This window comes from Mytilus californianus, unplaced genomic scaffold (genome assembly GCF_021869535.1).
Source record: "Mytilus californianus isolate M0D057914Y unplaced genomic scaffold, xbMytCali1.0.p SCAF_2, whole genome shotgun sequence".
Taxonomy (NCBI): Eukaryota; Metazoa; Mollusca; class Bivalvia; order Mytilida; family Mytilidae; genus Mytilus; species Mytilus californianus.
This window is the reverse complement of record NW_026262668.1, coordinates 123915145-124059323: the sequence shown is the minus strand read 5'-3', so window position 1 is coordinate 124059323 and position 144179 is coordinate 123915145. Positions and strand designations below refer to the sequence as shown.

Below are 144179 nucleotides of genomic sequence, written 5' to 3'. Positions count from 1 at the left end.
ATAGACTCTTGAATTTTGAGGAGTCAAAATATGATGAACGGATCATATAAACGCGAAGGCAAATATAATACAAGCCCAAACGAAAAAATATAAACAAGTCTAAATTGAAAACATCGTCCAAGCCTATGATTGCGTTGGATAAAAACCGCAATTTTTATACGTTTGCATGCAAAAAAAAATTCTTGTTTGAAGTGTCTAAATACAGCACAAACAACATTTTCCAAAAGACCAAAAAAGTGAAAAAGTATATTTTAACAAAACGCATTTGACTAACAGGTCGAACAACAAATGTTCTAAATCCTGCTGACTGCCATTGGCGATTGCCAAATAAACGGATCACAAGGTGTAATAAATGGATCTTAACTATAAATTCAATACCAAACAGAAAACAATAAACTTGCGGCGAAGATGGTATACCGCAAACAAAGGTGCAAAGATTTTTTGTACTCCATATCCGGATTTCGACAATTAATGTCTCTTCAGTGATGTTAGGAATCGAAACGGTTATTGGAAGGCCACATATTTTACCTCAATTTAGGATAAACTCTTGAATTTTGAAGAGTCAAAATAGGATGAACGGATCATATAAACCCGAAGGCAAATATAATACAAGCCCAAACGAAAAAATATAAACAAGTCTAAATTGAAAACAACGTTCAAACCTATGATTGCGTTGGATAAAAACCGCTATTTTTAATCGTGTGCATGCAAAACAAATTTCTTGTTAGAGGGGTCTAAATACAGCACAAACAACATTTTCCAAAAGACCAAAAAAGTGAAAAAGTATATTTTAACAAAACGCATTTGACTTACAGGTCGAACAACAAATGTTCTTAAATCCTGTGGACTGCCATTGGCGATTGCCAAATAAACGGATCACAAGGTGTAATAAATGGATCTTAACTATAAATTTAATACCAAACAGAAAACAATATATATATATATATATATCATAAGTACGTCTGAACCAGTGACGACTCTACAACAGATTTTATCCATCGGATCACCAGCAGTGATGGTGATACAAGGCTGAAAATACATTCTGTATATATAATTCGTCTAAACAACACCCTAACAATGTTAGATCTGTAAATTTGCAGAAGCAAATTTTTTGTTCTTCACTGGCCGGGATTCGAACTCATGCATATATATATGTATATATTATATCGTGTGACTATAAAGCCTCCTTCCATCATAACCCTGATCCACCAATACTACAACTAAAAACAAAAACCAGGAGAAAAAATACTATTCATATTGCTTGGAGTGCAAGATTCCAATAAAAAACCTATACCCACAAACCACCGATCTCAACATAATCAGCTAAAATACGGCAAGCTTTTTAGAAGGCTACTACTTGTACTGTGAACTACGGTCGTTGGAAAGATTGATAAACCTCATTTCATTGCAGTAAAACTTATCACACAAAAATTTTAATCGTTATTGTAAATTTTCAAATTGACATATTTAGTTTTAGTGATTACTATCAAATCAGCTCAGAGACGTTAAGCGTAAAAAATATGCATGATTGCTCCATGGAAATCACGTTGCTGATTATGTCACTCTCCTTAGATTTGTCAACCTTATATAATCATATCCTGTTATGTACATTTTCGTGTATATACACACTGTGAATTTTCACTTAAATTTATCAACCGATGTAAGAAGCTTACAAGTTTTGTTTACAAATATACAGACTGACAAGATGAAAGAGACCGACGAAGAATAACCGCATCGTTTGAACATTTTTTATTACATAATTAAACATAAATGTAAAGAAATTACATGAAATAAATTAAATTACATGATTTAGAAACCAACTGTGAAGACTTTTACAAAACGATCTCATGACGATGCAAAACATCAAATTTGGTGAATATGTTAGTAACCAGTATGTTAGTAACGAAAGTAAAAATAAACTGTTTATACTTTAACATGTAAATATGCAAAATATTCAAAGTCAATGAACCATGACTGAAGGTGCAGGGTCAATTAATATCCACGGAAATGAAAAATGCTAATACAACTTCATACCATAGATATAATAGAGAAATCATGGAAAATGGACTTAACAGGCATGTGAAATTAAATTGTCATAGTACTTGCATCGGTTGCACTCGGAAAATAAGACCTGTATGATTGACAAGAGGAGACATATCGTTTACTGATGGTATACGTGGTTAAGAGGTCGAACCTGGTCGAATTTTTCTATGGCGAGTTAGAGACATTTCTTTTTTATCGAGATTCAAAATAGTGTAATCATATTTTATGCCAGAAAGAAGAAATTATTATTTTTTAGAAAAGAAAAAAGATTTTTACAAGTGTTGAAACTTTCTGTCGTAACACGAAGTTTTAGAAAATAAAGAGAAAAAAAGGAATACATTATAAACTTATTAAACGCCGTTTGGTGAAGAAATCGTATGTAGTGGACACACTGACTACATTAAATAATTGGGAAATAGCACAATCATGTCTCTGAATTTGTTTCTTCTATATACCTTTCCGCTTACCATTTTTGTGCTTGTTTTGCTATTAAATAGATGGTGGTATAATCTGATTGTCGATTTCATTTTTGAAGTAAACAATATATAGATTAAGCGTTATAATGGCTATGACAAAATGAAAATATAGGAGTTTTGTCCTGTGTCATTCATGGTTTTTTCCTCTTCCTTCTTACAATTGTGTTAGATGTGTTATTCGTACTATACAGCTATATATCCCTTCCGGCGCGGGACGTTTGCGCTTTTACATAGGACGTTTGTGCTTTTTTAAATGGACATTTGTGCTTTTTACATAGGACATTTGCGCTTTTACAATATTTACTTCTCATGACTTCCCTCCTAGTTTATCCGAGCTTTGGACCTGGCAGAGTTAAAAAAAAGTCGTTTTTTTATTATGGTTAAAAGTCATTACGTAGCACATTCGTGTGTTTAAAAGTCTCCCGATTCACAATTTATTAGATATCGATCGACGGCAATTGCCAATGAAGGCTAATTAACACCAAGCGTGGCATGTATATAATAAGAGGGTGATAAAATTTCGGCAAATATCATCTGCTTTTGATGTGGGTCCAGTACTTTATCTATGGCTATTATATCTATGTTCATACTAAAATACCAGAAACATCTCCGTCGATTTAAGATGTGTAAATGCTATTAAAAGTGCATGTTCAATATCATTGACCTACAACTAATGACCACTGGTGGTCCCCTTTTAACTGACCTAATCACAAACTGATACACCGTTGACGCCGCCACCGGAAACAGCACGTCTAAGTCTTTGTCTTCGCGACTTCGTTGGGGCGAGTCAAATAGGATTCCATTAAATGAACATATCAATAATTAAAATGTGTGTTAAAGAACTAAATTTAAAGAAAGAACAAATGCAAAAAAAGATTCTGAGAGTAGAAATCGAAATGTCATTACGATTTAGATGCAAGTGATGTTTTTGGATCTTTTCGATATAAATTTCAGCAGGCAAACAAGCACCAAATAAAAGGTATTCTTTCTAATACAAGACATACAATAGGCTATGTAATAATAATTGACAAACCTTTTGTTCAGAGAGCGGCAACTGATGATCGTTCTATCTCCCATGTTGATAATTAAGGTTATAATGAAGTTTAAGTTTTATACAGATATGCAAAAATAAAGAATTAACAAGAAATGATTGTAACAGGATTCTGTTACGAAGTCTCCCAAACGAAGCTCCCATAATTCGTAATTCCCAGGGTCGCCCGACATTTGGCAAAGTCCAGTGAAAATTGGTTTGGTCCAGTAAAGTTTATGCATAAGTGATGCCTGGGGACTAACCCTATATATTATTCAAATCATCTTGGCATGACAAACCAGAATATATATAGTTTAGGGGTGGGGATCTCGACCATTTACAAGATACTAGAACATTGGGGGTGGGGGGACACCCTGGGGACTGACCCTATACGTCATTCAAATGTTTGAGACATGACGAACAGGAATATATACGGTTTATGGGTGGGGATCTCATCCATTTACAAGATATTAGAAAATTGGGGGTGGGGGGAACCCCTGGGGACTGACCCTATACGTCATTCAAATGTTCGAGACATGACGAACAGGAATATATATGGTTTAGGGGTGGGGATCTCGACCATTTACAAGATATTAGAACTTTCTCGAATGGCAGGGGGTGGGGATGACCCCTGGGGACTAACCCTGTATATCATTCAAACCATCATTGCATGACAAACCAGAATATATATGGTTTAGGGGTGGGGATCTTAACCACTTACAAGATATTAGAACTTTCTTAAATGGCAGGGGGTTGGGGTGACCCTTGGGGACTAACCCTGTATTTCATTTGATGTGCTTTATCATGACAAACCAGAATATATATGGTTTAGGGGTGGGGATCTCGACCATTTACAAGATATTAGAACTTTCTCAAATGGTAGGGGGTCTGGATGACATCTGGGGACTAACCCTGTATATCATTCAAACCATCTTATCATGACAAACCAGAATATATATGGTTTAGGGGTGGGGATCTCGACCATTTACAAGATATTAGAACTTTCTCAAATGGTAGGGGGTCGGGATGACCCCTGGGGACTAATCCTGTATATGATTCAAACCATCTCAGCATGACAAACCAGAATATATATGGTTTAGGGGTGGGGATCTTGACCACTTACAAGGTATTAGAACTTTCTTAAATGGCAGGGGGTGGGGGTGACCCCTGAAGACTAACCCAGTATTTCATTTAATGGGCTTTATCATTTAGAACATTTTCAATTAAAAAGATTGTGTCTATCACAAACGGTTTTCAATCTATAATCATTTGAAAATTTTTAAAAATAAAATCCCATAGGGTTCTATAGTAAAACCCTCTTTTCTTTTTGCCCCTCAAAGTACCCCTTTATAAACCCCATTGCACAAACAAAACCCTGATTGCACCACTAGACATGTTAGTCTAGCATACTTTGAAACCCTAAGTTAATCTGACAAGCGGTTTTGGAGAACGGGTGCGGACAAGTTCAAATTTAAAAGCGGCGGAAGAGGAAGAGGAAGAATAATAATAATAATAATAATAATAAGAACTGAGCAAAAACAATAAGTCTTCCCAAACTTCGTTTGGGAGACTTAATAACTAAAAAGAGGCCTTCGTTTGAAAAAGCTGTGTCAGATGATAGATTATCTTGCACATATTTCAAAAATATACTGTTTGTAATTCAGTCTTTCTTTGAATTACGGGGGATGATAAGCTAATTCAGCGTCAACTGATATCTTACTTCTTTCTGATTCTAAAAATATATGGTTTCTATGTATTTCCCTTTGAAAAAAGGGAGATGCTACTTCCGGTCTACATATATACTCTTTTCGAGTGGGTTAAGGTTGTGAAGTAGTTGATAAAAATCAAGATAAAAAAATGTTGCCTATGAACACGTGTGCTACATCTATCAGGTGCTAGGCACTTTCTGTATAGCAATATCTAGGAGTTTGCGTTGCTTATAATGATTTCTTTGATAGAGAGTTGCTGCTTACAAGGAAGATATTGAATCAAGGGTTCCAATTGAAAAAGTTGAAGTTATCCCTTCAAAAGATTTACGCGGCCATCATGATTTAATTGATCGTTATGGGATATCTATGTTACACATTATTGTTCCACTTCTCCTTATTTTATTTTTATTGTCCTTTGTCCCAAAAAAGCGTGTTTCAATTCCATATTTTTCATCTAACTTTCATATTCGGTCATATTCAGGGTTGTAAAATAAACACGACCGATAGTTCATGAGTATGGAGATGTATTAGGGTTAGATAAGACTCATTCCCGGAGTACCTGAGTTCAACTGTGAAGTTTTTGTTGGGTTTTGTTGCTCAATCTTCAAATTTTCTGTCTAGTGTTGTGAGGACATTGTTACAGTTGTTATTATTTTCGTGGTTTTTCTATTCGGTCATTGTCTGTTTTATTTGACTTATGGTATTTGGTTGCCCCTTTGTATGTTCTCCCTCTATTTATAGCAGTGTCATTCAGCGATAACTAGAATTAATATTATACCAATCCGAACTAAAACGTATAACGAATTGATAAAGTATATTATTGCAGGGTAAGAGTCTAGCTTTTTTGTAAAATTTGACAAAAATGTTGAATCTTGTTAGATTTTTTTTCTCTTTAATAATTTGCGTGTATCTATTATATCTATATGGACTCCTATGACCGTGGTATGCTCCTATTAGACGTGTTAGGAAAGTCAATTTGATTTTGACGCTGATGTTAAATACCAATACCACTACAGGCTCTAGTGGGGACCATCTAAAAAAGCACATAAATCATTCATTATAGTTACCTGTATTGGTTTGTTTGATAATGCTGAGATGATTTTTAAAATAATGTATTCCGCAATACACGGACGAGGATCCAGCAAAACAACACGAACATTATCCTTGCATTGTGTCATAGTATGGATCGATTAATTAAGTTTAAGATCGTTGTTCCCCCATATCTTACTATTTTGTTGAACGACTACAAGGAAAATCTACAAAGTGATCAAAATAGATCTAAATGAATAGAAAAAAAAAACACAGGAATCAAATCACACTCGAATCTGATTTTTTACTCTACATCAATCTTTGTTCAAAACGTTATTTTATTTGAAATTTATTTAAAAAATAATTGTCATGTCGGGGCCTTTCTTAGCTTTTATATGCGGGAATGGTTTTGCTTCATGTTGGGGGTCTGTCATACGGTAATATATAGTTGCAAACATTTACGTCATTTGGTCTCTGGAATATAGTTGTCTATTTTGGCAATCATACCGCATCTCCTTATTTAATATCATTTTCTAGAATAAAGAAATGTGTTACACAGTAGCGTAAAATTCTAAAAATAAACCGAACTAAAAATTTGTGTACTTGACAATTAAAAAACAAGACTGAAACAAAAGCGTTTTCAATGTGATTATCTTTATATTTTTATTTTATCTAGAAAGGTCACTGAAAATTTTATATAATGTTAAATGAATTAGTTCTTATTCACATAAAAAAGTTTGCCCTCACATTTTCCTTCTATTAACTTTTATCAGTTAGTTTTTTCGGAAAAAAGAGGTTATCGAATTAAGGTGGTACCTAACACTACAGGGAGATAACTCTGTAAAAATCAGCTAAACGTTTTAATCATGTTGTATTGTTAAGGAAATATCAACTTCTCAATGATCAACATTAGTGTTTGTCAAACTGTTATATAACCAGTGAAATTTTTCTGATAAAGTGGTTGGTTCAAATTATTTGAATTTTTTATATTATAGGGTCAAAGTTAACATTTTGTCAAAATTTTAGGAAAATTAAACGAGCCAAATTAGTATTAGTCAAGGTGTTGGGTACCACCTTAAGAATTAAAAGATTACAACGTTTGGACATTATCAAGCATGTTAAATTTATCGGTGAAGGGTCGGAAGTTGGTTTTTTTTCTTGTTATTACGGCTTCCTCCACAAACAAAACATAACACCACGATTAAATTGAGATATTGTTGAAAGTGGCGTTAAACTTTCATATGGAGAAGTTAATGTTAGTATCTTTGGGTCAGGAGGTTATTTTGAAAATGAAATATTCATTTTCACCTCTTTCAAAACAAAGTCTGCTAAATTAAATGTCGGGCTTTTTTTTTTTCGATTTGCTTCATTTTGTTTTGCCTTAGATTCACTATACACTCCGCTTTCTAGACGGTATATAGTGATGGATGAATTGATCCATCCGTCCGTTCTTTCGTCCCCCTGTCCATTCATTGCATTCATACCCAGAAAGTAGTAGACAATACGAATCACATATAGCTCATGGAAAGTGGTTTTCTTGAACATTAAAACGATGCGCAGCAAGACAACCTTCTACTGTAGCCCCCTGCTTCTCAAAGTTTTATATATAGAAAGAGCACTGTATCCACTTGTGTCCACTTTTTATTTCTTTTTTATATATAGATATAACGATGAGTTCATATATGTACTGATTTGTTTAATCCACACATACATACGCGTCCTTGTATCTCTGGACACAAAACGATGCTAACTATATTTTGCAACAGAAATAGAACGTATCTATTGTGGAGAGACAAACTGAGTTATTTAACTATTAAACCTATTCTAATCATATCGCTTAATATATATATTTGGACTTGTGGCCGTAAAATCCGTCATTCCCATTCATGACTCTTACATATATTTTTGTTAAGTTTTGTTTTGCACTCTTAAATCAAACAAATACAAATTAATGTATGAATGTATGAAGATCTACGTAAGGGCAATGCACGTCTTAAAATTTGGAGTCGATATTAACCGTTCGCGTCATATTGTTTCAAACACACCACAAAGGTAAACTATACTACGCCGAGATACTTTTCAGTGCAATTGCATTTTGAGAAAGACCACACTTAAATCTTGTATCGGTATTGGTATTTAACATCAGCGCAGTATTTAAACCCCTTTCCTAACACGTCTATTACAAAAAGAGTTATGAGGAAATCAAATATCGACAATACACAAGTTTAACGATTGCTTTCTAAGTTCTAGTGGCGTAACATAAAGTATGCAGATTAAGCAGTTGTATCAAAGTTATTTTAGCAATTATGAGCTCTTGTGAGTTGATCATAGTGGGAAAACGGTAGTATTTATTCATCCATAGGTAACAATACTAACATTATCTAAAACCTGTAAAAACAGTTATGTGTGATATTAGTACTTTATTATTCTGTTTTAGAAATTGAAGTCAAATGGTAGCATGACAGTCGTCGAACGGAGCTTGTTTATGGTATCCATGCCACCGTCATTTTACAACAAATTTATGAAAATTTGGAAGAGTTTTCGAATAATTCTCAAGAAAATATTTATATATACACTGCAGTTATTCATAAATAAACAAATAAATATATTATATCCTTACACCCAATCACAGCGTTCCTCAGTTGACTTCCTTCACCTGCCTTGGGTACACGAAAGGCCAATCTAAAGCCATGAAAATGTAATACAACTTTTTTCCCTATAGTCTGAATGAGACGGGCACCTAAACCAACCCAAATAGTTAAATCCAGCCGGAGTATACTTTCTGATTACCCGATTGTTAATTCTCCCTTTTTATCCCAAGTTATTGACTTCTGCTTTGAAAAAATCGCATAGAAAAACTGAAGGTCAATGATATTTAAACCAAGTTTCGTGAACCTTGGCTTTGTTTTTGGAAAAGTTGACTTGCAGTGATTAATCAGACAGTTTAACGATCCTAGGTTCATCCTGGCTAATCGACCAAAATTTCATCATGGAATTATTTCGATAAGATCAGGAAAACCTTTTCTGTTTTGAAATGACATTATTTGTTTCAAACGAGGACAGCGGTGAAAAAAAAAAAAATATTATCAACACAAGAAATCTTCATGCTTGGATCGGGAAAAATTGTTACAATAAAAAAGAAACCATATAACAAAGTATGTACGACTTATAAAACAAAAGTTGCACTAAAATCCCAAAATTTGTTTTCTGTCAAAAAAGAACATTTAATCTTGCATTTCGAGTTGTTCAAAATTCATCGCCAAAACACCAAGTACCCATACCGTTATTGCAACACGATGTTGTAGATGCACCCAAAAATGTTAAATATGTCACCACTATTTGAACGCAAATCTTAATATAATCAAATTTTACCATAAAAAGTGAAAAGGCATCTTCTGTTTAATACAGAGATAGGGTAAATAATCTTCACTAAGATGTTGTAATAGAGTAAACAAAAAAGACTTTATGTTTACATTTTTGTTTATTTAACATATTCGTGTGTAAATAAACAGATTATTTACCGAAATAGCACCTGTAGCCTGTACATGCTCGTTTTAAACTTAAATTCAAATCAAGGCACAGCAATTCTTCATTAGATATATTATCTTGCACTCTAATATTGGCACTGTAATCTCCCTACAATAAATAAAATACCACACATTCAGAGTTTATAGAATCCAACAACATTGGAAATGATCTGCTAGCACGAAGTTTCTATGTTTGACGTCCTGCTAGGGAAAGTGCTGGGAAAGTTCACTCCCATTCAGTCCACAAAATGGCCATCAGACGGCAGAGCGCCCCACGACCCCAGCAAATCATAAAAAGGCATGCTTTCAGTAAGTGCGAGTACTCTTGGATCGGCACTTTGTGTTTTTTTTCTTTCTTTTTTTATGCTTCGTGTCGATCAGTTGAGTCAATCCTTTTCCAACTGATTTTTAGAGTTTGTTTTTATGTTGTGCTGTTACATTACTGTCCCAGGTTAAGGGTTCCAAAACATAGCAACTGTCATGTTTAACTCAACCGTATTCCTTATGTGGCTGTCCCAAGTCAGGAGCTGTATTCCAAAGGTTGCCATTAGTTACTGACTGCCATATTTGATTTTCGTTTATTGATTTTAGCAAATATCAGGACGTTGGTTTTCCCTTTTGAATTTTTTCAGATGTTGTCATGCTGGGGTATTTTATACCTTACTACACGGCATGGGTTTTCTCATTGTCGAAGGCCATGCATACGGAGACCTATATAAATGATAACAGTCACGTCCCTTGATTACTGGTGGATATTTGTCTCATTGGCAATCAAATCAGATCTCCTTATTTTTATATTCAACAGTAGACTGTTTCCTATACATGTTGTCTAGCTCTAAGGGGACGACCGTTTGATTTTCTAGGGGGATGGGGAGGGGAGAATTGAAAATGAATGAATGTGCTTAAGACAGGGGTGAAAATGAATATTCTGAAAAAAATGCGTGCGTAACAACAGATGAAAATAAATGATTAATCTGGAAAAATCCTCCTGCGGCGGGGTTAAATTTCAAAATTTTGTTAAAAAGGGGCGTTAGCTGCCAGATATAAAAAAAAATATGATTTTTTTTTTGTTCAATCATTAATGAAAGTAAAAAAGTGAAATAATAATTCGCTTTTAGCAGCCAGTTTAGTTCAATTTTGTCAAAATAAGCTAAGAAACATCGGTGATGAATTATTCACTTATATGTGAATAATTCGACCTCATTGAATCCGTATTCATGTGACCTTCCATTTAACCCTTTAGATGGAGATAGGTTACGCATGTTTTTAGAAATTGAGGAAAAGAATGTCAACATTGAAAGTGAAACAAGGATGAACCATTTGGTTGACTGATTCGATCCACACGAAATCATTCTTATACAGGTGAAAACGACGATAAACAAACTTTTTAACCGACAATATGAAATTAAACAGACCTAGAAAAATCCATTTACACGTGGTCGCTATCTATTTATATTTATATTTATGTTTAAATCGGGTTATATGACCGTCGGCAGTCTTCGGAGTTCATCTCAATGGTTAATTAGATGACGTCTAGACAAAAATACACATGAAATGCTGATACATATTATCGACTTCAAGCATCGTTAATTGTTTATTTCAGACTTTTTGTAATTTGGATATACGTTTTAGTATGTTATTAATCAAATATGAGAGTTTGAGTCAAATCGGTGAACATGAATTTGACAGCTAATGTCCCATTAAGAATATAACAATAAAATAAAAATCATGCGCTCACAAATTCGTCAACTTATTACTTAGATGCAATAAAATAATCTGATGAAAAACGATATTTCAAAATCTCTTCTAATTCTGTCATTGACTATGAAGTGATTTGTTAAAATAACTGATATTTAACCAGAAAATCCAAGCCATTTGAATGTTAACACAACGACTAATTTTCTCGCATATCAGACAAGGGGGAAGTTTGTATATCAGAAGTAACAACTGATACAGCAGATAATCCTTGTCTGAATTGTTCAATGTAACGGAGTTGATTTAAACAATCGTATTTATTCTTCCATTTTTTTCAATTTTTCGTAAATTAGCACTAGAAAATTTATTGAAACATGATATATAATTTGCAAAGCTTCAAGTTGAAATTGTTTTAGCACAGGTAGTAATTTCTTTCTAATTGCAGAGTCAATTGTGACTTGCGATATCACTATGCAGAAAACCCGTTTACTACAATATCTTCCCTTTTCACGAATATGACTTACCGAATTAGACTATTTACCGGATTTGTAATAACATAAGCAACACGACGGGTGCCACATGTGGAGCAGGATCTGCTTACCCTTCCGGAGCACCTGAGATCACCCCCAGTTTTTGGTGGGGTTCGTGTTGCTTTGTCTTTGGTTTTCTATGTTGTGTCATCTGTACTATTATTTGTCTGTTTGTCTTTTTATTTTTGGCCATGGCGTTGTCAGTTTGTTTTCGATCTATGAGTTTGACTGTCCCTCTTTCAAACTTCTCGTCCGTTCGTAAGTAGTTATCTAATTATAAAAGATCTATAATTTATTAAGTTTATAATGTCATACTCACAGCTGCAAACCAAGAAAGTACTGAGGGCATCTGAGGCATGCGTATCATGTAATTTCGAATAGACAAGGTTCGTGGCGGTTGTGGGCACTGGTTTTGTGTTACATTATAGGAATGTAACATAGTCTTTATCTGGTTCCCGATGTTACCCATAAGTCCAGCCCAGTCTTGTGAAATCATGTCATCTACCATAGTACATAGATTGTTGTATCTACTGTGAATAGAAATAAATCCATAATAACGGTAACACCCTACCGTACTTACTGGATGTCCTACAGACAAACTAATACATTTTCTGTAACAAAATAGAACAGAATATTTATAGAAAATAATATATGTTTTCATATTATTTATGAACACAAGGAGATGTTGGCTATACGTCAATTGAACAGCAACCAAAAGACACCAAAAATCGAAAGACATTTCCGAAGCGTATGCCGTCAGCTTATATTATACATCTGGATTAATATAATTGGGAAACGTAACTTATTTCGATCCCAATTACAAAATCATTTATTTTAGCTAATTCAAGAATATCTAAGCAAAATCCAACACGTAGAATACAAGGTACAGGAATATCAAAACTTTACAAGATCCAACACGTAGAATACAAGGCACATGAATATTAAAACTTACCAAGATCCGGCAACTCCCAGAATATAAGGTACAGGAATATCAAAACTAACCAAGATCCAACACGTAGAATACAAGGTACAGGAATATCAAAACTTACCAAGATGCAACACGTAGAATACAAGAGGAATATCAAAACTTACCAAGATCAAACACGTAGAATACAAGGTACAGGAAATTAAAACTTACCAAGATCCAACACGAAAAATACATGGTATAGGGATATCAACCCAATACGTTTTCCGTTTTATTGACATCTCCATTGAAGAATCTCCGACTGTGCGGGTTAGCTGCATGTCAGCGGAGAAATAGAAGTTACCAGGGATGGTTACAGGCATTGGAGATATATTCATATGAGAAATGGTTGCTGGCGTGTTTGGATTTTTGTCTGTAACAAAGTCACCGTATAAAGTTAATGGATCAGTTTTAAACTTTTTCTATTTTTGTATGTTTATGCTAGAACACAAAAAGTCCGTCGATTATAAGGCATGTTTACCTCGGACGTTCCCCTGAATATAAATTTTAAATATAAAAATGGCAAAAGTGAAAACATGTCAAAATTTAAATGAAGTTTACATTTGTCTGTCTTTACCTTGTGTAAAATGTTTGAAGTTTTTTTAAGTGTCGGACACTCTTGTGATTAATGTCTTATAAACCAACTAAAATAGTTTTAGAAAATGTCTACCATGTAGTAAGCAGGATAATAAAGAAACTGAAGAAGGCCAGTGGCCGAAACGCCTTTAAAATGGTTTATTTTCTACAATAATGTAATGTATGTTCACTACTGGAATTTTGAAACAAGAATAAAATAGTTAAGTTATAACTTATCTGAGATAGTGACGTTCATTTGAATTATCATTCAATATGAAAAGGATATTCGTGCAAGACAATAATTAATGCAGAAACCACCTTGTAATGTTTCTGAAATAGTAATAGCTTCATGTACTTTGTTAAAATTTAAAACAATAAATTTATGAATTAAAATTTATACTCACTACAGTTAGAGACTTCCAGCGATGTATACTCAGCCAGAACACCTCCGATAGAAAACAAGAGTATCCATATCATTTTTTCCATCGCGTGTAAATCGCCTTTGATAAGTGTATAAAATTTGTGAACAGTAAATATGTGAACAAGCCAGAAGATGAGAAAGTTGGACTGTGTTGTTTAAAGCATGTGAGAAGACTGGGAGATGACGCCGTCTTTTATCGTTATTTTATAAAATATGTCAGATTTATCGTGTCACGGCCATCGTTATTTTTGGCGTCTGTGCTATCTGATTAAATAATTAGCAGTAAATGCAATTAAATTCGTATTCTGATAATAGTAATTTGAAGGATTACAATAGGGATCGTATTACAATAACTATCTTTAGGTACATATTGACCAAGAGGTTACAGGGTTCTTTAGAATAAGTTGCTTATACGTTAGGATTAAGTCGATGAGATTAATATGGAACCATTAATTAACATTTCTCTGTTCTAACATTGGTCTTCTCTTTGTCTAACTTTTCTTAGGCATGTCTGTTGATATTTATAATAACAAATATATGACATTGAAGATGATTGATATCGGCGGGAGAAAAAGTTTCGGTGTTATTATATGCTGACGAACTAGTGTTATATGCAAACTCTGAAAACGTATTACAAATTTTATTGGATTCACTGAATATATGGTGTATGGCACGCCTGAACCACTTTTATTAATTAATCTTAGATTATCTCAGATAAACTAGGATTATCTCAGATAATCCCGGTTTATCTCAGATACACTAAGATTATCTCAGCTTAATTCAAATTCGAGAAAATCCTAGTTTATCTCGGAAAATACAGAAAATTCATTATCTGGAGAAAATCCCGGTTTATCTCAAAATATTAAGAAAATCTAGGTTTTTCTGATCGATTTTCAGATAATCCTAATTTATCTCCAGATAATTAATTTTCTCAATTTCAGATAATGAATTATCTCATTTCTCGAGAAAATCTAGGTTTATCTCGGATTCTAAATATACAAAAGAACAATGTAACGAGTGTTTTAATTGGACGACAATCCGGCGTTTAACGTTTTACTTTCTCTTTGAAACCATGATGTGACGAATTCACTTCCTATTATTGGGTGAACGGGGATGTCCCAAAATATGGGTCATAATTTTGCGAGATTTTATATAAAAATTAGCGTCCTTTTTCAGAGGAGGGGCGACATTCAGCATACGGCACGCAATTTTTACTTATATTATTGACCGATCGCTGTGTTATTGTGTCATTTATCACTACTCGTGGTGTGAACATCACCGTTATTGACACCTGGACAAGCGAAATTTGTTAAATCAATTATAAAAACAAGTAATATATAGAAGGGCTGATTATATACAATATACATATACTTTGTACATACATAATAAACAAATTTGGTAGCTATTTCTTTTACACAAACTGACTGTTTATTACCGACGGCTAATTTCGACATCGATAATCATTGAATTCTCATATTTTAATTCATTCAGTCGGTTTTAATTTTTTAATCGTGACAAAGTTTTGTAAAATATGTAATGTTAACTATTGCATTATTTCGTCATTTGTCAGTAAACTAAATAGATAGCACTAGAAAGAAGGCAACTAAGTAATCCAATACACATAATGCACGATTCAATTATGGAAAAACAATTATTTCATCATGGTTATTCATTAGACATAATTTTCATTTTGTTTTCAAAATAATTAAATACATAAGAGTTTATATGCCACGAACCTTAAAGCGCCAGTTATTAATTGTAGGATATAAACAATAAATGTACATTGTCTGAAATACAAAATGTGTGTGTACTCGCTAACACGGGTGTCATTCGGTTTATCGAGAGAAATGATCGTTAAAGAATATCTAACGAAGGTCAAGTGTTGCGAGACGATCGTGAAAGCTCTGGTACCGGATCGTGAAAGAAATTTAATCGAGAAGACATATGAAAAGTCATTAAATAATCTAATTTAATAAATTACACGGACAAATTTACAACAAAATAAAACTGTCTGTCAAAATGGTTGAACATTATGATCAGTATGTGAGAAAATCCAGTTCTAAAAGTACATAGGTTTTACAAAACAACAAAAGGCATATTGCTCCTCGACATTTCAGTGACATCAAAAATGTAAACAAACATGATTTTTTCACAAATTCCAATAAAATAAACTATTTTTCTTCGAAAACGGGCATTCTATTTGAATGCATCAAATTGTTCTCATAGTTATTTTGTATAAACATAATCTGAAACTTGGTAAAAAAGAAATATTTACACAAAATTGATATTTCGGATCGTGAAAGATCACGTACCGGTTTTTGAAGATCGTGATAAGGATCGTGAAAGATCTAATGCTACGAAGACGTTCATATTATTCTTCAATTATATGATAATTAATATTTGTTATTGGTATTAAAAAAACTAGATTGGCATGACTGACCCGGGTCTCTTTTGCTGGTGAATAGGACTTTAATCGTGCAATGCCATTGGATCTAATATCTTATAATACCACACAGACTTGGTAAATTGTATCAATACCAGTCCATTTGTCCGTCCTTCATAAGTATTGTTTTTTTATACATTAAGATGTTTTATTTTGTATTTATAACTTTGAATTCTCATTTTTATGCCCATTATATTTATAAAGCTTACATACCTGTATGCTATAGGGCCACGGTATTTGGTGTATGGTGTACATGTCTGTCTGCATGTTTCATATATGACGTTAATTGTATTTGATATATTGAATGATAGTAAGATGTCTGTGTCTGACTGTCGGTCAGGGTTCATATACTTTCGACCTCATGTTCCGAATTAATTGGCCAAACATAACTTTTACATTTGTCAGTTTCTAAGGTACTGTAAGCATCGGAACACCTATATTTGGTGTACGGGATTTTTGTAGAGATCTGTATGTCATGGTTCAACTGACCTTGACCTCTTTTTATGAATCATTGACAATTTTAAGAGTATGTGACACTTCTAGTAAAACCCTTAATATTACAGAAGTTCAACAAATATACTATCATAAGTAAAGCAGACGAGACATTTCAGCATTTGCGCTCTGGTATTCTTTATTCTGTAATATATAGTTATCTCATTGGAAATCAATCCACATCTGCTACGTTGTATACAAAGATACATATAACAAAATGTTGGTTATCGTTCAATCTCAAATTTTTCATGAAAGATGGTGTTTTTGCTATAAGTTTTTGGTTGATGGTTAACTTTTTGGTTTAAACGCTGCATACCCATATTATTGGCTAAATAATGGCGGTCTGCCTGATTTGTACTAGTCCGATTCTCAGAGCTGAATTTTTCACACTGATTTAGACACGTTTTAAGTTAAATTTTTTTAACTTTAGAGGTAAAGTGTTGAATTTAAAAAACAAATGATAGCTTTCATGTTCTTTCTTATAAAAAAAGTTACAGGCTTCAACCAGTTGCAGGTATATCAAATGATAAAAGAAATATTGATTTTTTATTATTAAGTCTGGTCACGCATTATCTTTCACGATCAAAATAATGCGTTGCCTGATCTATGACGATCAAGTTTGACGAAAAAATCAACAAAATTCAAGGTTTCATAAACAAATGAACGATTTTAAGGGAAGAGCATACTTTTATTTTACTGTACTTTCGGACACAACAAAGATTAAATTTCAAATATATCATGATATATTGAAATATGACCATTATAGGTACAAAAAACGTGTTTTTTTTAATTAATCACATAGACATGCATTGTGCCTTTTGTGTTTTTTCATAAAGTACTGCATATTTTCTTTATCTTATTGCACAGTAATGTTGAGGAAGTTGAATCATTTTGACAGACAATTTTTTTTGTTCGGATTTGTTCCGCATTTTGAAAATTCAGCGATTTTTTCACACATTCTGAAGTAGAATTTACATTTTATTACATTCACGATCCGGTACCAGAGCTTTCACGATCGTCTCGCAATACTTGACCACCGTAAGATATTCTTTCACTATCATTTCTCTCAATAAACCGAATGACACCCGTGGCTAGGAAACAGGAGAAAACCTCTTCGTTCTGTTTCTAAATCTTGAACCAAAACGTTTTATTCTTACAGGTAAATGTAATTACAGGTGACAAGATTGTCAAAGCTTTACCTGTTATAGTGCTAATATATAACAACTGCCCCCAATAAATGTTCACATAACAGGAAAAAAGTAATAAAAGTTTGTTTAAGACTGTTCAAAACAATATTTTAATTCATGCACGAAAAAGAAATTTTGAAAGATTTATATTCTTATGGTTTCTGTTCAATCTTTTTCTCTAATATATTATTCTAAACCTATCATATTTTAACACAAGACATAAAAGCACAATCCAGTGATAAAAAAACTGTCTCTTTGATTATATTTAAGGAAGGACTTATCTTTTTAGACAATCAGTTGGATTTTTGTCGAGCCTGCGACTTTTGTCGCAGAAAGCTCGACATAGGGGGGCGTTAGCTAACTTCTTAAAAGCTTTATATTTTAGAAGGTGGAAGACTTGGATGCTTCAAACTTTGTATATAGATGCCTCATGTTACGAAGTTTCCGTCTGTCACATGTCCATTGTCCTTTACCTCATTTTCATGGTTCAGTGACTACTTAAAAAAAAGTTAAGATTGTTTGAAATGATAATTTCTCTCTTATTATGAGTAACATGATAACTATGTTTTGTATTTGCGTACCTTGCAAGGTCCTCATGTCCGTCAGACAGTTTTCACTTGACATCGACCTCATTTCATGGATCAGTGAACAAGGTTAAGTTTTGGTGGTCAAGTTTATATCTCAGATACTATAAGCAAAAGGTCAAGTATATTCGGTATATGGAAGGACTGTAAGGTGTACATGTCCAACTGGTAGGTGTCGTGTGACCATGACCTCATTTTCATGGTTCAGTGGTTATAGATAAGTTTTTGTGTTTTGGTCTGTTTTTCTTATACTGTATGCAATATGTCTACTATATTTGGTGTATGGAATGATTGTAAGGTGTACATGTCTAGCTTGCAGGTGTCATCTAACCTTGGCCTCATTTTCATGGTTCAGTTGTCAAAATTAAGTTTCTGAGTTTTGGTATTTTTTTCTCATACTTTATCTTCATTCTCAATAAACTATATACATAGGTATAGAGAAGACATTTATGTACAATATTTACAATAAGACAGAACAAACAGAACCATTGCTCAGACAATATATGAAGTATATTTTAGCCAGGAGCACATATACCTGTGTTGATAATCTTTATAAATTTACAAAGTTTAATCAGTTCTGATTTGTGTTTTGAAGACATAATCTGCTTGTATTTAACAGTATTTGAGTTTTTAAAATAATAATGTGACATACAATGTTTCCTGTTTTCTTCAAAGTATTTGCATTCTAATATGTAATGAAATTCATCACCAATGTTATTTTTATTACATAGAAGACACAATCTATTATTTCTAACTATATTATTCCATCTACCCTGTTCAATAGGGAGCTTGTGATTTGTGGTCCTATATCTACAAAAATCAATAGACAGTTTGTTCCCAAGAATTTCAAAATAATCTTCTTTTCAAAAAAATCTTTAAAAAGTTTATAATTAAGTGCTTTTGGTGAGTTTTCAAGCAAAGAATGCCAGACTTGTACAAACTGATCTTTAAGTCTGAGCTTGATGAATGAAACTAACCATTTACAATTCATAAAAGATTGCGTTTCCCACACATTTGTTTTATCAACATTTACTTTTAGCCTCCATACATCTGTGTAATCTAGAAAACAATCTAATAGTTTTTGGAGTTCAGTTGCGGATTCGGCCATCAACACAGTATCATCAGCATACAGAATAATAGAAAGTTTTAAAAATATGTCAAGTTTTTCTTCAAGCTCTGTTGAGACTAATTTTAGGCCCTCTATATTACAGGTTTGGAAAAATGAATCAAGATCATTCAAAAATAGGGAAAAAGAAAAGGCGATACATTTTCGCCTTGTCTAACCCCGTTATTACATGGGAAAAAATCAGACACGGAATTGTTATATGAAATACATACATGACTTAGGACCCTGATACATATTTACAATAACATTATACATACATCCATTCATATTATTCAAAAGCATTGCGTCTCGCCAAATCGTGTCCAACGCTTTTTCAAAGTCGACGAATGCACAAAATAATGTTTTCTTTTTTGCTAATACTATATGCAATAAGTCTGTTTTTTAGAATTTATCAGCAATAGGTCAACTATATTTAGTGTATTGAATGATAGTATTTAAAACATGACATTTTCAAAATTTCGGTGTTAAAAATACAGTCTTTAAAAACATATAAACTTTATCAAATACAATAATATTTATCTAATAAACATTTACACAAGCGACGACCAAAGACATCGTTCATCGTTTGTTGATGTAAAAAAGGGAGAAATAGAAACCATTTTGTCAATTTTTTTATTAGAAGGTATAAAGTTCAGAGAGTTTTTCATAAATATATTCTTCACGGCCATATATTTCACGGAATGATGATATACTTTTATTACAATTACATATCGAGGTTATCTAGACAGGTATATTATCTGTTTCATCAAACAGCCCAACGAAACATATACCCAAAAGACAGCTGTGCAGTCCTTTTTTATTGCACCTTTTTTTTTATTGCACCATGTGCACTTTTTGTTACTCACAGCAAATTAAGTAAGAACATTACTGTAGATTCTTTGTTTTTGTCCAAAATAAAATTTGATAAAGCAAAGCATATATTGACATTTCTGAAATACAGATTTAAAAAAATACTATTTCCTTACAAAACAGTGATTATAAGGTCCTTTGTGCTCTTATAAACTCCTTTGTGGTCCTTTCTGTTACATTGTGTTTTTTGGTGCTCAAAGTAGGTCCTTTGTGGTGTTTACGAGACCAAAAAAAAACATGCTGTCATAGTGTATTGGAATGTCGAAAAATAAATCTCAGAAAAAAATCACTGTGTGGGATTCTTTCATGAATTTGGTTTATGATTTTTAAATGTATAAATGATTTGGTCCATTTTAGAGGTCAATGCCTAACTCTATCTCTACCTCCATTATCATGGCCGACAGCCGGTAATAGTTCAGGTGGTCGTTGTGACAAACCAGACACCTTCTACCTTAATGCTTCAAAACGTTTACTGGTCTAGTGCTATGGGTAATTTTAGATACCATGCATACCTCTACTTCTGGTAACCATAACCCACACGGGAAATCAATAGGACATTCATCGAGTACCATCTATGACTATAGGACATTCAACAAGTTCCTGCTATAGCTTTGGGACATTCACCAAGGAACTGCTATAAGTATAGGACATTCAACAAGTTCCTAATATAACAATAGGAATTCAACACGTACCTGTTATATACTAATATATAGAACATTCAATAAGTACCTACTATACCAATATGATATTCAACAAGTACCTGCTTTAGATATAGGACATTCAACATGTATTTGCCATCACTATAAGACATTCAACAAGTTCCTACTATAACTCTTACTACTCTGTATATCTATCACCACTCTGTATATCAATCACTACTCTGTATATCTATCACCACTCTGTATATCTATTTCCACTATATCTATCTCTCGTTTGTATATCTATCAATACTCTGTATATATATCGCCACTCTGTTAATCTACCACCACTCTGTATATCTATCACCACTCTGTATATCTATCAACACTTTGTATATCTATCCTCACTTTGTATATATACCACCACTCTGTATATCTGTCCCCACCCTGTATATCTACCAACATTCTGTATATCTATCACCACTCTGTATATCTATAACCACTTTGTATATCTATCACCACTCTGTATATCTATCACCACTCTGTATATCTATCACCACTCTGCATATCTATCACCACTCTGTATATCTATAACCACTTTGTATATCTATCACCACTCTGTATATCTATCACCACTCTGTATATATATCACAACTCTGTATATCTATCAACACTCTGTATATCTACTACCACTCTGTATATATATCACCATTCTGTATATCTATCACCACTTCGTTTATATATCACCACTCTGTATATCTATCTCCACTCTGCATATCTACCAATATTCTGCATATATATCTCTACTCTGTATATCTATCACCACTTTGTATATCTACCACCACTCTGCATATCTATCACAACTTTATATATCTATTACCATTTTGTATATCTATCACCACTCTGTATATATACAACCACTCTTCATATCTATCACCACTTTATATATATCTATCACCACTTTGTATATTTATCACCACTCTGTATATCTATCACCACTCTGTATATCTATCACCACTCTGTATATCTACCACCACTCTGCATTACACACATATCTATCTCCACTCATTCATCGAGTACCATCTATGACTATAGGACATTCAACAAGTACCTGCTAGAGCTTTGGGACATTCACCAAGGAACTGCTATAACTATCTGACATTCAACAAGTTCCTAGCATAACAATAGGAATTCAACACGTACCTGGTATATACTACTATATAGAACATTCAACAAGTACCTACTATACCAATAGGATATTCAACAAGTACCTGCTTTAGATATAAGACAATCAACATGTATTTGCCATCACTATAAGACATTCAACAAGTTCCTACTATAACTCTTACTCCTCTGTATATCTATCACCACTCTGTATATCTATCACTACTCTGTATATTTTTTTACCACTCTGTATATCTATCACCACTGTATATCTATCACCACTCTGTATATCTATCACCACTCTGCATATCTATCACCAATCTGTATATATCTTCCATCACTCTGTATATCTACCACCACTCTGTATATCTATTTCCACTATATCTATCCCTCGTTTGTATATCTATCAATACTCTGTATATATATCGCCACTCTGTTAATCTACCACCACTCTGTATATCTATTACCACTCTGTATATCTATCAACACTTTGTATATCTATCCTCACTTTGTATATCTACCACCACTCTGTATATCTGTCCCCACACTGTATATCTACCTACATTCTGTAAATCTATCATCACTCTGTATATCTATCACCACTTTGTATATCTATCATCACTCTGTATATCTATCACCACTCTGTATATCTATCACCACTCTGCATATCTATCTTCACTCTGTATATCTATCACCACTTTGTATATCTATCACCACTCTGTATATCTACCACCACTCTGTTTATCTATCAACACTCTGTATATCTACTACCACTCTGCATGTCTATCACCATTCTGTATATCTATCACCATTTCGTTTATATATCACCATTCTGCATATCTATCACCACTCTGTATGTCTACCACCACTCTGCATATCTATCTCCACTCTATATATCTATCACCACTTTGTATATCTATCACCACTCTGTATATCTACCATCCCTCTTTATATCTACCACCACTCTGTATATCTACCACCACTCTGCATATCTCTCACCACGTTATATATCTCCGCTCTGTATATCTATCACCACTCTGTATATCCATCACTACTCTGTATATCTATCACCCCTCTGTATATCTACCACCACTTTGTTTATTTATCACCACTCTGTATATCTATCACCACTCTGTATATCTATCACCACTTTGTTTATCTATCACCACTCTGTATATCTACCACCACTCTGAATATCTATCACCACTCTATATATCTATCACCACTCTGTATATCTACCACTACTCTGCATATCTATCACCACTCTGTATATCTATCACTACTCTGTATATATATTACCACTCTGTATATCTTTCAACACTCTGTATATCTACCACCACTCTGTATATCTACCACCACTCTGCATATCTATCACCAATTTATATATCTATCACCATTTTGTATATCTATCACTACTCTGTATATCGATGAATGAGTGGAGATAGATATGTGTGTAATGCAGAGTGGTGGTAGATATACAAATTGGTGATAGATATACAGAGTGGTGATAGATATACAGAGTGGTGATAAATATACAAAGTGGTGATAGATATATATAAAGTGGTGATAGATATGAAGAGTGGTGGTATATATACACTCTGCATATCTATCACCATTCTGCATATCTATCACCAATCTGTATATATCTTCCATCACTCTGTATATCTACCACCACTCTGTATATCTATTTCCACTATATCTATCCCTCGTTTGTATATCTATCAATACTCTGTATATATATCGCCACTCTGTTAATCTACCACCACTCTCTATATCTATTACCACTCTGTATATCTATCACCACTTTGTATATCTATCCTCACTTTGTATATCTACCACCACTCTGTATATCTGTCCCCACACTGTATATCTACCTACATTCTGTAAATCTATCATCACTCTGTATATCTATCACCACTTTGTATATCTATCATCACTCTGTATATCTATCACCACTCTGTATATCTATCACCACTCTGCATATCTATCTTCACTCTGTATATCTATCACCACTTTGTATATATATCAACACTCTGTATATCTACTACCACTCTGTATATATATCACCATTCTGTATATCTATCACCACTTCGTTTATATATCACCACTCTGTATATCTATCTCCACTCTGCATATCTACCACCACTCTGCATATCTATCTCTACTCTGTATATCTATCACCACTTTGTATATCTACCACCACTCTGCATATCTATCACAACTTTATATATCTATTACCATTTTGTATATCTATCACCACTCTGTATATATACCACCACTCTTCATATCTATCACCACTTTATATATATCTATCACCACTTTGTATATTTATCACCACTCTGTATATCTATCACCACTCTGTATATCTATCACCACTCTGTATATCTACCACCACTCTGCATTACACACATATCTATCTCCACTCATTCATCGAGTACCATCTATGACTATAGGACATTCAACAAGTACCTGCTATAGCTTTGGGAAATTCACCAAGGAACTGCTATAACTATAGGACATTCAACAAGTTCCTAGCATAACAATAGGAATTCAACACGTACCTGGTATATACTACTATATAGAACATTCAACAAGTACCTACTATACCAATAGGATATTCAACAAGTACCTGCTTTAGATATAGGACATTCAACATGTATTTGCCATCACTATAAGACATTCAACAAGTTCCTCCTATAACTTTTTCTACTCTGTATATCTATCACCACTCTGTATATCTATCACTACTCTGTATATCTATCACCACTCTGTATATCTATCACCACTGTATATCTATCACCATTCTGTATATTTATCACCACTGTATATCTATCACCACTCTGAATATCTATCACCACTCTGTATATCTATCACCACTCTGTATATCTACCACTACTCTGCGTATCTATCACCACTCTGTATATCTATCACTACTTTGTATATATATCACCACTCTGTATATCTTTCAACACTCTGTATATCTACCACCACTCTGTATATCTACCACCACTCTGCATATCTATCACCAATTTATATATCTATCACCATTTTGTATATCTATCACCACTCTGTATATCTACCACCACTCTGTATATCTACCCCAACTCTGTATATCTATCCCCACTCTGTATATCTATCACCACTCTGCATATCTATCTTCACTCTGTATATCTATCACCACTGTGTATATATATCACAACTTTGTATATCTATCCCCATCCTGTATATCTACCACCACCCTGTTTATATATCACCACTCTGTATATCTATCACCATTCTGTATATCTATCACCACTTCGTTTATATATCACCATTCTGTATATCTATCACCACTTTGTATAGATATCACCGCTCTGTATCTATCACAACTCTGTATATCTATCACCACTCTGTATATCTACCACCTTTCTGTATATCTATAACCACTTTGTATATCTATCACCACTCTGTATATCTATCACCACTCTGTATATCTACCACCAATCTTTATATCTATCAACACTCTGTATGGCTACTACCTTTCTGTATATCTATCACCGTTCTGTATATCTATCACCACTTCGTTTATATATTACCATTCTGTACATCTACCACCACTCTGCATATCTAGCACCACTCTGGATATCTATCTCTACTCTGTATATCTATCACCACTTTGTATATCTACCACTACTCTGCATATCTATCACAACTTTATATATCTATTACCATTTTGTATATCTATCACCACTCTGTATATATACCACCACTCTTCATATCTATCACCACTTTATATATATCTATCACCACTTTGTATATTTATCACCACTCTGTATATCTATCACCACTCTGTATATCTATCACCACTCTGTATATCTACCACCACTCTGCATTACACACATATCTATCTCCACTCATTCATCGAGTACCATCTATGACTATAGGACATTCAACAAGTACCTGCTATAGCTTTGGGAAATTCACCAAGGAACTGCTATAACTATAGGACATTCAACAAGTTCCTAGCATAACAATAGGAATTCAACACGTACCTGGTATATACTACTATATAGAACATTCAACAAGTACCTACTATACCAATAGGATATTCAACAAGTACCTGCTTTAGATATAGGACATTCAACATGTATTTGCCATCACTATAAGACATTCAACAAGTTCCTCCTATAACTTTTACTACTCTGCAATCTATCACCACTCTGTATATCTATCACTACTCTGTATATCTATCACCACTCTGTATATCTATCACCACTGTATATCTATCACCACTCTGTATATCTATCACCACTGTATATCTATCACCACTCTGAATATCTATCACCACTCTGTATATCTATCACCACTCTGTATATCTACCACTACTCTGCGTATCTATCACCACTCTGTATATCTATCACTACTTTGTATATATATCACCACTCTGTATATCTTTCAACACTCTGTATATCTACCACCACTCTTTATATCTACCACCACTCTGCATATCTATCACCAATTTATATATCTATCACCATTTTGTATATCTATCACCACTCTGTATATCTACCACCACTCTGTATATCTACCCCCACTCTGTATATCTATCACCACTCTGTATATCTATCACCACTCTGCATATCTATCTCCACTCTGTATATCTATCACCACTGTGTATATATATCACAACTTTGTATATCTATCCCCATCCTGTATATCTACCACCACCCTGTTTATATATCACCACTCTGTATATCTATCACCATTCTGTATATCTATCACCACTTCGTTTATATATCACCATTCTGTATATCTATCACCACTTTGTATATCTATCACCGCTCTGTATCTATCACCACTCTGTATATCTATCACCACTCTGTATATCTACCACCTTTCTGTATATCTATCTCCACTATGTATATCTATCACCACTCTGTATATCTATCACCACTCTGTATATCTACCACCACTCTTTATATCTATCAACACTCTGTATGGCTACTACCTTTCTGTATATCTATCACCGTTCTGTATATCTATCACCACTTCGTTTATATATCACCATTCTGTACATCTACCACCACTCTGCATATCTATCACCACTCTGTATGATCTATCAAAGTATACTGATTTTGAACATGTTGAACTAGGCTATAAAATGCTAGTTTTATCAGATCGTTCTTTTGTGTCCTATTTATTGGTATATTTTTTTTGTCTGTATTGTGTTGATCTGGCCTCCGTTTCATAAAGCCTTCTTAACTTACGATCACCGTATCATTTTACGATCCGTGTACGTGTGGTTCTACGTTCCCGTTACGTGTGTTTCACAAAGGCATCGTAAATGACTACTAAGTTGATCGCAAGTTACGCACTGTGTATCATCGTAAGTGTATCGTAAAACGGAACTCTAGCTGTAAACAAGAAGTGTGAATCGTAGTTTATTTACATCGGAATATGGCACACTCTTCTTTCACAGATCGATGAGTCGAGCATGCCGATGAGAGCGGACGTGAAAATGTTTGCAGAGAGAATCCTTCAACATCATTGAAATTGTTTTGCCAAATTGGTTTCATGGATAAATATTGTTATCCTTACATCTTATGTTTTATGTTTTGGATTATATTTTTTTGTTGAGGAAAGTTTCTGCAGATATTTTCAGGTTTGTTTGAGACATGTGGTCAGATGGAATCCATTAGTAGTTTCCATGTGGGAAACTATCAGACCAATCTATTTGATGTCTGAGGGTTTTAGCTGTTGTTCCCCTAATGGATCGGTTGTTTCTTTCCGAGATGCTTTATTGTAGGATTTTCGGCTTTCCTCTACCAGGAATACAGCTGGGCATTTAGCGGTATCGGTTTGGAATCGAAGTATGCCCTTTCCGGTTTCTCGTTCGTTGCCTTGACATTTTTGCGGCATCCGGGGTGACCTTATCCTTTATTTTGTATATTATTGTTTTATATTTTGAATTTTTATATTTGTGAGGACGAGCAAATCAGGTGAGTGGGTGATCGTATGTTTTTCATTTGTAGACGAAACACATGCCTTGTATCTTTGATGGGTTACTTCCTTTGATATTCAATAATACTTTTTTTCTTTGTATCGGTAATTTGAAATAATAGGAGAGTGACGAGACGTGTTTATAATTTTTTAACAATTATTTGATAATGTCTAAAGTTATTATAGTACTGCAATTTTAGAGGAGATATGATTGATTGATTGCTGTTTTCTGAACGTACAGTGGCAAATATTTCATGCAGATTTATGAGCAAGAGAAGAATTTTCAAACAAGAAATAAGAAGTTGCATGCGTTGTCGTTGAAAAAGAATTAAAAAAGAAAGTCCAATAAAAATAAACAAAACCAGTGTATATAATGTGCGAATCCTGAAATACTATTTTCCCTGTATCCGTTATGAATTTTTAATGTAGAATGATAAATAAACAGACGACAAATTCATGATTTTTGAATAGAATAAGAAATAAGATATAATGTGTACTGTTTTTATAAATTCATGATATAGGTATGAGATGCGGACGGGTTTTCATCGCGCCTACAGCCATCCGTGCAGGTGTAAAATTGATGCACAAATAGATAAATATTAAGAATAGTTCACGAACAGAGCGTGCAAGAGATTTAAAAGCAGAAGTTAAGTTTCATTTGCAGAAAAATGTACCTTTTAACATAATTATTAATGTTGTATAACTTAAAACAGGTTTTGTTATTCAGCTTGTTGATATTGAATTTAATTCCACTATGCTGTTTTCGTTATGCGATTCATGTTTACTGTCGAATAATGATACTAGACTTTAATTTTCACTGTAGGGGCGATTCATTTCTATTGTACATTCGATGCATTTTCACGGAAGGAAATTAATTGATTTTCATCATATAACGTCTTAATTCAGTCGACTCTAACAAAATTTATGAAGTCAGAAGGATTGATTATATGTGACCCGCCACGACATTTCCAGGCTTATGGAGGTAGAACATCATTGTGAAAAAAAAAAACGCTGTTAACTATATGTGACTAGCCACTTCCAGGCTTATGAGTGTACATTGTCTAAACTTTGCTTTTTGTATATTTATCTAGAACATTCTGAGGCAAAAAAAACCTCTGTCATGTTATTATGACCTATTTTTTGTAATAACAATGAAACGAGTCATTTCGAATACCGACATGATAGTAATCTTCAAAAGCGCATTTGAATAAAAATTTCAAACGAATTAAATTTACAATATTACAAACAGTTCTTAGCTCTAATTTAGAAAATGTAATTTAAACTTGTTAAAATGAAGTTAGTATAAAATTTGTCAAAGAAAGCTTTTAGAATTCCTTTATAATTTGTCTTTTAACTTAGATTTATGATGCATGTCTCTATACATAGTATGCGACGCGTAGCAGTTTATAAGTAGTTGTTCTCATATATGCATTTGATACAGTGCATTTATTATGGATATATTTTAGACTCCATTTATGAAAATCTATAGATCAGAGAATTCTGATTTTTTGTATCAATTTAAAATGTAAATTCAAATATTTATATGTCGTTGATACAGACAAAAAGATCTTATCATGTCAAAATCATGATACAACAGGAAATTTTCATATGCACGGTCTGAAAACAAGAATTTACAGAATAATCATATTTCTTACTGAATAGAGAAAAATGGCCAAAAGAAATCAAAACCCACCCACCCCCCCCCCCCCTAATCCAGACCCTCATATATCAATGTTACGGATAGTTTTGTTTGTTCTCTTTAACTGTTTTTATTTTCGAAAAGAATATTTGTACAAGGTGTTGTTAATAAATGTAACGGACAATATATACCATGCCCTCTCAGCCGACGTCGTAATTTCATTTTTAATGAAAGAAAGAATTTAAAAAAGCTTCTCTCCCTGTGCAATATGATTTATTAAACTCATTAGGCAGAGCAATTTTTATGACTACTTGCATAATTGTTTAATCGTATTAAATTCTGTATCAAATTTATATTAATAATAAAAGTTTCAGATCTTTAATATTGAAAACGGGTTAAAATTATTTACTTGCATTAATATTGATATAAAAACATCCAGTTCGGTTTTTTGTTTTTGTTTTTTTGTAGATCTAAGAAAAAAAGCAACTCTGTTACACTAAAACAATTGACTAATTAAAATTGTCACATGGTGTCTTCTTATGTCGTCTGAATTACAATGTAAGTTATTGATCTGTAATTTATATATTCGCCATCCGTAATTATTATCTAAAATGTTTATTTGGCATGCCATACTCGATAGAAGTGCGGACGTGAAAGAAAGCACTCTTCACAAAAACGTGAACGGAGATTACATTCCACGGAGATTACATTTCGATGATTTCGTCATTTATAAAACATTATAATACGCGAATCTGAAGATCTGTATTGAAATTGTATGATGACACCGATATCGATCTGTTGGATGTAGAATTTATATTCAAAATAGGTGTTTGTTTAGGATATTACGGAGCCCTGTTGGTCTCACACAGATTATAAAGTGTCTTTTAAAGTCCTGCGCTGAAGATGTGTAAAGTCTAGCGCTGGAGATGTAAAGTCTAGCGCTAGAGATGTAAAGTCTAGCGTTGGAGATGTAAAGTCCAGCGCTGAAGATGTAAAATCTAGCGCTGGAGATGTAAAGTCCAGCGCTGGAGATCTAAAGTCTAGCGCTGGAGATGTTAAGTCAAGCGCTGAAGATGTAAAGTCTAGCGCTGGAGATGTAAAGTCCAGCGCTGAAGATGTAAAGTCCAGCGCTGGAGATGTAAAGTCAAGCGCTGGAGATGTAAAGTCTAGCGCTGGAGATGTAAAATCAATCGAATTATACGAATTCCAAACAAAAAGAAATTAGAAAATTCAGCAAAGAGTCAGAAACTCACTAAAATAAGTAAGAAAATACCAAAACGAGAATGAAAAAATTTATAGACGGAAGAAGAAATGAAGCACACTATGACCAGCAAACAACCATTAGATAGCTGATAGTGGGGGCATAAAGAACCCTCAGATAGCTGATAGTGAGCATAAAGAACCCTCAGATAGCTGATAGTGGGCATAAAGAACCCTCAGATAGCTGATAGTGGGCATAAAGAACACTCAGATAGCTGATAGTGGGCATAACGAACCATTAGATAGCTGATAGTGGGCATAAAGAACCCTTAGATAGTTGATAGTGGGCATTACGCAGCAAAGAACAAAACACCCTCAGATAGCTGATAGTGGGCAAAGCGAACCCTCAGATAACTGATAGTGGGCATAACAAACTCTTAGATAGCTGATAGTGGTCATAACGAACCCTCAGATAGATGATAATGGGCATAACGAACCCTTAGATAGCTGATAATGTGCATAACGAACCCTTAGAAAGCTGATAGTGGGCATAACGAACCCTTAGATAGCTGATAGTGGGCATAACGAACCCTTAGATAGCTGATAGTGGGCATAACGAACCCTTAGATAGCTGATAGTGGGCATAAAGAACCCTTAGATAGCTGGTAGTGGGCAAAGCGAACCCTCAGATAGATGATAGTGGGCATAACGAACCCTTAGATAGCTGATAGTTGGCATAACGAATCTTTAGAAAGCTGCATTCTGGTACAGGATTGTGTGAATGTTCGCCAACGTCGCCAACGTCGCCAAAATTTACAAAATCATTACTGTTCGCCAACGTCGCCAACGTCGCCAACATTTACGAAATCATTACTATTCGCCAACGTCGCCAACATTTACGAAATCATTACTATTCGCCAACGTCGCCAACATTTACGAAATCATTACTGTTCGCCAACGTCGCCAACGTCGCCAACCTTTATGAAATCAATACTGTTCGCCAACGTCGCCAACGTCGCCAACCTTTATTCTATTATATTCACTATCAGCTATCTAATGGTTCGTTATGCCCACTATCAGCTATCTATGGGTTTTTTATGTCCACTGTCAGCTATCTAAGGGTTCTTTATGCCCATTTTCAGCTAGCTAAGGGTTCCTCATGCCCAATATTAGCTATCTAGGGGTTTGCTATGCCCACTATCAGCTATCTGAGGGTTCGTTATGCTCACTTTTAGCTATCAAGGGGTTAGTTATTCCCACTATCAGCTATCTGAGGGTTCTTTATGCCCACTATCAGCTATCTGAGGGTTCTTTATGCCCACTATCAGCTATCTGAGGGTTCTTTATGCTCACTATCAGCTATCTGAGGGTTCTTTATGCCCCCACTATCAGCTATCTAACGGTTGTTTGCTGGTCATAGTGTGCTTCATTTCTTCTTCCGTCTATAAATTTTTTTATTCTCGTTTTGGTATTTTCTTACTTATTTTAGTGAGTTTCTGACTCTTTGCTGAATTTTCTAATTTCTTTTTGTTTGGAATTCGTATAATTCGATTGATTTTACATCTCCAGCGCTAGACTTTACATCTCCAGCGCTTGACTTTACATCTCCAGCGCTGGACTTTACATCTTCAGCGCTGGACTTTACATCTTCAGCGCTGGACTTTACATCTCCAGCGCTAGACTTTACATCTTCAGCGCTTGACTTTACATCTCCAGCGCTAGACTTTACATCTCTAGCGCTAGACTTTACATCTCCAGCGCTAGACTTTACATCTTCAGCGCTTGACTTTACATCTCCAGCGCTAGACTTTACATCTCTAGCGCTAGACTTTACATCTCCAGCGCTAGACTTTACATCTCCAGCGCTTGATTTTACATCTTCAGCGCTAGACTTTACATCTCCAGCGCTTGACTTTACATCTTCAGCGCTTGATTTTACATCTCCAGCGCTTGATTTTACATCTTCAGCGCTAGATTTTACATCTCGAGCGCTTGACTTTACATCTTCAGCGCTTGATTTTACATCTCCAGCGCTTGATTTTACATCTTTAGCGCTAGACTTTACATCTCCAGCGCTTGATTTTACATCTTCAGCGCTAGACTTTACATCTCCAGCGCTTGACTTTACATCTCCAGCGCTAGACTTTGCATATCTCCAGCGCTAGATTTTACACATCTCCAGCGCTAGACTTTACATCCCCAGCGCTAGACTTTACATCTTCAGCGCTTGACTTAACATCTCCAGCGCTAGACTTTAGATCTCCAGCGCTGGACTTTACATCTCCAGCGCTAGACTTTACATCTTCAGCGCTGGACTTTACATCTCCAGCGCTAGACTTTACATCTCTAGCGCTAGACTTTACATCTCCAGCGCTAGACTTTACACATCTTCAGCGCAGGACTTTAAAAGACACTTTATAATCTGTGTGAGACCAACAGGGCTCCGTAGGATATACCATTCCACGGAGATTACACGCTTAACAAATCTCTGCAGTTTTCAACTTTGTTTAGTTTTCAAGACTGATATGATTTGGAATAAATGACGATTTAACAAAATTATTTATGGTAACCTTATAAACAAAATTATTCATGGTAACCTTATAATCAAATTTAACTCATATCACACTCTATGTTGTGCTAAATATTTAGTCTTGCTTGGTCTTCTATCCGTTAACGGGAATTACAGGTTTACAAAGAAAACATTATGACGGCCGGTACGATCACTATCGTTGTGCAATATGTACTAAACTTTATAAAAATTAAAAATATAGATAATAAAGAAATATAAAAATCTCAGATAAAAGTATAACAAGCTACGGGTATATAACTCGAAGTCATTAGTTTTGCTTTGTTACTGTGGGACAAATCAGCGTCAAAAAATGGGCGCTTTACCGGAGAACCAGTGAGTAGCGCAAAGCTAACAAAACCTGCGTTTCAGGAGTAAGTGCATGGGACCTATGAGGGGCCTGATGGGGGGGGGGGGGGGGGGGTGGATTCACGAGTTGATTTTTTTGTCAATCACGATTCACAGAAAATAAATTTATATGATCACGGATCACAAAAATATATAAAAAAAATAAATCTGTAGAAAAACGGATCACGATAGCGAAAATGCGCCGATCACGAAGAACGAAAATAACCCATCAAGCCCCTCACCTATTTGTATCATGTTTTATATCTGGTTCTTAATTGCCAATGTTATTTCATTGATACTGTGTCTATCCAGTCTGTATCTGGATATAAATTATAATATCCATTTCATTTTCAAAATGATCAAACGAAGAAAGTGTGGTTCTAATATTGAAGATTCTTCTTCGTCTTCTAACATTTGCGGCATCTTGATCGAGAATGAAGCCATCTTAGATATGGTTTAATTCATATTCGCGGAAAAACTACGATCGAGATACGACTGGGTATAGCTGTAGTAAGTTACGCCAGGATTTACGTATTATTTACGCTCATCTTAACTTACGACGGCTTTGTGAAACGGCTGTAAAACCTACGATTTATTTACGATGAACGTACGATGACACGTAGACTTACGAAGGCTTTGTGAAACGGTACCCTGGACCTTTTTCAACAAATTTTTACTTTAAGTTCTGACTTCGGTCTTATCCCATGTGTACAGTTTCAGTTTAAGGTATGGTTTGGCACTAGACCTTTTTTTAGCCCCTTCCAAAAATGCATGTGCCTTCCTCCGTCATGACATATTGTGTCATTGAGTCTTTGTTCCTGTATTTCATTTTGTTTTTGTTGTAAATATAAATCAGTCTGTATGTTTGCATATTTGCTTTTTTTTTTACACTCGTCGTTTTGGAAATTAAAAAGAAGATGTGGTATGATTGCCAATGAGACAACTCTCCACAAGAGACCAAATGACAGAAATTGACAACAATAGGAGAAGACGTTACTAAGTTGAAAAACTTGTGTCTAATCCATTTGTCATTTTTGAACAATAAAATATGTTTAAACTAACAACTATAGGTACACCGTACGGCCTTCGAAGCTATAATACAGTGTTGCTATTTACTGAAGTTACTCTTAGACTAGTAGCTCTGTACTGTTTTCTTGATGTTGGAGGGCCATAATATTTTTTTGACGGTGTTGTCCATGTACCATTTTGTAGATCGTACTTCTTGGGCATATGTTTAATAGCGACACGCAACTAGAACTTTGGCTATTTTTCAGTTTAAGTTGTCGTTAGCTAGCAATTTATCTATGCTTTTTTTCGGGCTGATTACAGATGTTGTTCAATAGTCCAAGTACTCGGATATGTAGTTGGGCTTCTACTGGTAGTATTCCGTTTAGGATGTTGATAGTAACATCTGCTACATAAGTTGGTAATGAGAGTATAAGCTTATTAGTAGCTTTTTCTGGAAGTTTTCGATTAATTCTGGTGAACTTGTTTTTTGTAGTTTTAGCTCTTATCCATAGAGAAGTACTGGAGATACGTAACACGAATGACACTTGGAATGACCGTATGACACATGAAAATTTTAATCTTAGTTTAAACAGTATTTATTAATGAAAAATTTTACAAGAATAAAGTATTAAAATATTACATGATGTTTTAATCTTAGCACATATATGTGAATTTAAACATTGATTTATAAATAATAGTACATTAAAAGTGTATGTTATAACTAAAACATGATTTATTTAAGCAGGCAAGTTCATAAAATGTTAATATAATTTCGTGGATACATCTGTTCCTGATTGCATATATACGATCGCTCAATGTGTTCAAGTTGGACTACCAAAGTTGGGCCCTCATTTGTAAAATATATTATAACTCACTGACACTCCATGAATTGAAATGTATTTCATTTATAACAGTCAACAAAAATTATTTTAAGTAATAATTTTGCGGTACGTTTTAAAACCGCTCAGGGCCTCCTGAGTGCACTCAGGACATGTAATAGATATTTTAGTGGGCGTTGAGGGTATGCGTCCGATAAATTATTCACTGTTCAGTAGCCACATTATATACAATGTCAGTTTATGATCATCTCCTTGTATCCTATATATCTGAGTTATTACTTTAAAAGTCTGATTCTATGTGTATGAAGTTTATAGCATAGACTTGCCGAAAGATTATGGATATTGATAATGTCCTCCTTCTTGAATAATGCACAGAAGTGGCTACAGTCGATTACAAGCTGTACAATATCTTGTTTCTTTGAGAAAGTGTTTTTCCAAGTTTGTGGCCCAATGATGTTTATTGTATACATTTTCAGTTCTTGAAAAGCTTCTTTTCTTTGCTTAAATAGAGCCGGACAGTCTAGCAAGAAATGAATCTCATCTTCATCGCTCAATCCACAGCATTTACAAGTAGGTGCTTCCTTTCCTCCAGAATATTTATATTTTAGACTTTGTAAGAGATATGTTCCAGTAATTAGTCGTGCTTTTACAGTGCCTTTCTTTATATCTGAGATAGTTGAATTTAGACTGCTCCAGGATGGGTGAGTGGATCCAAAGGTTAGGCAGTTTTGACTTAAATGTTTTAAGGTAGATTTTTGTGATATATCAGATTTTAATTTTTGTGTCCAGAACTCTCGGATAGATGATTTGACTGTAGATTTCCACGATAGCTTAGTGGGCAAGCGTTGTTGGAGAGCAGTTATCTCTGGTAATTGATATATTGATACGGTTGTATCCTGTTAAAGAAGCTTGTTGGATTTTGCATATTCATGAGGATTTGACGCTCAGAGAGATCCCTAATTGTACTATTTTCGCATGAAAGTATATTATGGAGGAATGTCAGTTGCCTTTTGTGTATTTCTGCCTCAAGGGGCAATGCTCCGATAAGTAATAATACTGCACAGTTTGCTGTCCTGATAGGTAGAGATTGGAAGCTTTTCAAGTTCTTTAAATGAAATATATTTATTTTGTCCATCTGGGAATTGTTTAGTTGTAAAATTTCCAATCCATAAATCAGTCTTGGTAAAACATAGCACTGGTAGATTTTATAAGATGTTGCCGGGTTTAATTCATTAGTTCCATGTACTCCGGTTTTAATAAGAGAATGAAGTGTTCTCCTGGCTATGCTCATTCTAGCATCAATATTAAGGTTGTTTTCTTTTAGTTCTGATCTTATGATTCCCAGATGGGTTGTTTCTTTGGAAGGATATATGGTGGTGTTGTCCAATGTCCAACTTAGTGCTGATCTATCCATTTTTGCGGATTTATTGAGAATGACAGCTTTAGTTTTTTCAGGGTGCAGCGTTACCCTGTCCTGTTTAGAATGCCAGATAGCGGTAGATACCATTGTTTGAAGTTCTGACGGGTCGCTACTCAAGAAAGCAATATCGTCTGCACATGCTGGGCAGCCTACGTAGGTTGTTCCAATTTTTAATCCGATATTATGTGTTTTTAGGTCCTCAAGGAGGTCATTCACATACATTTTATATAGAAAGGGTGACAGTACTCCTCCTTGTCTTACTCCTTGTTTGATGCCAAAAGAGTGGCTGAGGATACCTTTCCATTTGACTTTTGATGTTAGACCCGAATAGAAATCCTTTATAACTGTCCATAATGAGCAATTTGGAATATTTTCATAGAATTTGTCCATCATTATAATGTGGTCCACTACATCAAACGCTTTTTTACTATCTACTGTCATGAGAAATAATGAATCTAATGTTGTATGTTTGGATTCAGCTCGCGCTTCATTGATGATAAAAGCGGCCATTAGCATGCAAAGTCCCTCTGTAAAGCCAAATTGGAGAGTAGAAAGCAAGAAGATTTTGGAAAGACCTGGGAGGATGGAACTTTCAAAGAGCTTGGAGATAATAGGCGTCACTGTAATGCCTCTGTAATTGTCCATAATAGATGCTTCTTTTCCATTTTTCAATACTGGTGTAAGAATTCCAGATTTGAGATTGCAAGGGACTTTTCGTTCTTTCAGAATTTTTCCAAATAGGTTTGTGAGAAACGTTGTAACAGAGTACGGAGAATTTTTAAGATGTTCAGATGAGATTCCAAATTCATCGGCAGCTTTTCTACAATTGAGTTTTTTTTATCGCTGTAGCTATCACATCTGACGTGATGTCTAGAGGTTCAGAGCAGGATTGTTCCTCGTATTGCTGTATGAGTGAGTGGCGCACATTACAGAGTTCCTGAAAATCATTATCATAATTGTTGTCCTTAGGGATGGCCAAGTCTTCAAAGTACTGTGCAAAACATCTGGTTTGCTCATCTGTATTGTATAAATTTTGATTGTTGGAAGAGATATATGAAGCTTGGCTATTGCGGTTTGCCCTATTCATTCTAATTAATCTATGAAATTTTTCTGAATCCGGGTTATCCATCAGCTCTTTATAAAAGTTTTCTTTTTCTGTATATTGCTCCCTACGCATTTGGCGTCGCAAGTTTCTTTGAGCGATGATTTTATCTGATTTTAAAGAGTCATCTTTACTGCCATTTTGTTTCCATAGCCAGTGTTTCTCCTTTGCGGTTTTCAAAAGGTTTATGACTTCTTGGGAGCTTCTCCTTTTAGGTCCGGATAATTTCAATTTTTTAGATGGTACAGCAGATGTTGCAGCTTGTATTAAAGTTTCACATAAAAAGACCACATCTTTTTTCAGATGAGTTAGAGAGTTGTTGGTAATTATTTATTTTTACTTCTATAATGTTTTGAAAATTTTCTAGATCGATTTTGTTCCAAACTGGTTTTTGAGTTACTGACTTCTTTTGATTAGTATACTGTTTATTTCGCTCAAGTACCACTGTGAAAGTTGCTGAAACCGGAACATGGCTAGAGATGTTTTCCATACATCTGTCGTGGATTATGTAGTTGCAAAGTGATCCTTCAGTGGAGTTGTCAAGAATGTAATCGATTTGAGAAGTAGCGTCCCAAGCGTGGTGGAAAAAGGTTTGCTTGTCTGATGGATATACGTTGAGCTTCATTTCCTTAATAAAAGATTGCAAGAGCTTGTCGTGCTTGTTGCTTTTTCGGGGTGACAATAATGTTCCATTTAGATCACCTAACAATAGAATTTGGTGAGATTCAGAATATGTTGAGATAATGGAGTTTATAATATCCAGGCATTCCATATATTCAATATGCGAGTCTTTAGAATTATTAGATGGCATATATGCACCGATAATGCAGATGTTGCAAGGAGAAGTAATCTCTACAGCTAGAATTCTTTCATTTCCCTCGTTGATTTCTTTTATCTTATGCGATAAGTGTTTTTTCCAGGCAATTGCAACTCCACCTTTTCCTCTTGGCAAATTAAAGTTGTGGATGTTGTCGTAGGTGTCACTACATCGTATAGCATAATCCATATTTGGAAGTATTTCCCCTAAAGATTGTTTTTGACATTCGTATAGCCAATGTTCTTGTATGCAAATGATGTCCGACGTTTTTTCAAGACTTGATAAAAATAAAGAATTCCCTTTTCCTTCCATGTTGCAAGACAATATATTTATGGGAAGGTTCTGTGACTGCCCTTCTGTTATGTCATTTGCATGTCGACTTCTTCTTTTTCCTTGTCTGGAGGAGGCTTTGAATCTGGCTTGTGTAGAAAAGGATATTTCTCAGATTCTCCGTTGTTTGACGTCGATCGCTCTTCGTTATGGATTGAAGTTTTAGGAAGAAGATTGGTACATTGGTCTTGAGATGGAGTGTTTTCTGCAGTTGAAGGACAGGAGTCATAAATCAAGGTGTCTCCTATATCCGCTGGAGACACAAAAGTTGAGTGATGTCTCACATTTTTTTTGCCATCTTTTTTATATGAGGCGAGCGGCAGTTCTTTCTCTGAACTCTTTGTATGTCTAGAGTTTAAAGAGTTTGACCTCCTAGAGGTGTTTGTCCCATTACTTTGTCGTTTATAAGTATTGCCATTTGGTCGGTATCTAGGTTGTATGTTCTCAGAGGGAGGTACTACACTGGATTTTGGAATGTGCGTAGCCATGTTGTTTGAACTATTTGGTTGTGCTCTTTGTTGTTGAGAGAATGCCATTTGACCACTCTGTGCTTGATGCAGATGTGCAGTAGGTGGAATTGTTTGGAAAGGAGGCGTCATGTATGGGCTTCCAGAATGAGCAAGGTTTTGATGCTGAGTTTGCATGTAGTACGCAGGTGGTGGAATAGGAGGCGTCATGTGAGGGCTTCTAGAATGTGCGAGATTTTGTTGCTGAGTCTGCAGATAATACGCTGGCGGAGGAATAGGAGGCATACTGTTTGGATACATGTTCATCTGAGGAATATAAGCAGACGTTGGAACAGTAAACCTTGGATGAAGCATAGTGGGAGAGTGACTGTAAGGATGGTTTGTTGCTGATTGGAGCATTTGTTGTTGTTGCATAAGCTTTTGTGTTTGTTGATTTATGATCATTGAATTCATGGTCATATTTTGCATTAATTGAAATTCAATTGTTCTAAAGCGTTGCTCTGTTATCTGCCCTTCAAGATTACCTAGTTGCGTATTTAAATTTTGTTGAAGGTTGTTGATCTGGGGAGAATGAAGAGTTTGATCAATTGTTTGGTTACTATCAAACTGATTGTTAGAGTTGTTAGCAATGTGATCATTTGTCTTCCTTTGTAATTCAATTGTTGACTTTAATTTATTGAGTTCGCTCTCAAGCTTCAAAATATATGCCCTCTCATCACAGTTTTCAGACTTGTTTTTTTGACTTTTTATGTTGTTCTTCTTCCCCTTTTTTGCAGGGTTTAACGTAGTTTGATCAGAAGGAGGGTTAAAAGACGAGGTTTGTGGTTCATTATGATCCTGTGCAGTACTATATTAAATTTCCTGTGTATTTGGTAGAGGAGTATCGTTTCCACTCTTGCTGGTCGTAACCAGTCATTGCGCTATAGTTGGCTTCATCATTGTTAAATGGTTGTTTTAAATGTGTAAGTTCATGATCTAAGTCCCAATTAAGATTAATACGCTGATTGTCGGGATGACATTCTTTCTCCCTATGATCGGAATGTTGGGTTATTGGAGGAATGTTGGTAGTTTCGATTTCTTGATCAGATTTTGATATTTGATCACTAGTTGTGTTTACACTGTATAAGAGGTTTTCTGAGCATAAATGACAGACATAATCGTTGTTATTGAGAATTTCGATGGATTGACGAGTAATTCCAGCACAGTAAAAATGGACCCAGAGTGCACAATCACTGCATTCGATGGTTTCGTTAAGAGCGATTTGATTGCATATAGGACAAAGTTCATCTTGTTTGTATTCAGACATATCAGTCCTATAAGAGTACCCTAGTTCTGTTGGATTTGCGAGTATACAGTTATTAGTAGGGTTGATGGTTTGGTTTGGCGTATTACATCTTTGACATTCTTCGTGTCATTGGTTACAGTGCATTCACTGGAGCTAGTCACAGATTTAATGTTGGCACTGATGGAGTCATTAAGTAAATTAAGAGTGTGTCCTTTGGCATTTAAATCGGAGCAAAGATTGTCATGTATAACAGTTTTGTATAGGTCAAGACGAGACCCATTGACCAGGAGCTTGCAGCTAGTGTGGTAAAAGTTCATCACAAATTTGAGGTTTTTGCCTTGGGACCCATCCATTTTTCTATTAAAAACCTTGATATAAGTGTCTACTGCAGTTCCTGCATGATCATTACTGTCACGAAATTCTCCAAAGTATTGGATGGAGTTATTAAGAATTTGTTGGATTGTATGTTTAGCCAGTTCATAAGCGGAGGTGCTAAGTTCAACTACTAAGTTGTTTCCTGCTTTAATGGAGGCCTCGACATGAGGTTTATCACAAGCGGACGCCTTTTTTTGGAGCGCCTTATCTTTATTAAGAACAAAATCTTTGTATATAGCATTTGTTTGCTGTAAATTATTGCTAGAGTTTCGACGGGTTAGTCTCTTTGGCTGGATATCCATATTTATTTGTTGTTGTGAGATAATATTTCAGTTACAGTAAGGCTTGCTGAATGCAGATCCGAGAGAATTTAGTTAGATGTTAAACGAGCAATCAGGTCAACACGTCGTGGATACTCCCACCGTTGGAAGACCTGTCACTATACGGAAATAAATAACCGCAGTAGGCAGAGGAGTCAACACGTCGTGGATGCTCCCACCGTTGGAAGGCCCCTATACCTATCTACGGACTACTAATATGAAAAGTAAACAATTTTAATCTACATCCAGCAGTCCCTTTGTATTTGTAACGAGATCTTTTTTAGCCAGACTTGAGATAATATCGGAAGTGGATGAATACCGTCTTTATACAGGAAAAATGAATAGTTGTCTCTGAGCGTCAAATGCTTTGATTTAGAGTTTGATGCCTGATGATGATGACTGATGTCGACACAGAGGTTTGGAGAGAAAGTATGAAGAGAATGATTTATGGTTCTTATTGCCTCATTTTTTAACACACGCCGTTATTTGGAATATGTCATGCATGACCGATGATCATATTCGATACCAATTATCATGTTGATTAGGTCTATACAAATCCTTTATTAGGTCGTCTGATCTTTAGTAATTAGTGAAGGTAATCAACACATACTAGTTAACCAAGCAAGAAAGGTTTTCTTAGAACAAAAATAAAGATAAAAGTTGCAAAAAATGTTAAATAAACGTTTGGTTTTGTATGTAATAATATTAAAGCCATTTGAGAATTTTAAGAAATCCATTCAGTTTATTTAATTTGAAAACGTTAACAAATATAGATCTTATTCATTGCAAAGTGTGGCGTCCTTCAGGGATTAAAACCCCGTTTTTAACAGCCTTTGTTTAAAGTTTAATTATGCATTGGCCACGTGTCGTTAAAAACAAACTGATTAACAATATAATAGAGTTGTAAGGTAATAAATATTTCAGGTATTGGGCATTTGTCATTATCATGATTAGATTATTTAATTGACAACAAACACTTTATACAACTTACCAAGTAAGTACTAAAATGTAACACTTTGCAATAAATGGATGATAAATTCCTGCACCATATTTTACTCTTTTAATAGGGAAAATTAAGGAAAGAAAAACGGCGCGTGATATTTTTTTTTAAAGATTATAACTTTCTAAAAGGAAACTCATTAGAACTTCGAAATGGTGTATTTCAACTTTGCTTAACTTATTTCAACATCTTAGTTATTTGTCCTAGTTAATTGTGCGGATGCCAGATTTATGTAACATATTTCACTATCTTCATAAAGACAAATACGGATATAACATTCAAATTCTCTTAAAAAAACCTCTCAAGACAAACTTCTAAATTCTAGATCCCTCTGATCTTCATTATTATCGATACACTTGTCATACATGTACATCCTGAATAAATCAATTGTTATTTTTATCAAATTTGGAAATTTAAAACTTCTAAAACGTTTCCCGTAAGAGCGTAATCTTTCATTCTTCTCTATCTGTATAGATGCACCATTGTATCTATATCTTATCCCTTATGACCATGAAATTTTCCTCCAATGTGTCGTGGCTTTCTATTGGCTACTTTTTTTCAGTTAATCGATTTTCTCAAAATTCTCAGATAATCCCGGATTATCTCAGAATTTTCAGATAATCCCGGATTTTCTCCAGTTAATTATTTATCTAATTTTGTGAGGAATATAATGAATTATCTCAAATATGCATTAAGCTGAGAAAATCCCGGTTTATCTTAAAATTCTGAGATAAACCGGGATTATCTGAAAAAAATCGAGATAATCCCGGTTTATCTGAACTTAATGTAAAATAGTGAGATAATCCTAGTTTATCTGAGATAATCTAGGATTATCTATAAAAGTGGTTCAGGCGTGCCATAATGGTGCGTCAACAATAAATTGACAGTGAATGGAAACAAGTCAAATATCGTACATTTTCGTCCGAATTCTTCACCAAGATCTGCATCGAATTTTAAACGTGGAAATATAACTTTGCATCAGTCGATAAGTATACCTATCTTGGACTTGTATTGTCGAAACATTTGAACTACCAGATAATGGCTAAACTATAGGACTTTTGATGTCGAAACATAAAGCGTTTCTAGGTTTTCCGTTTCGCACTTTTTCCAAACTATACGATTCAATAGTTTGGAGTACTATCCGCTATGGGGCTGCATCATGGAGATATAAAAAAAACATTGCTGTATTAACGCGGTACAGAATAAAGCGATTCTGGGTTTTGGTCGATACACACCAAACACGGCGATACTCGGTGACTCGGGATGGATACCAGCTAATGTGAAACAATGGAACAGTGTGAATATCAAGTGGTGTAGACTGAAAAACACGGACTGCGATAAACTAAACTCCAAATTTTGCAAGTAGTCAGAACTTTGTAGCTTGAAAGCACGTAGATGTAAAAACTGGAGCGATAGAATCGGACAGCAATTTTTATCAGCAGATATGATGGTCCTTTATAGCGCCGAGAATGTGGATAAATATAAAAATAAAGGAGTTGTGGTATGATTGCCAATGAGACAACTAGTATTACAGAGCTCCAGATAAGCTACGTATTTGCGTGATCACGCAATAAAAATAATTAAAAACCCAATGCAATTGCCCATTGCAGGGTTCAATAACCCAATTAATTCAAAGGAAAACCAAATTATATGCCAAAAACATGGGTTCTTAACGCTTTTATTCGCTATCGTTTGCGTTATTTACCCTTACTTGATTACAGTCGTCGCGTAAATCTATTTTTATAATATTTAATGTAATACTCACCAAAATTTATCTATAATTAACGCTATTTTCTGTTGGAAAATTTCAGAAAGATGCTGATAAACTTATTTGGTGACACAGATTATTTTCTTGATTTGGCGCGAATTATATTCTTACTCTTAATGCTTGACGTAACAAAATTTGTATAGAATTATATTTTACTAAAGCTCAGCGTAAATATGCAGAAGCATGACAATACATTAATGATAAAATGTGTAAATATTTCTGTAAAAGAATATAATTTTACTTTACCAGTATACTTCACTTAGAATTACATTTGAGCGCAAGAAAATCTCTATGTGAATCGGCTGAATCCCGGGGTCGAAGTTCAACATATCAACGGAAATTTTTGCGTGTGCTTGCGTTGCTTTAGATCGAGGCCACAGCTTTTCAACCAATCGGGGAATGTTTACTTGGGGCATACATCTATTTTTACTGCAGGTTTCGACATGTTTAAATCGGGATTATAGAAAAATGGAATGTTGTTGGTAGATACAAAACAGAAAATGATGAACACTTTTAGCAAAAGATAAATTGGATCGGGGGTCTGTGAATTCACATTATTTGTACAACTCTCCTTAATCTTGGGAAGCGTGTGCTTTAAATCGAGGCTTTCGTTGCTTTACATTGACGCCATAGTAGTTCAACCAATCGGGGAATGTTTATTTGGGGCATACATCTATTTTTACTGCAGGTTTTGGCATATTTTAATCGAAATTAGAGAAAAATGGAATGATGTTAGGAGATATAAAACAGAAAATGATAAATATTTTTAGCAAAAGATGAATTGATCGGGGTTCTGTGTATTCACACTATTTGTACAACTCTCCTTACTGATGGCAAAAAATGGAATTTCCGTGACCTAAATGGTTCGCGAAAATTAATATTTTTATATATATATAGTAATAATTGGAAATGTCCTTTCGTTCTAAAAATAGAGCCCTGCATCAAGTAGCTGTAATGGGTCCTTGTTGGAATTTTCCGTTGCTCAAAAGGTACACGTGTTTATGAAAACTTTTCGATCTTCTCGGCGTTTATCCAATTAGCGTGTGACATGCTGTCATATTTTTTCGAATTGCTCGGGACTTATCATAACATACAATGAATTAAAACGAAAGTAAATGTCCGGTAAAATATTGAATAGAAGCATGTTTTCGGCTTCTTTTTGATAGCTGAGGGAAAGTTATGATGATGACAAGACTCAGCTAGTGATTTTAGGAAGCGGCCATTGAACGCACGGGCGTGTTTGCGTACCATAACGAGAACATTGCTAGAGCGATAAACACGGGGTTCCGTCAAAAACGAAATCAGTTGGAAAAAGTGAAAGGCCAAATCAATTATGACATGATATGTAGTTTGAAAGCATCGGAAACCAAAAGTTCTGATAAGGGACAACTTAACCCAGATTTATGTAAATTGAATTAAACGAAAACAGTTTATATATTATTTTTTTCATTTTAGTTGATGAGTGAATACACGATATCCGTTTTTTACGTCAATGCAGCTTGACACTTTCTTTGTTTTGGTCTAATTTTTCTAGATGCTTAAGATAGTTGTCTTATTGGCAAGTGCAGTATAACATTGTCATTTATTTACTTGATGTTGCAGAATTATTTGTAAATTTAAGTTGAATGTGGTCTCCGTCATTATAAACCACCCTATAAACCTCAAGGTTTTGGGGTATATCTTAAATATGGAAACTGCTTTTTATTTTTATTAAAAAGAAGTTCTGGCAAATAGGTGAAAGGACTGGCAAAACTTTCTTACAGCACCTAAATTTCACATATATTACACAAAAATCTAAACGCTTAGCCACACCTACCCCAACTATAATTAAACTGTAGGGTGATCATATGGGATCTAGAAAGGCAATTAGTTCCTGTCCAAATAGTGACACCAGCTGCAGTTTACATAAGTTTTGAGAAAATACAAAACTGACAGAACGTTTCAAACGGGACACAAATTAAATGTACAATTGCTCGTCAGTGAATAAACCAAATAAAACAGCTAGCACATATTCTACAAAGAAAGAAACACATTTAAGATGGAAACACATCTGGGGTTGATATAATGTGATTATAACATGCCTAAATATTCAATATTGTGTTGATGAAAAAACCCAATACATTAAGGAGCTTGGTGGTGAAAAACCCAATTTGATATTTGCTTGAGGGGTGAATTGGAATTGATAATGCAATTAAAAAACTTTATCACCCAATAACCTAAAAAAATGGTGGGTAAAAACCCCAATTTGTGAATTCTTATCTGGAGCTCTGTCAACTATCCACCAAAGTTCAAATAAAGTGGATGTAAGCAATTATAGGCAACCGTAAAACATTCAACAATGAGGAAACCCCATACCGTATAGTCGTCTATAAAAGGCCTAGACATGAAAAATATGAAAAAAAAATCAATTGAGAAAACTAATTTATAACAAAACAATTTACGAAAAACAAATATGACAGACATGAACCTCTGAACTACAGGCTCCTGGCTTGGGTCAGGCACATAAAGAATGTGGCGGGGTTAAACATGTATGTGAGCTAGCGCTCATCCCTCTCTTAATCTGGAACAGATGCGTAACAGCACAACATAAGAACAAACTATAATCAAAGTACTGAAGTACTGAACATCGGATGACCGCAAGTTATTGTGGATGTCACAAGCACTTGTCGCAAAAAAAAAATCACATCTTTATACCTGAAAGTGAGGTTAATGTACAGATGTATTTTTTTCTGAGACAAGTTCTTGTGTGGAAGATAAATAAATGAAAGGGAATTCAACATCACCGTAATAACTATTATATATATATATATATATATATATGTATTGTAGTGATACAAATCAAGATACTCTGGTTTATATTAATATTTGTATATTACAGTTACATGTATATATAATTTTCATCCATTTGTATATCATTCTATTCTACTAATTATTAATAGTGCAGTGCAAGTGCATGGTGGACACTCTTCTATAATAATTCGATTTTTCTTATAGATTGGATTTGAGTAGGCATTCATATTTTCCCGCAAAACGAGAGAGCAAGGACCAATAACTCTGCATGTATCTGTATATAATCTTCACCTCCTTTATAGGAGATTGAAACGTTCTTGAGATATTCTTCCGCATGCGTTAACACAATTTTTCTGTACGTCTGCATAGATATTAATAATTTTTACTTACATACATATAAAACATTTTAATATTATAAAATTATGTTCTAAAAAAATATTTGATCAGTATTCATTGAAGAAATGAATATATAGCAAGCGATAAGGAATGTTATTTTGCACTCGATGATGTCGGCGTATTTATCATGTTTATAGATCGGTTAAAAACCCAAAACTTATTTACATAATGGAAATTTAGGCGATAGCAATACACCGGAAAGACCTCACGGTCATCCGCTGTAAAAATCAGTTGACAAATGCTTAACTCATCAGATCGATACAAAGCGGAAAAATATCAAATAAAAACACAGACCGGACGTGGCAGGGTATTTATCCATCCCTCATCCCTAACAACAAAAAGGATACTAAGTACAGATCTGAGAGTACTCGCAGTAACTGACAGCTAGTTAAAAGCCAATAGCAACTAATAAAAAAAATCATGTATCCAAGACTAAAATATCAATCAGTACACATCCAACATCCAATGGATTTAGTGTAAAGACGTCATTAACAGTCAGAGAAAAACATAAGAATATTTTTTAAAAAATGTACACTATGACAGTCTTTTATCAAAAGGACAAGGTTCACTTTAGGCCAAATATGGCCTGGAATTTCAACTTTATCAGAAAATTTCTAAATGGCCATAATTTGGTTCTTAAATGGATCTATTTCAAAAGCCCTACTTGTTTTTAAAACAAATCTCTTCAAACGAGTATATTCCTGATTTCAAAATCAGCACAAATTGGATATATTGTCAAAATACGATGATTTTATGCATTTTTCGGACTAAAAGCTTGAGAAAAACACTTGGACGCAACCTAGGATCCAAAGTGTTCTTTAACCAAAAGTTGCCAATGATGATATTGAATCCCTAGACACAAACACTTTTTGGATCATGGTTGGCGCCCAAAGTAAATTATGCTAAAAACTGTTAAGAATTATTGAAAATTAACCAAAACTGACGTTACAACACAATTAATGCATACTTAAGGAGTCAATACTTCGTCATTTTCAATTTGATATGATGTGCCAAAATAAAGTTATTTTGTATTTATAGTAATATCACAACTATTTTTATGTGAAATTTGAAGCATTTTGGCCTGATTGAGAAAACATCAAAATCATAGGGCCAATTCTAATCCTTCGTGAACTTACTCCTTTTACGAGAAATGGTCAGAAAATCTGAATAAAACTTTATCTCAAAGGCATGGAAATGGTTGGAATAAGTTGAGGACTTATAGACCTAAAATATATTTTAAACACATGAAAATAATTTTTATATGCAAAATCAATTTTGTTAAAAGACAACTAATTTGCAGAAGATAATTTAAGGTGATCTACGCGAATAAGGGCAAGAACTTTAATTTAACATAAAATAAATTTTTTCAATAAAATTGATGAAATTTTCACTTGTTCTGAGATCAACACTGATTTTGGATTATTTTTTTAGGGAAAACTTGAATTCTAAAAGTTCTTCTGATATTCTAGGTCAAAACATGTCATGGAGGATTGAACCTTTTATACTTCACTCATGAGATACTAGGATTTAACTCCACAAATAACCAATTTAAAGATTACAACTCTAGAAAACGTATGTCCTAGATAAAATATTTCCTTCATTTAAGATTTACTGTCATTAGAATTTTAGATTATAGAAGACCACTAATTTGCAGAAGATAATTTAAGGTGATCTACGGGAATAAGGGCAAGAACTTTAATTTAACATGACACTGATGACAAAACAGTCTCCGGGACAAGTTTGCACTTCCGCTGAGTGCAAAAGTTGTCACCTTAATTTTTGGAGTTAAGTCAAAATGAAGTTGATAACTTGGTTGGTATTGGTTCCCTGATATTTGTCCTAAAAAATTTTGGCTCTAGCACCACTGTTGAAAAAGTTATGCCCCTTTTTTCAACAATTTCCTCAGAGGAAAAGTAGTTTTCCTCAAGGGAAATCAAATTTCCCTAAAGGAAAAAGATTTTTCCTTAAGGGAAATTGTATTTTCCTCAAGGGAAAAAGATTTCCCTTAGGGAATTTGCTGCATTAATATTTCCTTTGAGGAAATTCTATTTCCTGTGAGGAAATTGGCGGCTTCAAATTTTCCTCTGAGGAAATTTGCAGCTTCAAATTTTCCTTGGAGGAAATACTTTTTCCTGTGAGGAAATTTTGTCAACTGCAATTTCCTTTGAGGAAATATTTAACAAACACTTTTCCTTGAGGGAAAATTCATTACCACAAATTTCCTCTAAGGAAAACATTGTTCTCCAAATTTCCTCTAAGGAAATTTCTGTACATCAACTTTCCCTGTAGGAAATGCTTTCCCCTATTTTTACTCATTTTAAAATTTTTCTGTATACAAACAGTATGAACATAATGTTTACAAGACTTAATAAATGAGACAAATGATATTTAAACTTTAATAAATTTTTGACTCAAAATTATCATGACATACAAAAACAATATAGTGAGTCTGACTGTTTAGGTCAAGGTATTGTACATACTTTATATGACTTTAACTTTGATTTTTAAAATATTTTTTGTAGCAAAGTATTCTGTTTTCTTTGTTATTGTTTCAATTGTATACATTAATAAGCAACCAATTTGAATGTCATACCATTTGTGGAGTTCTTAAGAATGCGTTCATATTTGCAAATTAAATAATAAAATAAACACTTTTCTTGTAAATTTTAATTTTCCTCTGTTTCAGCTGCTGTGTACATTTATTCAATTCACTACATATAAGTTCATAACATAAATTATTCCATTCACTAAACAATTTCCTTCAATTCTTAGAGAAAACATTTTTGCAATTTGTTTTTCGAAGATCTTCTTCAGTATATTTGATATGAGGGAGCGATGTAAATGAGTGGATAAAGCTGGTGTTCCTTTCAACAACAAAATACTATTTTTTTCTTCATTTCTCCCTTCTTTCGACGAATATATATAATATGTTGTTGCATTTATACAATTGTGTTTTTCTGCATCTATGATAGAACTCCATTTTGTTTATAGCCATTATCATGTGATTATGATGAAATTTCCTATTTCTTTTTTGCAGGAAAGCACACATTCAATTTCACATTAATCCAATTAGCGCACCATGTAGATAGATATCAACTTTCAGTTTCCTCTTCAGTATTGACCTATTGATCATGAAAACCAAGATGTCTGATCACCTATAAATACACAAAATAAACAAATAAAATGTTATAAATGGAGAGAGAAACAGCAATAAAAAAGCTTATTTTGTCATGTTTATGAACATTTTAAGAATATTTCCTTTCTTACTTGCATGACTTGTGAGTTCTCTTAATTCCATGCTTTTTGTCTATGGGTTTTTATATTACCCCGGTAGTTGATTTTGTGCATTTTATCAATCTTTCGAGTTGAGGCAATTGCAACGGATATTTTTACAGTTTGTTCTTTATATGTTGAGCTGTTAAACCACTGTCCAAGGTTAAGGTAGGGTTGAGTGCTCACAAACCTGATTTTTTTATTACATGTATTAGTTTTTATTGATTTTTAACTAGCTGTCAGTAGCTGTGAGTACTAACAGATCTTTGTGTCTTTTCGATTAAGAGAAAGGTATACATTTCCTGCTTAGTTCGGACTGTTTATTTTTTTGCAGGAAATCTACCGGTATGTCATTTGTTGTCTGGTGAAGAGTTGTCTTATTGGCAATCATGCCACATCTTCTTATTTTTATATAACCTTGCAATATTCTGATTGTGCCTGTTCCAAGTTCGGAGCCTGTAGTTTATTCTGACACTCAAATTTAGTGGTTGTAGTTGTTTCATATCTGTCATATTTATTTTTTTTTTAATTTGTTTTGTTATAAACTAGGCAATTAGTTCTACAGTTGGGATTATTTCAATTTTTCGTCTGAGGGCCTTTTATAGCCGACTACTTTGACAATAGGGTATGGACTTTCTCATTATTGAAGGCTGTCACTGGCCTATAATTGCTTTCTTAGAGCAATGATCAATAGTTTTCATATTTAATATGCCACATCTTTTTATTTTTATAATAATCATGATAATCATCTTTCAAGGGCAATAACTTTTATAAAAGTGGCCTTATGAGTCTTATCGAGCATCACTGATGATTGTTTTGTAGACGAAACGCGCGTCTGGCGTAAATACAAAATTTAATCCTGGTATCTATGATGAGTTTACTTACCATTTAGGTTTTGTTGACTTCTGCAAATTTTAAATTGCCTATCATTTCTGCTGTTTATAATTTCTCTGCATCTTCTATAGTTCTTGTCCTACACATAAAAAGAGTAAAAATTATTATTTAATGACATCTTGCATCAATAATTATTTTGCTGTTTAATGTATACATGGTATATATCAATACGTGTTTAATAAAAAGCTGTACCATGAGTGCTTGATAAGCTTGTTGCCCTTTTAGCTTGGGTTTATGCTTTAAATGAATTTTAATGATCAACTACATTATAGAAAAACTCTGAGCACTGCGCAACTAAGACCCCCCCCCCCCCCCCCCCCTCATAATTTGGCTCCATTTTAAGGGATATTGCAAGTGTATATACATTTTGTAAGTTTAAGGCCGTGATTTTTGAACAAATACAATTCTAAAACCTTCCAAAGTGTGAAAATGGACAATTTTAAACAATTTTCCAACAACTAAAATTCCATAACTCTGCATCTTATATAAAAATAAATAGGGGATGATACTCCGGCTTGCATATCATATAAAGTTATAAAGGAAGATAACTGAAGAACGGTAAAATTTATACTACTAAAATTATAACTTGATCTGATTTTGTGGTAAAAAGTATTGCGTTAAAGTTTAATAAAATTTGGTTGAGGCAAACTTAATTTAGAGGACGGAAACGTAAAATTCATCATTTTTTCCATCTGTAAAGGACATAACTCTAGAACAGACTGAGTCAGTAAAAGTGACACCACCAAAATTCAAACTGTTTTTTGTGGTAATAAGCATTGTGTGCAAGTTTCATAACATTTGGTTGAGGCAAACTAAAGTTAAAGATAGAGAGCCGGAAACCAAAAATTCAGCAATTTTTCCATTTGTAAAGGGGCATAACTCTAGAACAGTAACACTGACACCACCAAAATTCACACTTGATCTGAGTATTGTGGTAATAAGCTTTTGTAAAAGTTTTATAACATTTGGTTGAGGCAAACTAAATTAGAGAAAAAAACCAATGACTTTGGGACAGACGGTCAAGGGTTGACCCACTATCACATGACTATGGGTCATAAAAATGTAAAGGGAGTTTATGTCAATATTTAAAATCAATTCACCAAAGTTTCATAAAAATTGGTGAAAGCATTCTTGAGACTATCCAAAGTCTCAATATACAATAAAAACTTAAATCAGAATTTTTTTTTTAAATTGAAAGGGAAATTATCATGATTATGTTAATTGGCAATATTAATAAATGCATGCAACAATTTCTGAAATTTACAGTATATAGGCTTTTAACCCCACCATATTTTTGCACCTGTCCCAAGTCAGGAGCCTATATGTGGCATTTGTCAGTTTTGAATGATTTTTAATTTTAGTTTCTTTTATATATTTCGGAGTTTAGTATGACGTCCATTATCACTGAACTAGTATACATTTTTGTTAAGGAGCCAGCTGAAGCACGCCTCAGGCTGTGGGATTTTCTCGCTGCATTGAAGTCACATTGGTGACCAACTCATCTGCTCTTTGGGCAGGTTGTTGTCTCTCTGACACATTCCTCATTTCTATTTTAAATTCTATTTTAAATTCAATTATAAATGTAAGGCTTCTTGTTGATTTGTTTTACATTTGTCATTTCGAGGCCTTTTATTATATTTACAGCTTTCTATATGCATAGGTGCTTGAGGACAGGATCCTGTTTTGAGCCCCCCCCCCCATAGTCCCTCCCCCTTATTATCATAAATCTTAGATTTTTCAATATATATCACTTATTTGTACCATATACATACTAATATACCATATTTTTACTCTTAATATGCATGTTTACTATCAACGTGAATCTCGACTCCTGTCCTCAAGCACCTATGTCTATATGGTGTGAATTTTGCTCATTGTTGATGGTCGTACGGTTATCTATAGCTCAGCGAAGCAACATCACAACTGTTTCCAAGTTTGTGAAGTCAGAGGACTATATTCATCTTTCCGACTTTCAGATCATTTGTTGATTTTTCATGAATATGTGCCATTCCAATATGAAATAGCTAAGGGGACGACCATTTGATATTCTTGGGGGGGCCAGGAGGATTTTGAAAATAAATAACTCAGCCTTGATAATCACAAAAATAAATGGTTTGTTCTGTGGTAGTTTGAAAATAAATTACCTGACTTGCAATGTATTGAAAATAAATAACTCAGCAGGTCTAATCAAAAGTATGAGATGGCACCAGATTCTTCATAAATTCATCTTTTTTCCAAAAAAAAAATCGGGAAACACTTCCCATATCTTTTAATAATAAAAGTATAAATATTATTTAAATATACTTGAAATGTCAGAAAATTGGTTTCATTTAACTTGAGGTTAATTGTCTCAGGAACACTTACCTCACTTTTATTAAATCAGGGCCGTAACTACATTGAGACAAATGCCTCATGTAGGAAATTTCAAAACCAAACACTTGTCTCCATATCAAATTGTGTTCACCGTGAGTGCCTTGCAAGAAGCAAGTTCTGTTCTCCCTCAGACGTAGCCCCTGATTTTTCGGGATCAATGTTTCTTATTTATTTGTCTTTTGTTCATTGATTGCCCTTCTGTATTCTGTTAGTGTTGCATTCATTTTGTAATTTAGTAATTTTATTATCAACTTGATCATGAGTTTAAAAAAAAACAGCAGCCACAGACTTAACTATGTGAATTACATTTTTGCTTTATCATGCATATTTGTCTTTTGATGTTGTCCCTAGAAACTTAAGTCTTACACTGAATCTATAACGTGATTTTGCTTTGAGACCAAAATATTGTCATAAAATTATTAAAACAGAACTTGCATTTTCAGTTTAAGAAAGGGTCTGGGGAACACCCAGAAGGCATGATTTTGCATCATTTGTTCTATAGCTTCTTGGGCCTTCAGCGGTTCAAAAACCCTTCAAAAAAAATGTTGCCTCGCTCTCCTCGGCGAAACATGTTTGCCAATACTTTTAAAAGAGCCTTAGTTAATTACAACCAAACTTTAATACTGTGTATGTATGCAATACATGTATATGCATTGGGGAATATAGAAGATTCATTTCTGCAGAGGATAATAATTAATTCTGATTAAATGGTACATAATGACTTGACTATACATGAATTTTTTATAATAAACAAATAATTTAAAAATTGTATGTTTTCGAATATTATAAATATAGTTGTGAAAATAAATAATCAGTCCCTTGCTTTAATGAAAATGAAAAATCTTGCTTCAATAGTGCAGAATATAGATAATCTGTCCTCTTAGTTTACAAAAATAAATAACCGATCCAAAACAAATCCTCCTGCCCCCCCCCCCCCCCCAGAATATCAAATGGTCGTCCCCTAAATCATGTATATATTAAAAAAAAACTTTAAACTCCTTCTTCTTCTTCTTCTTTAAGTTTCTAGCGATCCTTCAATTATTGAAGATTATTCGCCGGGCGTCGACTATAAAACTAAACTAGGATACTCATTTGTTGGTTTTTTTCTGGGACGCCTAAATAGCCTTGCAAGACGTCATAATTATTTGGACTAGGTTTTCCCCACCATCGACATCGTCCTGTGGACGAAACGAGTTTGGCGCATTAACAAAAAGATCATGTCTGTAGTGACAAGTTAGTGTGTGTGCTTACCAATATTTGAATTTTATGAGCCTTCTTTTTGAATATTTTTTTCATTTTTTGGTACAATACTGACGTCGAGTGCTGTTGTTGTTGTGCTGTTTATTTTTTACAAAAGCGATCAAGTAATGCAGGGGAAGGAAACTTACTTAAAAGACCAAAATGAGTCGCAACTAATGGTACATAAATATTTTACTATGCAGTCAGTATCCTGATATACATGTATATACTCTTAGACTCATTTCACAGAAAAATCGTACAAGTGAAAATACTCGTTAGTCATGAACATTTTAGATCACTTAAAATTTAGATTTTATAACTTAGATTACGAAAGATGATAATTTGTCAAATAAGCCCTTGTAACCAGGTGCTGCATTTTTTAGCACGTGTCAAAAAACAGTTAAAAGTGCCGGGATCTGACAGAGCTTTCAAGAGCTATTTATGTTACTGTGAGTTTATTATATATTTATCACAAAAAGCTAATGCTAATTTCTTTTCATTTAATATGGGTCTCATGATATGAAGCCCCCACCCCTCCTCCAGCTTATCTGATTAATTTACGATCACTCTGAGTAAATAAAGTAAGTCACAATTGCTTATATAAGGTATTTTAAATTCTGGTTGATAGTTGTCTCATCACCAATCATACTACATCTCCTTATTTTTTTTACAAAAAAAGCTAAATTTAGATGCGGTATAGTGAGTGATGAATGTGTAAACATGCATGTAAATAATTGTTAAAATACAGCACAAAAGATGCATAATATATCAAACTCGAGTCAACGCCATGTCAAAAACTAAAAAAACAACAACAAAAAAAGGCCAAATGACAAATAGTCTATAAAACAACTATAGCATACCAAAATATATAATTTGTAAAGACTTGCATGCAACTAGGCCTATACAGTAGCTCTATGTTCTTATAGATCTCATAACATTACGATTAAAAGTCAGATTATGTGTGTGTAAGTTTATTAGAAAATTCAACGAGACACGTCCTAATCAGGTAAAATCCAAAATAACAATTTACAAATTCAGATCTACTGCCTGTTGTATATTGCTTACATGATTGTATATTGCCAAACGAATAAATATGTCTGGTACGGGATGGCGGCTTCGAAGCGGAGACAAAAAGACCCAGATAAATGAAAGTGTAGAATTTTTGTTGTGGAGAATTTTTTTTTAAAGAACTAGATTCATATCTCAGAATTTGAATATAGCATCTCGTTTTCTTTAGATAAATTGTTAGCTATTACTGACTATAATAATTACCCCCTTATAAGTATTCGCAAAACATGAAGTTAATGATCAATGAATATGAAAACATTTTATAAAGTATAAATATTGGTAAACGGACAGCAAGTCATAGGACTATTATAGTTCGACTAAATTAGTTTACAATAACTGTTGAAAGGTTATGAGAGAAAAATCTGGATGAATTTATTTTTATTAGAATGATTTATTTTACAGTAAAGGCTTCATATTTTTAATCAGTTATTTGTAAAAGAAAGGTGACATGTTTAACACCATGGAGCCAGTAAATTAACAAACTACTATGATGGATTTTTTTCTTTACAATCATTGATCATTATTAATATTTGAGAATAACTTTTGTTTACAATTCGTTTTCATAAATAATGGTTCAAGAAAAAAACTTTTTGAAAATTAGTCTGTTAGTTTCCAAAGAAAAAAATATCTTAAAAACTGAACTGTGAGTTTTCAATCGTTACGTTTTGTTATACTATTTTAGTGTTAATCTCAGCAAAGACAAATTTGGTGATGAAAATCGATTTGTTGGTCTTTAAAAAAAAAACATACGTCATAATGTAATCTTCATCTGGAGATATTCATTCCCTACTGTAAAATATTGAGTTTTTGGTTGATTAATGTCGGGTGTGTCTGACGTACCGAATAATATATGATAGGTACATGTAGGTCTTGTAATTGAGACCGCCCGTGATACGGTCGGAAAATTTCGACTGCTAACGAAAAAGGATGGACAGAAAATTGGCCTAATACCAGGCTACTTATAGTCCACTTGAAGAGTTGCTGCAAGGATTCAGCGTCCCCATTCGGACGTGTCTGAGCACAACCCAATGGACGTTCCACTATCATTACTGCTAAGGATTTATTGCCGGTCAGAAGAAGACCTGTAACGACGCTATTTCTATAGTTACTCTAGTTCGCTAACGAATTCGCTTCTTGTTCCATTGAATATAAAGGAAAGAGTTATCTAATATATATGTATATATATATATTTATATATATATATACACGTCTAAATTGAAAACAACGTTCAAACCTATGATTGCGTTGGATAAAAACCGCAATTTTTATACGTGTGCATGTAAAACAAATTTCTTGGTAGAGGGGTCTAAATAAAGCACAAACAACATTTTCCAAATAACCAAAAAGTGAAAAAGTAAATTTTAACAAAACGCATTTGACTAACAGGTCGAACAACTGATGTTCTTAAACCCTGCTGACTGCCATTGGCTATTACCAAATAAATTGATCACCAGATGTAAAAAATGGATCTTACATATTAATTAAATACCAAACAGAAAACAATAAACTTACGGAAAAGATGGTATACCGCAAACATGAGGTGCAAAAATTTGTACACCATATCCGGATTTCGACATTTAATGTCTCTTCAGTGATGTTAGGGATCGAAACGGTATTTGGAAGGCCATATAATATATATAGGAAAAAAAATAAGACTGAAAATGCACCAAATATTTATATTCAATATGAATACTCACATTTTGTCTATTACAACAACAAGTTGTTCAAAAATTGTTGTGATAGACAAAATGTGAATATTCATATTGAATATAAATATTTGGTGCATTTTCAGCCTTATTTTTTTCCCTATTTTATGCACAGCATGGACAAAATTTAAAACTTTTTAATATATATATATATTTTTCTTAAATGTATTCTTTAAAGGTTAAGAAAACAATAAGTTAAAATGGCTGGTACATACATGGCTTCATGGCTAATACCAAAAAGGTAAAGCCAATTTCCCGTTTATTTTTTTTTCGTTGTTTGGTTCACATGTTCAAATTTAATAAATTGATGAATTTAATAATTTATTGATATCCTAAATCTTTGTTAATATATTTACTTCGGTAGAAAAGAAAGTGAATCTTCTCATCGGGACTTTAATTAATCTGCATTTCTCTTATCTATTTTGGGATTCGGAAAAAAATATCTTTAAAAAATGCGGTTTCGAGCCTATTTCTTCATTTTAATTTGGTTACACGTTCAGCAATAACTGATACAAATATGATACATTACCAATGATAAGGCCATATATTTGAAGCTGTTCAAAATTTTGTACATTATAGCTGGGACTATTATACTAAAAAAATAATTAGTATAATAGTCCCAGATTATAGGTACGTGTATCAGATTGGACATTTTTGTTTATTGTTCTATATAAATAATCTTACTATAAGTTATCTCAGGTCTAAACAAAATGTTACTATGAGTTTTCTAATGAGTTTTGTTTGATAATTTTTTGTTTAATTCAGTTAAAAGTTTGTTTTTTTTACACGAGAAGGTCTGCTAAAAAGTTTATGATGATCTCTTTTTTTTCAGCATAACAAACGGATACTCTTTAATGTACACTAGGTGGACTTTCCTCTATTCCGATGAAGGCAGTGCACGTCTTTCATTTAAAAGATTAAATCGTTGTTTTGCAACAGACGGCGGCACATCGGGCATTGACTTACCATTTTATAATTTGTAACAATTATGATTAACCATATATTTATGAGTTATAACAAAATTATTTTTTATACATCTTTATTTAAGATGATCGAGATTTGAGAATGATATGAAAATAATAAAATATATATTACAAAAAAAAAGTTATCTGAGGTCTAGTTATCTAGTATAAAATATATTCACTGGAAATAAGCCCTTTAAAACACAAATCCCCGTTTACTCATTGCGAAGTTTATTTGCTAGTGTTTTTTTAATCTTTTTTTTTAATGATTTTATTATATTATCTTTTTTTGTGAAAATTTTGAGTGGTTGAACATGAAATGGACACCGATGCTACAAAGAAAATTTGTTTAATGTCATCTGTTGCAATATATACTAAGTATTACACGTGGACAGGATGTTCCCCAGAAAATTAAGGTATTCAAAATAAGTTATACACACCCCAAGGGTACACGCCACTGTCATATGGAAAATTACTGGGTCACCAGTAAACTGGTAATCAGCCATGCAACTAATCAGTTGACTGACCATGCCACTACAATTTAAAAAGTTTGTCGTTAGATCAAAATGAAATATTTATTTTAATTTAAAATTGAAGAACTAAAAGGATTTATCATAATTATGAAAGGAAATAATTCAACAAAATCGGATTATTTCCCAAAAGATTATATATTTTTTTAATTTTTTCCGGGGAAAATAGAAAACTGTATCAGAGACATATATATATAAAGGGTCCCATCAAGGATTTTATAGAAATCCTTGGTCTCATGAAATGGATCTCACACAGACATGCATAATTGAAATTTATACATTGATTGATTCTATGATTTCTTGAGAAATCAGGAGCGAAATATAACAAATATTTAGTTTTGATATTAAATTAAATTTACTTTTCCTCGCTATAATTCATTTGACATAACATTGAGGGATTTAAGGGTTTGTCCGTACAACGTTAGTATTTCACATGACTTATTTTCGCGCTTCGCCTTGAAGCTCATTATTCAGACTGTTTCAGACAAGATGATGAAAATAACATGCAAGGCATTTTTTTTTCGATCATCGTGAAGTGCACTCTCCCCCTCTTCAAGAATTGTATATTTATAAATCCTCGCTATTATGCTAACAGTAATTAACCCGGGACTTGATTTACATGTAATATCAGGGGCGATTCTAGCCAGGATAAAGGGGGTCTTAATACTATGCAGATCCAGGGGGGGGGTGGGGGACGGGGGCCTGGGGCCCCCCCTTTGGTGGGAAAAATTTGGTTGATTATATAGTGAATCACTGAAGCATGACTGGAGCGGGGGCCCCCTTAGATCAGTCAGCGCCCCCCCCCCCCCCTTTTACAAAAAGTTCTGGGTCCGCCACTGAAATATATGTCTCCATTAAATCAGAGACATATATGTCTCTGATTAAATGCAATGATCGTTCACAAAAAGGGGAATCAAACTCCCGGATCCCATCCCCCTTCGATCCGCCACTGATTGTGAATATAAATATAATTGTTACTTAAAAGTCATAGACTAGTACTAGCTCCGAGCACCTGTTTTGGGATATATACAGCTAATTAACCGTAAATAACTGCGAGATAATGAATAACAAGTTGATAATTGTCTATTCTCTGCTAATTAATGTACCTGCAATTCACCCTGATTCATTTGTGAGACCACCGACACTAATAATATTACCTCAAAGTTAGAGGTTCTCCGTTACTGGGAACCTCATATCGGATCCGATCAATTTATTGGTTCCATTCCCCCTAGTAATAATGATCCATTTGCAGTGACGATGACAATCAAAGGTATACTCATTACTGTTGATTTTGCATGATAACATACATGTTATGTCAACTCACTTCTCCTTCCTACGGCGTCAGAGAGAGAAAAAAAGCCTTGCAATGCGTCATAATTATTTGGACTACTTCCATATGACTTTAAAAAAAACCAAACAATAGTTTATTTCACTGATTGAGATTGGACTGACGAGACATTTCAGCATGTGAAATCTTAATTGTTAGTCCAAGTACACAGTTATCATCCGTTGATTTTCATTTTTTACAAAAAGATTTCCTAGTGTGGACCATGTATTACTTTAAAATTTATTTATTTATATTTTTTATGCATAAAAAGTAAGTACAATGAAGTAGGGGGGTGAAATTATTTTATTTTAGTTTGAGAATCACTCATACTTCTTGTATGATTTCACCTTAGCCTACAAATTACCAAAAAGAAACACTTTATTATTTCCTCTAGCTTATGTGTATACATGCCTTTTCATATACATGTAAAAATGTGTTACTGCCTATATATTGTCATTGACCTTAAATGTTATTCAGTCTTCCATGGCCTAATGGGACCTTGTTCTACTCATGTGGTATGCTATAAGCAGATAAGTAACTTTCTTTCCTTTTGAAATACAAATAATTTTTTAAATATACATGAAGAATTTTTATATTAGCCGCTCCCCCCCCCCCCCCCCCCCCCCCATTAATTTTGAAATCTCTAATTTTAGGCATAGGCTCATATAAATTCGACTTTTGAAGAATTGAAATAAATCTGAGACAGCAAATGAGTATTGAGCTGCTTTACATTAAAATACATTATGTACATACATGTGACATACACAATTATATATAAATAGTTATAAAGACATTTAAAAAGCAATTTTTTGCAATATTTAAATTATGTAGGCCCAAATTTTGATAGTTAAACGTTAAACTTTAAACAGCAAAAAATTTACACCCAAAGTTCAAACTTATAGTCTTTAATGTATATATGCTATTGCCATGATACTAGGTAAACTGTCTTATAATTCTCTAATCTTAGTTCATGCCAAGTTTGATTAAAATTAGTATTTCTACTCTATTAGGTCTCTAGTGTGGATATAGTGTATAACTTGCAAATTATTTTCATACTCCTTCCAAATTTATTGCGGATGAATGACATTTTTACCAGATATTCGGAATCCTCTGGTTTTATCCATGCAGTGCCATTAAAAAATTTTGCCCGCGAACCCCTACTTTTCTTTTCATATTTTTATTACATAGTTTTAAAAGCCATATTTGAAAATCTTATAAAATCCTTGTTATTTTTCCATAGCTTTTGAAAGAAAAAGGTGCCAGTGTTAAGTGTATGAAAAATCTAGAGAGAATCACTTCCCGCCAAATTTTTAATGGCTTATATCTAAAAAACAAGCACACGGACCCTTCATTTTTTCTGTTTTTTTAGTTCCTTTATTCATATTCTTTTAAAAAGCTTGTGATTTTGAAACGGAGTAGCGACCATCCTTAAGGCCAAACAAAAATATATGTCTGTTTACGGTTACCCGACCGACCGTCCTTTTGAGCGCCGACCCTAAGTCATTTTATTTCCGTCGTAAAAGCAAAAATTAACTGAACTCGTGTCAAAAATGAAGTTTGTGTTGCCAATAATATAAATCAATTGCCTGATACATCCCAATGTTCACAATCGTGAATATGACAGCTGTTATAAGGAAATTCGTGACTCATGTGATGAAATAAACACTTTGCCGCCATTTTTTCCCCAACCAATAACCAAGGGAAATAATCCAATCATTAAAATAACGGGTAAAATTGGCCAAGGATCAACTCAGACCACGACAAGACGAAACGGCATGACTCAAAATCATGTCGCAAAAAATAAAATGAAAAAATAAAATAAAATGGAAATACCGACCTACCTAGCCTTTTTTTTAAAGTATGTAACCTTAAACAGACATATATTTTTTGGGGCCTAAGTAGTGATTTGGTATAGTTTGAAAAGGTCAAATATTAGTATGTCTGTGAAGTTGTCAAACTAAATTAAAGACCCTTTAAACATAAAATTGTCCATATTTTGAGTTATAGCTTATAGATTTTTCTATTATGTTAATATGTCCTGTCCCAAAAGTAGTACACTACACTGTTAAAATCTCTTTTGGATAGAGCCAGCGCAATTTTTTAAATTTGCCTTTTTGCTCATCGTTCCGAAGGAACAGTGCGATTTTGCCATCACTTGGCGTCCGTCGTCGTCTGTCGTTGTTTTTCGTCAACCATTGGCGTCCGTCGGGTGTAAACTATTTCATACATCTTCTCCTCTACTGAACCAATTCCTACCAAACTTAAGCTGAATGATCTTTAGGGTATTTACAATAAAGTTTGTGTTTTGTTACATGGTTGTCATGGCTAAATATGAACATAGGGGTAAATGCAGTTTTTGGCTTTTATCTCAAAACCCAAAGCATTTAGAGCAAATCTGACACAGAGTTAATTATTCATTAGGTATTCAAAGTTCTATCAGCCCTGAAATTTTCTGATGAATGTAATAACCCTTTGTCATGATTGTTGGGTTGCTGTCACTTAATTGGTAATTTCAAGAAATATTTGCAGTATTTGGTTATTATCTTTAATATTATTAATGATAAAGATAAACTGTAAACAGCAAAAATGTTCAGCAAAGTAAGATCTACAGATAAATTTCTATAACCAAAATTGTCAATGGACCTCTTAAGGAGTTATTGCACTTTAACGACAATTTTACACAATTTGTTTATCATGTTTTCTAACTTTAAAAAATCTTCTCCTCTGAAACTACTGAACCAATTCCAACCAAACTGAAGCTGAATGATCCTTAGGGTATTTAGAATAAAGCTTGTGTTTTATTTTCTGTTTCATCAATAAACATGGCTGCCATGTCTAAAAATAGAACATAGGGGTAAAATGCAGTTTTTGGATTATATCTCAAACACTAAAGCATTTAGAGCAAATCTTATGTGAGGTAAAATTGTTCATTATGTCAAGTTCTATCAGCCATTAAATTTTCAGATGATTCTAACAATCCATTGTTGGGTTGCTGCCACTAGATTGGTAATTTTAAGGAAACTGCAGTTTTTATTTTGTGGTCAAAATATTGGTATGACGTTGACGTTGGCGGCGTCATCGTCGTCCAAAGACACATTGGTTTTCACACTCAAACTTTAGTTGAAGTTAATGGATCTCGATGAAATTTTACCTTAAGGTTCAATACCACAAAAGGAAGGTTGGGATTGATTTTGGGGGTTATGGTACCAACAGTTAAGGAATTAGGGGCCAAAAATAAGCATTTTTGTAACTTCCGGACATAACTTGTGTGTTAGTGTATGGATCTCTCTGACATTGTACCACAAGATTCCATATCACAAAGGGAATGCTGGGATTGATTTTGGGGGTAATTGCCTCAAAATTTTAGGAATTAGGGGCCAAAAAAAAGGGGTAAAAAACAAGCATTTTTCTAGTTTCATGACAATAACTTGTGTGTAAGTGTATGGATCTTTCTGAAATTGTACTACAAGGTTCCATATCACAAAGGGGAAGGCTGGAATTGATTTTGGGGGTAATTGCCCAAAATGTTTAGGAATAAGGGGCCAAAAATAAGCATTTTTCTAGTTTCCAGACAATAACTTGTGTTCAAGTGTATGGATCTCTCTGAAATTGTACTGCAAGGTACCATACCTCAAAGGGAAGGCTGGGATTGATTTTGGGGGTAATTGCCTCAAAATTTTAGGAATTAGGGGCAAAAAAGGGGCAAAAAACAAGCATTTTGCTAGTTTTAGGACAATAACTTGTGTGTAAGTGTATGGATCTTTATGAAATTGTACTACAAGGTTCCATATCACAGGGGGAAAGCTGGGATTGAGTTTGGGGGTAATTACCCTAAACGTTTAGGAATTTGGGGCCAAAAAGGGGCCAAAAAACAAGCATTTTTCTTGTTTCCAGACAATAACTTTGTGTTCAAGTGTATGGATCTCTCTGAAATTGTACTGCAAGGTACCGTACCACATAGGGAAGGCTGGGATTGAGTTTGGGGGTGATGAATCATAAGGGGGGTTCAAAAAATTTGGGGGGATTTTTTTAACTTATTTTCCTTTTGTTTTCTTGAAAATTTTCCATTTTAAATTGGTTATTTCTGATTTATATATAAAAGCAAATAATAATGATACGGTTTGAATAGGTAAATTAGAAATTTTTAAGTTCTTAGACCACATTCATTTTGTGAGCCTCTCGTTTTAATTGCTTCTGTAAGTAATATATTAATTTGAAATTTTGACGACAGACACATACAGATTATACTGTTAACAATATTTCAGAGTTTAATGTTGTCAAGCACACAAATCATAGAAAAATAGTTAATCACGTCATTGTTGTCCATCATGTCCATTGAAAAATTAGTATGAACACGATGAAAAAGTACGGGAATGTTTGTTTGTTAAACTATTGACCGTGGTTATGTCTTTGAAACTGTTGACTGGCAAATAGTCTGTGAAATGAAATAGCACAAATATTTCATTCTTTTTTATATCATGGTATATAGAAAAACACATACTGATGTATCATAATAGTTATAGTGACTGTCATTAAATTATAGTTTTTACCTTTTTTAAGTTTAGGGCAAGAAATATAGAAGATAAAGAAAAATATAAACAATTACAACTGTACAGTAGAAATGATCGGCAAAACAAGATAAACAGAAGACAACAAGGCCTAAATGGTAAGACCACTTCTATATAATAAAAGTGATTGCCCTTGAATGATGACTATTATAAAAATAAGAAGATGTGGTATGGTAAATGAGTTATCTATCCACCAGAGTTCAATGAAGTGGATGCAAGCAATTAAAGACCAATGACGGCCTTCGATAATGAGAAAACAATCATGTCTGTGAGCACTCCACCTAACCATAATCTAGGACAGTGGTTCAAATAGCACAACATATGAACAAACTGTAAAAACTGTTGAAAGTGGCTCAACTCATTATCACTGCAAGGCACTAAAACGACTGATATTAAGTCGTGGACACAAAGCACTGAAATAACAGAACTCATAATCATGATTAGTAGGAATATCAAATTTAAGTTTCTCAAAATGTTCATATTAAACATGATAAAATAAGCTTATTTCATATTGCTGTTTTTTTCTCAATTTATATTTTGTGTATTTATAGGTGCAGAGACTTCTTGGTTTTCATGATCATCAACAGATCAATACAGAAGAGGAAACTTAAGGTTTATACTTTCTACATTGTGTGCTAATTGGATTAATGTGAAATGAAATGTGTGCTTACCTGGAAAAAGAAAATAGGAAATTTCTACAAAATGGCTGTAAACAAAATGGAGTACAATCATAGATGCACAAGAACACAATTGTGTAATTGCAACAACCTACACTGAAGGATTAGGGAGAAATGTAGAAAAAAAAGTATTTTTTTGTCGAAACAAACACCTGCTTTATCCATTCATGTACATAGCTCTGTCATATCAACTATATAGAGGAAGATGTTTGAAGAACAAATTGCAAAAATGTATTCTCTACCAATTGAAGGAAGATGTCTGGTGGATGGAATTATTTATGCACTGAACTGTTTTGTAGGGGATTGAATAATTGTACGCAGCAGAAAAGTTAAATTAACATGAAAAGTGGTTATTTTATTTAATCCGCAAATATGAGCACAATATTAATAACATCACAAATTGTATGATATTCATAGCATTTTGCTTATTATTGTATTGTCTCAAACAGCTAGCCTATTGTTTTTGTATGTCATGTTACTCATCAGTGAACATTTTATTAAAGTTTTAATTATCTTTTGTATCAATTATTCAGTCTCAGGAAAAATTATATTCATACTGTTTTTACTGTTATGAAATTTTCATAGAGGAAAATTGAATGAGAGAAATTTCCATAGAGGAAATTTGAGAACAATGTTTTCCTTAGAGGAAATTTGTGGTCTTGAATTTTCCCTCAAGGAAAAGTGTTTGTCAAAAATTTCCTCACAGGAAATTGCTGTTGACAAAATTTCCTCACAGGAAAAAGTATTTCCTCAAAGGAAAATTTGAAGCTGCAAATTTCCTCACAGGAAAAAGTATTTCCTCAGAGGAAAATTTGAAGCCTCAAATTTCCTCAGAGGAAATAGAATTTCCTCAAAGGAAAATTTGAAGCCACAAATTTCCTCACAGGAAATAGAATTTCCTCACAGGAAATAGAATTTCCTCAAAGGAAATATTAATGCAGCAAATTCCCTAAGGGAAATCTTTTTCCCTTGAGGAAAATACAATTTCCCTTAAGGAAAAATCTTTTTCCTTCAGGGAAATTTGATTTCCCTTGAGGAAAACTACTTTTCCTCTGAGGAAATTGTTGAAAAAAGGGGCATAACTTTTTCAACAGTGGTGCTAGAGCCAAAATTTTTTAGGACAAATATCAGGGAACCAATACCAACCAAGTTATCAACTTCATTTTGACTTAACTCTAAAAATTAAGGTGACAACTTTTGCACTCAGCGGAAGTGCAAACTTGTCCCGGAGACTGTTACAATATAACATTGAGATTATACCTCCACCAGAACCAGAAGCTGAAGCTTAGCCCATAGCATTAAATTGAACGACATGTGTCTATTTTGACCTAGAAACAACAGGATTCGGTAAGATGATTCGCAATTTTATATATATTTTGAATAATTATCAATACACGGAGAATAAATTATACAACATAATGAAGCCTTGCGGGGCTTACAATTGCAGATGAAATCTAAGACAAAAATTTAAAAATAAGGCCGTTAGGTTTTTAGTTTGAATTGTTTCACATCTTTCATATCGGGTCCGTTTATAGCCGACTATACGACATGGGGTTTTTGTCGTTGTTTAGGTTCTTATGTTGGTCTATAATTGCTTATATCCGCCTCTATGAACTCTGGTGGATAGTTGTCTCATTGGCAATCACATCACATCTCCTGGTGGATAGTTGTCTCATTGGTAATCACATCACATCTCCTGGTGGATAGTTGTCTCATTGGTAATCACATCACATCTCCTGATGGATAGTTGTCTCATTGGCAATCACACCACATCTCCTGGTGGATAGTTGTCTCATTGGCAATCACATCACAACTCCTGGTAGATAGTTGTCTCGTTGGCAATCACACCACATCTCCCGATGGATAGATGTCTCATTGGCAATCACACCACATCTCCTTGTGGATAGTTGTCTCATTGGCAATCACATCACAACTCCTGGTAGATAGTTGTCTCATTTGGCAATCACATCACATCTCCTGGTGAATAGTTGTCTCATTGGCAATCACATCACATCTCCTGATGGATAGTTGTCTCATTGGTAATCAAACCACATCTCCTGGTGGATAGTTGTCTCATTGGCAATCACACCACATCTCCTGGTGGATAGTTGTCTCATTGGTAATCACACCACATCTCCTGGTGGATAGTTGTCTCGTTGGCAATCACACCACATCTCCTGGTGAATAGTTGTCTCATTGGCAATCACATCACATCTCCTGATGGATAGTTGTCTCATTGGTAATCACACCACATCTCCTGGTGGATAGTTGTCTCATTTGCAATCACACCACATCTCCTGGTGGATAGTTGTCTCGTTGGCAATCACACCACATCTCCCGATGGATAGATGTCTCATTGGCAATCCCACAACATCTCCTGGTGGATAGTTGTCTCATTGGCAATCATACCACATCTCCTGGTGGATAGTTGTCTCATTGGCAATCACACCACATCTCCTGGTGGATAGTTGTCTCATTGGCAATCACACCACATCTCCTGGTGGATAGTTGTCTCATTGGCAATCACATCACATCTCCTGGTGGATAGTTGTCTCATTGGCAATCACATCTCATATTCTGGTGGATAGTTGTCTCATTGGCAATCACACCACATCTCATGGTGGATAGTTGTCTCATTGGCAATCATACCACATCTCCTTATTCTTATAATTATTCGTGTCAACTATAGTTGCTCTCTGGATGGATTAATTCATTGTCACATATAATAGGATTTGAAATGGGTTAAAAGAATAAAGAATGATATCGAAAATAAATGATAGGATTTGAAAGGGGTTTACAGAATAAAGAATGATATCGAAAATAAATGATAGGATTTGAAAGGGGTTTACAGAATAAAGAATGCTATCGAAAATAAATGATAGGATTTGAAAGGGGTTTACAGAATAAAGAATGCTATCGAAAATAAATGATAGGATTTGAAAGGGGTTTACAGAATAAAGAATGATATCGAAAATAAATGATAGGATTTGAAAGGGGTTTACAGAATAAAGAATGATATCGAAAATAAATAATGAATAGAGAAAAAAGAGCAAAAAAAAATAAAAGGATAGAGAATAATGGCTTGCAACAGTATAAAGAATAACAATGATAAATAAAAGAATTAGGTAATAAAATAGTGATCACAGACAAGAACCATATACAAAATAAAGAAATCATCTAATAATAGAAGAATTTTACATTAAATCATTTAATAAGAATTTTACAGAATGAGAGTTATATTTAAAGATAAAGAAAATTTCCCTAAAAATTAAAGAATACAGAAATTAAGGACACTTCATCTAGACCCTCATATAATCGTTGGATTATTTCTGTGTGTTCGGTAATAAATATTAAAATCATTGATCAATTTAAGTGGTGTTGCATTCGATGCAGGATATTTTTACCTTCCTGTTCCCCTAATGTAACTTCCATTTTTATTGAAGTTTGTATTGCTCAAAGCCTAAGTTAAATCTGGTTTTCTGTTTTTACTATCTCCCCTTGGTGCATGTTGTGTATCAAGTACTGGTTTCTATATACTCCGAGCATACACATGTACGTACACTTTTGGAACAACAACCATGTAGTAATCTTTAACGTTTCCATTTATACCGTGGCCATAAATTTTATACGAACGAAAAGAAATTATCAAAGATGTCAGTCTGTATGCGTGTTTTACTTGTTAACTTGCCACAAATGTATTAATAACAACACGACACTCTTTCCAGAATTTATTGAATCATTGCTATAATGTTTGTTTATATATGCGATGTTAGATTTTATTAAACAATTGTATAATCTTAGAAGAAAACAGACGATTGTATTGGTATGCTTTATAATTACAGGAATCTGCACTGATATAATACAATTTGCAGCAGCATATGAGCAGAACACTTTTTGTCGTTATATAGTGCCAAAACAAGCTATTACATGTTCCGCTGCTAAAGTTACCGGTTTTTCAAAAAGTGGACAAATCTTATATCGGAACGGGGAAATAATGCAAACTGGTGACTTGCAAGATAGTCTAAGAGATTTTATTCATTGGTTACCTGACAACTGTGTTTTACTTGCTCATAATGCAAAGCTTTTTGATTCTAGAGTTTTAGTTCATTCTATAGAAAAATACTTTCTATAATAGTTTTGAACAAAAATGTAATGGTTTTATTGATTCTCTATCTTTACTGAAAACTGTGCTACCAGAGAGGAAACAGAAAAATACTTTCTATAATAGTTTTGAACAAAAATGTAATGGTTTTATTGATTCTCTATCTTTACTGAAAACTGTACTACCAGAGAGGAAAGAAATGGGCAAAAGATATAACCAGTGTCTAGTATTTGATATTCTTGGTGTCAAATACGACGCACATAATGCCGTTGTAGATGTTCAATTATTACAACGATTAGTAGAACATTTCTCGCTAGCCACTGAGAAAGTTGCACCACACTCATTCTCAGTGGAATACGTTTCACAGTCTGTTAGACAGTTGAATTCGACGAATAAGAGACTGACTTCGTTCACTTTACCGACGTCAGTGTTATCAAAAGGGATGGTACGAAAAATGGCGAAATCTGGACTGGAACAGCGTCACCTAATAATGGTATATGAACGTGAAGGGTCTGATGATGTTGCCAATCTCCTCTCTGAACCTTTTTTTGGAAAACCCAGAGTCACAAAAGACAAAAAAATTATAGCTTCAATTACATGTACATCTTTTATTGATTCAAGACATTAGGATGATTTCTTTTTTTTGTTATTACTAATTTTGCATTCATGAACTTACAAAGTCTTTTCGTCTGAAATAAGTAATTAATTTATACATGTATATACGGAAGCGTATTAGCGCCACACAATTTTTTTTTATATTTTTTCCTATGTTTGCGTTATAACGCAAACCTTTGCGAAATAACGCAAACCTTTTGCGTTATAACGCAAACCTTTGCAAAATAACGCAAACCTTTGCGTTTTAACGCAAACCTTTGCGAAATAACGCAAACATTTGCGTTATAACGCAAACCTTTTGCGTTATAACGCAAAACTTTGCGAAATAACGCAAACATTTGCGTTATAACGCAAACCTTTGCGAAATAACGCAAACATTTTGATTTTAATTATTCATTAAGTTTTGAATATTAAATAATAAAAAACTATATATAATATTAAATTTACATTTTATGTTTATTATATAATTTGAAAGCAGTGTTTTGTAAATGTCGGCATTTGCATGTCCGTCTGTCATCATATTTCGGTTGTGATTTAGTTAAGAGAAGAACCATGAACACAAGGCTAACTCATTATAATAAATATGCATAGAAATAAAGGAATACTTGAAGTGCAATTATACACAAACTAATAAATGGTTTATGCATCAGAAGATTATATAAATTTAACAAGTAAATAGATATGGTATAGGCAATCACATCTCATCTCCTGGTGGATAGTTGTCTCATTGGCAATCACACCACATCTCCTGGTGGATAGTTGTCTCATTGGCAATCACACCACATCTCCTTATTCTTATAATTATTCGTGTCAACTACAGTTGCTCTCTGGATGGATTAATTCATTGTCACATATAATAGGATTTGAAATGGGTTTAAAGAATAAAGAATGATATCAAAAATAAATGATAGGATTTGAAAGGGGTTTACAGAATAAAGAATGATATCGAAAATAAATGATAGGATTTGAAAGGGGTTTTACAGAATAAAGAATGAAATATACGGAAGCGTATTAGCGCCACACATTTTTTTTTTTTATTTTTTCCTATGTTTGCGTTATAACGCAAACCTTTTGCGTTATAACGCAAACCTTTGCGAAATAACGCAAACCTTTGCGTTATATGTCGCGAACCGCGATTTATTTTCTTTTCATCTTTTGAATGTGCTCCATATTTATTATTATGTAACTTAAGGATCCGTTCATTGTATTCATAACTCCGTTTATTGTCTATTATTTATGTAATTTAATGATCCGTTCATTGTATTCATAACTCCGTAAATTGTCTATTATTTATGTAATTTATTCACATGACATATCGTCAACGGAGAAACGGAGTTGTATTGTGTATAAAAGAAATAGATTTGTAATTTGAAAGTTAGAGTAAAATAAATGTTATATAGTGATTCTGAGTTGTGTCTTAAATAATTCCAATGATTGTGTTGACAAGGACTTACGCAACATTATAACGCAAAACTTTGCGAAATAACGCAAACCTTTGCGAAATAACGCAAACATTTTGATTTTAATTATTCATTAAGTTTTGAATATTTAATAATAAAAAACTATATATAATATTAAATTTACATTTTATGTTTATTATACAATTTGAAAGCAGTGTTTTGTAAATGTCGGCATTTGCATGTCCGTCTGTCATCAAATTTCGGTTGTGATTTAGTTAAGAGAAGAACCATGAACACAAGGCCAATTCATTATAATAAATATCCATAGAAATAAAGGAATACTTGAAGTGCAATTATACACAAACTAATAAATGGTTTATGCATCAGAAGATTATATAAATTTAACAAGTAAATAGATATGGTATAGGCAAATTTTAATTGAAAGGCCAAGATTTTGAAAATTTTGAATAACGGAAAGTGGTAAACTAGATAAGAGCAAAAATAATGTCATACAATTGTGAAACTATAAGTCAAATGGACAATATGATCTTTCTGCTTTAAAATTTATTATTCAATTAAAACATTTTTTTTTAAATTTTGATGTAAGAAATCGCGCGTTTGTTGAAATCTCAGAAAATGATAAAGATTCTTTAAAAAAAGTCATGGAATTTTAATTCCAATCAATTTGAATGTAGAGAACATAATTATAATAAAATAACATCTTCATCTTATACATTTATGGAAAAAGGGTAGCTTGTATGAATCTAACCAATCCTACACAATGCTCAAACGAGAGCTTACTTTGGAAGTATACTTAAATTAGACTTGATTTTTTATTTTCTTCGGTATAACTTCAATTTACTCAATTTTCTTTGTAATATATATATATATATATATATATAATGAGCAAGATAATACATGTATGTATATATATATATATATATATATAAACAAGTCTAAATTGAAAACAACGTTCATACCTATGATTGCGTTGGATAAAAACCGCAATTTTTATACGTGTGCATGTAACAAATTTCGTTGTAGAGGGGTCTAAATACAGCACAAACAACATTTTCCAAAAAGACCAAAAGAGTGAAAAAATATATTATAACAAAACGCATTTGACTAGCAGGTCGAACAACTGATGTTCTTAAACCCTGCTGACTGCCATTGGCGATTGCCAAATAAATTGATCACAAGGTGTAACAAAATGGATCTCTATATTAATTTAATACGAAGTAAAAAACAATAAATTTGCGGCAAAGATGGTAAACCACAACAAAAGGTGCTATTTTTTTTACACCATATCCGGATTTCGACAATGAATGTCTCTTCAGTGATGTTAGGGATCGAAAAGTATTTGGAAGGCCATTTAATTTACCTCAATTTAGGATAGACTCTTGAATTTTAAAGAGTCAATATAGGATGAACGGATTATATTAACCGGAGGGAAAATATAATACAAGCCCAAACGAAATAAATATAAACAAGTCTAAATTGAAAACAACGTTCATACCTATGATATATATATACATACATGTATTATCCTGCTCATGTTTGTGAGTGACTTGGTCCAGTTTATAAACCAATAATTCTTATATGATTTGCATATTAGGGAATACGTTGATATGATTGGTCGAGAGGACTTCCGGTAGTTGTTCTTGACGTTGTTTATTTTTCGATAGACGACGTTGACCGAACTTTTATTCCTTCGGACTTTTATTTGTTTGTGAGTGAATTGGTCGAGTTTATACACCAATAAATTCCTTTAAAAAAGCGTTTAATCCTATAATAAATGACTTTAAAAAAGGCGTTTAATCCTTATAATTCTTTAAAAATGGAGATAAGAGTAGTGTCAAAAGGCCGATTCTGCGGCACTTTCCATTTTAAAGGTAAAATCTAGCATAAATCCAACTCTAGATTTTTACAATGTAAACGGACCAGCATCCCAATTAGTCTTAGGGTAATTACATATATGGCTTTCGCGAACAATGGTAGAGACACCTTAAATGGATGTAATCCTAGGGTAGATACAAAAATATGGCTTTCGTACAAAAGATGGCGGAACTCAGAAGTCCAAAAATCAAAGACGACGACTTTATCAACGATAATGTTTTCGAGGAAAAGGCAAAGGACCAGAGCCTGGAAACCCTGAAATGGAAGGAACTCCTAATCGGAGTGATTTATAAAATCCTGGAAGTGGTGGAAGTAGATGGGAAGTTTGGGAGAAGTAAGATCCTCACCTTGTAAAACAGAGAAGGAGAAACGAATAGGGTGTGGGCCTGCAGTGAACTGAACAGAGAGAAGGAACCCTTGGAAGGAGCCTTCGTGAGAAGTACAGGCTTTAAAGTCAGCAAAAAGACCAAGCAGGAGTACTTCTCTTACGACCTTGTGAGAAATTAAGTCAAAAAAAAAAAAAAAAAAAAAAAAAAATGGAGTGGGTGGGGTACAAAATTTTTTTCCAATTCGACATTTTTTTGCCGGATTGGAAATTTTTTTTTTCTATATGTTTGAATCGTCGCACATCGTGAAGTGAAGCGAAATGGAACACATCGTGAACATCGTGAAACGATGTGTGTAGTGAAGCGTAACGGAACGATGTGTGACGTTTTTTACGGCGCATGCGCATTAAGGTCCTCACTAAAAGTGGTGGAAGGTTGTCGAAGCTGATCTTTCTCATCATAGTAGTACTTGAGGCAGGTGGCGATCTTTCCAAACTCAGCATCATCAATTTGTTCATCATCAGCCAAAGCAGTACTGATAAATTGTTCCACCAAGGATTTTGTGGACTGTGCTAATCGCAAGGTGTCGCGGTGTTTTTTCTTCTTTTTTATGATACGCCTTGAGATCAGTGTGAGTACCATCACGCCAGTGGCACTCAAGCAAGCAAGGGATCCTAGGGGAAGGGAGGCTATAATACCTATACCGGTTAAAGCTGAACCCATGGTGCAGCTGGTCAACATCAAACTGGCTACGGAACACACACCCTGTGCTACAGACACAACTTTGTCCAGACGTTTATAGGTGTTCAAGGTACGTTGATACCTTCGAATTTCTGCATCGAGTCGATCCTCCATACATTCGACTCTGGTCTGTCGGTATCCAGAATCTAAATCATCCATTTATTTATAGGAGCATACCGAGGAGGGGAATGTTTTTGAAGGGGCTGCTAGGACCTAAAATCAAACCGGCTTCGTCGTGGAATTGCTGACCACGCTTCAAGTAGAGTCCATCCGTAGGTGATCCGTGCGTTTGAAGGTTTGAGGTAGAGACCGCCGCCACTAGGTTTCACGGTACAAACACACCCACCACGTTTTAGGTACAATCCAGACCCGAAGGCCTTGTTGTCGGCTACACCCCCCAGACCACTCAAGGCTCCAACACCCAAGGCGGGTAGAATGGTTTTTGCTAACATGGGGAGTGCCCTCATTGCAAGCCCCGCCAGCATGGGTAGGATGCCACCCACCTTCTGCATGTTTTCCTTCAATTGGGTCGCACTCAACTCTAGGACCATGCCACCAGTACCCTTCTGTAGGAGCTTGACGATCTTTTGAACCTGGCGGGTGGTGAGCCACATCTTGTGTTCGCCTTGCAGGTTTGCGTGGGACAAACGAATGGAGACCGGACAACCTATCTTGGCAGCCCGTTGTAGTTTATCAGCTTGACCTTTTGTCAAACTCAAACCATGTTCGTGATAAGTTATTTATTTATACCTCACGAAGATGAAAGCGGATGGTGAGATGTTCACCCCTGAAATCGATGGACCTACCGTCTTGATCGGTGAGATACGTTTGCATGCGATTAATGGTTCGCAAGGTCACCGGCAAGTATACTAGATTCTTGGGGGTTTGAATGATCTTCATACCAGGATCGACTGCGGGAAAGAAGTTGTAGATGGTGGACTGCTGGGTACCGTTCACATAACTCTCATGGATGATATCACTATTCACCAGAATGCTGTTAATGCTGATGATATTCACAATGTGTTCACCCTCAGTGTAACCATTTGTAACCCTATCAAAGGTGTAGAGTCGTCGCTCAAACCCCAACACGGTGCTAAGGCTGTTTTCAACATCAAAGTCCACTTGAAAGCGTCTGGCTAGGGTCAGGGTTGCTCTCAGCGTCGACCGGTTGGCATCGATGATGATCTTAGTTTTGTGCTGGTTGAGACGAAACTGTCGCTGGACCTCATTGTTAATTTCATCTATACCGTACGAGCCAGTGCTCAACACAATGGGAAACCAGGTAACACCTTCGTCTTGAGAATAGCGGAAGGAATTGTTACCTGCGTGAATGTTTGGGATGGAGTAGTAGGTTTCCAGGTTCACCAATGCCATTTCGTAGGCCTTAGATTCCTTGAGTTGCAGTGGGGGGTTGAATCGGGTAAGGATTTGGCTATCGTTTCCAGAGACGATGAAGGAAAACCCATGCTTTGGGTCGGTGTTATCGACAATTTGCTGCAACAATGTGTTGTCCATTTATTTATGGTAGACCATTGTCACATATATTTGCTTCCACTCCTTGATACCGTCATACTGCTCCTTGAGCTGTTTTCCGGCCTTTACCACGATTGCATAGACTTTGGCGGGGCGACTGGCAAAGATGAGTTGTAGGTGAATTTTATCCATTTACTTTTAGTACACGACGTTCATCTTCTGACCATCGGATTCAAACTGTAGGATTCTGTCGGAAATGACAAGTGCAAACGCCTCGGTGTTGGCTGGAACATTGCGGGCGAATTCTGCTCGGATCTGAATATCCACCGTGGATTCTTTGAGACACTCAGACTGATGACTCACATCAATCACAAACAGGGGGTACAAGTCGATGAAATCGGAGGGATTAATACCACCATTACTGAGGAAACTGTCCATGTTGTGGAATTTCTTTCTGAAGTCGGAGGCCTCTTTGAACACTCTGGCGATCCTATTTTCGTTGAAAGCTGCATTATAGTCGACTGCCGGATAACGTTCAGCGTTGAGGGTGACATGGATATTTCGCAATCGACAGTGATCGAACACGGAAGCATTATGGGTTTGGTCACCACTTCTGTTGGTTTGGAAGGCAATGATGATATATCTGGGCTTTTCGCGACCACTCTTGGCAACTAGGCGCCAGTTAAACTGTGAGGCTTGGGGAACGGCTATGGAATCACACTGTCTCATGCGAAATCCCCAGTGGATCTTTGATTTACTTTAAATGGTTTTGAACAGTTGCATCTTATTTTCGTCTGAGGGGGTGACGTGAGGGACGAACCACGATAGTTTACTCAGGACGATCTTTGCCGGATCGTTGACGGCAGCTGCTCTCAGAATGGCATTAGCATTTGAATCGCGAACGAGTGAGAGTTCTTGCCTGAACCCGTACACTATTTTGTTGTAATCATCTGCGAATCCAAAAATATCTTTTAGGGGGATGGCAAACGAAAACGATCCTTTGTTGGTGGGCTTGGTGATAATGTATCCATGACGGGCTGCAAATCCAGTGTTCTCAGCCTCAGCATCGGTGGAAGAATCCTTATACCACAGTTGGTTGAGACCCTGCGATTTGGAGAAGTCGTCGGGGTAGGTTAACATTCCCAGCATAGTGGTGGCGATGCCGGGGTCGTTAATATGTTCGATCTGCTGACCGGAAAGCCTGTAACTGATGCTCTTGAAGAGATACATGATACCATTATGGGTAAGCGACACAAGATCGCCATCGGCATATGCTGTGTCATCATTCTTGAGAAGTCGACCTTCCACCACGAGATAACTTTCGGCGGGGTGTAGGAACAAATCCTGGGTTTCGATGTTGATTTGGATTTCAGCACCGGCATTGTTCAGCTGGGCACCGGCTTGTTGTTCATATTCTCGAACCTGATATTCCTGGAGACTTTCGTCGAAGGTCAACCCTTAGGTGATTGTTAGGATGTCAGACATAATGTATTTATTTATAGCGTTGGACGAAGTCGTGGATGGTTTTGATACCAGAGCCGGAGATTAGATTTTTAACCGAACTTGCTCTGGCTTCTTGCGTTGAATACTAGGCTGTCGAGGGGTTTTACTGCGTTTTCTGGGGTGGGTCACTTTATCAACCACACGGTCGACGGCTTTGGAGGCCCCTTTTTCAACACCTTGCAAGGCTGCATTGGTGGAAGCACTCACGGCCTTACTTCCTAGGGTTTTGGCGGCAGAGGAAGTAAACATGCGTCCAGCCAAACTAGCGATTGTGTCAAACAGTCCTTTACCACCGTACGCGTACTTTCGAGCGTAACCTTTCTTGATTTGCAACATTTATTTATAGGATGCTACGATTAAGCGCCTTATATTCATCGATGCTGATATGTCTACCCTTCTTCATAGCATCGATAATCGACACAATTTCGTTGCGCACACCATTATTTCCTGCTCGGTATGCTGCGGCACACAGTTCCAAGCGATCGAGAAGCTGCTTGAAGTTGGAAGGAAGAAATATGGTTTGCAGCCCACTACCAAACTTATCCTTCTTGTAGATGTGGGACACGATTTCCTTCCACTTGTAACCCTTATTTGCCTTCGGGGTTCTTGAGAGGATTGAATTGCCTTGATACATGGCACCGGAAATTTTCAGGATTTGTGCAAAGTCCTCTAGGTCTTCAGGCTCGAACGTTTCTGGATTCTTTTTCACCATGAGTTCCCAGAGGCCAAGGGTTCCTTTGTACCTCACACCATCTACGAAAATATCATCACCGTCAAAAGTAACTGGTGAGCTTCCGATGAAGAGACCATCGTTTTCAGATCGCAATCCAAAGGTGTGGTCGGCGAAAGGAGTCATACTGAGCTGCAAATACTGCTGTGCTCGAGGTCCGAGGACGGTGTCTGTAGGTGGTGCAATGGGTAGTGGATCGGCAAACTCGGGCGGTGGAGGAGGGAGGGCTGGCACTGCTGCAGGAAGGTCTGCGATCGTTTTGGTGATTTTTGAAGCTGCTTCCCGCTGAGCCTCAACCACAGGCTTGAACACCTTGGAAAGGTCTCGGCTGAGTCCAATATTGTCAAGGCGGTGTTGCATGTTGCTGGCTTGAATGCTCCGCCTAGCGCTGCTTAGGGTCAGTAACCTAGATAAACGTCATTTATTTATAGGATCGAACGCTGTTGAACGCTCCTAAGCGTTGGTTCGAACGCCCCTAAGCGTTGGATTGAACGCCCCTAAGCGTTGGTTCGAACGCCCTATAGCGTTAGGTGAAACGCTCCCAAGCGCCTGGGGGAAGGTTCAGACGCCTTTCCCAATCGCTAGGGGTATCGTCCGTATCCGCTGCAACCCCCTTTTCTTTGCAAGATTAAAGTGTCTGCGGCATAGGTCTTTACCAGGGCGGCATGGGTGTGTGCACTGGTGGCCTCGAATCGTCTTGGTAGGGTATTGGGGTTGAGAAAATCGCTGCACCTTACCATACTGGTGGCCAGAGTTCCATGCGTCGAAATCACCTCCACCGCTATCGATCGGGCGGATGATCACGCGACCGCACTTCCAACACATACTCCTCATATCGAATGGGTCCCACTCGAACTTACATTTGCAGGTCCATTCGAACTTGCAGGGCTGGGGTTCCTCTGTGTCCAGATATTCTTCATTCTCCAGTTCAAGGAAAATTATTTCGAACTGATCCATTCTTTATTTTATACCTTATAGAACTCATCTAATTTGCATCGGTATTTCCCTGCTGACTTGGGGCTTGTGAGATCGATGGTTACAAATCCATAGGGTTGGGACCAGCAATGCTTACACAGAGCGTCAAATTGTTCCTTGGTAAGATCGTTGCAGTGGTCACGCCGAATATGATCGAGATTCTTAGCATCTTGCTGAAAGAGACAGATAAAGTTTGCATTTTCTCGGATCGATTGTCGGGGCAGTTTGAAGTAGTTCTGGCACAGGTAAAAACAATCGACGTTGTTGTGGCGACCGCGCACGTAGTAGTCTTCACATGTATTCTGTTTGCTCAGCATCAAGTCGTCGAACACCATGAGGTTTTTGCGGCTGGGATCGAGTTCCCGGGGGTCTGGTACATCGCTCCCTTGCTCGGAGAAAAAAGTGTCGATACCACTCGGGTGTCGTGGTGGTGGTAAGGCGTCGACCACATCGATCAATGAGTAGGGTGAGTTGCCCTTGCACTGTAGGAGGTCTCGGATATCTTCCTTAGGGAAGCCTTTACCCAGCGCTTGCTGCAACAACTGGTAAATGGGTTGGTGAAGCGATTTTCCGAAGACGTACAATCGTTCGTAGTCGAGCCATCCATCTCGCAGGAGTTGGTTGTTCAACAGCGTTGTCTTACCACAGTCCGACTTCCCAATGATCAACCCTCTGATCGACCGCTGCGTTAGGAGGTAGTGATTGCTCCTCTTGGGGGCGTTGGCACTGTAGGAAATGTCTTCGACGTTCATTTATTTAAATAAAATAACGATGATCTTCTGCGTGAAATGTCGTAGGAAGACGGACACAGTTAACCCTGGCGAAACAATTACCAGCAACGGGCGACGGAGGAAGTTTGGCAACTGCAAGGTGTGCGGTGCCAAGAAGTCTCAGTTTGTTGCTACAACCGGTGCAGGGTTCATGAACAAGCTAATCAACCGATTACCCATGGAAATGCATCTGCCAGGACACAACTTCACCGGGCCAGGGACTAAACTTAGCAAGCGACTACTCCCCGATGGCACCCCGAAGGCTTGGTCAAAACCATTAATAGAGTGGACCAGGCTGCATATCACCAGGATCTCTGTTATGCCCAGCACAAGGATACAACCGCACGCAACTCTATCTGCGACAAAGCTATGCTAGCCTCGCTTAACACCATTCCCAACCCTACCACACGCGAACGCATGGACCGCAGCATCGTCGGACCCATCATCGGCACCAAAGCTCGATTTGGTCTAGGTGTTAAAAAAAAAAAAGTTCGCTGGACCGATGATTTAGCTGAGGAGTTGCACAAACCAGTTCGACGCAAGTTTCAAAAACGCCGTGTGGTAGTGGGCGGTATGGATGAGACCTGGGCGGCCGACCTTGTTGATATGAGTGCCTTTTCTAGGGACAACAAGGGAAATAAATTCATCCTGAGCATTATCGATGTCTTCTCCAAATATGGCTGGCTGATACCGCTCAAAAACAAGAAGGGGGTGACGGTGCGGGATGTCTTTCAAGCGGTGTTCAAGGAGCGTGTGCCCAAGAAGCTTTGGACAGTCAAAGGCGCTGAGTTTTACAACAAAGTGGTAAAGCAGCTGCTTCAAAAGCATGGTATTGAGCTTTACTCTACCGAGAACGAAGAGAAGTCGAGTGTGGTTGAATGCTGGAATCGCACCATGAAAGAGAAGATGTTCAAATACTTTTCAGCCAACTCCACGCACACCTATATCGATGTCCTGGACGATCTTGTTCGCCAGTACAATACCACCAAGCACCGCTCCACCAAGATGACTCCTGTCGCCGCAAGTCACAAGGAGCATGAAAACAAGGTGTATTGGAACCTTTACGGCAGCATACCTCACATGAAACCACCGCGATTTCGTGCTGGCGACAAAGTCCGAATTACCAAGAAGAAAGGTACATTCGAGAAGGGATACACACCCCGCTGGACCGAGTAAGTATTCACCATTTCCCTAGTGTCGAACACTCAGCCGCCCACCTATCGCCTCAAGGATTTCAGCGGCGAGGAAATTCAGGGATCCTTCTATGCGCCTGAACTTCAAAAGACTGATCAGGACGTCTACCGCATAGAGAAGATCCTCCGCAGGCGAACCAAGAACGGGATTAATGAGGTGTTTGTGAAGTGGAAGGGTTATCCTAAGAATTTTAACTCGTGGGTCCCACAATCAGATCTCAATAATCCTCAACAACCTTTCCGGTCTCAATCTTGAGACTGGAAAGATTTGGAAAACTAAGCATGCTTCAATTCGACAAAAATCTTCAATGCATCCAAATCCGACTGTAGACGATCGTAAAGGGCTTTGGTGACGGGTTCATTGTCAGTTTCTGGGAGTGGGAGATTCAGCACGTGAAACTTTTGCATATCCAGCTCAGCGTTTATCTTACCACCGTTGGTTAAGGCACATTTTGACTTATCGACTTTACTATCTTTTAGAGTCATCACCTTTTTTGTGAGTTCTCCGATTGATGAGTCAAACTCCTTTTGCATTCGCTTGATGGTCCACTGCATCTGTTTACACTCAGAATCTAATTTATCAATATCTTTCATACCATCTTTCAACTCTTGGGTTACCCACCGTTTTGTCACAGCATCCGAGCTGTCCTGGGGATGTCCTAGGCTAGAAATGCGATTGTCGTTCATATCCAAATCCTGTAGCATTCGCCGAAGGGATGCACGCTTTCTTGCATGGGATCCAAACTTATCCATTTATTTATAGAGTGAGAAGACTGCGTCCTCCAGCGACTTTCCGGCCGCCAGCATCTTCAACACGTATAGGCAAAAATGACCGCACACCACATCCCCTCGCTTCTGCAGTTCATCGGTGTTGTATCGGATCTCAGGCTGTAAATAGTCTACCATCTCGTCAGGCGGCGGCAATCCATAAGAGTCAAAGTAATACTTTGTCGGTCCGCGCTTGTACCAACACGTCCAATGCGTTCCAGGACCCTCCCAGCTATCGTGATTCAAGATTCCACATTCGATGCGGTGCGGGCTGGGTGGTAGGGTATCTCGCATAAACACCCCTCTGAAACTTGGGATTCCTAAGGCTTTGACGGCTCTCTCCAATTCCTTATTCGACAGAGGCTTGTGGGGGAGGAGGATGCCGTGCATGTGTATGCTGCTCATTTATTTAGATATGGGCATTCACACCCGTCAGAGACTGCCAAGTGTAGAAGAGGAGAGATGGGCATCCGCACCCGTCAGAGCCTGCCATGTGCAGAAGAGGAGAGATGGGCATCCGCACCCGTCAGAGCCTGCCATGTGCAGAAGAGGAGAGATGGGCATCTGCACCCGTCAGAGCCTGCCATGTGCAGAAGAGGAGAGATGGGCATTCGCACCCGTCAGAGCCTGCTATGTGCAGAAGAGGAGAGATGGGCATCCGCACCCGTCAGAGCCTGCCATGTGCAGAAGAGGAGAGATGGGCATCCGTACCCGTCAGAGCCTGCTAATTGCAGAGGGGTGGTGAGAGGGAGGGTCCCACCTCAGTCGCGGGCGTCAGCGATTCGATAGTGTCCGTGGGCGAGGGTGCTAATGCCGTCTGGTAGGATGTGGCGCTTGGTATCCTTGGCAGAGAGGGCGACCTTGTTGATCTCCTTGGTGTAGATCTGGTGGAGGTGGCTGAGGATAATATTCATGGACTTGTAGACCTCCTGCTGCGTGTCGAGGCATCTCTTGTAGTCGTCAAAGGTGATGCTGCGCTTGATGGTGGTCTTCGCGACTCCTTTGGCTCTCTTGGTGGCGGCGCCGTCATCCATCTTGTAGGCGTGCAGCTTCGGCCGGAGTCCCACAAAGTCGGTCATGCTCTTGCCGCCGCACTCGTCCTTAAACATGCCGATGATCTTCTTATTTGCGCCGACCGGAACTCCGGAGGGGTGGTCGGCCGGATAGTTCGACGTGTCGAATTTCTCCTGGACGTGGGAAGCGATATCCTTATAAAAATCCTCGGTTCGGATCTCGTAGGCCAAGCTGTCGGTGTCGGTGAAGAGCAGCCGGGCGTCGTCGCCATACATCTTCCGCACAAATCCGTAGTGGAAGTCATACATCAGGATCTTCGAGATATCCAGGATGCATGCTCCCAGGTAGACGGGCTTATCGAACTTGAGCTTCGTCTTCTTCATATGGACGGCTGCCAGGTTCTCGGTGAAGACGACCCGACGATCGAAGTTGGGCTTGGCCACGAGCTTCAGCGCCTGCTTCTCGTTGGTGACCAGCCGGACATCGACCCTCTTGCGGATATTTTCCATTGTCTTGCCGAAGACCGAATTATTCATGAGCTTGAAGAAATCTTTCTCGGCGTCGGACTTGGCCACGGCTCTGAGCTCGGTGTTTTTGTCGATGTACGGCTTGAGCCATGGGGATTGCCTGAATCCAATGATGCGATGGACCTTGGCGAGCTTTATCCCCCTTCCCATATACATTTTGAGGTTTCGATAGTGAAGGATGTACTTTGTGCGCTTACCTAGGTGAGACACCAGCTTACGCACCTTGTCGATCTCCACATTTTCCGGCGCGAGAGGATAGTCGTTATGATCGTTGACCGCATCCTCCCCACAGTAGACGACCGATTCCTTGTAGTCGCCTTGGGCATACTTCACGCGGTCGCAGAAACCCGATGGTCGATGTAGCTGGTATGCCTTCGTGTAGGCTCGCGATTGGTCGGGTTGGCAGGTATCCATCTTTCCCGTGAAGCACTCGAAATCCGCGTAGATGGTGAATGGAACCCTCATCTGACGCTTGTAATGTTGGAAGCTGATGAGGGATCCTTCTTCCGGTATCTCGATTCTGACCGCATCCTTTTTGCTGCAGTACTCCATATGATCGTCCATGATATCCTGCCTGGAAAAGTGGCACAGGCATCTGCGGCAGAAGAAGAGCTCGTGTCCGTGCTCCGTCACTTGCGAGCTCAAGAGTCGTGACAAGCTTTTGATCCAGCAGTAATGCTGCTTGCTATCGCTGGTTAGGAAAAGGAGATCTACGTGCTGCGCGCCGGTGTTCTTCGATATTCTTAGGGGATATAGTTGGAGATCCTCCTCTTCATCTTCACTTTTCTTCACACCATCGAAGCCAAAGACGTTGATGTTGAGGTTCGCATTCCGGTTCTCGAATATGTCGATCGCCTTGAGGGAAACCGGGAACTCAATGCCGTCGAACTTGAGCTCGTTTTCCCACTTCTTGTACTGACCTACCCGTTTGGTGCAATTTTTGTCCACTTCCTCATGATGTAGGGCTGAGAGAATAGCCCAGCGAAAGCATTGATCATCCTTGTTTTGCACATTGATGATTGCTTTCCTCCTGGCAAGCTCCGATGGGAGTGGTATGTAGGAGCTGCCGGCAAGTGGTTTAAATTTGTTCAGGTGGATTTCAAGTATCTCGATGTGATCAAATACCCACCCACTACCCTCGCGCATATACCTTGACATGCTTTCCTTGATCTTCCCTACCATGACCGCAATCTCGAAGTCGAGGTCTGCTGATTCGGTGATGACTGTCTGGGCTGATCTGAAGTAAGGGATAACGTAGGTGTTTCCCCCAGTCGCGAGATTCGTTTTGACCAGCTCCACTTTCAGCACTAGCTGTACCTTCAAGCCCTTCTTTCGGGTGAGGGCATCTTCGATCGTCCTGGAGATGGTGCTGTGACTTACCTGGAAAAAACGTTTCCAAATCATGCTGCTGGAGCGGGTCGATTCTGACTGTGCCAAAGACACCTTTCAATGCATTGTGTCGGTCAACAATTTTGATTTCCTCTTCGACGGGTGCATTTTCGATGTCCTTCTTCACCAGGTCGGTCAGGGCAGCTCTCCCTAGTCGGGAATAGTTGGTAATTCCCCGTCTTTTGGCAATGGTCCTCAGCTCCTTCTTGGTAAAGACCTCTTCGCGGGTAAATTTCTGGGCGGTTTTGGTCTCAATTAACTTTACCAATTCACCCTTGGGTTTCCTACTGTATCCCTTAAGTCCCTCCTTCTTCGCGATTTCTCTGAGTACTTTCATGGTGTTTTTCACCACGATTTTTCCTCCGACTGGGGTATCCTCTTCCTCCTCCTGCTGGCGTGATTCTTTGCTGTGTCTCCAGCAGAGCCCATCTTTCCCCGGTTTACTCTTGCAAAACTGCCCCTTCTTCCTTTTCAGTGGAGCACCACAAGTTTTGGGTTCTTCATTCTCAAGAAAGAAATCTTTGAACTGATCCATATTCATATCAACACTATTGGATGCCGTCTCTTTATTTATTCCAATTTCATCCATCTCACTTGTAGCAACACGGTCCTTTGGGGTGTCTCTACAATTGTTTGTAAAAGCCATATTTTGTTTCTACCCTAGGATTACATCCCCTTTAAGGTGTCTCTACCATTGTTTACAAAAAGCCATATTCTTGTTTCTACCCTTAGACTAATTGGAATGCTGGTCCGTTTAGATTGTAAAAATCTAGAGTTGGATTTATGCTAGATTTTACCTTGAAAATGGAAAGTGCCGCAGAATCGGCCTTTTGACACTACTGATAAGGAATTCATTTTCCCACACTCGTAACCTCTATCACACGTAAATTAAATTGTATATTTGTGTCATTAAATTGGCCTGGCACATGAATATATTTGTTGGTAAGCGCAAAATTATGTACTCCATGAAATTTGCTATCTGATAATAAATAAACTGCAAAAACTCTTATTGTCATTCAAAAGTGTTTATTATTTAAATTAATGATTAACGCGAAGTGAAAATACATTTTGTTAACGTCGAGCCGAATTGTGTTATTATCGCCGCCATCTTGTTTACATTGGTTACGAAAAGAAGTTCGGTCAACGTCGTCTATCGAAAAATAAACAACGTCAATAACAACTACTGGAAGTCCTCTCGACCAATCATATCAACGTATTCCTTAATATGCAAATCATATAAGAATTATACCATGATAACTTGACGTTATGTAATAAATATGACGAAACAAGGGAGGAAGAATATATAAATTAAAAACTGAAAAATCCCATGTACTGAGTCACATGATTTATGTAGGAAACCGAAAAGTGTAGAAAAAAAAAAGGATTTTCCCTATATATTCAATGTAATTTAGTACCCTCTAGGACCATTTTAAACAAGGCTTTTTCTCGAAAACGAAGTCGGTGACATATACTTTTTTTTACATTTTCCGATGTAAATTTTCAATATCTAACCGAGTACTAAATTTGAAAAAATTCTATGTACTAGTCATTTCTGATCCTTGACCTTAACATATGGTTTTAAGTAAGAGAGCATAAAGCCACATTATATTATGTATTTGATTTTTTGTTTGTTTCTTATTAATGTTACTATTACTCAGATCGGATTCAGGTGCTTCATATTGACACTTTGTTCATTGCAGATTATTGATACCATGTTTGGTATAGCATTATTTGATTGCATTATTATAATAAAGCGCCTTTCGCCAAACACTATTAGTTGTCAATTTATTTTCACTTTTGATATAGAAATGCCATTTTAATCAAACACACTCAGGCTTTTATACAATACAATACAATACAATAATAATTTATTAACGTCTCACCATCAATAATACAGTATACACATTTCATATTGTAAAAGTAAACTTTAAAAAAAATATTAATGCCATTCTAAAAAGAATTATGAGAGACGGATTTAAAAGGAACTAGTATTTACACATTTATATGTTTTTTAATCATGTGTTTGTATTGTTTTGCCAACAGCTAGACGGATAATCATAGCCTGAAAGTTATCTGGGTTGACCTGCATTTTATTCAAATAAATAAATAAATAAGCTTTATTTAGAGTCTGCATAGTATATGACAAACAAGGAAATAACGTAAGCTCTAATGAGCTTTTAGACATACAAGACATAACAGTACAATACATAATACACATGCAATAAGTTACATAACACAAAATGAAGCACTATAAGCATGGTAGTAATAAGCAGATTATAAGCATGATAAGCTAGGTATTACGTATATAAAATGTTGACTAAGCATGATTAGAAAGCTGGTAAAATGCATAGCATAAATATTAAAAATAGGATATGATCTAATTGGTAAAATTTTAACATATATATTTTTAAAATATTCAAACTCAGTCTCAAAGTAAAGTGGAAGCTGCATTACATTCGTTACATGATATTTTGAAAATGTCAGCTAACAAATCATTAAAAAGGAAAACAAAATCCAGATGTAAAGGCATTAAGATGATTATAAGATTACAGAGAAAGAAGTGACAAAGGCAATACATGCATTAAAAAATGGTAAATCTACTGGATTCGATTGCATTTCAAACGAAATGCTCAAATGTAGTGAGTTAATTTTGCCTCCATGTTATGTAAAACTGTTTAATAGTACATTATGCACTGGTTTTTATCAAAAACATTGGAAAACAGGGTATATTATACCAATATTTAAATCAGGTTCAAAATATAATCCTTCTGATTGTAGAGGTATTGCTATTATAAGTTGTATTGGAAAATTATTTAATTCCATTCTTAATAATAGATTTGATAGCTATTTGACTAAGTTTAATGTAATTTCTGAATCACAGATTGGTTTTCAGAAAAAATCAAGAACAGTAGATCATATGTTTATTTTGAGGACTCTAATTGAAAAGTGTATAGCAAACAAAACTTACTTATACACATGTTTTGTAGATTTTAGAAAAGCTTTTGATTCTGTAGTGCATGAAGCCTTGTTGTTAAAACTCCAAAACATTGGGATAGGGGGTTATTTTTATATTATTATTAAGAACATGTATAATAATATTTTTTTACAAGTTAGACTTAATGATAAATTAACAGATAAACTTAAAGCTAGCATTGGAGTTAGACTAGGGGATAACCTAAGTCCCAATCTTTTCAAGATATTTGTCATTGATTTGTCGTGTATTTTTGATGATTACTGTGTACCAGCTGAAATAGGAAGTACAAAACTTTATTTTTTAAAATGTATGCCGATGATGTTGTGCTTCTTTCTACTAGTCAATCAGGATTGAGTAGATGTTTAAATAAATTAGAAGAATATTATAAAAGTTGGTGTATTGAGGTTAATCTTAAGAAGACAAAAAATATCAAATGTAACTTTTATTTTGATGGTGAACCAATTGAAAATGTTAGAAATTATAAATATCTAGGTGTTATTTTTTCTGCTTCTGGAGGTTTTTCTACGGCTCGATATGATTTGTATCAAAAGGGGTTAAAAGATTTCTTTCGGTGAAAACATCCCGAAAATTGATATGTTGTTTACACAATAAAGCCGATTTTAACATATGGCTCAGAAATTTGGGGAGCTTGTACATGTACTTTAAATGTTTCGAAATGTCAAACAGACAACCTCTTTGAAATTGAGAACAAATTTAGTAAGTTTGATTGCGAGAACTTAAGTTTAAAGTTCTACAAATACATTCTCGGGGTAAATAAAAAGTCATGTTGTTTAGCTGTTATGGGAGAGCTAGGTCGTACTCCATTGCATATTGACATTATTTGTTCTATTCTTAATTTTTTACAAAGAATTAATGGTTTAGAGGAGGATCATTTGTTAAAACAAGCCCTGCTCACGAGTATGGACACTCACAAATGTAATAAGTCATCTTGGTATTCTAATATTGTATATATTTTTTTCATATGAGATTGTAATAATTTGCCAAAATTAAATGTTTTATTTTAATTCGCTTTAATCATTTCTTAGCATTTAATTAGTATTGCTTTGTATCCATTCGTCTCATGGTTTATATATCTGCGTCTGTTTACTTCGTAAGAGCAAATTCATTGCATATTGACATTATTTGTTCTATTCTTAATTTTTTACAAAGAATTAATGGTTTACAGGAGGATCATTTGTTAAAACCAGCCCTGGTCACGAGTATGGACACTCACAAATGTAATAAGTCATCTTGGTATTCTAATAGTGTATATATTTCAAGATTTATTGATGTTGAAATGAAAAGTTTTGACATTGAAAGGGTTAAAAATATTTTGATTAGTAGATAAAGGATTTACTGGAAAAATACTATATACGATAATGCAAATGTTTAAAAAGGAAAATTGCGTACTTATCTTAAATTTAAAAACATCTTCAAAAGGGAAGCATATTTATGTCGTTAATAAATTTCAGTATTGAAATAGCTTAACTCAATTTAGAATCAGTGCTTATCAGTTAGCTATTGAGAAAGGTCGATATAAAAAAATCGATAAAGATAAAAGATTGTGTGGGCAGTGTAAAAATATGCAGGTTGAAGACGAATTTCATTTTTTAATGGAATGCACTGCATACGGAAATGAAAGGAATTTTATTGCTAATGAAGCATGCATTCAATGTAAAAACTTCCCTTATATTTCAAAGTACCGTCGGAACAGTTTATTTGGTTGATGTCCTGTGAGTCTGAAAATGTTAATATGTCAGTGTCAAGATTTATTAGTACTTGTTTTGAAATAAGAAAAAAATTGCATTCCAGACACTGAATATACATGTAGAAGGGATGTAGTTTATTTTTGATGTCTTAGAGAGGGTTAATATTCTATTTTATTTATTTTCAAACACCATCTGGTATGTAGTATAGTTATTTAATCATTTATTTTTAATGTAATATATCTTAAAAAACACTGTATAATTAATACTATATATATATATATATGTATATGCTCGGAAACGGGACCTTTAATTGGATTCAATAAATATTCTTAATCTTCTTATTAATTGAAAATCTGCACAAACGGTGCACTTACAGTCATTTCCATTCCATGACTTTAAAATATTTTTAAAGTAACTGAAATTAGCATTTTTTTTTTTAATTATCAGGTAGATCATTCCATAAAACAGCAGCTGTATATTTGAAAGAGTTCTTACCATAGGTTGATGTTCGAACCCTAGGTCTGATATCTACAATATTAGAATATCTAAAATTATACTACAATCTTTCAGTACAACTAAATCATGTAAACATGGTGGTGACAAGTATATAAAATTCTAAAACACCAAATAGCCATTCGCAGAAAACCACTGTATCAATACTATCTCAGTCCTCAAGAGCTGAAATTACATCTTATCAACATAATTATATAAGGAACAATTGTTTTGTAAAAAAAAAAGATCAAGTCATTGATACAAATAGTAAACGGAATGGGTCCAGGGGGGACCTTGGGATACCCCTTTAACATATCAAGAATACCTGTTTTCAAGAATACCTGTTTTCTGTAAGATAAGTTAGGTAAGGGACACAACTTTAAGTGAATATTAGAGCGAAGCATTTTTTTAAAACATTTTTTTGTGCCGAAAAAATATAATATAAGTTGGATTTTTACGGAATATTCACATGGTCGATACCAGTAATCATATTATTTTTAGTCAGTTTATAATCACGGTCATAATTTGGATCGTCCAGCAGTGTTTCCAGTGGGAAGCGAAACAGTAAAACCAAGACTGAACAGTGATTACCGTTAGTATGCATCAATGTTTGTAATTATCTTGTTTGGGTCTCACTATTGATGTTATAGACTGATACACTTGCTGTTACAGTAGATTCAAATGAAAGCGGTCACGTAGCCTTCAGTTTCACTATAATCCCTCTTAAGTTTTGGGATTCTGTCAATTTCTGAGTTTAACAGGTCAGGAATAACCATCATTTGGTGGATTATACCTCAATCAATACTGTCAATTGACGTATAATCCACCAATTGACATATAACGGTATAGACCAATTGACGTATAATTTCTAAAATTGGAGCATTGTTTTCTTAAAACCATATTATTGCATGAAAACATGTCAAACATTCATAGTTAAAAGTAGTTTAGTATAGTGACATAACCTATTGCATTTAATCAATAATTGTATTTGCAGTTTCTTCTATTGTTATCTTGTCAATTACAGTTACAGTTACAGTTTCTTGTATATTCCTCCATTAATTGTGGAGCACTACCCATAGGGTATAATTGTAGCAACTATATACACCTTAGAACATAAGGAAACATTTAATTATGTACAGATGACTGAATTTAGGCAATAATAATTACTAAATAATTAATATTATAACTAATTCATAAGGATTGTCATCATAAAATTTTAAAAATAATATTCATAATGTGCTGAGGTGTAAGAATAAGTTAAGTAAGAACTGGATATATTTACAAATAAGAATTTAGAATTTAAGTGGTCTTAAATTAAACTTTCTTATAATTGTTAGTTAAAGGTGCTATACGTACATCAGAATTTATAATGAGAAGGTTATTTTATAAGACTTATGTAAAAAGGTTGGGGTTTAGAACAATTCATCATATATACATAAGTTTTCCTTCACAGTTTAAAGTTACCTTATTTCGGATCTTATCATTATTCTTTAAAGGTAACTGGATATCTTAAAACTTTGCAAAAAGTTTTTATTTAATTTAGGTCCTAATAAGTCAATAAAATAGTAAGATGGTAAAGTAGGGAACTATTTTATTTTAAAAAAGTTTACTTATACTGTACTTGTGTTCAAGTTTTTTATCCTTTTTGTGCGCAGCATGTGCATCTCGTAGCACATATTTCTAGCCAGAGTTTCAATGTTTTCATACACAGTTGAGTAACAGTTTATGTCCTTGCTAGTACAGTCCATTATGAGCTGCAGTAAATTCCCTTCTTGTATGTTGAGGTATCAATTTCATCCATTGTCTGTTCTATTTTTGAGCAATATTTAGATCTTATTTGCTCCAATTCTTTGCAGCGTAGAATAAAATGTTCCAGAGACTTCATTTTCCTGTTCACAATTCTTGATTGGCAAATTTACCATTAATCACCTGTCAATGGACATCAATACTGTCTGCAGTCATGTGATTATGAGTACAACTCCACAGGTGAATGGAGCTCTTTGTTAATACTTGACTTTCATTATTAAAAGTAAATCATGGTCAATAGTACAGATGTTTCAACAAAAGAATTGTTGTACACATGCATTCTCAAGAGATGCAGCAGGCTTTGACAAAACTGAAACTTTCGGAGGACTCAATAATGGTCATAAAATAGGTTGTAAGTTGCAAAATGATGCTTCTATCTCACACTAGCATTTTATAACAAAAAAACTTGCATTATACGTCAATTGGTCTATACCAATATATGTCAATTGGTGGATTATACGTCAATTGAGGTATAATCCACCAATTGGTGGTTATTCCTGACCTGTTTAAGTCTATTTTGGAACATTTTTAACGAGCTAATGTGTCCACTCCTGAAACTGTCACATTAATTCTATGCCTTCAGCATTATTTCATACACCTGAAGCATCTGAAAAGGAGACATATATTCCCTTCAGAACTTATAAAAGAGAAATATCTTACCTTTGACTGTAGCCAACTTCATATAGATACAAGATATATAGTTTCCAAGACTGCAACAAGTGTGTTATGATATTTCTCCACTTGAGACAGTTAAATTTGAATATTTAAAGCGCGAGGCTTGCTGAGCTTTTAAAATAATAAAAATTTAACTGTTGAGCGTGGAGAAATATCGTAATACACAAGTTATAGTTTTGGAATTTGTTTCTCTAATGATTTGTATCCTTCATTTTCAAAGATTTGCAGAAAGTTGTGTTCTTTATATGTGACATCATCAGACATTCATGACGTCACAATTTGAAATTCAGAAGAAACCAAGAAAATTTGATGTCATAATAAAATTTTGACCAATCAATTGCCGAGAACAGTTATTTCACTAGTGAGGAAAATAATTTTTTCACAATTGGTTGGGAAATGTGAAAATAGTGAAAAAATTAGATAAACTTTATTATGCAAATCATGGCACCCATTACTGAGCAGAATAACAATTTAAAAAAAACCAATATACAATTATATAAAATATATTTTGAACTAAATAGAATAACAAAATAATTGGTTATCAATGATTAGTACATATGATTATTATAAAGTAGGTTTACTACAAATTCAATGAAGAAAATAAAACAATAAAATAATGTAATGATCTACAAATTTGTAAAGAACACACTGTAACTTAGACCAAGTCAGTCATGAATCTAGGAGTTATTATAATTATAACTGCGGAACTGTAGTTCATAGGCCCTTATGATATTTTCTGACAATTTGCTGGGGTCCACAAATTGTCAAAAAGTATCATATTAAGGGAATTTGATCTACGGTTCTGCAGCTATTATAATAATTATTATTATACCCCACGCAACGGGTTGCGGAGGGTATAATGTTTTTGACCCGTCCGTCCGTCAGTCCTGTTTCTTGTCATTGCAACTCCTCTTATACCACCCAACAGAATTTCACGAAACCTTTTTAGATAATAAGGACATACTATGTAGTTGTGCATATCGACAAGAAATTGCGTTTCAATTTTTTTTCTAGGAGTTACGCCCCTTTGAACTTATTTACTTTAATGTACTACTGCTACAGTTTGTCATCGCAACTCCTCTCAAACCACACAACAGAATTTCATGAAACCTTTTCAGATAATAAGGACATACTACGTAGATGTGCATATCAACAGGAAATTACGATTCAATTTTTTTTCCAGGAGTTATGCCCCTTTGAACTTATTTGCCCAATATACTACCGTCCGTCAGTCCTCTTTCTTGTCATCGCAACTCCTCTCAAACCACCCAACAGAATTTCACGAAACCTTTTTAGATAATAAGGACATACTATGTAGTTGTGCATATCGACAGGAAATTGCGTTTCATTTTTTTTCTAGGAGTTACGCCCCTTAGAACTTATTTACTTTAATGTACTACTGCAACAGTTTGTCATCGCAACTCCTCTCAAACCACACAACAGAATTTCATGAAACCTTTTCAGATAATAAGGACATACTACGTAGATGTGCATATCGACAGGAAATTACGATTCAATTATTTTCCCAGGAGTTACGCCCCTTTGAACTTATTTGCCCAATATACTACTGCAACCTTTTGTCATCGCAACTCCTCTCAAACCACACATTAGAATTTCATGAAACCTTTTCAGATAATAAGGACATACTACGTAGATGTGCATATCGACAGGAAATTACGATTCAATTTTTTTTCCAGGAGTTACGCCCCTTTGAACTTATTTGCCCAATATACTACTGCAACCTTTTGTCATTGCAACTCCTCTCAAACCACACAGCAGAATTTCATGAAACTGTGTAGATAATAAGGACATACTATGTAGATGTGCATATTGACAGGAAATTATGATTCAATTTTTTTTTCTGATACAATTTTTTTTTTTTACACTTATTTTATTTCTCCAATGACAATGTGGGGACGTGGGGTATGTGAGCACGCTCACTAAGGTTCTTTCATTATTATCATTAATATTATTATTATCTTTTAGAAAATATTATCTTTCAGTTCTTGTATTGTTTTAATAGATCTTTAAGCAGCTGCTGAAGGATCTCAATAATACAACTCTTCTCATTCATCATTAACCAGATGAATTTGTCAAACTATTAAAATTTTTATATTTGGATTTAATTTTATTAAAGTGATGTAACACTTTTGTTATAAGACATGTAAGATGGACATTTCAAAAGGTAGTGTAATTCATCATGTACAGCATTACAGTATAACTTACAAATACGTTTGTTTGCCTCTTCTCAATTGTATCTGCCTGTTTCAAATTTTAATGAATGGTCACTAATTCGAAATTTAGACAAAAACCATATTTCCAGTGATCAGATAAGGTTTAAATTCAAAATTTAATTTAGATTTTACATAGGTTCTCAAAATGTTATTACAGTTTGATTTTTGTCGAGCCTTCCACTTTAGTCGGAAAAGCGAGACATAGTGATCCTACATTCCGTCGGCGTCGTCGTTGTCGTCAGCGGCGTCCACAAATATTCACTCTGTGGTTAAAGTTTTTGAAATTTTAATAACTTTCTTAAACTATCCAGGATATCTACCAAACTTGGACAGAAGCGTGTTTATGATCATAAGATAGTATCCAGAAGTAAATTTTGTAAAAATAAAATTCCATTTTCCCGTATTTTACTTATAAATGGACTTAGTTTTTCTGCCGGGAAATATTACATTCACTCTGTGGTTAAAGTTTTTAAAATTTTAATAACTTTCTTAAACTATCCTGGGTTTCTACCAAACTTGGACAGAAGCTTGTTTATGATCATAAGATAGTATCCAGAAGTAAATTTTGTAAAAAAAAAAAATCCATTTGTTCCTTATTTTACTTTTAAATGGACTTAGATTTTCTGCCAGGAAACAACACATTCACTCTGTGGTTAAAGTTTTTAAAATTTTAATAACTTCCTTATACTATTTTGGATTTATACCAAACTTGGACAGAAGCTTGTTTATGATCAAAAGCTAGTATCTAGAAGGAAATTTTGTAAAAAAATAAATCCATTTTTTCCGTATTTTACTTTTAAATGGACTTAGATTTTCTGCCAGGAAACAACACATTCACTCTGTGGTTAAAGTTTTTAAAATTTTAATAACTTTCTTATACTATTTTGGATTTGTACCAAACTTGGACAGAAGCTTGTTTATGATCAAATGCTAGTATCTAGAAGGAAATTTTGTTTTCTTCCAGTTAACATTACATTCAGTCTGCAGTTAAAGTTTTTAAACATTTATTAGATTCATAAACTATCCTGGATTTTTACCAAACTTGGACAGAAGCTTCTTACAATCAAAAGATAGTATCAAAAGGAATATTTTTATTGATTTACTTCCTCATTTTTGTTGAGCCTGAGATTAACAGAAAAAGTAGGCGAGACACTGGGTTCCGCGGAACCCTTACAAATTTTTTTCTTTCATCATTGAATAAGTTAATTTTCCAGATTTTTATGAATTTGTGGATTAGGTTTTGTTGAACTTTCCTGATAATATAAATGTGATTACTGGCATTCAAATTCTCATAGTTTTTAAGAAATGATCCTAATTTCAAATTTTTAAGAACTTCTTGAATACCCTCATACCATGAATCTTATTTTAACAATGCCATATTTTTTTATGAAGTATATGCCACTAACAGAATAGAGTCATTTTGATTCACATTTTCAACCATGTGGCACCAATATTTAACACAATTTAATGATACAGAATAAATAATATGGAAACTGCCAACTTCTCTTCTGCATGGGTCATTTGAAGATTTATCTCTTGACTCCTAAAATATATTTACAAAATTTTGTATGGTTTTCTCTAAAATCTTAACTAGGTTTTTAATTTCTTTATCAATATAATTTTTGTATACATGTATTATTTGTGTGTTTAGTAGAAGAAAAATCTAGTGATATGATTGAAAATATGTAATATTGTTTTTGCAATAGCAGAGGTATGTGTGAAAATGTTTCTTAATATAAAAATAAGGAGATGTGGTATGATTGGTAATGAAACAACTATCCACCAAAGTTCAAATGAAGTGGATGTAAGCAAGTATAGGCAACTGTATGGCCTTCAACAATGAGAAAAACACATACTGTATAGTTGGCTTTGAGTCAACTTTAAAAAGCTTTCCTTCCTTTGTTAAGTAACTCTTTGTCTGCTGCAGAAAAAATACCAGAAGCTGTAAATATCACACCTAAATATTTGTAGTGTTGTACATTTTTGATATTTTCATTTTCATATCTTATTTGGGCATCTTTTTTTCTACTCTCTTTGTTAAAAACTATAGAAACTGAGTGGTACGAAAAAGGAAAAAAAAAAAAACAGTTAGTGCCCCTGAAAAGAGAAGAAAGATTATGCTCTCATTTTTCACTTAGCATATACATTTGAAGCTTGAATGTCCACTCTATGCTGATCAATGGCAAAAAAATTACTAATTTAATTGGTCAGTTAAGCCAAAACTATTTATTATTGAACAATTGGGAAAAGTTTGATTGGGTTTTGTATGATGAAGACAAAACCATGTTATATGTATATCTTTTCAAATTGTATACAAACAAACTATTGTTCCTTTGCTAATTGTGTCTTTTTGCTGTGCATGTACTGATTTTGTGTCATGGATGGATACCCCATATCCTTTGTTTTTCTAATATATATATACAATTGAATAAGAAACAAAGATATCCAATAGTATATGTTTTAATACAAATTATGTTTGTAAACATTTGTGCTCTGACTTCATACTAAGGATTTGAACTCAGACTGTACGTAAATCCTTCAACATAATATTGTTCTCATATCTTGTGTCTGTGAGAATATAGTCCATCTGATTTCTATCTTATATTTATAATTCTATCTTATTATATATTATCTGATTGCCCCACAAAGGCTCTGAATTGGAAATAAAATATAGGTAAGTTTAATGAAGTTATACATGTAGATCCATTTTATGTATAGCCAAATAAGAAAATAACTCCCGACTAAGAAATGGATCAATATCCCACAAACTTCAATCTTGCTGTATAATATGGAGTCCCTATATACTGTTCATGTATTTGTGCCATCTATATTATACAAGTCTTTATATATGTAAATAAGAAGATGTGGTGTAAGTGCCAATGAGACAACTCTCCATCCAAGTCGCAATGTATAAAAAGTTAACAAGTATAGATTTATATATAGACACATCAAACATATCTTTACCATTATAATGAAAACATAGGATAAATTGAAGGAAGGAAGGAAGGATGCTTAACATAGATCCTGCCATCAACCAGGACAACATGATGATTTGTAGATAAAGGAGGAATTATAATAATAAAGGGTTAATGAAAGAAATATTGGAGAATGTTTAGCATGTTTAGAGAAAATGTCTTTTTCAGAGGTACAAAATGTATTGTACTGCTCGAATTTGTGTAACATGTACTGTAAATGTCATTTACTCCAGTCAAATGAAGAAATTGTGAGATATGTATATTGAGTGCCTGGAATGTATTGTACTGCTCCAATCTGTGTAACATGTACTGTAAATGTCATTTACTCCAGTCAAATGAAGAAATTGTGAGATATGTATATTGAGTGCCTGGAATGTATTGTACTGCTCCAATCTGTGTAACATGTACTGTAAATGTCATTTACTCCAGTCAAATGAAGAAATTGTGAGATATGTATATTAAGTGCCTGGAATGTATTGTACTGCTCCAATCTGTGTAACATGTACTGTAAATGTCATTTACTCCAGTCAAATGAAGAAATTGTGAGATATGTATATTGAGTGCCTGGAATGTATTGTACTGCTCCAATCTGTGTAACATGTACTGTAAATGTCATTTACTCCAGTCAAATGAAGAAATTGTGAGATATGTATATTAAAGTGCCTGGAATGTATTGTACTGCTCCAATCTGTGTAACATGTACTGTAAATGTCATTTACTCCAGTCAAATGAAGAAATTGTGAGATATGTATATTAAAGTGCCTGGAATGTACTGTCATCAGATAGTAAACAATCAGATTTTTCTGGGAAGTTGAAAGATATAAGATTTTGCAGATTTCTTTGGATATTTATAAAGGATATTTACAGAAATTTTCCGAGATCTGAATTGTGATATTCTTATGTTCATAAATTCCACATTTTTATTTAAATAAATCAAAATTTGCATTTTGAGTGGTACATTTCAACAATATGAACCCCAACCCCAGAAAAATTTATCAAAAAGAGATGTTGTTTAACAGTTATTATTTGATGAGTTCAATCACACTGATGAAAATTTGTGAGTTCTACTAGGAAATGATACATAAGATCATACTTCCAAAAAATATAGCTTTGTTATAGACAACTTTCGTAGAATTGATAGAGTTGCATAAGAGATTAAATATATGGTGAATACAAATGAATTTTTTTTCCATAAAACAAAAAATTTTAAGCTAATTATTGTACACAGAAAACTACATTTCAGTGCCTAGAAAATTTATATTTGCTGCTATAAGATTCTAATTCTATATTGAACAAGTTTTTATAACCAGTTTCCAATGTTGACACAAAACAACTTTTCGTTTTCAATTACAATTAATCTGTTGTGCAACAGTTTCTCCATGAGCATCATGCATTGTTTGTCATAGTTCTTTGTAAAACCCCATATTCCTTTTGCTGCTGCTTATATTACATACACGACATAGGTCAGTCATAAATACAAGAGAAATAATGGCTTGAAATTAACTTACATTTAAACAATTGTGTTTTTTGTTTGTCTGTATTTATGCCTGTTTTTTTTAGTAACAGGATATGGATAGAGTGATAAGAACTTTGTGGAAACAGTGGGATTCAGAGAGCCCAAAGGAGAAAAAAATTGTTATTGGAGTCATAGCTGGAAGTTACCTTTCATATCGGGCAGGAAAAATACTTCACCATTATTATAAGAAATATGAAAACAACCAGAAAATTAAAAGGAAGCAGGAAGAATGCAGAGAGTCAAAAGAGAAACTTAAGGAATTTCTCATGGAGAAAAAAGTAATGAATAATATTTTTTAATGTTAATTTTTCATTTTGCAAATGTTTATTATGGTCATATTATGACATGTTAGGTATTCGTCAACTGAAAAAAAATAACAAAAAAGACATTTAAAGGTCAATAAAATTTTTTTTTTTTAGATAAACAAGGGTCTATACAACATGTAAAGATGAAAAAAATTGCTAAATCTACATAGGTTACAAATAAATTGAACAGATACTTCTAATTATCTGCCATAGTAAGACAAGTACTGAAAATTTTTAAAAAAATGTGAAATATAATATAAAAAATTATTTCTTCAAATTCCATCAAACTTTTTTAAGTCTGATTTGATTTACTGTGGATTCATTTATTTTTGTAGCTACCAAATATCATGGTTTGATGAACTTTTTTCATTGTTTTGGCTACCAAATAACATGGTTTGATGAACATTTTTATTTTTGTGGCTACCAAATATCATGGATTGACGAACATTTTTATTTTTGTGGCTACCAAATATCATGGATTGATGAACATTTTTATTTTTGTGACTACCAAATATCATGGTTTGATGAACATTTTTATTTTTGTGACTACCAAATATCATGGTTTGATGAACATTTTTATTTTTGTGACTACCAAATATCATGGATTGACAAACATTTTTATTTTTGTGACTACCAAATATCATGGATTGATGAACATTTTTATTTTTGTGGATAATTGCATTGAATTCAGGGTTTTGCCAAAGTCTGATGATACAAGCCTATTGAAAATGTGTACCTTTTTAACAAATAAATTCCTGGTAAACCTAGAACCACAAATTCTATAAAGATTGATATCCAAGAATAGTAATAGTTTATTGAAAATAATGCACTATTATACCCCCAATGGGGTGCATGGCATACATGAAAATCAACAAAATAAAACATTACATAATACATCACAAAAATAATAATGAATCCACAATACTTCTTATATTTCAAAACAAAATGATATATGTACCAGGAACAGTAATGAATAACCCATTAATGCAATTTATGCAGATAACAAAATGAATGAGAAACATGTAGAACTTAATAGTCTTAGACCCTGTGATATATATATATAAAAAAAGCATATGATATTTTTAATGTAAGGAATTCTGAGTAAGTAATGAATATGTCAGTCATTTGGAGATATTGTATAGCAACAAACAATTATGAAATTATACTAAAATTAATGTAAATTTCCAGTCATTTATTATATAACTCTTATATACTTTGATATAGATTTCCAAAGAAGCTGTACAGAGAATAGTGAGCCTTCCATTTAAAGATCTTCAAACAGAATTACAATCAGGAAAGATAACTGCTGTTGAAGTATTACATGCTTATCAAATAAAGGTAATTTTTTTCAATGTTAATAAAAACTAGGTTATGACGAAAGATTTATAAATCAGTATCCCTAACAAACAATTTAAACTATAACCTCCAAATCAAGTTAAAAAGATATCCATTAGAACAATGGATTCTCAAAGTAAGATTATCTGGTTTCTAAAGCATGTCCCCATAACAATGGGATGTAATTACAAATTGCTTAAGACAGTTTCAGTCCCCATCATAACAATGGACTGTAATAGCAAAATAACATGATATCAGACCCCATCATAAAAATGGACTGTAATAGTAAAATAACATGATATCAGTTCCCATGATAACTAAGGACTGGAATATTAAAATGAAATATCATGATATCAGTCCTCATGATATCAATGGACTGTAATAGTAAAATAACATGATATCAGTCCCCATCATAACAATGGACTGTAATAGATAATAACATGATATCTGTACCCATCATAACAATGGGCTGTAATAGTAAAATAACATGGTATCAGTCCCCATCATAACAATGGGCTGTAATAGTAAAATAACATGGTATCAGTCCCCATCATAAAAATGGACTGTAAAAGTAAAATAACATGATATCAGTTCCCATGATAACTAAGGACTGGAATATTAAAATGAAATAGCATGATATCAGTCCCCATGATATCAATGGACTGTAATAGTAAAATAACATGATATCAGTCCCCATCATAACAATGGACCGGAATAGAAAAATAACATGATATCAGTCCCCATCATAACAATGGACTGTAATAGTAAAATAACATGATATCAGTCCCCATCATAACAATGGACTGTAATAGTAAAAAAGCATGATATCAGTCCCCATCATTAACATGATATCTGTCCCCATCATAACAATGGGCTGTAATAGTAAAATAACATGATGTCTGTCCCCATCATAACAATGGACTGTAATAGTAAAATAACATGATATCAGTCCCCATCATAACAATGGACTGTTATAGTAAAATAACATGATATCAGTCCCCATCATAACAATGGACTGTAATAGTAAAATAACATGATATTGGTCCCAATCATAACAATGGAATGTAATAGCAAAATGACATGATATCAGTCCCCATCATAACAATGGACTGTAATAGTAAAATAACATGATATTGGTCCCAATCATAACAATGGAATGTAATAGCAAAATGACATGATATCAGTCCCCATCATAACAATGGACTGTAATAGTAAAATAACATGATATCAGTTCCCATTATAACAATGGACTGTAATAGTAAAATGACATGATATCAGTCCCCATCATAACAATGGACTGTAAAAGTAAAATAACATATCAGTCCCCATCATAACAATGGACTGTAATAGTAAAATAACATGATATGGGTCCCCACCATAACAATGGACTGTAATAGCAAAATGACATGATATCAGGCCCCATCATAACAATGGACTGTAATAGTAAAATAACATGATATCAGTCCCCTTCAAACAATGGACTGTAATAGTAAAATAACATGATATCAGTTCCCATGATCACTATGGACTGTTAGAGTAAAATAATATGATATGGTAACAAAGGAATGTAATAGTAAAATAATATGATTTTAGATCCCATGATAACAATGGACTGGAATATTTAAAAAAAAATAACATGATATCAGTCCCTTCATAACAATAGACTGGAATGTTAAAATAAAGAGAAATGACATCAGTCCCCATCATAACAATGGACTGGAATATTAGAATAAAATAACATGATATCGGTCACCATGAAAACTATGGACTGATAAAGTAAAATAACATGATTACAAATGGTCAAAAGGTATCATTATCCAGCTATAAAAGTTTTATTTACATTTGTGTGTTTCAGGCACTGGAAGTTGATAAACTTACAAACTGTATAACAGAAGTAATATGGGAGGCTGAGGTTAGTACTCTTTTACAACTGTATAACAGAAGTAATATGGGAGGCTGAGGTTAGTACTCTTTTACAACTGTATAACAGAAGTAATTGGGGAAGCTAATATTAATACTATATATGGAATGAGTATTTGGATTCCATGTAAATGAATGAATTGTGGGTGTGTATGTCACAGTTTTAGATACAGATGTTTTTTATTTATATTTAACAGGCAGAAATTGAGGTACCGGTAAATTTCATAGTATTTATTATCAAGTATTGTGACATGACAAAAAGTATTATATGACAAATCTAAGAGATTTGAATGAGATGAAAAAATCAATGTGTTCTTTAGTTGTTGGTCACTTCATGCAGATGTATGTATACCACAAAAAGCAATTTAGACAAATGCCAGTTTTTTATTTGTTGTTAATAAATGAAAAAAATTGTTTTACTAACATTTATATATGATTGTATGACTAATTGTGCCATCATATCTTGTTGTAGGAGATTGCTTTAAGTAGAGATTTGAATGCCAATAAGAAGGGTCCACTTCATGGTATACCAATAAGTTTAAAAGAAAGCTTTATGATTCCTGGTTATGATTGCACAGCTGGACTAGCTTTCTACTTAGATAAACCTGCTAAACAAGAGAATGTTCTTGTACAGGTATACTTTTAAAAACAAATATTTTCTGAACTTTTCTTTCCTAAATTTCAGTCACAAATTATTCTTGATTTCTTTGAACTACAAAGTATTCTTAGAAGTTGTACCTTATTGTTATACGCCCGTTTACTGGACGTATTATGGTATACTGTTGACGTCTGTCCGTCCGTCCGTCCGTCGTCAGCATGTCAGACATTAACTCAAAAACACTTTAACCAATATGCATGAAACTTTGGTGAATTGTTTATATCTATTGACGTGAGCTCCCTTTCATTTTTTATAAATTTCAGATTTACCGTTTCCAAGTTTTGGGGTTTTATTCATTAACAAGGGGGGATTTTCCAGTTTGTGGACAATAACTCAAAAACAATTTCACCAATTTGCAAGAAACTTTGGTGAATTGTTTATTTCTATCGACATGAGCTCCCTTTTGATTTTTATAAATTTTAGACCATACGTTTCCGATTTATGGGGTTTTATTCATTACAAAAAGGGGGATTTTCTAGTTTTCGGACAATAACTCTAAAATGATTTCAGCATTTTTTATGAAACTTTGGTGAATTGTTTATATCTATTCAGTATTGATGTAAGCTCTCTTTAGAATTTTATAAATTTTTGATTTTACATTTCCGAGTTATGGGGTTTTATTCATTAAAATAGGGGGGATTTTCCAGTTTTTGGACAATAACTCAAAAACAATTTCACCAATTTGCAAGAAACTTTGGTGAATTGTTTATTTCTATTGACATGACCTCCCTTTTGATTTTTTTAAATTTTAGACTATACGTTTCCGATTTGTGGGGTTTTATTCTTTACAAAAAGGGGGAAATTCCAGTTTTCAGACAGTAACTCAAAAATGCTTTCAGCATTTTTATGAAACTTTGGTAAATTGGTTATATCTATTGTTGTAAGCTCCCTTTTGATTTTTATAAATTTAAGATTTTACGTTTCAGAGTTATAAGATTTTATTCATAAAAAAAGGGTTGATTTTCAAGTTTTTGGACAATATCCTTAAAGTGCTTAGAGCAGTTTTCATTAAACTTTGATGACTGATTTATATCTATTAAGATGACCTTCCTTTAGTTTTTTTATAAATTTCTGATATAACATTGAGAAGTTATTGTTTGTTTTATAGTCTGACATAGGATTTACTAAGTATTGCGCAACAGCACAGTGTATTTCTCAACAGCAAGAAATCTTTAATTGAATATAAATTCAATTCATATGACCAATTTCAAGTTCTTTGACTACATTTATTCAGAAACCTATAATATGACAAATATTTAATTACAATCCAAATTCAGAGCTGTATCAAGCTTGAATATTGTGTCCATTTTTGTCCCAACTGTTCAGGGTTGGACCTCTGTGGGCGTATCCAGCTGCACTCAGCGAAGCAGTTTATTTTTATTTACCTTTTCAGGTTTTGAAACAGGCAGGAGCAGTACCGTTTGTCAGAACAAACATTCCACAAGGAATGATGACATACGAATGCTCAAATCCCATCCATGGCATCACAGGCAATCCACACGATCCTAAACGTATACCAGGAGGGTCATCTGGAGGGGAAGGAGCATTAATTGCAGGAGGAGGATCTATCTTAGGTTTTGGAAGTGACATTGGAGGTAGTCTCAGAATTCCTGCTCACATGTGTGGATGTTGCTCTCTCAAACCTACTGTTGGAAGGCTCAGGTAAAATTTAACTGTATTCACATTTTTTGTTGTATAAAACTACTTAAGATAAAAAAATCTTAATACATGTAAACCCAAAAAGTTTTAAACATATAACACGATATAGTGATATTGGACTTATATTGAGAAATATTGCCCGTGCAGTATATTATATTGCACGAGCTTGTGAGAAAGTATGCCATGCATTATCGGTGAAGATGCAATATTTTTAACTTCTGAAATCCTGGACCCTTTAATCCGCCATTTTGGATTGTAATATAGCAGTACACAATCAGTGTAGTTCTTTGCTTAAATCTGCAAAGTTTGAGACAGATTGGCAATTGATGTGTAAGATTGTATATCTAAATAAAGAAAAATAAGTACTTTATTGCATATTTCAGAATGTTTTAATAAACTTTTATCTGATCTGAACATGTATACTTAATAACTTGAACAAATAAAGACATAAGTCAAGCTCTTTTATGGCAGTGGTCAGTTAGCATGCATATCCTTTTATGTTTATAACATTTTTAGCTTAGTATCTGAGATATGTATTTGAGGTTAATCATGCTATGAGCTTGGGTTATCTGCCTTGAGAAGATACAGACATTAATAAATTTTTACTTGGATGGAGAGTTGTCTCATTGGCACTCATACCACATCTTCTTATATCTATTAGATCATTTGATAATCTAACTGTGACATATGATATTAAACAATTTTACTTACATAAAAACCAATGGAATTTTGCAGTGATGAAGGGCAGAATGATTTTGGAGATGGACAAACCTTAGGTAAGTGTTCTCTGAGAAAATTATATCCAAAACTATCAAATGAACTCTATTGAAATAACTCTGTTCTTCTAGAACCCTTTAAAGGAACCTAGTCTGTAAAGATGATGACTGGGTTGAATTGAATATCTATGAAAGGAGGTAATAGAAATCTTCAATAAGACAGCAACCAAACAAACACAAAAACCAAAAGATGTTTAGAGGTCAACATACAATTTCAACCGTAGACAGGTGCCTATGTGATAAATGCCAAGCTCTAATTGTAATCAATTTAGCAGTGATTGTAAAAGATCTGCCATTTACACCAAAATGTCCTTGTATATATGATAAGGATATAAAACATAAAAGCATGATATGATTTAGTTTTTAACGTCCATATAACTATTAATATAGCTCTCACACAGAAGGTAAAAAAACATAGGACTGGGGAGGCAAATGAACATGTAGAAAACTGATTAAAAACGGTATTTCACATCCTAAATTTTACGGTAATATTGTACTTAAAGCGCTGTGTTTTAGTTGATTTTAGTCTCTAATGCATGATTTTTTATTATTAATTGTTTTGGCTTTTAACTAGCTGTCAGTAACTGCGAGTACTCTCAAATCGTACTTTCTTGTTTATTTGACCTGTTGATACTAATTGTATTGCTTTTTTGTTATTTAATGTTATTCAGGGTTATATCTGGTCTATATACCAGCTTTTATAAGTGTTTGGTATTACTATAAATTTTCACTTCGTACTATGGACATCAAAATTATTTATTTTGTCAAAATATTTCCTGTCTCTATTGGAACTGTATACGTATACCTTACAACAAAATTATTTTCATTTACCTGTGTTTAAAGTTATTGCAAACAGCTGATATTTTTGTTCGAGCAGATTGTTTTTCTTTAATTGTTTAACATTTCATACCGATATAACATGTAACTTTTATTATTCTTCCCTTAGTTTATTTATTTTGTATTTACATTGTATCATAGGTCAAATTTATTTGTTCAGTGTATGTTCAATGGTGTTAATATGTCCTTTGATTGAGTTAAGCTATTTCAGTTGATATTTTATAGTGTGTTTTTCTATGTTGTGATGTTACACTATTGTTTCAGAAAAAGGGTGAAGGTTTGGTACCATTAAAACGTTTAAACCCGCTGCATTTGTTTGCACCTGTCCTAAGTCAGGAATCTGATGTTCAGTAGTTGTCGTTTGTTGATGTGGTTCATAAGTGTTTCTCGTTTCTCGTTTTTTATATAGATTAGACCGTTGGTTTTCCCGTTTGAATGGTTTTACACTAGTAATTTTGGGGGCCTTTTATAGCTTACTGTTCGGTGTGAGCCAAGGCTCCGTGTTGAAGACCGTACTGTGACCTATAATGATTTACTTTTATAAATTTTGACTTGGATGGAGAGTTGTCTCATTGGCACTCATACCACATTTTCTTATATCTATGTAGCAGGATTTAACAGTCAAGCCTGCAAAACTTATTTCGCGAAAGCAAGACATAGCTATCCTAGATTCCATCAAAGGCATCGTCAACATTTAGGTTCAGTCTGTGGTTAAAGTTTTTTTAGACATCCATAACTTATCAAACCTTCATGGAATTATATGAAATTTGGACAGACGCTTGTTTATGATAAATAGACTTTTTACAGTTAACAAGTAGATAAAGTCTTGAGTTAAAGTTTGTTTCACATCAATTACTTTATCAAACCTTCATAGAGTTTTATGAAACTTTGGCAGAAGTTTTTAAATGATTAAGAGATAATGTCTGAAGCAAACCTTTGAAAATATATTTTTTCATTTTTATTATTTTTCTGATAGATGAACTTAGCTTTATACTGTTAACATTTACAGTCTGGGATTAAATTTTTTGACTTGATAAATTTGTATTAACCTTTATGGATTGTTATGAAACTTGGACAGAAGCTAATATTCAAGTCCAAGAAATAGCATCTAAAGAAAAAGTTTGATTTTTTTTAAATTCTGTATTTTACTGATAAATGGACTCACATTTTAAGTCAACATTACATTTAACACTGACAGCAGCAATCGCAGGCGAGACACAGTGTGCACGGCGTGTGATATGAAAAATGAGTTAATTTGATTGGCTTATCAAGCATCATGAAACAATATTGTGACATTTCCATTGGCTATTCATTAGGCAATTGATGACCTCCAAAGGGTCACAAAACTTCAGTATACTGTAGGTTAATAGTTGTTTGGTATGCATTGTAGTTAACCAAAAAGTGATTACTTGTAAATTGCCATTAAGTGTACAGTATATAATTTCAATATAACATAAATGTATACATAAATCATGTGTCAGAACACCTAGTCTAAGGTGGTCCCTGAAGCTGTCAACTGTGGTTGACAAGACTGCAGCAATTAGCTGCATGTCCATTGAATGTGGTTAGGAAAAAAATCAATTTATATATTTCCATTGTAGCTCTATTGAAAAGTTTATTTTAAGCTTATTTAATACCAATGAAAGGAAATTGTATTAAGTTGCATTGTGACCTTTTATCATGACATCGTTTAGAAATTTACACTGACGTATATTGAAAAAAAAATATACTAATTTTGTAGATTTTAATTTTTCCGCAAGAGTTGATAAACACATAAATAAATAAGCTGCAACAAGTAAAATAAAAAAACACGAAAAACAGATCTAAATTGGCCTTATGTGCAGTCTTTCACCATTTTAATTTCCCCAGAACGATATTTCCAACTCTGCAGATTTGACAAAATGACACTTTTAATATGTAGGACATACCTGTTTATAATATGTAGGACATACCTGTTTATAATATGTAGGACATACCTGTTTATAATGTGTAGGACATACCTGTTTATAATAAGTAGGACATACCTGTTTATGATATGTAGGACATACCTGTTTATAATGCGTAGGACATACCTGTTTATAATAAGTAGGACATACCTGTTTATAATATGTAGGACATACCTGTTTTCATTCTGGGTAGGACATACCTGTTTATAATATGTAGGACATACCTGTTTATAATGAGTAGGACATACCTGCTTATGATATGTAGGACATACCTGTTTATAATATGTAGGACATACCTGTTTATAATATGTAGGACATACCTGTTTATAATGAGTAGGACATACCTGCTTATGATATGTAGGACATACCTGTTTTCATACTGGGTAGGACATACCTGTTTATAATGAGTAGGACATACCTGCTTATGATATATAGGACATACCTGTTTTCATACTGGGTCGGACATACCTGTTTATAATATGTAGGACATACCTGTTTATAATGAGTAGGACATACCTGTTTTCATACTGGGTCGGAAATACCTGTTTATAATATGTAGGACATACCTGTTTATAATGTGTAGGACATACCTGTTTATTATGAGTAAGACATACCTGTTTATAATATGTAGGACATACCTGTTTATGATATGTAGGACATACCTGTTTATAATATGTAGGACATACCTGTTTATGATATGTAGGACATACCTGTTTATAATAAGTAGGACATACCTGTTTATGATATGTAGGACATACCTGTTTATATTGCGTAGGACATACCTGTTTATAATAAGTAGGACATACCTGTTTATAATATGTAGGACATACCTGTTTTCATGCTGGGTAGGACATACCTGTTTATAATATGTAGGATATACCTGTTTATAATGAGTAGGACATACCTGCTTATGATATGTAGGACATACCTGTTTATAATATGTAGGACATACCTGTTTATAATATGTAGGACATACCTGTTTATAATGAGTAGGACATACCTGCTTATGATATGTTGGACATACCTGTTTTCATACTGGGTCGGAAATACCTGTTTATAATATGTAGGACATACCTGTTTATAATATGTAGGACATACCTGTTTATAATATGTAGGACATACCTGTTTATAATGTGTAGGACATACCTGTTTATTATGAGTAGGACATACCTGTTTATAATATGTAGGACATACCTGTTTATGATATGTAGGACATACCTGTTTATAATATGTAGGACATACCTGTTTATAATATGTAGGACATACCTGTTTATAATGTGTAGGACATACCTGTTTATTATGAGTAGGACATACCTGTTTATAATATGTAGGACATACCTGTTTTCATGCTGGGTAGGACATACCTGTTTATAATATGTAGGACATTCCTGTTTATAATGTGTGGGACATACCTGTTTATAATGTGTAGGACATACCGATTTATAATATGTAGGACATACCGGTTTATAATATGTAGGACATACCTGCTTTCATACTGGGTAAGTTGAGAAAATGCTCTTTGTAGTTGCTACCCTGTGACCTCTACACTGTGAATATTATTAATAGTCTCTAGAAGGTTTTGAGCTTGGTCTATAATGAGGCTTGATGAGGATTTTTAAATATTTTAGAATTAACTGTTGAGTGGTGGAATCTTGTTTCTCTAATGATTTTTAGACGATATACAGATAATCTTAATCCTTCTTTTTGAATGATTTGCAAAAAGATGTGTTCTTTCTATAAGCCTCGCGTTTTAAATTTGAAAATTTAACTGTCTGAAGAAGATAAATATGGTATCACATTTGATGCAGTGATATAATCTATATATCACACTCACTGTACAGAGTGTGATACAAGAAATATCTCTTATAAAAAAAAATTGATACAAAAAATTTGTTAATTTGATTGGCTTATCCAGCATCATAAAACAATATTGTGACATTTCCATTTGTTATTTGTTAGGTCATTGATGACTATCAAAGGTCAGAACAATGTACATTTCCTCCATGGCTGTGATTGTTTCAATAATATAAAAAAAACACTCACACTTTTCATCACCTGAAAATCTTATTTCTATCAAATTTTATTACCTTCTTAATTGTACACAAATTTTTAAATGTCTGATTTTAAAGTTTGACACTGGAACATGACATATGACATCATACTGATATGTGCAAAAGACTAAATCAACGAGTTGCAGACTTTACTTTTTTACTCAAAGAGAATGTTTATGAGTATCAACTCTCGTTATTTAATTTGAATAGTAATAATAAGCACTCCACAGCCTCCTTTATTAATGCATTAAAATTGAATAACTTGAGTTAATAAAAAGCCATATCCGTTTCTCACTCTTCATGAAACCTATGAATACAAATATAAAATAGTTAAGAATAAGTACTTACATCATGGTACAATTATAGTAGACAACAAAAAACACAAACATAAAACAACTGAAATACCAGAAGTACAAAGTAATACCATATATATTAATGTTTAAAGTTACAGAAAGAAAGTCTTAAGTATTTAACACATTGGTAAATAATTATGACATCATACAAGCTTACATAGACAGCTGTAATTGGAGTAGCTGTGGAACCGTAACTCTTATGGTCCTTATTAAGTTTTCTGATTAGTGCGTATCATAGACCGCAAATTGTCAAAAAAATATCATAAGGATCTAAGAGTCTACAGTTCTGCAGCTATAATTGGGGTATAGGATTATCAGTGACATCATAAACATTGATTTAAGTTCAGGGTGAGAGTGCATCTACAATTTTGTCTTTAAAAAACATTATGTGCCTGTCCCCCATCAGTAGTTGTCCTTTTAATATATTAATGTTTTTCGTTATTTTGAGAAATTTGTGTCAATCTCAATGGCACATCTGTTATTGTTTATGTTTGATTTATTAAGAACTTTTATAGACTCTGGAAAATTTAGAACTAGCCATATTGCTGAGACAACTTTTTATAGTTGAAGACTGTATGTTGCTCTCTAGATGACTTTTCATGGTTGTTTGTCATAGGGTTACCATTCCATTGACTTATACCCCCACATTTAATCTTACTTACATTTCATTGACTTATACCCCCACATTTAATCTTACTTACATTTCATTGACTTATACCCCCACATTTAATCTTACTTATATTTCATTGACTTATACCCCCACATTTAATCTTACTTATATTCATCTACAGATGTTTTGGCACAGTACATTGACTTATACCCCACATTTAATCTTACTTATATTCATGTACAGATGTTTTGGCACAGTACATTGACTTATACCCCCACATTTAATCTTACTTATATTCATCTACAGATGTTTTGGAACAGTACATTGACTTATACCCCCACATTTAATCTTACTTATATTCATCTACAGATGTTTTGGCACAGTATTATCAATTTGCAATTATAAAATTTTATCAGTTTAAGGTATTACAGGAAAAAAGCTAAGATAAAGTAGATAATTATAGAATAGAGGCACTAATGGACCTTAATGTTAATGCTATTCTTACTCTATCATAAAAACCATGTGTCAAAAATGTTTAAAATTCATATGTTTTGAATGGCAGGTCAAAACTTGTGAATTTGTATGTAAAAATGATATAATACATAGATCATATAATTTTGTTTTCAGTAATTGCTACACCAGGACCGATGGCAGCAGATGTAGATGGCCTGGTTTCCAGTATGAAGTGTTTACTGGTACCCAAAATGTTTAATCTAGATCCAGCAGTATCCCCTGTTCCATTCAGAAATGAGGTAATTATTGAAGTGTTAATATCAATATTCTTTCATAGTTATAACTTTCATTGTCCTAACTGTATAAATATGTGTATACAAAAGTTTCTTTGTCTTTACTGTAAAAGATGTGTATACAAAAGTTTCATTGTCCTAACTGTATAAATATGTGTATACAAAAGTTTCTTTGTCCTTACTGTAAAAAGATGTGTGTACAAAAGTTTCATTGTCCTTACTGTAAAAAGATGTGTGTACAAAAGTTTCTTTGTCCTTACTGTAAAAAGTTGTGTATACAAAAGTTTCTTTGTCCTTACTGTAAAACGATGTGTGTACAAAAGTTTCATTGTCCTTACTGTAAAAAGATATGTATACAAAAGTTTCATTGTCCTTACTGTAAAAAGATGTGTATACAAAAGTTTCTTTGTCCTTACTGTATAAAGATGTGTATACAAAAGTTTCATTGTCCTAACTGTAAAAAGATGTGTTTACAAAAGTTTCATTGTCCTAACTGTAAAAAGATGTGTATACAAAAGTTTCTTTGTCCTTACTGTATAAAGATGTGTTTACAAAAGTTTCATTGTTCTTACTGTAAAAAGATGTGTATACAAAAGTTTCATTGTCCTAACTGTATAAAGATGTGTTTACAAAAGTTTCATTGTCCTTACTGCATAAAGATGTGTATACAAAAGTTTCATTGTCCTAACTGTAAAAAGATGTGTATACAAAAGTTTCATTGTCCAACTGTATAAAGATGTGTTTACAAAAGTTTCATTGTCCTTACTGTATAAAGATGTGTTTACAAAAATTTCTTTGTCCTTACTGTAAAAAGATGTGTTTACAAAAGTTTCATTGTCCTTACTGTATAAAGATGTGTATACAAATGTTTCATTGTCCTAACTGTATAAGGATGTGTATACAAAAGTTTCTTTGTCCTTACTGTAAAAAAGATGTGTTTACAAAAGTTTCATTGTCCTAACTGTATAAATATGTGTATACAAAAGTTTCATTGTCCTAACTGCATAAAGATGTGTTTACAAAAGTTTCATTGTCCTAACTGTATAAAGATGTGTATACAAAAGTTTCATTGTCCTAACTGTATAAAGATGTGTATACAAAAGTTTCATTGTTCTAACTGTATAAAGATGTGTTTACAAAAGTTTCATTGTCCTAAATGTATAAAGATGAGTATACAAAAGTTTCATTGTCCTAACTGTATAAAGATGTGTTTACAAAAGTTTCATTGTCCTGACTGTATAAAGATGTGTTTACAAAAGTTTCTTTGTCCTGATTGTCCTTACTGTAAAAAGATGTGTGTACAAAAGTTTCTTTGTCCTTACTGTAAAAAGATGTGTATACAAAAGTTTCTTTGTCCTTACTGTATAAAGATGTGTATACAAAAGTTTCATTGTCCTAACTGTAAAAAGATGTGTTTACAAAAGTTTCATTGTCCTAACTGTAAAAAGATGTGTATACAAAAGTTTCTTTGTCCTTACTGTATAAAGATGTGTTTACAAAAGTTTCATTGTTCTTACTGTAAAAAGATGTGTATACAAAAGTTTCATTGTCCTAATTGTATAAAGATGTGTTTACAAAAGTTTCATTGTCCTTACTGTATAAAGATGTGTATACAAAAGTTTCATTGTCCTAACTGTAAAAAGATGTGTATACAAAAGTTTCATTGTCCTAACTGTATAAAGATGTGTATACAAAAGTTTCATTGTCCTAACTGTATAAGGATGTGTTTACAAAAGTTTCTTTGTCCTTACTGTAAAAAGATGTGTTTACAAAAGTTTCATTGTCCTTACTGTATAAAGATGTGTATACAAAAGTTTCATTGTCCTAACTGTATAAGGATGTGTATACAAAAGTTTCTTTGTCCTTACTGTAAAAAGATGTGTTTACAAAAGTTTCATTGTCCTAACTGTATAAAGATGTGTATACAAAAGTTTCATTATCCTAACTGTATAAAGATGTGTTTACAAAAGTTCCATTGTCCTAACTGTATAAAGATGTGTATACAAAAGTTTCATTGTCCTAACTGTATAAAGATGTGTATACAAAAGTTTCATTGTCCTAACTGTATAAAGATGTGTTTACAAAAGTTTCATTGTCCTAACTGTATAAAGATGTGTATACAATAGTTTCATTGTCCTAACTGTATAAAGATGTGTTTACAAAAGTTTCATTGTCCTGACTGTATAAAGATGTGTTTACAAAAGTTTCTTTGTCCTGACTGTATAAAGATGTGTTTTCAAAAGTTTCATTGTCCTAACTGTATAAAGATGTGTTTACAAAAGTTCCATTGTCCTAACTGTATAAAGATGTGTATACAAAAGTTTCATTGTCCTAACTGTATAAAGATGTGTATACAAAAGTTTCATTGTCCTAACTGTAAAAAGATGTGTATACAAAAGTTTCATTGTCCAACTGTATAAAGATGTGTTTACAAAAGTTTCATTGTCCTTACTGTATAAAGATGTGTTTACAAAAATTTCTTTGTCCTTACTGTAAAAAGATGTGTTTACAAAAGTTTCATTGTCCTTACTGTATAAAGATGTGTATACAAATGTTTCATTGTCCTAACTGTATAAGGATGTGTATACAAAAGTTTCTTTGTCCTTACTGTAAAAAAGATGTGTTTACAAAAGTTTCATTGTCCTAACTGTATAAATATGTGTATACAAAAGTTTCATTGTCCTAACTGCATAAAGATGTGTTAACAAAAGTTTCATTGTCCTAACTGTATAAAGATGTGTATACAAAAGTTTCATTGTCCTAACTGTATAAAGATGTGTATACAAAAGTTTCATTGTTCTAACTGTATAAAGATGTGTTTACAAAAGTTTCATTGTCCTAACTGTATAAAGATGAGTATACAAAAGTTTCATTGTCCTAACTGTATAAAGATGTGTTTACAAAAGTTTCATTGTCCTGACTGTATAAAGATGTGTTTACAAAAGTTTCTTTGTCCTGATTGTCCTTACTGTAAAAAGATGTGTGTACAAAAGTTTCTTTGTCCTTACTGTAAAAAGATGTGTATACAAAAGTTTCTTTGTCCTTACTGTATAAAGATGTGTATACAAAAGTTTCATTGTCCTAACTGTAAAAAGATGTGTTTACAAAAGTTTCATTGTCCTAACTGTAAAAAGATGTGTATACAAAAGTTTCTTTGTCCTTACTGTATAAAGATGTGTTTACAAAAGTTTCATTGTTCTTACTGTAAAAAGATGTGTATACAAAAGTTTCATTGTCCTAACTGTATAAAGATGTGTTTACAAAAGTTTCATTGTCCTAACTGTATAAAGATGTGTATACAATAGTTTCATTGTCCTAACTGTATAAAGATGTGTTTACAAAAGTTTCATTGTCCTGACTGTATAAAGATGTGTTTACAAAAGTTTCTTTGTCCTGACTGTATAAAGATGTGTTTTCAAAAGTTTCATTGTCCTAACTGTATAAAGATGTGTTTACAAAAGTTCCATTGTCCTAACTGTATAAAGATGTGTATACAAAAGTTTCATTGTCCTAACTGTATAAAGATGTGTATACAAAAGTTTCATTGTCCTAACTGTATAAAGATGTGTTTACAAAAGTTTCATTGTCCTAACTGTATAAAGATGTGTATATAAAAGTTTCATTGTCCTAACTGTATAAAGATGTGTTTACAAAAGTTTCTTTGTCCTGACTGTATAAAGATGTGTTTTCAAAAGTTTCATTTTCCTAACTGTATAAAGATGTGTTTACAAAAGTTTCATTGTCCTAACTGTAAAAAGATGTTTATTAAAAAAGTTTACAAAAGTTTCTTTGTTTGATATTTCTTTCATTGTCATAACTGTAAGGGATAACCATAGAATTGAAAAAAAATAAAGCAAAACCAAAAACTGGGTTATATAGTGAACAATTCTTCAGGGATTTCACTTGCACAGAAAATCTTGTATATTAAAGAAATCTGGCTTTCAAAATCAGTAATACAACCAGGAAAAAACAGATTTGGGAAAACAAACAGTAAACAAAACTTGGAACTTCTACAACGTATAATAGCACAAAAAAAAATAACAATTACATACCAGTTGTTTTGAAAAAAATGTCAGATAGAACAAAGTTGTGCAGGAAGATTTTTATGTAGTGACCTGATATAACTAGACAAGGAATTCAAGATATATATTTAATAATATATTGTTTTACTCATTGCAGATATATGAAGAGAAACGTAAGCTAAATATTGGATTTTATGTAGATGATGGAAGTTTGAAATCTATTCCTGCATGTCAGAGAGCAGTCTTAGAGGTCAAGGCCATGTTAGAATCACAAGGTCACACAGTAAGTAATGAAAAAATTTAACGTATAGCTATTTTGCTTAAAATTTTAAACAAATAAAAGATGTGACAGAAAATCATTGACTTAAAAAGTCGAAATAAATCTTAGAGGTTGTACTATATGTCATTTTCTAGATTATCCCAAATATAAAAAAAGTTTAGTGTAGATTTTAAAGATGATTACCAAAAATCTTCCAACAATACAAAAAATTCTTAGAATGGATTAAAGAATTCAGAATAAACTAAAGATAACCTCTGGATATGTTCCAGATTTTGGACAGGCCTTCATCAATGGAGGTTTAATTTAGTTTTGCATTGCTGTATTGATATATTGTTAAACAAAGGCCATGTTACAACATATTTATCCTTATATTTACATATTTTATGAACAGCCTCAATTTATTTTGACCATTAGTAGTAAAAGAGTCCTTCATTGACTCTATTCTAATTACTCATAAAAAAGACATTAAACAACAGAATGAAACTCAATCAACAAACAACAACAATCTGTTATCCAATCCACATTCTAATTTTGTCTGTAAATGAATTTGAAGATCTTTATCCACTTTTGAGTTTTGTTTCTAAGTGAATTTGGAGGTCTTTATGTTCATTTGAGTTTTGTCTGTGGTGAATTTGGAGGTCCTTATCTACATTTGAATTTTGTCTGTGGTGAATTTGGAGGTCTCTATCCACATTTGAATTTTGTCTGTGGTGAATTTGGAGGGTGTTGTCCACATTTGAGTTTTGTTTGTTGTGAATTTGGAGGTCATTATCCACATTTGAGTTTTGTTTGTAGTGAATTTGGAGGTATATGTCCACATTTGAGTTTTGTCTGTGGTGAATTTGGAGGTCTTTATGTACATTTGAGTTTTGTCTGTGGTGAATTTGGAGGTCTTTATCTGCATTTGAATTATGTCTGTTGTGAATTTCGAGGTCGTTATCCACATTTGAGTTTTGTTTATAGTGAATTTGGAGGTCTTTTTCTACATTTGAGTTTTGTTTATACTGAATCTGGAGGTCTTTATCTACACTAGAATTTTGCATGTAAATGAATTTGGAGGTCTTTATCTAAATTTAAATTTTGTATATAAGTGAATTTGGAGGTCCTTATCCACATTTGAGTTTTGTCTGAAAGTGAATTTAAATGTCTTTATCCACATTTGAGTTTTGTCTTTAAGTGAATTTTGGATGTCTTTATCCACATCTAAGTTTTTTCTGTAAGTGAATTTGGAGGTGTTTATCACCATTTGAGTTTTGTACTTAACTAAATTTGGAGATCTTTATGTACATTTGAGTTATTTGGATGTCTTTATCCACATTTGAATTTTGTCTATGGTGAATTTGGAGGTCCTTGTCCACATTTGAGTTTTGTCTGTAAGTGAATTTGGAGGTCCTTGTCCACATTTGAGTCTTGTCTGTAAGTGAATTAGGAGGTCCTTATCCACATTTGAATTTTGTCTGTGGTGAATTTGGAGGTCTTTATCCACATTTGAATTTTGACTGTGATAAATTTGGAGGTCTTTTTCTACATTTGAGTTTTTGTTTGTAAGTGAATTTGGAAGTCTTTATCCACATTTGAATTTGTATGTGGTGAATTTAGAGGTCTTTTTCCACATTTGAGTTTTTTCAGTTAATGTGTTTGGAGGTCCTTATATACACATTTGAGTTTTGTCATTGCAAACAAAATGTGGATATTTTATACTATCTCAATGATTTTAGCCTAAAACATCCATTTGACCACAAAAAGTGTGTTTACAAAAAGATTATATAAATATGAAATTGTAATTTATTATTAAAAGAGTTTAGAATATGAATGTTTCTGTAGCTTGTTAAAATTATATTATGTTTTTTGCTGTTTTAAACTGAAGACATGATGTTATCTCTTTCCTTTCAAGGAAATTTAAATCCAGGTTTATGTTTTTTTTTCTGTAGTTGATCCCTTTTGAACCTTTAGATATTTCCAAGATGTCAGAACTGTTTATAAAAGCAACATTTGCTGATGGTGGTAAAATTTTTGTTGACATTCTGTGAGTAATAACTTAACATTGATTGATACTGATAAAAGAAGGGTTTTGACTTTCTCTGAGTAAATAATCCTATCATTTACTGATGTTGGTAAAAGTTTTGTAGACATTCTGTGAGTGATGAACTACACATTAAATGATGCAGGTTAAAGCCATGTTGATGTTCTGTGAGTAATAAACTTAACATTTACTGATGCAGGTTAATGTTTTGTTGATATTCTGTGAGCATAGTCATAACATAAAAATTTACTGATGTTGACATTCTTTGAGTTATAAACTTAACATTTTACTGATATTGGTAAAAGCATGCATGTTAAAGGGGCATTAGCTGTAAAATTCATGTTCATCAATTTGACCCAATTCTTATGTTTTATTTATAATATACTAAAACATATATCCAAATTACAAAAAGTCAAAAAGAAACAATTAACAATGCCTGGACACGTTATAATGTATCAGCAATTCGTGCATATTTGAGACTAGACACCATCTAATTATCCATCGGGATAACCTATGATCATATAACCAATATAAACATAAATGTAAATAGACATACATGCATGTGCTATTGTTTGATTACATATTATAGATTTAAAATACATTTAAATCATCGTTTTACCTGTATGAGAATGATTTTTTGTCAGCTAAGTCAATAAAATGGTTATTCCTGGTGACTCCCTTGTTTCACTTTTCAATGCTTACATTTTTTTCTGTTTAATGAATGAGCACTCTAACCACATGCTTAACACATGAGCAACCGTCTCCACCAAGGTTCTAATTAAAGTTTGCTTGAATACGGATTCAAATGAGGTTTATTGACTTGCAAGCCAATAATACATTAGCAATGTTTTTCAGCTGCTATTGACGAAATCAAATCAAACTGACTGCTAATAGCAATATATTATTTCTGTATTCTGTTTTAATAAATGTTTGAAGAAGAAAAAAAATCCTGTTTTAATTGTTTACCTAATTCGTAGCTAACGCCCCTTTAAAGCTTTGTTGACATTCTGTGTGTAAGTGTGTAATTAACTCAACATTTACTAATGCTTGTAAAAGCTTTGAGTAATAAACATAACATTTACTTATGCTTGTAAAAGCTTTTAGTAATAAATATAACATTTACTGATGCTTGTAAAAGCTTTGTTTTACATTATGTGAGTTATAAACTTAACATTTACTGATGCTGGTAAAATAGCTGTTTTGACATTTCAATCATTTTCTGATGCTGGTAAAAGAATTTTTGAAATTCTGTGAATAAATTGAATTATTTCCCCTTATTTAAAAAAGTTTTTGTATTTAAGCTGTTATTGATTACTCATGCGAATTCCACCTATATTTGGTATTGATTGACTGATTGTTGGTTGCTTAATGTACAGTGGCAAATAATGCATGCATATTCAGAATGATGTGTAAGAAAATGGAAAGTAACTGTTAAATAATATTAGATATTGCTAATATAAAATTATTTAAAATATTTATCTTATTACAGATCAACAGACCAAGTAGATCCAACAATATCTATTACAATGATGTCATTTAAAATGCCTAAATGGTTGTATAAGGTAATGGTTATGGTTGGGAGATTACTAACTAAGGTTTGTACCTTGTGTAAAGGATTGCACTAAATCAGGTTGTGACCGTTATACAGTCTTAGGTTATTGCACTAAATCAGGTTGTGACCATTATACAAACAGTCTTAGGTTATTGCACTAAATTAGGTTGTGACCATTATACAAACAGTCTGAGGTTATTGCACTAAATTAGGTTGTGACCATTATACAAACAGTCTTAGGTTATTGCACTAAAAGAGGTTGTGACCATTATTCAAACAGTCTTAGGTTATTGCACTAAATGAGGTTGTGACCATTATTCAAACAGTCTGAGGTTTGTACCATGCCTCAATGGTTTTAAAAAAGTGAGGATGCTGATTTTAAGTTTACTGAGGCTTTTATCTAGTCTAATTTGTTATGAAAAAAGGGTTTAAGAATAATCTTAATGTTTGTTCCTTGCCTTTAAAAGCTGGTTAAATGATTGCACAAATGTTACACCTCACTCTAAAAGTTGGGGCTACATTGCAATCACCTTGTCAGTCCATTTGTCTAACAAATATTTTGTCCCACTTTTGTCTGAAACTACTGTACATATTAAGTCAGCAGCTTGACAGTAATGAGTATAACTTGTGTGTGCTATTCAGATCTGTCAGATACCTACATCCTGATTTTGATCATTTGAATCACAAGTAGGGTATGCTAAATTATCAAGACAATTGGTGCATTTTTGTTTATTTTGAGTTTACTTCCAATGTTTTAAACTTACCTAAATAGTTTTATAAGAAGAAATCATATTATGAGTGATATATCTTGCCTAAACAATTTTACAAATCAGAAATTTATTTTAAGATTTGTAGCATGCTTAAGTGGACATTGCATATGTATTTTATGTAGGACTGTATCTTGCTTAGGTATTTAATTGTACAAAATAGGAATGTTCTTGTGAGGGCTCTCTGTGGTCCAAATGGTGGGATATTTATGGCAAAGTTTTAAAACACTAGGGTTTGCATTTATTTCAAATATTTGTATAAAAGTCTGATGTTTTTTGTGAGATAACTGACCAAGGTATTTATCTTTAGCTTACCGTTATATATATATATTGCTGTATACTGAGTAGCTTTAGAAATACAACATGAATTACTAAAATTCTTAACAAATAAAACTTCATGAAAAGTTTCTATATCATTTTATAGGGACATTGGGTCTATATGATTAACACTTTTACAAGTTTTTGTCTTATTTATGATTTAGCCATTTTAAGTGTGAATAAAAGGATCTGTATGGTATATACCTATCAGAAAACAACCTAATGACATAATGAAACAAAAAATCTTCCACAGATTGCAAAATCATTTAATGTTCATGTTATGATAAAGTATTACAAAAAGAAAATGAAATATCAGTTTTAGATACTATTGCAAAGGTCATCATGTTACATTTTCTCATAAGGACATTCTGTAATTTTTGTATTTTACTGTATTTATGTTGTGATTCTAATTGGCTCTAGATTACAACAGAGTTTGTTTTATTTTATGGTTATTAAGACTTGAAAATAGTATTTTCTACAGTTTTGATGGTATTTACAGTAATTAATGTACTGGTATGATGTGCAGCTGTGGGGAAACAAAAACTATTGAGTTTTTCTAGGACTGATTAAGAAAAAGTGTCATGAACATTATTTGTTTTTGTTTTTCCATTCCATTTTGTATTAATGGGCATTGTGCATACATCTTCCATAAAAAAATATGAAATTATACATCATGCCAAATTAAAACACACACACCCTAACATTTGCATGCACACATAAACACACAGATTTTTGTGAGATATTGAAAATGAAAAAAAATAAAAGATATCAGAGTCTAAAGACAGTTGAATATTGAATGATTGAACAATTTTATTATAACTTGTTTTGTTGCTTGGAAGGATGTATTTTTTTTTAAAGACAACTGTGCAAATTTAGAAATTTTCTCCCGTTTTTCAGGACCATATGATGACTGTATTTGGAAATAGTTTCCTTGGGGTAAAGTAAGTATAATTTGTTAAAAAAAATATAGTTACGGAACACATCATCACTGTATTATAAGTTTATTTTAAAGGTCAACATGTGTTTGCCACTTGAAATGTGTTGTCATGACAGTTACATATTATTGAACAAACGCTGAAGAAACTGTGGTGATGTGGCTCAACAATTCTTACCCTAACGTGATTTTTATTACTTAGCAGCATACTGCTTACCAGGAAAAACTGGTCAATACAAACAAATAAGGAGTTGTGGTAGGATTGCCAATGAGACAACTATCCATCAAAGTTCAATTGAAGTTGATTTAAGCAATTATTTAAGCAATTAAAGGCAACTGTACTGCCGTCAACAATGAGAAAAACCCATACCCAATAGTCGGCTGTATAAGGCCCCGACATCAAAAATGAGGTAAAGAAAAATCGTAACAAAATATTCTACCATTAACATGTGTTTGAATATCTTTTGTGAATAAAGTATTTAGAGAAATCATAGCAATTTGGAATCAAATGGATTTTATTAGAAGGCTTTAATCTGCTTTGGAAACCATTTATAAATTACTCCTTAGAACCTCCTCGGTCATATTATACTACAGGCTTTAAACATTTTCGATTTTCTGTCAAGTGAGCTGTTAACAGAGCATCTGTTTAGTTATGTCAACTTTTGACTGATTATGATTTATGTTATTTTGCTTTTGTATTACAGATCAATAACAGAGTACTGGGATTTAGCTTTACAGATTAAGGTAGGCATATGTCACATTCTTTTTAGCTCACCTTTCTGAAGGAAATGTGAGCTTTTGCCATCACTTGGTGTCCGTCGTCGTTGTCCGTCCGGTGTAAACTATTTCAAACATCTTCTCCTCTAAAACTACTGAACCAATTCCAACCAAACTTAAGCTGAATGATCCTTAGGGTATCTAGAATAAAGTTCGTGTTTTATTTTCTCTTTCGTCAAAAAAACATGGGACCCCATGGCTAAAAATAGAACATAGGGGTAAAATGCAGTTTTTGGCTTATATTTCAAAACCTAAAGCATTAAGAGCAAATTTGACGGGGTAAAAATGTTCATTAGGTCAAGTTCTATCAGCCCTGAAATTTTCAGATGAATCTAACAACCCATTGTTGGGTTGCTGCCACTAAATCGGTAATTTTAAGGAAATTTTGCAGTTTTTGGTTATTATCTAGAATATTATTATTGATAAAGATAAACTGTTAACAGCAAAAATGTTCAGCAAAGTAAGATCTACAAATAAGTTCAAGTGACCAAAATTGTCAATTGACCTCTTAAGGAGTTATTGCCCTTTAAGGACAATTTTACACAATTTGTTTATCATGTTTTCTAACTTTAAAAAATCTTCTCCTCTGAAACTATTGAACCAAATTAAACCAAACTTAAAGCTGAATGATTCTTAGGTTATCTAGAAAAAAGTTTGTGTTTTATTTTCTGTTTCCTCAGAAAAAATGGTTGCCATGGCTAAAAATAGAACATAGGGTAAAATGCAGTTTTGACTTATATCTCAAAAACTAAAGCATTTAGAGGAAATCATACAAGAAGTTAAAATTATTCATTAGATCAAGGTCTACCTGCTCTGAAATTATCAGCCAAATCGGGTATCTGATTTTTAGGTTATTGCCCCTGAATTGGTGATTTTAAGGAAATTTTGAAGTTTTCGGTTATTATCGTGAATATTATCATAGATAAAGATAAATTGTAAACAGCAAAAATGTTCAGCAAAGTAAGATCTACTAATAAGTTTTTTTATGACCAAAATTGCCCTTTAAAGACAATTTTTCACAATTTGTTCATTTAGTTTGCTTACTTTAAAAAATCTTCTCCTTTGAAACTGCTGAATCAATTTCAGCCGAACTTGGGCTGAATGAGTTTCAGAGTATCTAGTATAAATTTTGTATTTTATTTCCTTGTATGTCAAGAAACATAGCCACTATGGCTAAAATGGAACATAGGGGTAAAATGCATTTTTTTGCTTTTGAAGAAAATATGACAGATACAAAGAACATTTAAATGGCATTTTTAAGCCACTCATTAATATATATTGAAAAGCAAAAATAATCATTGATGAAAGATTTAAGCAAAAAATTACAGGTGAGCTATTCAGGCTCTTGAGAGCCTCTTGTTTATCATTATTTACTGAACGTGTTTTATTCCATCATAGCTAATGGTAACCTTTTTGAATTTTTCTTTAAAATAAAAAGATACTGAATACTGAAAAATAAATACCTTTCTGAAAGTGTGGATGGGGGTTCCTCATTTATTCTTTTATTTTTAAGGTCATTTTTCTCTATTCTTTATATTTTTTGCCAATTATTCTCAACTCTTTATAATTTAACATCCCTTTATTCTCTATTCTTTATTTTTTTTTTACCTATTTTTCTCTAGTATTTGCCCATTATTCTCTATTCTGTTAACCCCAACCAGACCCTCCTTTATTGTGTTAGATTTTATTTTAAACTAGAGCTTTCTGCATAGCAGGACTCATACCCCCTGTACATACATTTTAGTTGCTGCTGTGAAATTCAATATTAAGACTATAACAATTTGAGATTTTTGGCCTTCAACCATTCATTTTATATAATCATTGCCTTTTTGGGGTCAAAAGGTGTAATACCACCATTGATTTTCCCCTATTAGTCTTTGTTAAATTTGCACTTTTCAAAAAATTGTGCAGAATTAATCTTTGTTTCAAATAAACAAATACTTGGCATGAGTAAAGTTTTATCCTGTCCAGTACTATAGAAAAAATTTCACATAACATTTCATTGCATATAAGAAAATAACCATCACTGGAAGTTAACCAATCAAATTTTCCCCCTGTTTTAACCTGTGTACAAGCTTTAGTAACCATGTAACCTCAAGTTTCCAAAATATTCTATAGAAACCCCAAATAAAGAAATAATGGTGCTTTGAAATACCCAAGATATATGTTTATGACTCAGAAATGTTTTACTGCAATGAAATGTAGGATCAATTACCTACAACTGTCAAATTCAAGGGAATATTTTTTTTCGACCTATTTTCGTATGCAACCGGATGTGGCGTACTATGATTTGGTGGTATTACACCAAAAGTCAAAACCACAACAACCTAATCTTACTGACAAATCACCTCATAATGCATCTGCAAACTTAGTTTGACTGATTTTGGGTAATCTAAGTTCTCCAGAGAACATTTATGCTCCAAATACAAATAACTATCATTGGGGTCAAGGGTCAAGTCAGTTCATATTGATATGATTTTGGTATTTGACAAATCCTGATCCCATGATGCTTCTGCATACAACATTGTGTCAATCTTAGTGCTACGATACAAAAGTTATGCGCCATACGCAAATCAGACAATGTTTTACTATCATAGGGGTCAAAGGTTAAAGTCAAGGTCAGTATGATGCTTTTGCATATAAAGTTTTGTCAATCTAAGTGCTGTGGTACAAATTTTATGCAAAGAATACAAACTAGACAATGTTTTACTATCCAAAGGTCAAAGTCAGAGTGACCTGACTTTGATATGTGACACCCCCATTTCATGATGCATCAGCATACCAAGTTTGGTCAACCTAAATTGTAAGTACAAAAGTTATGGCAGGACACAAATCAGACAAGGTTTTACTATCATTGGGATCAAAGTCAAGATCCGGGTCAAGGTCAGAGTGACCTGACTAAGGTATATGACACACCCTTCTCCCAGCCCATGATGAAACTGAATACCAAGTTTGATTAACCTAAGTTTTATGGTACAAAATTTATGAGCTTGACATGAATTGGACAAGGATTTACTTTAATAGGGGTCAAATGTTAAAGTCAATTGGTATATGACACACCCCCAGCCCATGATGCATCGGCATAACAAGTTTGATCAACCCAAATTCAATGGTACAAAAGTTGTAAGCTGGATAAGAAGCAGGATGGACTGATTGACAGACAGAAAGACAGATGATTAGACAAGGTGATTCCTATATACTCCCCCCCCCCCCACCCCCCACCTCCCCCCCCCCACCCCCCCAAAAAAAAAAATTGTTTGCAGGTGGGTATAAAAATGGTCAAGTTTTCACAAAAGTCTGTCCCATCGTGTTTTTATCTAACATCTTAAACATTCTGAGATTATACATTGAAAATGTCAATAACACAATTGATCACTATATGGCAGATAATGACTCTTATCTGACCAAATTCTAAGTTATAGACTAGAGAAAAGCGGAGATTTTAATTACATTGACATATTTTTCTGTCTGATAAAACGTTTACATAGTATAGAGCCTGAAAGCATGTACTTATATACTTAAACAGGAATATAAAACAGAATTTCTTAAGAAATGGAGAGACAATAAGTTAGATGCTATGATTTGTCCAGGGTTTGCTTACACAGCTATTCCACATGGTACAGTGCAGTATGTAATCAGTAAGTTTACCCCTATTTCACATTGTACAGTGTAGAATTGTACCAGTAAGTTCACACCTATTTCACATAGTACAGTGTAGAATTGTACCAGTAAGTTCACACCTATTTCACATTGTACAGTGTAGAATTGTACCAGTAAGTTTACCCCTATTTCTCATTGTACAGTGCAGAATTGTACCAGTAAGTTTACCCCTATTTCTCATTATACAGTGTAGAATTGTACCAGTAAGGTCACACCTATTTCACATAGTACAGTGCAGAATTGTACCAGTAAGGTCACACCTATTTCACATAGTATAGTGTAGAATTGTAACTGTAAGTTCACACCTATTTCACATAGTACAGTGTAGAATTGTACCAGTAAGGTCACACCTATTTCACATTGTACATTGTAGAATTGTACGAGTAAGTTCACACCTATTTCACATAGTATAGTGCAGAATTGTACCAGTAAGGTCACACCTACTTCACATAGTACAGTGCAGAATTGTACCAGTAAGGTCACACCTACTTCACATAGTACAGTGCAGAATTGTACCAGTAAGGTCACACCTATTTCACATTGTACAGTGTAGAATTGTACCAGTAAGGTCACACCTATTTCACATAGTACAGTGCAGAATTGTACCAGTAAGGTCACACCTATTTCACATTGTACAGTGTAGAATTGTACGAGTAAGGTCACACCTATTTCACATAGTACAGTGCAGAATTGTACCAATAAGTTCACACCTATTTAACATAGTACAGTGCAAAATTGTACCAGTAACTTTAAACGTATTCCACATGGTACAGTATAGTATTGTACCAATAAGTTCACACTTATTTCACACCATACAATGCAGAATTCTACCTGTAACTTTACATTTATTCCACATGGTACAGTGTAGTATTGTACCAGTAAGTTCACACCTATTTCACACCATACAATGCAGAATTCTACCTGTAACTTTACACTTATTCCACATGGTACAGTATAGTATTGTACCAATAAGTATAAAACTATTCCACATGGTACAGTGTAGTATTTATCAACTTAGTTTACACTTATTTCACACCATACAGTGCAGTAATCTACAAGTAAGTTTACAGCTATTCCACATATGGTATAGTGCAGAATTTTCTCAGTAAGTTTACATGTATTTCAAGTAGACAATTAAAAGTAATGTACCAGTACATTGACACCCATTTCACACCATATAGTACAGAATTGTTTTAGTAAATTTACAGCTAGTTCAGGCAGACAAGTGCAGTCAGTTGACATGTATTTCACACCATATAGTACAGAATTGTTTTAGTAAATTTACAGCTAGTTCATAGAGACAAGCGTAGTAAGTTGACACCTATTTCACACCATATAGCACAGAATTGTTTTAGTAAATTCATAGAGACAAGTGTAGTAAGATGACATCTATTTCACACCATATAGTACAGAATTGTTTTAGAAAATTTACAGCTAGTTCAGACAGACAAGTGCAGTAAGTTGACACCTATTCCACACCATACAGTACAGAATTGTTTTAGTAAATTTACAGCTAGTTCAGGCAGACAAATGCAGTAAGTTGACATCTATTTCACACCATATAGTACAGAATTGTTTTAGAAAATTTACAGCTAGTTCAGCCAGACAAATGCAGTAAGTTGACATCTATTTCACACCATATAGTGACGAATTGTTTTAGAAAATTTACAGCTAGTTCATAGAGACAAGTGTAGTAAGTTGACATCTATTTCACACCATATTGTACAGAATTGTTTTAGAAAATTTACAGCTAGTTCATAGAGACAATCGTAGTAAGTTGACATTTATTTCACACCATATAGAACAGAATTGTCCAAGTAAGTGTACAGCTCTTCCTCAGGATACAGTGCACAATAAATTTTTCCAATAAGATTACAGCTATTCCAAAGGGTTCATGGAGACAAGTACAGTTAATGGACACCTATTTCACACAATAGTACAGAATTGTACCAGTAAATGTACTGCTATTCCACAGTGACAGGAGATAATTGTACATCTGGTAGTTTTGGGTGATTAATATTTAAAAGTTAATGATGCAGTGATTTGTATAAAGTGTATAAAGTGTATGAAGAGAATTATTTCATGAAAAGCAGGAAAAGCATAAGGACTTTGTGTTCAGTTATTGAGATATGAGATATATGCAAATTAGACAGCAGCTTAACATAGAAAATTGTCTTAAGACACAGAGACAGGGGCGGATCCAGGATTTTGGAAAGGGGGGGCGTAGAATTAAAGTTCGCCAAAAAATTTTTTGGACCTTTTTTTGGCTAAAAAAAAAAAATAAGTGTAAAATGCATTTTATAGTTAAAGTGTAGGGGTTGGACATTTTTGGTGCCGTATTCTCTCCATCAATTATCTATTATGCAATGATTGGATGGATCCAAAGCTATGTACTAATTAATATATTTGATGTGGGATTTGTCAGTAAAAATGGACATGGAAAATTCTCGTTTGTTGTATGGTTAGTTAGCATATTAACCTCACTGATTTCTTGTTGTAAACAAGATATACGGCTATTCAATGAAATTTACAATACGACCGACACGAAGAAAGACAAACAAGCAATTTTATCCAAATGTTTAGTTGAAATGTTTCACCCAACAAGGGAAGTGAGGGGTTCCAAATCAACCAAAGGCTACGAATGAGTCGGAAATGACAATGAAGTTGTGAATGAGGGTCGACACATGGAGACATATAGGCCACACCCAGCCGGCAGGTAGCAGTCGTGCCTTGAAAAAAGTATTCAGTATATCAGTTCGGCGAAACAGACATTCCGGTCAGATATGGGATTCACATGCAACCCCCCCAAAAAAAAATTACGCCCGTTTTTTATTCATCATGTTCATTTAATGCTAAATAATTCTGTTGAAAATATTTATTTCTAATAGCAAAAAAGTGGACAAGATTATTGTTTTCAATCCAGATACGACCAGAATTTTTGTTTAAGGCAAAAATCAGGGTCAGAATTTGTTCTCTAAAATATGTCAGACTGCCCCTCAGATCAAATGGTCCGTACCTTAGACTTTAAATCTATATCTAGAGCATACTGACTGGGGATCACTTTTCAGCAATGTTATTAATGGGCTGGGGCGTGTGGGTTAAACATGTTTTCGTAGGTAAATAATATTACTGTGGAACTTTTTTTTTCATGAGAGTGTAATAGAGTATTACTTTCTGTTGGGTGGAATTGTGAAATAGAAATCAATACGTTCTTGCTCAATACTTTGTCGCTTTGAAGGCGTCATGCTTGTCATCCTCAGCCTAAGCAATGTGTTACTGTAATTTGAATTTCAAAATGACTGAGTGACGTTTTTTCGACGAACTGGTCAACTCCACCTTAGAGAATCACATGACTTTGACATAATCAATAATATATTACAGTAAATACGAGCGAAAAATATCTTTATAAGTAAAGAATTGCCGCATAAAAATTAAATACACAGGAAATGGCAAAGTTCACGAAGTCTAGTCTGATTAATCATTTTACAAAAAAAAAAAAAAAAAAAAAGTGCAAGCAAAGGGGCGTACGCCCTCTACGCCCCCATCTGGATCCGCCACTGAGAGAGGTCAAGATATGACCTTCAACAATAGACAAATGTCAATACAATATGTCAGGCTCTAAAATTATAGTTGGGAATAGATTAAGAGAGACTATCAAAGATCTTTTTTCAATAAAAAACATTACAATAGAAAAGTACTGATGAGGTTCATGGCTTTGTCAGGAACATGTGGTGGATTGTGGTTAAATAGTCTGTTTGAGATCACAACCCTCCCTATCTTAATCTCAGTCTGTGGAATAACAAAAAATACATAAACCAAGATTAAAAATAGTCATTAAAGGAAGAGCACTTTACTCTGTAATACTTGTGTAACAGGTTATTGAAGTAAAAGTACAATCCAAACAATACCATATAAAAAAATGCTTGCAGATACTAAAAATAAGTTTAAAGTACTTACATGTGTTATGCTGATATGAAATCCTGCTGTCCTACACCCTGATATCAGTTGCTATACTTCAGAGTAGATTTAATACAGCAATGCCATAAACAGTACAGACAGGCATGATGCTGGGAGCTTCCCTGAATAAATTTGTACAATGCAGACAAATTAAATCAAACATTTCAATCTTGCCTTTATATAAATCATGTGAATTTTCTTGGATATAATATTATATAGTAATACAGACAAAATCAAATGAAGTGATTTTATTGGTTTTAATGCATTTAGGTTTGTTAACTCTGTCATAAAGAGATGACATATATATGTTGTGTACAAAGTATCATTTTTATAATTTGTACAAAAATATTGTACAAATTATAATTTGTATCTTAACTTTGTACAAATTGTACACACTATAGCACTTCTATTTAATGACCACACAGTAAACCTTATTTTCAAAATAAAAAAAAATAGTTCTGTGTCATTTGTTTGAGCATGTGAGAGAATTATTGGATCAGGAATTGCAAAACATCTTTTACTTTTTATACATTCTTATTTCTATTTTAGGTGGAGTGACTTATACCATCTTATATAACTTGTTGAATTATCCTGCTGGGATTTTGAAAGTAACAAACGTGAAGCAACAAGACATTGATAACTTTAAAGACTATCCTTCAAATACATACACAGAAAAGTTAGTTAAAGAGGTGAGCTGTTGTCAATTGGTTATCAGAATAAAAATACAAAAAAACAAGAACTAAAATAAGTGATATTAGTACCAATATTCCAATGGTTAAAATGTTTTGTATACTGTTGTTTGTCTCTTGGACTTTTTCTATTTTGCCATGACGTTATCAGTGTAATTTGGACTTATGAGTTTGAATGTCCCTTTGGTATTACTATCTAAGCCTCTGTTTTATATCCATTATCTGGAGTAAGGTTTGGTAACATAGGATATGGTATAAATTATCAGCCAGATAGATACATTACTTTCTCTAATTCTTCGTCAATTTATCCCTTTCTGCACCCATTGTATAAAAAAAATTTAATCAACGTGTGGTTCGTTTGATCTCAGTTCTTCAATGGTTAAAATCCGATTATGACGTCGAATTTTCTTGCTTTCCTCTGAATTTCCTATCATGAAAAAAGGCGACCATGCCTGATGACGTCACATAGAAAGAACACATCTTTTTACAGATCATTAGAAAAGAAGGAATAAATTTGCCTGCATATTGTTTGAAAATCATTAGAGAAACAGATTCCACCACCAAATCTCGTGTAATACGATATTTATCCACTCTCTACAGTTAAATTTTAAATATTTAAAACGCTCGGCAAGCCTCGCGTTTTAAATTTGAAAATTTAACTGTCTCGAGTGGATAAATATCGTATCACACTCGATGCAGTGGTAGAATCTATATTTATAGATTGGTAACCGTTAGGTATCATACTAAAGTACTGGTGAGCTTAGAATGGACCATTGTGAATTTTGTACAGTATCAACTTTACTAATAACTATTTCTAGGCATCTCAATAAATACTAAATACTATATATAGCCGATAGCCCAGCAATACTGGTGGACCCCATATTTTATTAATTTAAATATAATTGATAAACACAATATACATAAAGCATCAGTATCAATGCACAATAAATTCACTTTCATTAAAGAGTTCAATAGAATAATTAGTAAATTGTGTTCAAAAATATTTTGCTCTGTCATCAACGATCCCGCCGGCCAGGAAAAACCAACAAAAACGAGTCACCTCGGTCAAACTCCATTTAAACTGCAGTCAAAAGACTACATTTTAAATAAAGTGGAAAATGTGGGAAACCTGTGTCCAAACCCAAATGTTCGGAAGACCGTCTCGAGAGTTATACTTGGACTGTATATAAAGTAAATATACTATCTATATGTAATAAGTAATAATTTAAGTTACTCTTTAGTAAAATATCTAATTCCTACTAAATACAAATTAGAATAACAATACAATTGAAAATGAACTTTATTTCACTGTTGTCCAGTCTGATGCTTGGCTAGAAGTGACCAACAAGGGAAAATATTCCCGCTAAATATCAATATCACGTGATATGTATATATACGTGTACATACGAAGTACCCGTATCAATAGTATTCACTAGTACCGTTATTACAGTAATTTCCCACTATACTATCGAACCGTTGGAAATTATAATTATTTTACCCAAGGAAACAAAATTTCTATTCATTCTTTTAAAGCATCAACAGATGTCAGGATGAATTTTTGATGATACTAAGGGAATTCTGGACTGTTATAAATATTTTAAAAAGCAATTGGATCAAGATGCGCAATTCATTTCCCATAGGCGACAATGGTAGCCTTTTCTTCCATTCCTCTGTCCATATCGTAAACTTGGATATGTATGATGGCTCGTTTCGAAGCTGAGACATTTTCACACATGTAGTTAAATTTTCAGGGTATGAAGTGCGATTAAATTTTTCAAAAATTGGACAGCCCCCCAAAGGCCCCATGTGATGCCACTTGAGCAAGTGAAAAGTCCTTATTTTCACACAGTTAAATTCTCTGGAAATTCAGTTCTGTACAAACATTTAATAACTCCAAAGTTTTTACATCTTTATTGTACAGTCTTCTGCTCTTCAAAAAAGCACAAATAATTAAGCTCAGTCAATTACTAAAAATACCATCATGTCCAATTTCATTGCATAGAGGTTTTTTTACTTCTATTTTCAGTTGAGTACCTCACTCTGAGGCGCATTAGGGATATTGACCCAGCTACCAATGAGCATTTTAAAAAATAACCACCAAAATAACAGATGTTCATAGCTACTTAGTAACAGAGCCCTTTTAACTAAAAAGAAAAAGATTTATAATAATAATTTTGTCCGATTAAATATAGACCTGGATACTTCATATATCTTGATACAGATGTCTTCTGTTCTGAAGTTTGATGTTGTCTGGCAGGGTTCATCAGACTTTGATCTCATTTTTATGGTTCATTGGTCAATGTTATTTTTTATACGACCGCAAAAATTGAAAATTTTTTGGTCGTATATTGGTATGACGTTGGCGTCGTCCGGCGTCGTCCGAAGACACATTGGTTTTCGCACTCTAACTTTAGTTTAAGTGAATGGATCTCCATGAAATTTTACCATAAGGTTCAATACCACGAAAGGAAGGTGGGGATTGATTTTGGGGGTTATGGTACCAACAGTTAAGGAATTAGGGGCCAAAAAGGGGCCAAAAATAAGCATTTTTGTAACTTCCAGACAATAACTTGTGTGTAAGTGTATGGATCTCTCTGACATTGTACCACAAGGTTCCATATCACAAAGGGAAGGCTGTAATTGATTTTGGGGGTAATTGCCTCAAAATTTTAGGAATTAGGGGCCAAAAAAGGGGCAAAAAACAAGCATTTTTCTAGTTTCATGACAATAACTTGTGTGTTAGTGTTTGGATATTTCTGAAATTGTACTACAAGGTTCCATATCACAAAGGGAAAGCTGGAATTGAGTTTGGGGGTAATTGCCCGAAACGTTTAGGAATTGGAGGCCAAAAAGGGGCCAAAAATAAGCATTTTTCTAGTTTCCAGACAATAACTTGTGTTCAAGTGTATGGATCTCTCTGAAATTGTACTGCAAGGTACCATACCACAAAGGGAAGGCTGGGATTGAGTTTGGGGGTGATGAATCATAAGGGGGTTCAAAAAATTTGGGGGGGGGAATTTTTTTTTTTTCTTTTTTTCCTTTTTTTTTTCTTTTAAAATTTTCCATTTTAAGTTGGTTATTTCTGATTAATATTTAAAAGCAAATAATAATGATATGGTAGGAGATACACACCAAACAGGATGTGTAAATTATTATATAATAAGTATTGTGCAATAGCAAGAAATTTTCAATTGCACAGTATTGCACAATTGCAAGAAATCTTCAATTGCACAGTATTGCGCAATAGCAAGAAATCTTCAATTGCACAGTATTGCGCAATAGCAAGAAATATCCAATAGCACAATATTGCGCAATAGCAAGAAATTGTCAATTGTACAGTATTGCACAATAGCAAGAAATATTCAATTGCACAGTATTGTGCAAAAGAAGATACTTCGTATAAATTGCTTATTTCTTGATCAATTTCAATGGGGTTTTATTCTTGAATTCTTGGGGTTCTTTAATATGCTGAATCTAACTGTGTATTAAGTTTTTGGATTTTGGGCCCCGTTTTTAAATTGGTCCACATTGAGGTCCAAAGGGTCCAAAATTTAACTTTGTTTGATTTCATCAAAAATTGAATTATTGGGGTTCTTTGATATGCCGAATCTAACCGTGTATTTAGATTCTTAATTTTTGGTTCCGTTTTCAAATTGGTCTACATTAAGGTCAAAAGGGTCCAAAATTAAACTAAGTTTGATTTTAACAAAAATTGAATTTTTAGGGTACTTTGATATGCTGAATCTAAACATGTATTTAGATTTTTGATTATGGGCCCAGTTTTCAAGTTGGTCCAAATCAGGGTCCAAAATTAAACTTTGTTTGATTTCAACAAAAATTGAATATATGGGGTTCTTTGATATGCTGAATCTAACCATGTATTTAGATTTTTGATTTTTGGGCCCCGTTATCAACTTTGTACACATTGAGGTCAAAAGGGTCCAAAATTAAACTTTGTTTGATTTCATCAAAAATTGAATTCTTGGAGTTCTTTGATATGCTGAATCTAACCATGTATTTAGATTTTTTATTTGTGGACCCGCTATCAAATTGGTTCATATTGAGGTCAAAAGGGTCCAAAATTAAACTTTGTTTGATTTCATCAAAAATTGAATTATTGGGGTTCTTTGATATGCCAAATCTAACCGTGTATTTAGATTTTTAATTATGGGTCCCGTTTTTAAATTGGTCTACATTAAGGTCCAAAGGATCCAAAATTAAACTTAGTTTGATTTTAACAAAAATTGAATTCTTGGGGTTCTTTGATATGCTGAATCTAAACATGTGTTTAGATTTTTGATTATGGGCCCAGTTTTCAAGTTGGTCCAAGTTGGGGTCCAAAATTAAACTTTGTTTGATTTCAACAAAAATTGAATATATGGGGTTCTTTGATATGCTGAATCTAAACATGTATTTAGATTTTAAATTTTTGGCCCAGTTTTCAAGTTGGTCCAAATTGGGGTCCAAAATTAAACTTTGTTTGATTTCAACAAAAATTGAATATATGGGGTTCTTTGATATGCTGAATCTTACCATGTATTTAGATTTTTTATTTGTGGGCCCGCTATCAAATTGGTTCATATTGAGGTCAAAAGGGTCCAAAATTAAACTTTGTTTGATTTCATCAAAAATTGAATTATTGGGGTTCTTTGATATGCCAAATCTAACCGTGTATTCTACATTAAGGTCCAAAGGGTCCAAAATTAAACTTAGTTTGATTTTAACAAAAATTGAATTCTTGGGGTACTTTGATATGCTGAATCTAAACATGTGTTTAGATTTTTGATTATGGGCCCAGTTTTCAAGTTTGTTCAAGTTGGGGTCCAAAATTAAACTTTGTTTGATTTCAACAAAAATTGAATATATGGGGTTCTTTGATATGCTGAATCTAACCATGTATTTTGATTTTGGACATTGGACCATAATAGGTAAATTAAAAAAATTGAAGTTCTTAGACCACATTCTTTCTGTGTCAGAACCTATGCTGTGTCAAATATTTAATCACAATCCAAATTCAGAGCTGTATCAAGCTTGAATGTTGTGTCCATACTTGCCCCAACTGTTCAGGGTTCGACCTCTGCGGTCGTATCAAGCTGCGCCCAGCGAAGCATTTTATTCATGGTTAGATCTATTTATAAGATACTATAAGCAATAAGTCAAATATATTTGTTGTATGGAATGACTCTTAAGGTGTACATATCCGTCTGGCAGGGCTCATCTGACATTGACCTCATTTCCATTGTGAATGGAACGATTGTTAGTTGGGGTCTCTGAAGGTATATACAGACCTGCTGCAGATATAGGTCACTTTGTTGGTATGTCAAATCTATCAATGAGGTGCAAGTTCACAGAGTTAATACAACAAGGGGTCACACATTTTCATCTTCTGATAAGATGTCTATAAACATCTTTATCTACTAAAACATTTATGGACAAGTTGAATAATCCTTTTGCATCATATTTACCAGATGTCACAGATCGACTTATGTTCTATAGGTACGAAAAATATAAATGTCAGTTATGATTTTGTTATGAAATATATGTACCAGGTAAGGAGGATCTCAAAGTTTGAATAAATGTATGGTGTGTGTTTCAATAGCCACGTCTGTACCCAATTTGTATGTGGAGGTACCCAGATGAGAACAATATATCATAATTGTATGTAAGAAAAGATTTATTTGATTGGTTTTTCTTACATGTGTTTGACACAGATATTAATAATGGTCAATTGTTATTTATATTTTTAGCACTGTAAGGACTCTGTAGGTTTACCTGTTGGTGTACAGTTTGTTGGTTTGCCATATCAAGAAGAATTGGTGTTACAATTGATGAAAGCTGTGGAAACTAGTCTAAAAACTGGAAAACCTTAATTGACTAGCTTTATTTAGCTGATACTAAGAATATTTGCTCAAATTGTTATCAACTTCTGTCCTTACTTTCTCAAATAATAGCACAACTTAACATATCAAAAGTCCTTATTAAGCTATACAAGAATTACTGCTCATAAGCCCTCAGTAAACCATACATGGATGACGGCTTACAAGTTATGCAACTGTTTCTGAAATAATGACTTATTTTTATCTTTTTGAAGGTCTCAGAAGTTGCACTTATTTCTTTGAATGCATAAGACTGCAAAAGAAATGTTATATTTACTTAGTATACACTAATTTATAATTCCTGTGTTATATTACACTGCTTATCCTGAAGGCTTAACCCTTTTACAATACCAATTGCTTAATCATTATACCAAATTGCAGTTTGAATACAACTTTTCAAACACATCAACTGATAAAACAGTTTAACTCATAGCTAATGAAAGGTTTTTAGTTTGAATCAATTGCAGTGTATTAAAAAGTATGCTTACAATTTCACATCTATCATTCAAATTATCTAGATGTATGTTTTTAAACATATATCAATTTATGAAGTCATATAAAAGTAAGGTAATCATTTTTGAATTGCTATATAATTGTCAAGTCTAAAGTTTTTGCACTTTTCCCTTTAAATTGTTTATATATTTCACAAACAGACATCAAATCAAGTTGAATTAAAACATGGTATATACATCAAAATATATGTGAAGTAAATATTTGCTGTCAATAAGATTCCATGGGAGATAATCTGATATCTATGGAATATCTATAGTGATTTGACTCTTTGTCTCCCTTTAAAACTTCAAGAAAACATATTCAAGATAAATAAATATGTTTCCTTGAGTGGTTTAAATATTGACTGAAAGACAACTCTGTAACATCTAAAGACAATTTAAATTTTAAAAGAGATAATTTGAAAACTTTAAACTGGACGTTGTCTCATTGGCACTCATACCACATCTTCTTATATCTAATTATTACAGCAATTAAAAAACTACTATATTACCTTTGATATGCCTTTACAATTGATATACTTTCTAAGATCTATATTAATGTAATGACAGATGAGGTATTGATATACTTTCTAAGATCTATATTAATGTAATGACAGATGAGGTATTGAAAAGTATAATTTTTTAATACATTGCACTTGCTTCAAACTAACAATATTTCTCAAGCTATAGGCTAAACTATTTTACCAGTTGATCAGTTTGTAGAGATGAATTCAAACTGCAACTTTGGTAAAACGGTCTTGCAATTGGTATTATAAAAGGGCAAGGCCTTTAGGATAAGCACTGTAACTAATGTAAAAATGATAAAATGGCAGATAGCAATTGTAAAGTTGTTTTTGAGTATTGAGATTTTGATTTGTTTTAATAATTACAAAAATTGAAACAAGATGAGGATATTCAGTAATTTGATCTTTTTTGAAAGTAGAAATTTATGATAATATAGATCCAGTTAACTTTATTAATAATTAATGAAGGTAGAATAATACTGACAAGCAATGATAACCTTAAAATTATTTGGGAGATAGCATACTATGTTGCTAAATCTGAAACTTAAGATCAAGAACTATCAATGACATGTGTAAAAATGTGGACATTTATTTCTGAAATAATAAGGATATCACTTTTCTTCTACATCTATCTCCAGAAAAACATACTGTATGAATATTTATTGCTATAGAAATATTATTCATTTTGACATCTTTTGACTTTATATTATTGGTGATTTTTTACATCGTTTGACTTTATATTATTGGTGATTTTTTACATCGTTTGACTTTATATTACTGGTGATTTTTTTACATCTATTGTGTTTATATAACTGGTGATTTTTATACTATTGTTGATTGTAATGTAACATCTATTAATTTTGATGTTTTAGTGCCATAAAAAAGTCCCAAAATATTGTGATTTGTTTACGCAATTATTTTTCATTAATTATAAATTATATTGAGAATAATATGTTGTTAATCTCATTTTTAGCTCATCTAGCCTAAAGGCCAAGTGAGCTTTTCTCATCACTTGGCGTCCATCGTTGTCGTCCTCTGTTAAATTTTACAAAAATCTACTCCTCTGAAACTACAGGGTCAAATTTAACCAAACTTAGCCACAATCATTATTGGGGTATCTAGTTTAAAAAATGTGTCCAATAATCCAGCCTGTCAACAAAGATGGCTGACATGTCTAAAAATAGAACATAGGGGTAAAATGAAAATTTTTGTCTATTATTTTGAAAAGAATAATAGATACAGAGAAATTTTCATTTGGAAGAATGATTAGCAAGACAAGATCTACAAATAATTAACATGGCTGAAATCATCGAATGACTCTTTATTTGAGTTATTGCTCTCTAATGACGATTTTAACTTTTGTGAGTTTTGCCTTATATCCTTTATAGATGAAAAGAAACTTTAAAAGGCTAAAATGATCAACAAGTCAAGATCTACAAATTAGTCAAACATGAACGAAACCGTCAGTTGACTCCTTGTTGAAGTTATTGCCCTTTAATGACGATTTTTCCCAACTTTTTGCATTTTTGACTGATTTTTAAAACTATAATAGATAGATAGAAACTCTATAGCAAAAGTGATCAGCAAGACAAGATCCACGAATAAGCCATATTGGCTGAAATCTTTAGTCGACTGGTTAATGGAGTTTTTTCCTGTTTAGGCCCAAAAAAAATATATGTCTGTTTAAGGTTACATACTTTAAAAAAATAGGGTAGGTAGGTCGGTATTTCCATTTTATTTTTTGTGACATGATTTTGAGTCATGCCGTTTCGACTTGTCGTTGTCCGAGTTGATCATGGGCCGAGTTTACCCGTATTTTTGATGATTGGATTATTTCCCTTGGAAAAAAATGGCGGCAAAGTGTTTATTTCATCACACGAGTTGCGAATTTCCTTAAAACAGTTGTCATATTCACGATTGTGAACATTGGGATGTATCAGGCAATTGATTTATATCATTTGCAACACTAACTTCGCTTTTGACACGAGTTCAGTTTATTTTTCGACTTAGGGTCGGTGTTCAAAAGTAGGGTAGGTCGGGTAACCGTAAACAGACATATATTTTTTTATGGCCTTAAGATGTTTTTACCATTTTTTGGAGTTTTTGCCTATTATCTTGAAAAGTGTAAAAGATACAAAAGTAGATAGAAACTTTTAAAAGCAAAAATGATCAGCAGGACAATTTCTACAAATAATTGTCAACATGACTGAAATTGTCAGTTAACTCTTTATCGAGTTATTGCCCTTTCATGATGATTTTTTTACTAAAAATGGCTTGAAGATGCAGGTGAGCGACATAGGCTCTTCAGAGTTATGAATATTAGTGAATTTTGAAAATCTATAAACTTCAGTATTTAAGTATACAGATACTAGTGGGCACGGAGATTGATTAAGTAATTAGAATGATCTCATTTGCATGTACATAGACTGGGTCCAACTTATAATCATATCAGAGAGGAAAAGATATACTCGGCTATTTAGGATTTCATTGGTTAAAGAATATTTCTATAATCATCTTAGCTTCAGCCTTTGCAATGTTTTGTCCCCTACCACATTGTGACTAAATATTAATCTACATTGCTCCATTACGCTAACTTTGCAAACACTCTTCCTCTGAGACTATTTGCATGAGAACTTTCATACTTGGTAGGTTTGTTTGTCATTATTGGTAGTTAACTATATTTTACCACCACAATTGGACTTGAAATTTTTTGCCAAAGTTATGGGACTTTTTTTTATCATTTTCAACCTATTGTAGCATAAAGACACCTTATGAATGCTACTTATCTGGGCAATATGTCATAAAGCTTTCATACATATTGACAATATCCTTCCATTATGTGTAGTTGACCAATTTGAATTAACAACTTTTGCAAGAGTTTAGTTACATTGAATTTTCTTTTTTGTTGTTGTTAGCATAATGACAACTTGTAAATGTTACTGCTCTGATACCATAAGTCTGAAACTTATTTTAGTTATCGATTGATTGTCATTATGGGAAGTCAGTCCATTTACATTGCCAGTTTTATTTGAAATTTTTGCTAGAGATATGGCCCTTTGTCAAAATTTGACTTTTAAAGTATCTTGACACTTTGAGATCAATACTCCTCCCAGACCATTTGCCAAACATTTTTGTTCCTTTGTAGGATTTTTTGGGCCTATTGTAACACAATGACACTTTATGAAATATTTCCCTCCGAGTCCATTTGCCCATGCATAATATCTGAAATTGTTAGTCATCATGTCAAGTTGACCTCATTGAGTTCACAATTTTTGTGGGAATTATTGGTCTCGACAATTTTCAGCCTATTGTAGCTTAATTAAAAATTGCCTTTTGTTTGCTTATATGCCTTAAGTTGTCTAATACCAATTTAGTCACCATTCAGTGCATTTTAAAATCAAGTATTTAGCCAAAATCTAAACAATAGTTCATTAATTCTCAAAATGACCACATTCTAATAGAAATGGGAACCATAAGGGGGTAATTACAAAAGCTCCAAACTGTGATGATCATGTAATGTGTGTCATTGTAGCAATATACTTGTGTATTTGTGAATTATAAGCAATGGAGACATTTTGCTAATATTAAGTATTATTTTAGATTTTGTTTCAGAATTTTTTTTTCACATTTGCGTGCAGGTTTTTGATTATATCTTCCCGCATTCATTTTACAGGTAACACAGCTGAAAATAAAGATAATTGGAAACTTATATTTCAACCCATGCTCACTTCAATGAGCAATTTTATTCAGCATATCTATGTATTTATGTGTTTCTTGACACTATTATAAAATTTCAAATCACCACATATATCAAACTAATAGGGCTTGATACACCAGCAGTAGTTCAGCAAGTACCAACATGTAAAATCAGAACTTTTATTTTTTAGCTTGTATGTTTTTACATTTTTATCTGTATATATATTTCCAGGACTGAGTGTTTGTGCATAATAAATTTGACATATCCTTCTTTCAATCTCATTTACACCTCCTCATTGGTGAGCAGGGGACTTTAACTAATGGAAAAGTACTTATAAATAGTTAAATAGATAAATTATAGTTAAATAAAAAATTATATAAGTATAATCTTCATGTATTTACCTGGGTTTACCTGTAAAATAAATGCATGCAAATGTTATCAAAAGCTGTGCACAAATGTAATGCACTGGTGGGGTAAGTGAATGTGCTTACAAAGGTTCTTTAATTGTTTGCTGTATTTAATTTGAATAAACTTGTTTCATCTCTACAAAGAAGACTTGTTTTCTTTTAAGCGAGTGAATGAAACGTTTAATTTTTTGTATAAAATGACTTGCAAACATTTTAAAAAGTCATTGTAAAACGCCAAAGTTTATTTGACACTTCCAACTAATGTCGACTTACATGTACTCCACTTGAGTTAAATTTTGACGCTTAAATTTATGTTTTCTTTACAATATTTAAGCATTATTGAAGTATGTACAGTGAACTGTCATTGATCACATTTTTGTCCTTGGTCTGTGATGGACAGTTATGTCATTGGCAATCATACCACATCTTCTTAGTTTTATATTGTGTGTAAGTGTTT

General features: G+C 33.9%; 2 protein-coding genes and 2 long non-coding RNA genes across 7 annotated transcripts; 2 read left to right on the top strand and 2 right to left on the bottom strand.

The window, feature by feature from the left end:
* Window positions 1–9749: 9749 nt before the first annotated feature.
* LOC127730897 (ganglioside GM2 activator-like) lies at window positions 9750–14219 on the bottom strand. Its single transcript, XM_052239507.1, has 4 exons — window positions 13984–14219; window positions 13178–13376; window positions 12359–12569; window positions 9750–9923 (listed from the first exon to the last, which is right to left on the bottom strand). Exons 1-4 carry the CDS (start codon window positions 14063–14065, stop codon window positions 9801–9803), a joined length of 615 nt encoding a protein of 204 aa, XP_052095467.1. The 5' UTR covers window positions 14066–14219; the 3' UTR covers window positions 9750–9800.
* A 36839-nt stretch (window positions 14220–51058) lies between these two features.
* LOC127730899 (uncharacterized) lies at window positions 51059–56400 on the bottom strand. The gene is made up of 3 exons (XR_007995361.1): window positions 55924–56400; window positions 52291–52378; window positions 51059–51287 (listed from the first exon to the last, which is right to left on the bottom strand). It is a non-coding gene; the product is annotated as an uncharacterized LOC127730899 (long non-coding RNA).
* Window positions 56401–61367: 4967 nt separating this feature from the next.
* LOC127730898 (uncharacterized) lies at window positions 61368–67263 on the top strand. Its single transcript, XR_007995360.1, has 3 exons — window positions 61368–61447; window positions 66065–66170; window positions 66624–67263. It is a non-coding gene; the product is annotated as an uncharacterized LOC127730898 (long non-coding RNA).
* Window positions 67264–91843: 24580 nt separating this feature from the next.
* LOC127730895 (vitamin D3 hydroxylase-associated protein-like) lies at window positions 91844–143861 on the top strand. Of its 4 annotated transcripts, XR_007995347.1 has the most exons (17): window positions 91844–91938; window positions 100597–100830; window positions 102082–102195; window positions 104048–104104; window positions 104585–104746; window positions 106164–106432; window positions 107165–107205; window positions 113630–113754; window positions 117928–118053; window positions 119982–120076; window positions 121563–121668; window positions 123608–123651; window positions 124349–124388; window positions 127948–128059; window positions 132588–132727; window positions 138475–139669; window positions 139717–143861. XR_007995347.1 is itself a non-coding variant. In XM_052239499.1 (16 exons), exons 2-16 carry the CDS (start codon window positions 100606–100608, stop codon window positions 138595–138597), a joined length of 1779 nt encoding a protein of 592 aa, XP_052095459.1. In that variant the 5' UTR covers window positions 91844–91938; window positions 100603–100605; the 3' UTR covers window positions 138598–143861. The 4 variants fall into 4 exon arrangements, 3 of the variants coding, with proteins under 3 accessions (XP_052095459.1, XP_052095457.1, XP_052095458.1); XM_052239499.1 differs by having other exon boundaries at window positions 100603–100830; window positions 138475–143861; XM_052239497.1 differs by having other exon boundaries at window positions 138475–143861.
* Window positions 143862–144179: the final 318 nt, after the last annotated feature.

Coding starts and splice junctions, on each gene's coding strand:
- LOC127730897 (XM_052239507.1), bottom strand. CDS start 14,065: ATGGAAAAAATGATATGGATACTCTTGTTTTCTATCGGAGGTGTTCTG. Junction 13,377..13,983: donor GCTGGAAGTCTCTAACTGTA/GTGAGTATAAAT, acceptor ACTTTGTTACAG/ACAAAAATCCAAACACGCCA. Junction 9,924..12,358: donor TACTTTCTTGGTTTGCAGCT/GTGAGTATGACA, acceptor TATTTATTGTAG/GGAGATTACAGTGCCAATAT.
- LOC127730895 (XM_052239499.1), top strand. CDS start 100,606: ATGGATAGAGTGATAAGAACTTTGTGGAAACAGTGGGATTCAGAGAGC. Junction 106,433..107,164: donor CCTACTGTTGGAAGGCTCAG/GTAAAATTTAAC, acceptor GGAATTTTGCAG/TGATGAAGGGCAGAATGATT. Junction 107,206..113,629: donor TGGAGATGGACAAACCTTAG/GTAAGTGTTCTC, acceptor TTTTGTTTTCAG/TAATTGCTACACCAGGACCG.